Below are 125726 nucleotides of genomic sequence, written 5' to 3'. Positions count from 1 at the left end.
GTGTGTATACATGTGCGTGTGTATACATGTGCGTGTGTATACATGTGCGTGTGTATACATGTGCGTGTGTATACATGTGCGTGTGTATACATGTGCGTGTGTATACATGTGCGTGTGTATACATGTGCGTGTGTATACATGTGCGTGTGTATACATGTGCGTGTGTATACATGTGCGTGTGTATACATGTGCGTGTGTATACATGTGCGTGTGTATACATGTGCGTGTGTATACATGTGCGTGTGTATACATGTGCGTGTGTATACATGTGCGTGTGTATACATGTGCGTGTGTATACATGTGCGTGTGTATACATGTGCGTGTGTATACATGTGCGTGTGTATACATGTGCGTGTGTATACATGTGCGTGTGTATACATGTGCGTGTGTATACATGTGCGTGTGTATACATGTGCGTGTGTATACAGTGTGCGTGTGTATACGTGTGCGTGTGTATACGTGTGCGTGTGTATACGTGTGCGTGTGTATACGTGTGCGTGTGTATACGTGTGCGTGTGTATACGTGTGCGTGTGTATACGTGTGCGTGTGTATACGTGTGCGTGTGTATACGTGTGCGTGTGTATACGTGTGCGTGTGTATACGTGTGCGTGTGTATACGTGTGCGTGTGTATACGTGTGCGTGTGTATACGTGTGCGTGTGTATACGTGTGCGTGTGTATACGTGTGCGTGTGTATACGTGTGCGTGTGTATACGTGTGCGTGTGTATACGTGTGCGTGTGTATACGTGTGCGTGTGTATACGTGTGCGTGTGTATACGTGTGCGTGTGTATACGTGTGCGTGTGTATACGTGTGCGTGTGTATACGTGTGCGTGTGTATACGTGTGCGTGTGTATACGTGTGCGTGTGTATACGTGTGCGTGTGTATACGTGTGCGTGTGTATACGTGTGCGTGTGTATACGTGTGCGTGTGTATACGTGTGCGTGTGTATACGTGTGCGTGTGTATACGTGTGCGTGTGTATACGTGTGCGTGTGTATACGTGTGCGTGTGTATACGTGTGCGTGTGTATACGTGTGCGTGTGTATACGTGTGCGTGTGTATACGTGTGCGTGTGTATACGTGTGCGTGTGTATACGTGTGCGTGTGTATACGTGTGCGTGTGTATACGTGTGCGTGTGTATACGTGTGCGTGTGTATACGTGTGCGTGTGTATACGTGTGCGTGTGTATACGTGTGCGTGTGTATACGTGTGCGTGTGTATACGTGTGCGTGTGTATACGTGTGCGTGTGTATACGTGTGCGTGTGTATACGTGTGCGTGTGTATACGTGTGCGTGTGTATACGTGTGCGTGTGTATACGTGTGCGTGTGTATACGTGTGCGTGTGTATACGTGTGCGTGTGTATACGTGTGCGTGTGTATACGTGTGCGTGTGTATACGTGTGCGTGTGTATACGTGTGCGTGTGTATACGTGTGCGTGTGTATACGTGTGCGTGTGTATACGTGTGCGTGTGTATACGTGTGCGTGTGTATACGTGTGCGTGTGTATACGTGTGCGTGTGTATACGTGTGCGTGTGTATACGTGTGCGTGTGTATACGTGTGCGTGTGTATACGTGTGCGTGTGTATACGTGTGCGTGTGTATACGTGTGCGTGTGTATACGTGTGCGTGTGTATACGTGTGCGTGTGTATACGTGTGCGTGTGTATACGTGTGCGTGTGTATACGTGTGCGTGTGTATACGTGTGCGTGTGTATACGTGTGCGTGTGTATACGTGTGCGTGTGTATACGTGTGCGTGTGTATACGTGTGCGTGTGTATACGTGTGCGTGTGTATACGTGTGCGTGTGTATACGTGTGCGTGTGTATACGTGTGCGTGTGTATACGTGTGCGTGTGTATACGTGTGCGTGTGTATACGTGTGCGTGTGTATACGTGTGCGTGTGTATACGTGTGCGTGTGTATACGTGTGCGTGTGTATACGTGTGCGTGTGTATACGTGTGCGTGTGTATACGTGTGCGTGTGTATACGTGTGCGTGTGTATACGTGTGCGTGTGTATACGTGTGCGTGTGTATACGTGTGCGTGTGTATACGTGTGCGTGTGTATACGTGTGCGTGTGTATACGTGTGCGTGTGTATACGTGTGCGTGTGTATACGTGTGCGTGTGTATACGTGTGCGTGTGTATACGTGTGCGTGTGTATACGTGTGCGTGTGTATACGTGTGCGTGTGTATACGTGTGCGTGTGTATACGTGTGCGTGTGTATACGTGTGCGTGTGTATACGTGTGCGTGTGTATACGTGTGCGTGTGTATACGTGTGCGTGTGTATACGTGTGCGTGTGTATACGTGTGCGTGTGTATACGTGTGCGTGTGTATACGTGTGCGTGTGTATACGTGTGCGTGTGTATACGTGTGCGTGTGTATACGTGTGCGTGTGTATACGTGTGCGTGTGTATACGTGTGCGTGTGTATACGTGTGCGTGTGTATACGTGTGCGTGTGTATACGTGTGCGTGTGTATACGTGTGCGTGTGTATACGTGTGCGTGTGTATACGTGTGCGTGTGTATACGTGTGCGTGTGTATACGTGTGCGTGTGTATACGTGTGCGTGTGTATACGTGTGCGTGTGTATACGTGTGCGTGTGTATACGTGTGCGTGTGTATACGTGTGCGTGTGTATACGTGTGCGTGTGTATACGTGTGCGTGTGTATACGTGTGCGTGTGTATACGTGTGCGTGTGTATACGTGTGCGTGTGTATACGTGTGCGTGTGTATACGTGTGCGTGTGTATACGTGTGCGTGTGTATACGTGTGCGTGTGTATACGTGTGCGTGTGTATACGTGTGCGTGTGTATACGTGTGCGTGTGTATACGTGTGCGTGTGTATACGTGTGCGTGTGTATACGTGTGCGTGTGTATACGTGTGCGTGTGTATACGTGTGCGTGTGTATACATGTGCGTACCAGTGTGAGCGACATCATCGGTACTCGGATGATTCGCCTAAAGACATTTCGCCGACGGACGTTTGACAGACGGGCAGGTCGCCGAATGGACGTTCCGCCGAACGTTCATTCGGCCGAACGGAGGTTTCGCCGAAACGGGATTCGCGCGCTCGCCCCGCCCCCGGATCGTGTGTGTACAAGTTTTTCAACCTCGGCCCGCGGGCCATATACGGCCCGTTAGGATTTTTAATCCGGCCCGCCGCCGGTGTTGTCCAAATTATAGTAAAAATCAATGTTAGTCTACCATCAATGGCAGCCCAGGAATAAGCACTCTTGGGCGGGCAGATGTAGCAGAACCGAGCCGTAAAATGACAGCAATCGGGTCAAATCCATCCTAAAACAGCATTTAATGATTAAATACAAATACTGGAGCTCTTTGGACATTAGAACCGAGCCCAGGGAAGTGAATTCCTCGGTAAAATGTCGTGATGATATCGCGATGGAGGCAAAAAAACGTCTATATACGTCCATTCGCCAAACGGCTCAAAATGCTCTCAAATTCGGTCAAATCCAGCCGAAAACAGCGTTTAATGATTAAATACAAATACTGGAGCTCTTTGGACATTAGAGCCGAGCCCAGGGAAGTGAATTCCTCGGTAAAATGTCGCGATGATGTCGCGATGGAGGCAAAAAAACGTCCATATACGTCTATTCGCCAAACGGCTCAAAATGCTCTCAAATTCGGTCAAATCCAGCTGAAAACAGCGTTTAATGATTAAATACAAATACTAGTATTTGTATTTAATCATTAAACGCTGTTTGAACGAATGTTCATTCGGAGACCTGTCCGTCTGTCAAACGTCCGTCGGCAAAACGTCTTTAGTCGAATCATCCGGTCACGACATCATCATTGCTCGCTATGGGCACACCAGTATCACACCTGCCACAAGCAGGTGCATGTCAATGTTCCCTCTAATTTTTCATGTAAAACATGCTGTAAAACACGAAAAACATAAGTGGACAGAACTACTGCCACTGGCTGCCGCTTAAACGGCGCCATCATGAAGAAAGGGTTAAAAAAAAAAAAAAAAAAACGTTTTTTTTACTGCGCGCCATAGGATTGCTGCTGCGCAGAGAAGACGAGAGTAGTGCGCAATTGCGCATGCGCGCAGCTTAGAGGGAACAGTGCACATCAGTGGGTTTTACAGTGACCATCCCCGTGTCCACTGCTTCTGTTGAACTGTTGAACGGCACATTTTCAGCCCGAAACAGAATCAAAACTTATGGCAGAAATACAACAGGACAGACTCGACTGCAATAGCTTTGATGGCGATAGAAAAGAACTTCTTGATGGACCTGAAACGCACGTTTAATCTGTACGACAGAGTAATTTGAAATCTTCTTGACGAAAGAAAGAAGGATGGATTTTGTGTATAAATAAAAATAATTTTTGTTGAGTAAAACATGTCTATTTTCCTATGTAATATTTAGTTTTTTAGGTTATTATTGATTCTTTTTTATATGTGTCACAGCTGTAGCTACATTAAAGGTTTTATAGCCATAAAATACTTATTGAGGGTTGGATTGATTCACACACCGCACTACTGAAGGCCTAGGTGTGAAATGCACGGCCCGCCACTGCTGCGATGCAACATTTGCTTAGAGCTGGGAGATAAAACGATAACGAGAATTATCGTGAAATAATTGTCAACAATAATATTAAAAACTTCATTTTAAACTGCAATTAACCACCCGAACACCACAGAGAACGGGGGCGCTGCTGAAAGATGAACGCTAGTTCCAGACCAACGCTCATGAGAAGAGGATGATGTGGAAACATGCTTTTAGCATGTTAGCAATAGAGGCTAGCACGGAGCATGAATGACAATAACGCGGCCAGAAAAGTGCACTTCGTGGAGAAGCACCTTCAATTTCGTCATACGCAGCTGGGTATGATGACAATTAGGCTTTTGTCTAGTCAATGATGATGACAAGCCTAAGTCTGATTTTATTTATTTTAAAATAAGCGATTATGAGATGCAGGACAACACCAAGCTGACAGACTAAATGGCGCCGTTCACGCGGCAGCCAGTGGCAGTAGCTCTGTGCACTCTTATTTGTTTTTCATGTTTTACAGCCCTTCTATCTTTTTTAAATTAGATTATAATATTTCTTAATACATTCCTTTTTATTTTACTTTGTACTTTATACTTTTTAATTTAATGTTTTTACAACTTTCCTTGTTCTATTAGCCTGGCTTCTTTCTGGTACTTCTTTTTTGGAACCATTCAGCCATGCCTGCGCTGTCATACACATGGGACTAGCTGTTACAATACGCAGCAGAAGGAGCAACACCTCAATGCCGCTGAAAATTCGGAGCTGGACAAAAGTGCCGGGAGAAGAAGCAACGCTTCTGACCAACCATTCCATCGTGGGATAAGATGGAAGAGCTGTCGGCGCTTACCAGGCCAGAAACGGAGTCGAGGGGCTCTACTCTGCTACTGTTGTCTTCAGCTCCAGACTACTGAGGAACTGTGCGGATAAGCTTGGAAGAGTGACTCTGCATATTCTCTACCTCGGTCACAGTCTGCAGAAGTTCCCCATCTTGTGGAAGACCTCCTGTGTGTGGTTCCAGTTTTTGTCCAACTTTACAACGTCTTTTTGAGTTTGTATCCGTTTTTGCTACCGCAACCAAGATGGCACCGTTCAAGTGGCAGCTGGTGGTGGTAGCTCCGTCCACTTTTGCTCGTTTTGTGCTTTTGCTGCTTTTCTGTCTCAATGATTTAATTCGGTAATTCTTAATGATCCCATTTACTTTGATTTGCTTTGTACTTTGTGCTTTTGCTTTGTTGTTCTGCGGCTTTTGCGACTGTACTGTCTAACCTATAACTATGCCTTTTCCTGTATCTGCATTCTCACCCTCTTGCTACTGTCACAATGAAATTTACCGAATACGGGATGAATAAAATTTTCCAATCCAATCCAAAAGATCCATGTCAATAATCCCTGGCGTTTTCTTTCCTTCTTCTTTTTTAAATGCCTCGTAAATAGCTGTGCGCAAAGAGCACCCTTATCGAAAATGTCCTTAACCCACTGTCTCATTTGAGGAGAGCCTGTAATATTTTTCTTACTTGATATTATTATTTATTTATTAACTTACTTATTACCTATCTATTTATGTCTAAGATGCCTTTCCTATTTCTGCATCCTCACCCTCTTGCTACTGTGACAATGAAATTTCCCGAATAAGGGATGAATAAAGTTATCCAATCCAATCCAATCCAATTTAGGTAAATGTTCTGTAAACATTGCAAAAATCAAAAACCTGTTATCTTTTGTTGAAATGGATTAGTTCATGCAACTTTTTTTATTTTTTATTGTTGTAAATGACCATATGTGAAGTACATTTACACAGTTTCTTTTTGTGAGGCTGAAAATATTCTGCGTGCCAATAGTGATGATGTTTTCAGTTGATTATTTTTTTAAATATTGCACAGCAACTTTTGGTTTGAAGTCAAATTTATAAAAATAAAGATGCCTGTCAAAATTTCTGCAGGTTTTATTCTTTACTTCTCATAGTGTAAGGAGGGACTTGTCTTATCTTTATTGCACAACAGTACAATAAAATACTTTAAAAAATCATATTTCATATTGTCTTTTCTTATAAAGTGAGGTACCAGTTACTTTCATATTTGAAAAAGGAGGGTTTTCCCCACTAATATGTCACATGTAGGTCATTCTAGAGGTATTGACATGTTGAACCAATATGTTGAAATTTTACTTTGAAAGGGACCTTTAACGTTTTCCAAATATTGGACACAGAACATCGAGAGTTGTATGATGAGTGGTTTGTTAAATCCAGTTTTGATTACGTCACCATTGAGAAGGTTGGCTCGACCCTGAGCCAGTTAAACCAGGCAAAAAATAAACGTGCTTTGCAAGAAACATTCAAGTATACAGCAGTGACGGAAGGTCGCGGGCTATAGAAAAGCAAGCCCCCTTATTACCAATATGATACGAAACAGAGGGAAAGCAACCCATGTGCGCAAGAACGGGACCGGGACGTGCGATTCCATGGCTATCCATCCGTTAAGGAGTCTAGGTTAGTGCTTTGTTTGTAAACGCATGCAGAAGATATTAAATGCTTATCTGCCAATCAGACCTTTACATGTCCATACGAACTCGGAGACAGCTGTTCTTAGAAAAAAATATGTCAATTTTAAATTACCGAACGCTATTATAATCTAAATCATGTGTGATTTACTTTATAAACGATGGGGTTGTGCTGTTTCCCTAACAACATTTCGCGAAAGATTTTTTTTTTAATGAGCTATGAATCACATGAATCACAATAAAGCGGGACTACTACTAAGTTAATGTTTTCTCGTCTGTCCAAGAGTAACCATTTGATTATCAGAAATTTGATTTTAATTATTTATTCATGGGGTTACTGGAGCCTATCCCAGTTGACTTCGGGCGAAAGGCAGAACATACCCTAGAGTGGTCACCGGTCAGCCATAGGGCACACAGAGAGACAGAAGAACATTTGCACTCACAATCATACCGGCACCTGCGGAATCGAGCCCGTCCCTGCCCTCACTGAAGTCAGGCGAGTGAACCTCAGAGCTGCCTACCTCCCTCGACCCCATTTCAGGAGTACCGTGGTCCAATTTCCAGAGTTTATCCGGAGTGAATGCAATTCACGCAAAATCCATATGCACTTAAGTCACACAAGACGAATCATTCATCAGAACATGTAACTCGGATGATTCACAATGCACTCTTTCTTACCGAATTCTTCCGGTTTACAGTGTTGTATCAAGATGACGGAAGCCGTAGCAATGGTGTGAATTTCGAGGCATTTAAATTGAAAATTTGGTACTTTTCCGAAATGGTTGCTTTAAAAAAGTGACATTTTTTTGGATTTCCAGGGTTTAGCGAGGTTGTGCGGAGTCCCGGAGTTTGCGCTGCATTTCCGGGTAAACTCCTGAAATTCCGGAGTAGTTGGCAGCTCTGGAACCTCTACACCAGATTCTAATTACTGAAAATCAAATGTTCTAATTATTACAACATTTGCATTGAATGTTACTATTATGGTCTTATTCCTCTGTACTCATTCAGTTATTCAGTTCTCTTCGCCAAAGCATGTGTTTGATTATTTACTCTGAAATGCGAATTCCACTGTGGCAATAAATGTACACAATCTGTGCCTGAGGGTATGTCTATTTTGTTGTAACTTAGTCCTGCTGCTGGGGTCCTGGGTTCCAATCGAGGTTGGTTCACCTGTGTGGAGTTCGCATGTTCTCCCCGGGGCTCTGTGGGTTTCCTGGGGGTACTCCAGTTTCCTCCTACATTCCAAAGACATCCATACTAGGCTTGTTGGACACTCTAAATTGCCCTCAAAATGTTTTTATATTGCATATAAATGTATCGAATATATTTTTCACTGACATATATAGCACTTTTATAATCTTCTCAAGAGATGATTAGCTACAGTAGCCTACACATTAGTGGTCACAACTTCTGTGCACTGTGTCTCCAAGTTTAGCATATTGGGACTGCCGTGAACATATGTGAGTTATTACAAGCGTCGAAGTGGCTTCAACTAAAACCTCTAAAACTGCCCCTCCCATCACTACCCACCAATTAGTAAGTCTCTTTTGGTTATTTTCAGCTCCCTTTAACTCAGACCTGGGCAATTATTTTCTAACATGTGGTTCACTTAAACATTTTTTATTGTGATCAAAGGCAAGATCAACAATAACTTGATCTTCATTATTTTCAATGCCTATTGTATTTCATTGAATAAGACAAACAAATATATAGTTTTTTAATTATTCACTAATTTTCTCATTCATGTAATAACACACAGGGCGGCCCGGCGAATGAGTGGTTAGCGCCTTGGCCTCACAGTGGGAGTCGTGGGTTCAAATCCAGGTCAGTCCACCTGTGTGGAGTTTGCATGTTCTCCCCGGGCCTGCATCGGTTTTCTCCAGGTACTCCGGTTTCCTCCCCCATTCCAAAGACATGCATGGTAGGCTGATTGGACCCCCTAAATTTCCCCTAGGTATGGGTGTGAGTGTACATCAGTGGTTCCCAAACTGGGGGGCGTGCCCCCCTAGGGAGGCGTAAAGAGAATTCAAGGGGGGCGTGAAGTCATCTGCTAAAAAAAATGTTTAAATAGATTATAAGGAATAATAAAATCAAAGAACAAATATCTGCCATTAAATACATGCAAAATATGATTATAGCAGTCACTCCAACGGTCCAACCTGTTTTCTATTAACAGAGATCTGTTTTCCTGAACAATGCTAAGAAATAAATGCATTAAAATAAAAATAAGTTCACATGAGCAAAAGAGGAAGTGGGAGGGGGGGCGTGCGGGTCTACTGGAAGCAAGAAGGGGGGCGTCAGGTAAGATAGTTTGGGAACCACTGGTGTACATGGTTGTCCGTCTAAAATTGCCCCTAGGCCTAGGTATGAGTGTGAGCGTGAATGGTTGTTTGTCTCCTTTTGCGCTGCGATTGGCTGGCCATTGAAGAGAAATATTTCTTATAATCAACATGTATTCTTTCATTGCTTTAAAATAATGTGTATCTATATGTAGGTTGTTAGCTATCTTTTGGTTTGGAGACAGAATGTCTTCGGAATTTACGCTTTTACATAACTAATTCAGTTACCCAAGCAGGGAGGCCCAAAAGGAGACATGAATTGTTGCTCTATTCCTGGCTATTGTGATGAGCAAGGGGAGTTCATACCTTTTTGTTCTCAACTCATCTCCTTGGAACTGGGCATGACTTGAGTTACACCCACTTGTTCATTTGCATATAGTAGTCTTAAAAGTGGACGTGCCTTGAGAGCCTCTCTGAGACTCGGAAGCCACTGAAGGGTGGAAGGAGTGGGGGCCGAGACTGGTCTGTATTTGTCTGAATGTTCTTTCCATGTGTGTTTTAATTTGTATTATTGTTCTATGTTCTGTTTTCACTTTGTGTTCTTGTCTTGGAATCAAGTTTGTACCTTCTGTCCACTTAAGAGAATAAAAGAATTTGCAAATAGAAGTTAGCTCTTTGACAGCTGTTCATTGCAGCACACGCAAAAAATAGCTCTCTTCTACACCACCAATTCAGGGTGTCCTCTGCCTCTGGCCCGAAGTCAGCTGGGATAGGCTCCAGCACCCCCCATGACCCTAGTGAGGATAAAGCGATTCAGAAAATGAGATGAGAGATGAGACATAATATATATTTTTGTCTTATTCAATGAAATACAATAGGTACTGAAAATAATGAATATCAAGTTATTGTTGATCTGGCTTTTGATCACAATAAAAAATGTATGTGGACCACATGTTAGAAAATAATTGCCCAGGTCTGACTGAAAGGGAGCTGAAAATAACCGAACGACTTACTAATCGGTGGGAAAGATGGGAGGGCCAGTTTTAGTGGTTTTAGTTGAAGCCACTTAGAAACTTGTAATTGCTCACATATGTTCACGGCGGTCCCAATATGCTAAACTTGGAGACAGTGCACAGAAGTTGTAACCACTAATGTGTAGTCTACTGTAGCTAATCATCTCTTGAGAAGATTATAAAAGTGCTATATATGTCAATGAAAAATATATTCGATACATTTATATGCAATATAAAAACATTTTGAGGGCAATTTAGAATGTCCAACAAGCCTAGCATGGATGTTTTTGGAATGTAGGAGGAAACCGGAGTACCCGCAGGAAACCCACAGAGCCCCGGGGAGAACATGCAAACTCCACACAGGTGAACCGACCTCGATTTGAACCCAGGACCCCAGCAGCAGGACTAAGTTACAACAAAATAGACACCCTCAGGCACAGATTGTGTACATTTATTGCCACAATGGAATTCGCATTTCAGAGTAAATAATCAAACACTATTTGCACGGCAACGCGCTCGTAACATAACATAAACAAATTTAAATGAACTTGGATTACGATACAGACACTCTCAAAAATACATTTAATCTAACCTTACATTAAACTTAATTCTAATTTTGTTTTACATTTTTATACTATATGCTATTTGCCCCGCTCAGCTGCAGTTAAAAGGAACCTATCGAGGGTTGTTTGCTTTAGTCTTCCCTTCAAAATATTCCCAAAATAATGCACGCAAATGTCCTCACAATAGGATAATCCAGGACCACTTGCCAACGAGAAGTAGTACAGTGGTACCTCAAGATACGAGCTTAATCCGTTCCGGGACTGAGCTCGTATGACAAGATTCTCGTAACTCGAGGGAAAGTTTCCCATTGAAATGAATGGGAAACAAATTAATTTGTTCCAACTCTCTGAAAAAAACACCAAAAACAGGATATTGGATTGAAAAAAATGTTTTATTTCTTATAATTCGCCATATATTGACAAAGTAATAAATAACGAGTGGTTTAATAGAAATAAAGTGTTTAATCTAACTAAAATTGGTCGGATTTCGCCGAGGGGAGAGGGGCACAAAAGGGGCGGGGGGCTTCAGGTTTTTTTTTCTTCCACACAACGCACTCGTAAACAGAACAAACACTCCACCCTCACGTTCGCTATCGATGGGCTGTTTGCTGTCGTACTATTCCCTTCAAAATATTCCGAAAATGATGCACACAAATGTCCTCACAACCGGAGAACGCACGACCACTTGCCAACGAGCAGCAGTCTTATCAGCGATCGCACCGCTGCTCATGGGAGCTTCGGGGGCACTGGCTAGCGGCTCCTTTTAGCTTGTAGCATCTGTGTTCGCATCCCCTCGAACGGCGCCTATGATAGAGTTGCTACCGGGGATGCTGTTGCGAGCCAGTGCCCCGATGTTCTTATGAGCAGCCAAAGAGAAGTAATATACTACTCCTCGTATTAGATAAAAATAACAGGAAATGCAGCAGCTGAGCTGTGCATGAGTATACTTCATTACCCAGAAAGCCCTCTTTTCCCCGCGCATGCGCGTTGTGCGTTTCCTGGTCTGAATAACTCCTCCGGTGCTCGTAAATATTGTTATACACGAAAGATATGCAAAAAAAAATGCCATGGCCACCTGGCTTGGTCGCATCACGAAATTTTGACCGCATCACGGGCGAATTATTCGATCGAAATTTCCCCCGTAAGACGAGCATTTTGTATGATGAGCGGTCGTATGACGAGGTACCACTGTATACTCCTCTCGTATTATCGAGTAAGATATATATATATATATATATATATATATATATATATATATATATATATATATATATATCAGTGGTGGGTCGTCAGGGCCTTCAAGGCCTTCTCTGCTGGCCTAAGAAATATCTGAATCATATTATATTTCGTCCATCAATACAGACGCTCCCCTACTTACGAACGCAATTGGTTCCGAGCGATTGTTCATAAGTTGAATTTGTTTGTAAGTTGATTCAGTGCTATATTTTGTATTATAATTTATGTTTAAGGCCGATATAAGTATACTGAAGGTTTATATAAGTGCATTTGTATGTTTAAGGCTTGTATAAGTAACACGCATTGGTTTGTTCTGAAAAAAAACATTTAATAAAATGGAGAGAATATGTACAGTACTGTAGAGAGAGAGAGAGATTTATGTATTAGAAACTGGCCAAAAGAAGCGACCTAATGACGATTGCACAGTTTTCTTCTTTTTTTCATCATAAATGATGCGGTAGCACTGTATGGCATCATTCAATTGATTTGCAAACTTTGTGCAACGTTCAATATTTGGGTCCTGCTGCTTGATCTTTCTGTTTATAAATGGTACTGACGGTCGAACGATTCAATGCCCGTGAAACGCTCACCACTCTCACGCGCATCAAGCTTCGTTATTATTGCCACTCGTTTCAAATGAAATGGCTTGCCTCTTCCTTGCAACTCCCTCAATAGAAGCCTTTAGCTTTTTACCAACCATATTCAATATTGGATGCATGAGATATTTAATGATACAAATGAAAAAGGTTCTTTGCACACTGGAGATACATTCACGCACTTCCGCATTGCAACGAAGAAGAAGGTAGATGCTGGGTGAGCTGAGCTCTCACAGCGCCAGGCGTCGGTATTAGCGGCGGAAAGAAGTACTACTCCGAAAAAGGCGCGAAATACAAAATTGGACTTGCGAACATTTTTGGACTTAAACGCAATTTGCAGACATGTTCGTATGTACCGTTGTTCGTAAGTTGAATGTTCGTAAGTAGGGGAGCGTCTGTACTTATTAAATAATTCCAAATTGTCGCTTAGCTTCCTTTCATTGCTTTTCCCCCTCGTTGCACTGCTTCCAGATGTGTGTTTTCATATTGAAGCATTTAACCAATCCCATTTAAGCCATTATTTGTTGCCAGGGTCAGAAATCTTCCTCAAGGCCTTCACAATCAGTTCTGCAGGCTCTGCTGCATTGAACAAGCGTCGATAAGACTGTTGCTTTAACCAATCAGATTTTGAGTTGGCAACACCACAATGCCTTGTCGGAGGCGTAGGGATACGTCATTGCCTTCTCGCAGGTGTAGGGATACGTCATCGCTTCCACCAACTATGATTGGCTAGTGATTAGCCAGAGCTACCAAACTATCTGGAGCGAGCTGCACAAGCAAATAGTATATTGTTGTGTTGATTTAAAGCCATTTTCAAGACGGACTATGCCAGAAATACGACAGGACAGGCTCGACTTTCAGCATTAGCTTCGATGGCGATAGAAAAGAAGGAAGAAAGAAAAGAGGATGGATATATATGTACAGTTAAAAATGATTTTTGGTGAGTAAAATATGGCTATATCCCTAATACTATATCTAAAAAGCTCCAGTGTTTGTATTTAATCACTAAATGCTGCTAGGAAGTGGATTTTACCCCATTTTAGTGCAATTTTTGCCGTTTCGCGTATGGACGTACTATATGGACGTATCGACGTTCATCGCTGTCTTTTTTCCCAGGGAAATGATACTCTGGGCCCGGTTCTGATGTCTTAAAAGCTCCAGTATTTGTATTTAATCAATAAATGCTGTTTTCGGCTGGATTTTACCCCATTTTCGGGCAATGTTTGCCAGTACGCCATTGACGTTCATCGCTGTCTTTTCCCGGGAAAATCGCCCCCCTGGCCCGGTTTTAATGTCTGAAAAGCTCCAGTATTTGTATTTAATCATGAAATGCTGCTAGGAAGTGGATTTTACCCAATTTTTGTGCATTGATTTATTGATTATTTTTATGTGTCGCAGCTCTAGCTGCAGTAGAGGTTTTATAGCCATAAAATAGTTTTTGAGGGTTGGATTGATTCGTTGAAGGCGCTACGAGAAAATGCACGGACCGCCACTGATATATATATATATATATATATATATATACATACATACATACATACATATATATATACATACATACATATATACATATATATATACATACATACATATATATATATATATATATACATACATACATATATGTATATATATATATAGTGGTACCTCTACATACGAGCAGCTCAACCTACGAGATGCTCGAGATACGAGGAACATTTCGAGCAAATAATTCGCTCTAGATAAGAGAAAAATTTCGAGATGCAAGAAAGCCAGGTGGCCATGACACGAGAGGCTGTTTATCATCGTAGCGCACTGTCTTTTTTGCCGCATCTCTTTCGTGTATAACAGATATCTACGAGCACTGATCGATTTCTTCAAACGAGTTTCTCCTACACATGGACCAGAAAACGCACAACGCACAACGCGCATGCGCGGGCAAAAAGAGGACTTTCTGGGTAATGAAGTATACTCGTGCACACAACACTGATAGCCAATGGCACCCTTTCTCAGAATAAAACTTCATTACCCACAATCAATACGTGGGTAGGCAGCTGTTGCATTTCCTGCTTTTCCTTCCTTAGGCTGTTAGCTCCCGCGATCGCTCATTCAAGACTACTTCTCGTTGGTAAGTGGTTGTGCGTTATCCTATTGTGAGGACATTTGTGTGCATCATTTTCGGAATATTTTGAAGGGAATACAACATCAAACAGCCCATCGATAGCGAACGTGAGGGTGGAGGCGTGCCAAACAGCTAACCCGCAGAACGAAGGTAAAAAAAATTAAGACACAATTAGAATTCAGTTTTGTGTAAAGTTACATTAAACGTATGTTTGATTGTGTCTGTATATACTAATCCAAGTTCATTTAAAATTGTTTGTTCGGTTACGAGTGCTTTGCCTTGGATAAGGACATTTCTTGCCGACACGCTTCTTATATAGAGAGAAGGCGGACGTGGGTGGGGTCAGATGCTAAAGGCACGCCCCTACAAGGTACCCGTATATAGTGTGGGCATGTGTTTATTGCAAAACAATTTCTGTTTGGTTTCTAAGGCCCCCCGAAGCAACGGTGGAAAAACCAAGTCACGAAAATGTACTCTTAGCTTGTCGTCATTCCCGGAGGCTTAACTAAAGTGCCGGGCTAGTTATGCTAGCTACTATTTGTGAATGGATTGTGGCCGCCTGGACAAACGTGTCTGCTTGCACGGTTGTTCGAGCTTTTGCCAAAGCCGGCATCATTTCTGTGGAGCCACATGGCAATGCGGGTGACTCTGACAACGAACAGAGGGAACCTGGCGTTTTCGATGACTCATTTGGACAATTGTTCAATTCCGACACAGAAAATGAGAACTTTGATGAATTTGTGGGTGATGATGACGTGAGTACATTGTAAAATGGCTAAATAAAGTACAACCGAACTCAGTTTTGCTTCTGTTGCCTTTTTAAAAACGTGTTTTTAGCGTGTGTCCGTATGTTTAAGCTGGTGTGTGTTTTGCCATGCCTGGTTGCGCCTTTAAAAGTGGTGCGTCCTGTGTGTGTCAAATACAGAAATATCACTCGTTACTGACACTGCGCCTATAAATGCAGTGAGCCATATAGTCGTGAAAATACGTTACTCCGGTTTCCTCCCACATTCCAAAAACATGCATGTGAAATGGATATGGATATGGCCCAGTGGGGCAAGTGGTTAAAGCATCAGCCTCACAGCTCTGGGGTCCTGGGTTCAAATCCAGGTCATGTCCATCTGTGTGGAGTTTGCATGTTCTGCCCGGGCCTGTGTGGGTTTCCTCCAGGTACTCCGGTTTCCTCCCACATTCCAAATACATGCATGGTAGACTGATTGGACACTCTAAATTTCCCCTAGGTATGGTTGTGAGAGTGCATAGTTGTCCGTCTCTTTGTGCCCTGCGATCGACTGGTCACCGATTCAGGGTGTTCCCCGCCTATGTCCCGAAGTCAGCTGGGATAGGCTCCAGCACCCCCTGCATCCCCAATGAGGATAAAGCGGTTCAGAAATTGAGAGATATGTATATATGTTTTTCTTCAGTACTGAGTCCTAGGAGCAAGCGGAAGACGGGAATGGCTTCCGCTTGCAAGTTTTAGCGTAGATTTTCACATTTTTATGAACTAAAAAAAATGAAATATATATTCATATACAGATAAAGATGTAGGTGTAGGTGTAGGTGCAGGTGCAGGTGCAGGTGTAGGTGTAGGTGTAGGTGTAGGTGTAGGTGTAGGTGTAGGTGTAGGTATAGATATATTAATAATAGCAGAAAAAAATCACGAAGAAGTGAATTTGCAATAAAGGAAGTTGCAATAATTGAGGGAAGACTGTAACTGTTTTAGTACGTGGTGCTTACCTCTTGGTCAGGACACCCTTGTGAAAGAGATCTTGATCTCACTGGTTTTATAGCTTGTTAAATAAGGTTAAATAAAGAAATAAAATAAAAAGCCCCCCACCCTCTGGGGTGCTGCCAAAATTTACTCCACAGTAACGACAACCATTTGCCATTTAAAATTACACCACAGTAACAAACCCTACTTTTGCTATGCTTAATGCTGCCCTGAAATTGGTTGGCCCCAATTCAGGGTGTACCACACCTGGTGCCCCTACTTGGCTTGGATAGACAGTTCAGAAAATGAATGAATGAGTGAATACTTCAACAGCAACACTAATGCATTTTGGGTAGACATGAAGTCCTCTAAAAGGTATAAACTTTACAAACTGATATCCCTATGTTTTTGTTTTCTTGTGTTCCAAGCAATGATTGCTTTTGGAAGGATACTTTATCCATTTGGCCCTGTTATACTGAACAGAGGGAAACAAGTTGAATAGGTGGCAGCTGGTGTGGGATGGTTTGGAGTTATGGATTTAAATTAACAAACTGAGAAGTGGAGATTGATACCCAAAATTATAGTACATTATAAATTGTCCGTTTCCTTTCCTTATGAAATGTTCCTGTTTTTTTTCTCATAGGACTGCAGGATGATGATGATGTGAAGTGGATGTTAAAGGGTTCCAATATGGTGAAGGTATGACAATTACCGTATTTACTCTCATATAAGCCACTTTTGTCGGACAAAAAAGGATGACTGAATCGAGGGTACGGCTTATATGCACTCAAAAACACGACATGCACGAAACTGCAAGTTGACGCCGCTATGGCACGATGACGTCAGGACAAAATGCCGCCGTGACGTCATGACGCAATGGCGGCGTGGAGTCATGACGCAATCGAATGCGGCTGAAACGGTCATTTATTTCAAAATAGATAAACAGCTAAAACACTAAACAAAATTAATTTTGACGTCCAGGAATGAATTTCAAGAAAAAAATGTACGTATCTTGAATAAAACGTGAAAAAACTCCCGTTCCTGTCACTGCTAGCCCCGGGGCACAGCCATCTTACCTAGGGCGCCTCCGTCTAAACCTAGTTAAACGTGCTCTTCCTGGCCAGACGCAATTGGCCTTGATTTTGAATTAAAACAAAATTCCACTTTGAATTTTGTTTTGTTTTATTTTTTGTTCAAAAGAATTGAGATATTTTGACATTACAAGCAATATGGCTGCCACAACATCTTAACAGGGTGTCCACGGAGTCTAAAAAAGTCTAAAAAGTCTAAAAACATACATTTTCAATTTTAGGACTAAAAAAGTCTAAAATACTGAGATATTTTCCACTGTAAGTCTATAATCTCTTTGGGTCATTTAAGACCTAGTGCAAAAGTGCAAAATATCGATGTAGAATACATTTTAAAAATATTTTTCTTGCGTCTATTTATAACGCAGTTCCATTTTTTTGGTGTCTTATTGTCCTTATAGTTCTGTTAGCGGAAATCACTGTTAGCGGAAAGCACAATAAAACTACAGACGTGAAGCGGAAGTGTGTAGGTCGTCACAGGATATTGGCGCGAGGCGCAAATAGTTGTCGAGTAATGCAAGAAAAATGGCAGTTGGACAAAATATAAGCAATGGGTAAATGCAGATTTAATGATTGCCGGCTCGAACGACAGGATTTGCGGAGTGGCTCAAACGTGTTCCTGACAATGACACTGAGGCATACTGCACGTTGTGCAAAAGACAATTGAAGCTCGGGACCCTGGGAGTAAAGGCACTCGAATCCCTCGTTAAATCCAATAAACACCAGGCCTCTGAAATCAGCACGTGAGTCTCGCAGAATTGCCCAGTTCTATTCGTTGGCAGACACGTCCACAAATGATACTTCAAATGACATGCGGGACCTAATGGGCTCGACACAAACGATGAAGGCAGAAGTTTTGGATTGGATTGGATAACTTTATTCATCCCGTATTCAGGAAATTTCGTTGTCACAGTAGCAAGAGGGTGAGGATGCAGGAATAGGAAAGGCATTTTAGATATAAATAGATAGCTAATAAGTAAGTTAATAAATAAATACATGAATAAATATATAAATAAATAAGCGTCTCTCTGAAGTATATATATACATATATATATATATATATATATACACACACACACACACATATATATATATATATATACACACACACATACGATCCATGATGGACAGCACCTCCCATGATGGACAGCACCTCCCACGCCCTGCATGAGTGTGGAGTCCCTCCGAAGCTCCTTCAGCAATAGACTGCTGATCCTTTGTGGGTACTGAACACCGTGGCGAAACACCAGTCATACAGAGCAAAAGACAACATCGGGGAACTGTTCAAACTAATGTTTCCCGACTCGACGATCGCGAAAACATTCCAGTGCGGAAGAGACAAGACCGCCTATATCATCCGATTTGGAGTGGCCGAGTTCGTCAAGAACGATCTAATCACAAAGGTGTCTGGGCAGAGACACAAGGGGAGAAAAGGGGACATGCAGAGGAGCACATACGAGACCTCAAAGTCAAAAGGGACAGTCTGCATGAAGTCAAGACGCGTTGGCGGAGGAAGCGGAGGGCAAGACAGGGATCAAAATGGCCCAGCTCCCCTCTAAATCAAATGCTCTGAGGAGGGCTGCTAAAGACAAACTCTCCCAGCTTAAGAATCTGGAGATCGAAATTGCTGCCAAAAGTGCAGCGCTATGAAGCATGTAGTGCTGCACACTACATGTGCACGCACACATATTCTATCACTCCTGGGCTCTCTCTTTTTCTGCCCATCTCAATATCTAAAATATGTATAAATGTGGTTCTTTTCAATGTTCAGCATTTTAAGTAGAGGCATTATTTTGAAAAAAAAAAACTGAAATTGCGTGTTGTAGTCTCTGTGTTTGTTTCAATGACAATAAATGTCAGTTGAATGCAATCTGGGTCTGTTTTTTCTTATTTTTAATACTTTGTGAAGGTCTTAAATTGAACCCACAATGGTCTAAAAAAGTCTAAAATAGTCTAAAATTGCACTTGTTCCAACCTGCAGACACCCTGTCTTGAACTTCTGGTAAGAAAATTGTAATTTCTATGATTAGAAAGCATCAGATTCTCACCAAGATAGACTTATTTCTTTTTTCAAATTGAATAATTTGATATTTTGCATTTCCAAAGACAGGCATATTAAATTATGATATTGACCCTAATATTATGCTTTTGATTCATACAGTATCTCAGAAATACCACTTGTGATGATTTTTCTCTAGATTTTGTCTTCAAAGGAACACATTTGTACTCCCTATTAAAACCATAAATACAGAGGTGAAAATTGGCAATCAGGGATGCGGTTTGTACGTGAGAAATTGTAAAATTCAAAAATGTTAAGGCAACTTTAAGGGTGCAGCATATACGCGCGGGCGCCTTATATGCGGTCTGTTCCAAGTGAACTTTTGTCCCAAAGTGTGACAAGGATGTGCTGAAAAGCATGCAATTGTAATTAATCATTTATAAGTTGTAGTAAAATAATAAAATCTTTTGCAAAAAAAACACTCAAAACAGTTTACAGTAATCCCTTGAATATCGCGGATAATGTAGACCGGAGATTATCGATAATCGAAAAACTGCAAAGTAGGATCAGTCCTATTATTTCTATCATACTGCATGTTTTTGCACCTACAAAGAAGTACACAAGTACAATTATCAAGAAGTGTATTTATTAAATCCCAGTGGCGGGCCGTCAGGGCCTTCAAGGCCTTCTCTGCTGGCCTAAGAAATATCTGAATCATATATTATATTTTGTCCATCAATACTTATTAAATAATTCCAAATTGTCTGTTAGCTTCCTTTCATTGCTTTTCCCCATGGTTGCCTTGCTTCCAGATGTGTGTTTTCATATTGAAGTATTTAACCAATCACATTTCAGCCATTATTTGTTGCTTTAGGAGGCATTTTCAATGGCGATTCAAGATCCAAACAAAGCTGGAATAGGCTCGGCGTAGTCTTCCTCCACAGGTGATGTGTGCGATGCAAAATTCACTCGCAACAAAACAGGAAATGGCAAGACGTCATTCATCTCACCCCTTTATAGTATTTGGCTTCTCATTCTTTTATGGTGAAATATCATTTTTTCTTCAGCGCTGAGTGCCATCCAATTCAGCGCCAAAAAAGAAGCAGAGCTCTGACTTCTGCCATTTCTTTATTCCGTCTTCCGCTTGAGTTATAATGTGGATTTTGACATTTTTATAAACTTTTTTATATACTTAAGAGAAAAAAAATGACGTACTGAAGCTGCGAAGTGGTGAAGGATCCCAGTACAGTAATACCTCTACATACGAGCAGCTCTACCTACGAGATGCTCGAGATACGAGGAAAATTTCGATCAAATAATTCGCCCTAGATACAAGAAAAAAATTGAAATAAGAGAAAGCCAAGTGGCCATGGCACTGTCTTTTTTGCCGCATCTCTTTTGTGTATAAAATATATCTACGAGCACTGGGCGGATCTTTGCATATCCCCCGTTTTTTTCCACCGTTAGTCAATGCATAATACTACATACAAAGTGAACAACAATGGATCGGCAGAGTTGTGCAAAGAAAACGCGAACGTTGACAATCAACATTAAGCACAAAATAATTGAAAAATATGAGAGTGGTGTACGTGTGACCGAGCTTGCTCGGCAATACGAAAGAAATACGTCAACCATATCCACCATCCTGAAGCAATTAAGGAGAAGAGGCCTTCCAAAGGACTAACTATAATTCCCCGCCGGCGCAGTGACATTCATGACGAGATGGAGAGCCTTCTTTTATTGTGGATAAAAGTGGATTGTGGATAAATTTACATGGATTTGATAACAACGAAAGGATCTGAAAAGGGGAGCCTTCAACACCTTCAGAACCCTTTAAAGCGAGTCATGGCTGGTTCGAAAAATGTAAAAAAAGATCTGGAATACACTCTGTAATCAGACACGGGGAAGCAGCAAGTTCCAATTGGAAAGCCGCGGTGGAATATATCAAGACATTTGCCTCGATTATCACCCAGGAAAGTTACATCTCTCAACAGGTGTTCAATCATCATGGCAGAGGAGAAGGCACTACCGGGGGTATAAACCTATCCTGGCTACAAAGGATATCAAAGACATGCTAGCGAAGTGGCAAGAGTTTTCTGATTTTGTAGAAAAGAGGCACCCTGACAAGCTGGCAAGTGGTCACGGGTTATCGTATTGTGAGGACATTTGTGCACGTCATTTTTGAAATATTTTGAAGGGAAGGCAAAAACAAACAACTCTTAATGCGTTCGTTTTGAAAACTCCGGCTGAACGTCCGGGTGGAGTGAACCCGTAGAACAAAGGTAAAAAAGATTAAAACAAAGTTAGAATTCAGTTTTGTGTAAAGTTACATTAAACGTAGGTTTGAGAGTGTCTGTATATATTAATCCAAGTTAATTTAAATTTGTTTGTTCGGTTACGTGGATAAAGTCCCCCCGATAACCCCCCGCCTGCTTCTATGTGTATGTCCCTCTGTGTATCCTCTGCGTCTAATTTTATAGTTCTATTAAACACATTTTAGTACTATTAAACCACTCGTTATTTGTTACTTTGTCAATATATGGCGAATTAGAACAAATAAAAATGTTTTTCCAATTCAATATCCTGTTTTTGGTGTTTTTTCAGAGGGTTGGAACTAAATAATTAGTTTTTAGTTCATTTCAATGGGAAACTTTCGCTCGAGTTACGAGAAGCTCGACATACGAGATCAGTCCCGGTATGAATTAAGATCGTATAAAGAGGTACCACTGTATTAGATTTTTTTTCCAAATATTTTTTTATGTCTAACCCTTTCTTTCAGTATGCATAATTTGGGAAACAAGTTGGATTTTCTTTGTTTACAAGTTTATATTAATTTTTCAAGTAAACTTCATTTTACAACTTTGCTTCTTATGGCACATTTTTTATCTCCGTAGTTTTTTTTGTATTTTACTAAAGCACTAAAATATATGTCAACTGTTTTAAAACTTAAAACACGATGATAAAAAATAAAAAAAAACTTTTAAAATTTTACTTTGGAATACAAAAATAAAAAGTTGGGTTCCTAACCGTCTCCCTTCTTTGAAAAGGAGTGAAACTTTCCCACCATAAAATGTGGTTAGCTCACCAACTTCAGTGGTCTTTAGCATAACAAATGGTACAACACACCCTACTTGCCCCTACTATACTGTACCAAGCACTTAGATATTAATGAAAAAAGTTCAAATAATAATGTAAAAACTGCACGAACAAAAATGTTACCAAGTTCTTTCTAAAAAGAAAAGGTAAATAGATGTCAGCTGTACCAGTTAGACAGACCCCTTGTCAGGTTCACCATCCACAAAAAACATGCATGAATAAAGAGGAGAGAGACCTTTCTGGATTTTAACTTCCAAGGAGGACGGGCGGTGAGGAGTGCTCCCCAACAGAATTCCTCCCTTTTTTTCTATTGTACATTTTTATTACATTCAGAGGCACTGATTATATGGACGACCCAACTCTAAAATGAGTAGGGGATGACACAATTGGGAGGTCTGAGTGTCTCTATCTATGTGCACGCATATGAGTTGAATCTTAACCTAGTACAGTATCTCCCCCTCATTTTCTGAACCGCTTTATCCTCATTAGAGTCGCGGGGGGTGCTGGAGCCAATCCCAGCTGTCTCCGGGCCAGAGGCGGGGGACACCCTGAAACGGTGGCCAGCCGATTGCAGGGCACAAGGAGACGGACAACCATGCACTCTCACACCCATACCGAGGGGCAATTTAGAGTGTCCAATCAGCCTACCATGCATGTTTTTGGAATGTGGGAGGAAGCCAGAGTACCCGGAGGAAACCCAGGCAGGCCCGGGGAGAACATGCAAACTCCACACAGATGGACATGACCTGGATTTGAACCCAGGACCCCAGAGCTGTGAGGCCGACACGCTAATTACTCGCTCCACCGGACCGCCTCAGTTAACCTAGTACATATGTACCAAAACACGTTAATGTACCATATTTTCACACCTATAAAACACACCGTGTGATAGGGCACAGTCCCATTTGCGGGTATGTTTTCAGTTTTTTGTCAATACATTGGACTCTTCATCCGATAAGGTGCTAGCATGACATTAGGCTAGCATATGTTATGCTATCCGCTAGCGTAGCTATCTTATGCTACCCACTAGTGTATGTTATGCTAGCCGCTAGCGTACCTATCTTATGCTAGCCACTTGCGTATGTTATGTTAGGCTAGTCACTAGCGTGTTTTTTTAAAGGCAGCACGAGCAAAACTAGTTTGATAATGCTTTATTGCGGTAATTGGTACACTGATATAAAGAGTTCGGCGTTTAACATGCTAGGCTCCACTGTCAGTCAGAGTTGTGTATTCCAGGAACTTGATTCCAGCTTTGGTGAAAGCTTGAACAGTGCTGGCCGACACTTGAGCCCATTCATCCACAATCCATTGTAACTCGCGACATGCATCACTCCAGAGCCTTTGATTCTCCTCGCTGTTATATCGGCATCGACAATTCATTCCAAAACGTCACGTAACTCGTGCGACGCTGCCTGCCCAAGCTACAATGTTGGCCATCTGTTAGCAAAGCTGTTAAATTGTTTTCAATCCATGGCTTCAGCCCATTTTCCAAGCGTTCACACTCGCATTGTGTTGTCATTCACATCAGGCATTTCCTCGGTATAGCTCTAATATGCTGTTTCTTTGAGTATTGAGAGTGTTTTTGAGGGTCAAAAGCACTGCAAGCACACGGAAGTCAACTGCCTTGCCACTCCTCTGGTATTTTTTGAATGGCTTTACCGAAATGCTTGGAATGCACGGGGAGGCTATTTTTAGGGTAAACGTCCGCTGGGTTGATGGCAATAAGTAGCGTGCCTGCAAGAAATAAAACCAGTCACTCAAGCGGTCAGGGCCATACAAAAATTTAATTTAGTGCACAGGCAAGACGCACCGACCGATTGGGTGCATCAACCATTTTAGGGAAACTTTTTGATTTAAGTGCGCCCCATAGGTGTGAAAATACGGTAAGTCAAATCAGGTTCATAATATCATATTCCTAGTTTTTTACTCAAATGTATTAAAAGTCAAAATAGATTCATAATCATTACTAAGAGTCAAATCAGATGAGGACTGAAGTGTCAGGAAGCCTCTTGGAGCGTCTGGTGAGGGGTGGATGACGAAGGTGAAGTGCTTACTGCAGGTCGTTGTGTCAGCCTTGATTTAGGCGCGAGGGTACTCGGTCGTTTGGTCACTAGTCTTTTGGTCGCCGGTCTTTTGGTCGCCTGGAAGGTTATTGATAATTACCATTTAAATCGTTGCTCAAATTCCCTAAATACAAACTGCGAATTATTATTTAGTCATACTTAATGCCCTATTAATTATTAGGGTAAAGAAAAGCTCCAAATTTCCCGTACTTTTATTGTGTTTTGTTGGAGAACTTGTTAAGACGCTGACTGACGTCCCTTTAAGGGGACCACTCATGTACATACAAACTCTTATACACTCACGTCCGCTCAGTGAAACTGCTCAGGGCCATTGTTGGCTTTTATTGATGCGTAGACCGTGTTGTTTTACCTTGTTTTGTGGCCGGTCTTTTGGTCGCCCGTTGTTTGGGTCTGGGCGACCAAAAGACCGTGACCAAAAGTCCGGCGACCAAAAGACGGCGACCAAAAGACGGCGACCAAAAGACCGGCGACCAAACGACCGGTCACGAGGCGCGAGTACTCCAAGGCACGTCTTTGTTTAGGCTAAACAAGGCTTTCAGGAGCAAAGCTAATACTTCATTGCATGCACATATGATTATAATAATGTGTGCACAACTAAATGCGAGCAAAGTGTTCTTTAATTGTAAGGTAACCTGCCAATTATGCACATCTAGACTCAACAGGTGAGTAATTTAGTTTTTGTCTTCCAACACTAGTGCACGATGAGCAGTGCATTAAAAAGGCATTATGAATGGATTGTACAAGAGGTGCTTGTACACAACAGAAATAAGAACTAATCAATGAATCATTCCTTTGTAAAGATCCGATCGCCTCATTGGCAAAAGCGACGTACCCTGAAGCTACTTGAAGATGGTGTCACAGTTTGGTGCCAGTCCCGCAAAACTTTCCATCGAGCCAAGGCACAACAATCCTGTAAGTTTTGTAATTTTACAATATCTTAACTTAAAAATACTAGCTTTTCATGTGATTTCACCTAAAACAACTTTAATACATAACTGATGTCTAATGAAAGTGTTGGAGGAAGAGAATTATTTCTTCCTCCATGGCTTCGATTAATTTCGGGTAGTGTGAATGTTGGTTATCCGAATGCAGGCTGGAGACGATGAACAGTCACTTTGAAGCTTTTATAATTTATATATGTATGTATGTATATATATATATATATATATATATATATATATATATATATATATATATATATATATACGTGTATATATATATATATATATATATATATATATATATATATCTATGAGTGGCGTGCGGTGCATTTTCTGGTAGCGCCTTCAACGTATCAATCCAACCCTCAAAAACTATTTTATGGCTATAAAACTTCTACTGCAGCTACAGCTGCAACACATAAAAAATAATCAATAAATTAATGCACAAAAATGGGGTAAAATCCAGCTGAAAACAGCATTTATTGATTAAATACAAATACTGGAGCTTTTTAGACATCCGAACCCGGCCCAGAGTATCATTTACCCGGGGAAAAGACAGCGATGAACGTCGATACGTCCATACGTGAAATGACAAAAAATGCACTAAAATTAGTTAAAATCCACTTCCTAGCATCATTTATTGATTGATTACAAATAATGGAGCTTTTGAGACATTACAACCAGGCCAGGGGGGTGATTTTTCCCGGGAAAAGACAGCGATGGACGTCAATGGTGAAACGCCAAAAATTAAACTGGGGTAAAATCCACTTCCTAGCAGCATTTTGTGATTAAATACAAACACTGGAGCTTAAATACAAACACTGGAGCTTTTCAGATATCAGAACTTGGCCCACAATTGAAATATTATTTAGGAATATAGCCATATTTTACTCACCAAAAATCATTTTTACACAATATCCATCCTCCTTTCCTTCTTCCTTCTTTCCTATCGCCATCGAAGCTAATGATGAAAGTCGAGCCTGTCCTGTCATATTTCTGGCATAGTCCGTTTTGAAAATGGCTTTAAATCAAAACAACAATATACTATTTGCTTGTGGAGCTAAGTTAGCACACTGAAAGTGCCGCACACACCATTTTCCCGGCTGTAACAGGCTTGCTAGCTTCGGAGTTGACCGCCCTTTCTTAATGATGTCCATTTTTTTCTGTAAAAGTCCGTCTGGAAAATAGCTTTGTGAGAGAAATCTGCAACAGAAGCCATTTGTTTTTGCCACTGTCGGCCATGTGGGTGGAGTTTGCGATTTCTGGCTGCTTTGGCCCGCCTACTAGCCAATCATAGTTTGTGAAAGCAATGACATGTCCCAGCCAGCAAAATGCTAACGCCTATGAAAAATCATTGTGGGGTTGCCAACTCCAAATCTGATTGGGTAAAAGCAACAGTCTAGTTTAATGCAGCAGAGCCCTCAAGAACTGATTGTGAAGGCTTTGAGGCAACAATCTGGCAACAAATAATGGCTGAAATGTGATTGGTTAAATGCTTCAATATGAAAACACATCTGGAAGCAGTGCATCCAGGGGGAAAATCAATGAAAGGAAGCTAACAGACCATTTGGAATAATAAGTATTGACCATTTGGAATAATAAGTATTGATGGACAAAATATAATATGATTCAGATATTTCTTAGGCCAGCAGAGAAGGCCTTGAAGGCCCCGACGGCCCGCCACTGATATATATATATATATATATATATATATATATATATATATATACATACATACATACAGTGGTACCTCGAGATACGAGCTTAATGCATTCCGGGACTGAGCTCTTATGTCGATATTCTCGTAACTCAAGGAAAAGTAGTATATACGCCATTCGCACTGACTAACGAGAAAAAAAAAAACACTGAAAAAAATGCAACGCTCCGCCCAGTGCTCGCAGAGACATTACACAGGGACTTGTGACCAGAGAGACATTACACGAGGGAGTTGCGGGGAGAGAGAAAGATAATGTTCTTATGAGCAGCCTCTCGCGTCCGCTGTCTGCGCGTATATCAAAATTTGTCTCGTATCTCAATATAAATATTTGCTCAAAATTTTACTCGTATCTCAAATTGCTCGTATGTCGGGGCACTCGTATGTCGAGGTACCACTGCATATATATATATATACCTCTCTCTCTCTCTCTCTCTCTCTCTCTCTCTCTCTCTCTCTCTCTCTCTCCCTCTCTCCCTCTCTCCCTCTCTCCCTCTCTCCCTCTCTCCCTCTCTCCCTCTCTCCCTCTCTCCCCCTCTCCCTCTCTCCCTCTCTCCCCCTCTCCCCCCTCCCCCGCTCCCCCTCTCTCCCTCTCCCTCTCCCCCCTCCCCCTTTTTGCGGGATTTCTTCGATTTTTTCTCATATCTCGAAGCACTCATTTGCATATAAACTGCTTTTGTAACTACCCTCTTCTCACCCGCACATCAGGGGCCCCTATTTTAGGGCGTAAAGGGGTGTGGTTGGGGAAGATTATAAAATACACAAAAAGTCAGCTAGGATAGGCTTCTGCACCCCACGACTCTAACAAGATAACCCGTCTTGAGAATGAATGAATCAAAAAGAAACACAGATAAATAATTACTACACCAATCCACATGATCGCAGATATAAAAATAAAAGCTTTCATATTGTGTTTTCTTCTTTTTTCTTTGTCTCCTGCAACAAAAAAGTCTCCATCACAGAGGTGGAGTGCATATATGTTGGCTGTCATTCAGAGACATTGCAGCAGACAATCAGTGCAGATCCTGAAGGAAGGTGTTTGACAGTAATCTTCAAAGGTTCACGAAAGAATCTGGATCTTCTCTGCCAGAGCCATGAGGATGCTGTTCATTGGACCCGTGGCATCCGGAGATTGCAAGGAAGAATTTATAATATGACCCAAAAGGAGAAACTCAATCAATATCCTTATATAAGTGTGGGCTTCTGTTCAGGTTTATGTACTTCATATTTTATTATGGATTGAACGATACACTTAAACTCAGGATATCGATGCACCTCAATATGCCAGGGTCATAATGTATTAAATCACAATTCTATATAAAAAAATAATTAAAAAAACTTTGTAATTAAAACGATATATATTATTGTTGCATTAGCTTCGGAGTGCACACAAGGAAACGGTACACAATACAGAAACAGTATCCGTGCTGTGTTGTTTAAGTCTCATCCTTACTAAAGTCAAGTATAATACCTTTTTTTGTAGTTATAAGCAACAGAACTTAATCTATACATTGTTTGTACGTCTTTGGTAGTGAATTTTAGAACAAGTGGACTGCTTACTGTCACTGTAAATAATAAAAATAAAATCGAGATGAAAATAGAGTTGAAAACAAATTTGAATTATATACAGTAATCCCTCGAATATCGCGGTTAATGTGTACCAGACATGGCCGCGATAATAGAAAAACCGCAAAGTAGGGTTACCCCTATTAAAATAAATAAATAAATAAATAAAAAATGTATTCAGTGCTAAATCCAAGTGGCAAGAGTTGCTTCTGGTTGCGAGTTTCAGCATGGATTTTCACATTTTATGAACTTTAAAAAAATAACAATTCAGAAAAAAATACACCTGAAAAAAATCTGTGAAACCGCGAAACTTGAACTGCAAAATGGCGAGGGATTACTGGGTATAAAAGGAATGCCAAAATTAAAAAAAAATAAGGAAATATAAGGAGAAATTAATGAAGAAATAAATATATAAATAGATACAATGATAAATGAATGAAATTAATTAATAAATGAAAATTTAAACGGTGGGGTGTGGTTAGCACGTCAGCCTAACAGTTCTGGGGTCGAGGGTTTGGTCCTAGTTGGATGTTCTTTTCTTAGTTCTGAACAATCTGGTGAATCTGGTGAAAAAAGTGTTAACAAAAATATAGGCAAGACATTATTGAAGCTTCCATGACCAGTTCTCTTTATTGGCTCGAGAAAAGGCAAGATTCCCGTTCTGACTCCATTTCTTAAAGCCTTCATTGCCTCCACTCAAAGTGGGCGTTAAACTAAACATTTGTTGAGTATGTCTAGACAGGTCAGGAATGATCAAATTAGTAAAAGCTTCAACACTGCCAGAACACAGCTAGCTAAATTGTTTATACAGCAAACACCCAGAGTTACCTGCTGTTTTTCACACATTGTTGTGAAGACTCTCCCCAGACACAATGATCAAATTAGTGGCTATCACTTTGGTACACAAACCTTTAAGTTAATTTTTTTAGCAAATAATTCACAACAGTCCTCACTGTGTGGAGTTTGCATATTGTGCCCAGGCTTGTGTGGGTTTTCTTGTGGTACTCCGGTTTCATCCCACATCCCAAAAACATGCTTGGTATGCTGATTGAACACTCTAAATTTCTCATAGGTATCAGTGTGAGCGTAAATGGTTGTCCATCTACTTGTGCCCTGCGATTGGCCACCTATTCAGGGTGTCCTCTGCCTGGTGCCCATAGTTCGCTGGGATTGGCTCCAGCACCCCCCGTGACATTTGTGAGGATAAGCGGTTCAGAAAATGGGCCGCCTGTTTGTAAACTACAAACTGAAAAACAAAGGCATTTTTTCTTTGCCTTTTCAGTTTAGCAGTTGAACAGTAGATAAACTTTAGTTTTTTCATAGCAAAAGGGAAAGTCAAAGGCAATCACCTTTTTAGTTTCCTTTTTCCGAAAGGATTGCTTAGTTAATCAAATGGCGTTTGGAGCAGCTTTCCAACTACGAATAGTAATCAAAAGCTGATGCTTTCTAATGCAGTGTTTCCCAACCACACTGGTGTGCCGTGAGCGATTCTCAGGTTTGCCACAGGAAATTGCAAGAAGTCATACATACATCGTAATATAATCCAAGAGAGAAATCTCAATATTAAGAGATTAAAATTGAAATATGAAATAATAGATTGTATTATAACAAGATTCAAATTCTAATATTATGAGATTAAAGTCATTTTGTTGCTTATTTTTATGTAAAGTAAACCGGAAACTCTTTGGTTTTCCGAGTTTCAACTTTAGTCGACGTTAAGTCTGTGAGCCCAAAGCTGGTGGTTGAAGTATTATTGGGAGGAAAAAAAGTCGTAATATTATAAGATTTAAGTCATTTTCCTCTTTTTACGGTACGTGAACCGGAAGTTTTTGGATTTAAGGCGCATCAACATTTGGCGACGTAAAGTCTCTGTGAGCACATTACGTTTTGCGTAAGAAGAAAAAAGGAGAAAAAAGTCAAAAATTAAAATAAGGTTAAAAATGTTGCATTCATTATTTTAACATCAGTCGAACTTTAAGATGTTCGGGGTCTGCGGACATCAAATTTAATGACGTTAGATTGGTGTGAAAAAAATAAATATTAGGATCCAATTTTTTCAAAAGCGATACATATCGTGACATTTTGTATTGGAATCTATCATCTGATATACATCTGTTACTTATTTTATATTAAAAGCACTATATATGTCAAGAGTTGGTAGCATACCCCCCAAAAGACGAATTTTGAGCAAATATTTGTCTTGAGATACGAGACAAATTTTGAGCAAACATTTATCTTGAGATATGAGACAAATTTTGATATACAAGCAGACAGCGGACGCGAGAGGCTGCTCATCAGAACATCATGGGCACTGTCTCTCTCCCCGCAACTCCCTTGTGTAATGTCTCTCTGGTTGCATCTCCCTCGTGTAATGTCTCTACGAGCACTGGGCGGAGCGTTGAATTTTTTCAGTGTTTTTTTTCCCCGTCGCTAATACGATAGGAGTACTACTTCCTGGGCAATTTGGCAAGTTGTCGTGCGTTATCCTATTGTGAGGACATTTGTGTGCATCATTTTGGGAATATTTTGAAGGGAATACAAAAGCAAACCTTGATAGGTTGCATCTGAAAGTCAGGGTGGAGGCGGGGCAAATATAGCCAACCTGGGAGAAGAAAGGTATGAAAATTTAAAACAAAATTAGAATTAAGTTTAGTGTAAGGTTAGATTGAATTTATTTTTGAGTGTGTTTGCATCATAATCCAAGTTTATTTAAATGTGTTTATGTTATGTTACGAGCGCATTGCTGTGCAAAAAGTCTCCACTCCTTGGTGCACTAACCTCGGTTCTAGTACCATGGAGTACTGCATACTTCTAGCAAATGGAAGGCCGCGAGGTGTTGGGAGATGGGAAAGCAAGTCTAGCATGACAATAAAAATAAATGACGAAATACCGGAAACAGAAAGTGTATTTTCAATTCGAGGGATGTTTGATTTCCTTTGATGTTTTATAACTTGGATTAGATTTTGTATCTTGCAAAAAAGGTTTCTCTTCAAAGCTTTTCATAACCTTGATATTTTCTATATTGACACATTCATAAATAGAGGTACCAATATATAACATCTCACATCATCATGTTTCTGCAGGGTTGATACCTGATATTTCTTATTTCAAAATTGACCACAAAAAAATCACAGGAAATAGTTTACTATGGCCCAACACTAGTAAATGTACATCCCATATGTGTAAGTCTTGTCTATTTGGTTTCAACACATACCTTTTGAATACTATATTATCCTTTATTCATTCATTTTCTGTCCCGCTTAACCTCTCAAGGGTCGTGGGAGTTGCTGGAGCCTATCCCACCTGACTTTGGGCACCAGGCGGGGATCACCTAGAATTGGTGGCCAGCCAATTGCGGGGAATACTCACACGCATAGCTAGAGCCAATTTAAAGTGTTCAACCAGCCTACGCTGCATGGTTTTGGGATATGGGAGGAAACCTGAGTACCCGGAGAAAACCTTCACAAGCAAACATGCAAACTCCACACAGGAAGGTCTGGACCTGGAATGGAACCCTCGATCGCTGAACTGTGAGGCCAAAGCACGAACCTCCGGGTCGCTCCTACTATTTTCCCCTATGTGGAAAATAATATTACCAGAATGTGACAAGTTCCTTAATAATACATTTGTTACCTGGATCCAGGCTTACCTGAGTTGGGCTGATCAGAATAATGATGATAAGATGAGCTATGAAGAAGTGCAGTTATTGCTACAAATGATCAATATTGATTTGAATGATCAATATGCCCGTGAACTTTTCCAAGTGTGTAACTGACACGTTAAATGTTATTTCTATTTTTTTAATAAACACAATTATTAACATTTCGATATTGTATCTTACTCTCTCTTGGACAGAAATGTGATAACTCATCTGATGGCCGATTAGAACATAAGGAAATTGAACTCTTCTGCAGAGAATTGCTGCGTAGACCCGAGCTGGATGCCGTCTTTATGCTCTATTCTTCCAACGGATGTGTTCTGTCAGCTGCAGATCTGCGGGATTTCCTGAATGATCAAGCAGAGGATTCTTCATTCATACATGCCCAAAGCCTAATTATCACGTATGAACTTAATGAATGGGGTATGCTTTTAAACGTTTACTTTGAGTCATACATGATGCATTTATGAACTCCGTGGTAAATTCCACTGATTATCTAAATTACCAATTAACAATGATTACACATCTTTATGAACAATTAAAAAACTCAGTTTGAACCTTATCACATTGATTCAACTATTAGTTGCCGTAATTTCCGTGCAAAGGAGTGCAGTTGATTATAAACTGTACTGCTGAATCATCTTCCATACCGCACATCCTCAAAAGGGTTACGGGGGTGCTGTAGCCTAACCCAGCTGTCTTCGAGCGAAAGGCAGACTACACCCTAAACTGGTCGCCAGTCAGTCGTAGGGCACACGGAGAGACAAACGACCATCCGCTCTCCCAATCATACCGCCAACAGCGGGAATCGAGCCTGCACCTACCCGTATCGAAGTCAGGCGAGTGAACCTGTACACCACCAGGCGGCTATCACAATCTTGATTCATTCATTTTCCAAACCTCACAAGGTTCATGGAGCCTATCCCAGCCATGTAGGGGCACCAAGCGGGGGACACCCTGAATCGCTGGACAGCCAATCGCAGGGCACAAATACATGGACACCCATTCATGCTCAAACTTATACCAAGGGTTGAGCTGGGCGATATGACAAAAATTATCACGATGAAAAAAAAAAATTCGATATGGATAATTAACACGATAACTATCACATCTTTTTTGTTTCAAATTTGAAACTTTTGGCCGTGTTATTGTCCTTTTGCGTTCATGCTCTATTGCTAACATGCTAAAAACACGTTTCCTCATCATCCTCTTCTAAATGTTGGTCTGGAACTAGTCTTCATCTCGCATCAGCACACGCATTCTCTGTGGTGGTCGGGTGGTGTAATTACAGTTTAAAATTGAATTTTCGTCAAAAGTTTTTAATATTATCGTTAACAAAAATTATTTCGCCCAGCTCAACCTAAGGGCAACATAAAGTGCTCAACCAACCTACGCTGCATGTTTTTGAGACATTGGAGGAAACCGGAGTACCCGGTGAAAACCCATGCAAGCCAGGGAGAACATGCAAACTCCACACAGTGAGGACCGACCTGGACTCAAACCATCATTATACAAGTATAATGAGATTTAAAGCTTTCACAAATAACAAACAAACACAAGTAAATAATCAACAAATAATAAATACATAATCAATAAATAAGTTATAAATAATAAATAGTCCAAGTGAGATCAGCAGAGCGGAGCGGCTTTGTTCCGTCTGAAGTCCAGGATGAGTTCCATGGTTTAGAGATGTTCAAGTTGTTGAGAGTGCCCCACTCCCTCAGTGTTTGGACTGAACAACAAACAAACAAACAGATAGATAATCAATATAAAGTAATCATGAATAAATAATCAATTAATTTAAAACTAAAGATATTAACATTATAAAGTTGTTCTCATCAGTTTTATTAACAGGAATTAAATAATTCCCCCAAATTATTACAAAATCTTTTTTTTTCACACCTTTTTTACGCCTTCAAAGTTGATGTCCGCAGATCCCGAACAGCTTTCAGTTCGACTGATGTTAAAATAGTTAATGCAACATTTTTAAACGTATTTTCATTTTTTGGACTTTCTCCCAATATTACGAAAAATGTAATGTGTTCAGGGCAGCCCGGTGGAGCGAGTGGTTAGCGCATCGGCCTCACAGCTCTGGGGTTCTGGGTTCAAATGCAGGTCATGTCTATTTATGTAGGGTTTGCATGTTCTCTCCGGGCCTGCGTGGGTTTCCTCCGGGTACTCCGGTTTCCTTCCACATTCCAAAAACATGCAAGGTAGGCTGATTGGACACTCTAAATTGCCCCTAGGTATGGGTGTGAGAGTGCATGGTTGTCCGTCTCCTTATGCCCTGCAATCGGCTGGCCACCGATTCAGGGTGTCCCCCGCCTCTAGAGAAGCAATACCCGCACGGGGAGCATTTTATTTTGTATTTTTTTACTAGATTATGTTTATGGACACCTGTACTATGATCTTCACTTGGCGGCTTCAACTTTCGCAGCTTCACTGCGTCACAGATTTTTTTCTCGAAAAAAGTTCATAAAAATGTGAAAATCCACGCTGAAACGCGCAAGCGGAAGCCACACCCTTGTCTTCCGCTTGCCATTAGGAAAATGGTGGAAGACAGAGGACTTAGCACTGAAAAAAAATGGCGGGAAGCGGGCGGTGGCCATCATTTTCATCCAAAAATAGAGCTTCTGAGCGGCCGGGAGACGCTGTGAGGGTCGATTTTTTTATCAGTAATGTGACCTTTCCCCATTGCGCTTATTTGAAAATAAAACTTGCTCAGCGAATTGGACGGCAGAGAGCATCAGCAATTCTTTTGAGAAATGAGAGCCCTGGGCGAGTTACGGTGGATGCCATCGGCCTTGTCCGAAAATAGAGCACTTTTGCCGGCTGGCGAGGATGGTGGCACGTCGAGGCAGAGCAACGTGGAAGTTGAGATTGGGCTGACCTCGTTGCACTTATCTGAAAATATAGCTCCCTTGATGGCTAATTGACGATTGGACGATGCGGAGGAGCGAAGTAGAAGTTTAATTTCCCTACCAATCGGCCGATAATTTGACGGCCCAATCCCACGGCGTCAGTCTTGGCTTCGGCGGTCCACGCCCGCAGCATCGGCCGGAGCTTCGGCGGCCCGTGCCCGCAGTTTCAGGCGGGGCTTTGGCGGCCCCTACTTGGGGTGTCGGCGTTGGATGGAGCTTCGGCGGCCCGTGCCCACAGCGTTGGCTGGGGCTTCGGCGGCCCCAACCCGCGGCGTTGGCCGGGGCTTCGGCGGCCCGTGTCCGCAGCGTCGGCCGGTGATCCGGCGGCGAGCGAGGTCTTCCCCGGAACAGGCAGCGCCAAGTTTTTTTGGAAGAGGATACCGGACATTTTTATTCAAAAACGAACTGAAAATGGCAGGTTTCACATGGATTGCATGTGTGGGGATGCTGCTGGCTGCCTTCATGGAAAAGGCAGTTCAACCGTCCTTAAAGGTTTTAAAAACAAGAACTAAGCACATGTTTTTACAGATTTGTTTATAACAGACAATGGTGTGTTTTTAAGTCGTTTAGTTACTGTTGGAATAATGATTAATACCCTTAAATCATTATTAGTAATATTTAATTAAAATTGGAAGACATCTTTCAACATAACTGCTTACAACTTGCAAGGAAAATCACTCCCAACGCGTCTTCGTTCGCAAGAGGATTCTCCCGAGCGGCATACTCTTCGGTCCATTTAGCGGCACATAACCAAAACATTCAAAGGTAATCTGATTTAAACAATTGCATAAGCAAAAACAACTGTCTCAACAGTTTTGAACAATTGTATAAGCTTAGCCGAATAACATCATAAAGGTTATAAAAACAACTGTCACAACAATCTGTTTTTATCGGAACACCTGCGTGAGAATTTGCACAATAAGCATAAAAAGTGACCCGAGCGGATCGTAAATCAAAACAACGGCATTAGAATTTGCACCAGTAAGCATAATAATTTCTTTATAGGGTAAACTGCCGGCGTCCCAGACAAAACAATTTATGAGTCCTTCGTAGATCATTGCGAACTTGCATCTGGGTGCCTGGGTTGCGAGGTCTATCTCCCAGTAACAGTCCTTGAGGTGTTATGTCAACAAGCTGGAGCCAGCAGGGTGACCTCGAGTTTGTCCCAGTCTCAAATTAAAGACACTCTTATACAAAAGTAATTAAAATGCTATAATATCATCATGAATTAATTCATAGCCTTATTACTTATAAAAAATGCTTACAACACATATAGAAACATTCCATGATAAATCCAACAGTTACCTGACATGTTAAGTCTGGCGAGTACAGTAATTCCTCGAATATTGCGGACAATGGACCCATGGTTACACAAGGACTTGCACTAAAACTCCCATTCACGTTTTTTGGATTTATATCAAGCGGAGAGGTATGATTTTTACTGTGAGTACAGTATTTAAAGTAGTTACATTTTTAAATATAATAATAATAATAATAATAATAATAATAATAATAATCGGACATAGGCCCCTGTTGTAGTTATCACAACACAAAAAGCCTACTTGTCATCACACGCAGAAACTGCGTGTGACGAAATTGATGGTGCTTCTCCATAAGCTACGTTTACTCAGCAAAAGACCTAAATCTAGTACAGACTTGTAATTGGCATTCTGCTATTGTGGATACAGGTCGCTTACCTCTCGCTTACCTCTCACTGTCTTCCACTTACCTTACTTCAGTCAGCTAGTAGGAGGCAGATCACCACCCAAAACCTCTTTTTATATTACCGCAGAAGGGAATGTGTGTTATGTTACCGCGAGTTTAGATGTCTGATGGATGTGGGGAAAAACTGTCCTTAAGCCTACTTGTCCGTGCTTTGTGGGACCTATAGCGTCTTCCAGAGGGCAGCAGCTGGAACAGATTGTGACCAGGGTGGTAAGGGTCCCCTATGATGTTCTTGGCTCTGCTGAGGTAACGAGGGCTGGCAATGTCTTCCAGTGAGGGCAGAGAGCAGCCGACAATCCTCTGGGCAGTGTTAATCACTTTCTGCACGGCCTTTTTGTCTGCCGCCGTGCTTCCAGCGTACCACACTGTGATGCCGTACGCAAGGATGCTCTCTACAGTGGTTTTATAGAAGGTTATCAGAAGCTTGGTGGCCAAGTTGTTCTTCCTAAGTACCCTGAGGAAATGGAGTCGTTTCTGAGCCTTCTTCACCACTGCCGTGATGTTTGTAGACCATGAGAGCTTATCCGTGACGTGGACCCCCAGGAATTTAAAGGACTGGACCCTGTCTACACATACTCTATTAATGAGGAGTGGGGCCAGATCTGTGCCGTGTCTGCGAAAGTCCAGGATTATTTCTTTAGTTTTCGTGGTGTTCAGTGTGAGATTGTTCACCGAGCACCACGAAGACAAATTGTTGACCTCATCTCTGTAAGCCGACTCATCCCCTCCTGAGATGAGTCCGACCACAGTGGTGTCGTCAGCGAATTTGATGATGGCGTTAGACTGGTGGGTGGGTGTACAGTCGTATGTGTACAGGGAGTACAGAAGAGGACTCAGTACACAGCCTTGAGGGGAGCCAGTGCTTAGTGTAATGGAGGAAAAGATGTGGGGACCAAGTCTAACAGTCTGTGGTCGGTTGGTCAACAAGTTCTTTATCCAGCAGCAGATTGAAGAGGATAGTCCAAGGTGGGAGAGTTTGTCAGTCAGAATGTCCGGTTTTATGGTGTTGAAGGCTGAGCTATAGTCAATGAAGAGCATCCTCACGTAGTTCCCATGGTGTTCCAGGTGGCTCAGTGCTGTATGAAGAGCAATGGCATAGCATCGTCAGTGGACCTGTTTGCTCTATAAGAGGGATTGTATTCCTGATATAGCGGGCTACCAACTTTTCAAAGCACTTCATGATCACAGGCGTGAGGGCAACAGGCCTATAATCATTCATGCTGCCAATGGTTGGCTTTTTGGGGACAGGGATGATGGTGGCAGATTTCAGACAAGATGGAATGATGGATTGTTGCAGGGAACAATTGAAAATGTATGTGAAGACTCCAGCCAGCTGGTCAGCACAGGCTTTGAGCACCTTCCCAGGTACTCCGTCTGGGCCAGCAGCCTTCCTGGTGTTTACAGACCGCATTACCAGTCTCACTTCCTGTTCCCGGAATGTCAGTGTATTGCTGCAGGGTGGTGGTGGGGGTGTTGAGACTGGGTCTGATTTGTCAGTCTCAAAGCGGGCAAAGAAACGGTTCAAATCCTCCGCTAGTGAGGCATCTGCATTAACCGACATATTATTGTTATTGTAGTTGGTAATATGTCGTATTCCTTGCCACATCTTCTTTGGGTTATTTTCTGTAAAGTGCTCCTCAATTTTTTTGGTATATGCTGCCTTGGCCTTTTTAATGCCTCTTTTCAGCTCAGCTCTGGCAGAGGCGGAGTTACGGCATTTGATGAGTGCCTGTGTCTCATTGGTCATCCAGGGTTTTTGGTTAGGAAAAACCCGTATTCGTTTATCTATAGTGACGTTGTCAATGCAGTTTTTTATGTAAGAGAGTACAGAGTCCGTGTAGTCCTGGAGGTTGTCGTGTACAAAAAGTTCCCAGTTGGTGCGGGAAAAACAGTCCTGCAGCCGAGAGAGTGCGTCGTCGGGCCAAGTTTTTATTATCTTTATTTGTGGCGTTGTTTGCCTACGGAGTGGAGTGTAAGCGGGGGTGAGAGATAGGCAGAGGTGATCTGATCCAGCTAGATGAGGGAGGGAAGTGGCTTTATAAGCATGTTTGATGTTAGAATAGACATGGTCAAGAGTTTTGTCTCCTCTAGTATTACAATTTACGTATTGAATAAACTTAGGTAAAACAGTCTTTAAACATGCCTTATTGAAATCACCAGCGACAATAAAAACTCCATCGGGGTGGTCAAGCTGTTGTTTGTTTACAGCCGTTAGCAGGAGGTTAAGTGCCGTGTTAACGTTAGAATTCGGAGGTATATAGATAGCCGTTGCTATGACGACATTTAGCTCTCTTGGTAGATAATAGGGCCTACACCGTATTGCTAATAACTCTAAATCCGGGGAACAGTGAGTGTCAATAATCTTACTGTCACAACACCATTCATTATGTATATACATGCACAGTCCTCCTCCCTTGCTTTTGCCTGTTAATACTTTTGAACGGTCGTTTCGAAAAAGCGTTCGGCTAGCTAGCGATACCGCAGCGTCGGGGATATGCGGGTGTAGCCACGTTTCTGTGATGATAATAATATTACAGTTTCTAACAAAGCTGTTGGTAGCAATACGAAGTTCCAACTCATCTATTTTGTGGGTGATGGATCGGGCGTTGGTCAAAAGGATACTAGGAAGCGGTGCTCGGTGTGGTTGTTGTTTCAGCTTAGCAGCAAGGCCCGCCCGGCATCCACGCTTCTGTTTTCTGTCCCTTCGCCGCCTTCGACGCGCTTTTGGTGGGCTGGCTAGCCACGGAGATCCCGGAGAGTTTGTTGAGAAATCAGATGTATCGCATATCCTTCGGATAGTGAGTAAATCCTGGCGACTGTAAGATAACGAACGACACCGAACTGGAGAGCTTAGAGCCGCTGCGTCAGTGCGCGCCGCCATCTTGCAAATCCGATACATTATACATTATATTTAGATATTAATACATAAGAGCAGGGGTCTCAAACCGATTCCGCAATGGGCCGCAGTGTGTCCTGGTCTTTGTTTCAACCGATCCAGTGTCGACAGTTTAACCAATGACGGGGCTTCTAAAATAAGTAGCAAGTGGCTGCAATCAACTGATTACACTTGCAATAGGTATCCGCTTGTTCACTTTGAATGCGGCCCTTTGAGGACCGGTTTGAGAACGCTGCCTTAGAGATTTTTGACATGCTTGTAGCTGTAATACTTAATAAATATGCACTTTTGGATAATTGCACTTGTGTACTTGTATTTCTGTATAGGCTCAAAAACATGTATTGTGGTTGTTATAATGCAACCTGTACGGCCCGGTGCTTGTAGATATATTTACGCAAGGGAGATGCGGTGAGAAAGACAGTACGATGCTGTTCTCATAAGCAGCCTATAGCATACTTGCCCATCTGGTATGCTTGTACCTCAAATTTGTCTCGTATCTCAAGGCAAAATTTGAGACAGTGCCCATGATGTTCTTATGAGCAGCCTCTCGCGTCCGCTGTATGCTCGTATATCAAAATTTGTCTCGTATCTCAAGATAAATATTTGCCTGAAATTTTACTCGTATCTCAAATTGCTCGTATGTTGGAGTGTGAGTGTGAATGGCTGTCCGTCTCCTCGTGCCCTGCGTTTGATTGGCCACCAGGGTGCCCCCCACCTTGTCCCTAAAATCAGCTGGAATAGGCTCCAGCACCTCACGTGGCCCTTGTGAGATAAGTGGTTCAGAAAATGAATGTTCAAATTATATTTGTAAAATGAAATATGTAAAGAATCTTCCAATTAGGAGAATAACACAATGCAATAGGCTAGTGCTAAAGTTGAAAAAAGTATTGATTTTCAAAAAAGGTGCTGGTTCGTTTTAAATGTCACTTCTGGATGTCCTTCACATTAAGGTTTAGTTTGGACAATTTTTGTGTCTTTGAAATGTATAGGTCATTCAGTCATTTAGTTTCAGACCTGCTTCTAATCATGATAAGATAAGATATAATGATGATCCATAAAATGTCTCAGTAGCTCACATATTATCATGTTTTCCATAAAATGTATCAGTAGCTAAAATTTCTCAATTTTTTAAATTACTTTTTCTTATACTAGACAAAAGAAATAAAAAGTCTGCTATTGGCCGACTTATTAGCTGCTAATTAACTGCTAATTTGAATTCAACAATTGAACACAAAACACTGAATATTATATCACAAGCCTAGGGAGAACATAGACACTCCACATAGGAGGACCAAGCTGGGTTTGAACCCAGGACCCCAGAACTGAGGGCGATACGCTAACCACCCATCTGCCGGGCTACCTAATTTTAATTCAAATTAGTGAATAATTATTCAACAGTATCAGTGAGTCTCAGGTTCGGTCATGTGGTGGGGACTGGAAGGATGCCCACTCACTGCAGGTTCCATCTCGTCCTTTAGCCTAGACAGAGGAACAATCACAGCGGCAGATTCAACTGTAGGTCAGAATGACACATAACAATGCGCAGTTTTCAAATTGAATGCTGACGTGACTTTTGTCTTCACTCTTGGACAGTGGCCCCAAATTTCGCCACCCGGGACTGCTCGCCACACATTGTTTGCAATTTGTATGGGCCGAGGGCCCCACTTGGTGATTTTGAGTGCGAATGATTGTCTGTCTCTCTTTGTGCTGTATGGCTGACTGTCAACCAGTCTGCAGCATAGTATGCCTTTCGCCCAACATCAGGTGGGAAAGGTTTCATCAACCTCTTCAACCTTTGTGAAGATAAGCAGTTTGGATGATGAATGAATGAATCAAGTGACTTTCACTCATAGATTATGATTAATTCCTTTTTCAAAAACCGCTGACAACTCTTATTAACCTAAACTATGCTATCTTGTAATGTATATAATAATAAAAAAGGCATTGACTTGCAGACCACACATTTGCTTAATTGTTACTGAAGATACTGCAAAATACTTTCCAAAGGACTTTTATTTGTCCCAAGATTGCAAGTTTGAGAGCCCCGGTTTTCACCTAACACTTTCGACAAAAAACTTGACTAATTCCATGGCATCATGTTTTTGTCTTTTAAAATTACAGCTCAGAGCAATCATTTGATGACACCCAATGGATTCACGATGTACATGCTTTCCAAGGAAAATTCTGTGTTTAACCTGGAACATTCTTGGGTTTATCAAGACATGAAACAACCACTAGCGCACTATTTCATCTCCTCTTCCCACAATACATATTTGATGAAGGATCAGTTGACTGGTGAGAGTGGCATCGAGTCATATATTAGGTAAGGAAGAAAAAAAAGAATCCAATACAAACACCTGAAAATGATTCTACTGCACTGTAAGGAATGTAATTATTTTTTTAATATATATTTAAATATATATATATATATATATATATATATATATATATATATATATATATATATATATATATATATATATATATATATATATATATATATATATATATATATACATACAGTTGTGGTCAAAAGTGTACATACACTTGTGAAGAACATAATGTCATGGCTCTCTTGACTTTCCAGTTATTTCTACAACACTGATTTTTCTCTGATAGAGTGATTGGAACAGACTTCTTTGTCACAAAAACATTCATGAAGTTTGGTTCTTTTATGACTTAATTATGGGTGAACAGAAAAAAGTGATCAAATCTGCTGGGTCAAAATATACATACAGCAGCGCTAATATTTGGTAACATGTCTCTTGGCCGTTTTCGCTTCAATTAGGCACTTTTGGTAGCCATCCACAAGCTTCTGGCAAGCTTCTGGTTGAATCTTTGACCACTCCTCTTGACAGAATTGGTGCAGTTCAGTTAAATTTGATGGCTTTCTGACATGGACTTGTTTCTTCAGCATTGTCCACAAGTTCTCAATGGGGTTTAAGTCAGGACTTTGGGAAGGTCATTCGGAAACCTTAATTCTAGCCTGATTTAGCCATGCCATTACAACTTTTGAAGTGTGTTTGGGGTCATTGTCCTGTTGGAACACCCAACTGCGCCCAAGACCCGATCTTCGGGCTGATGACTTTAGGTTATCTTGAAGAATTTGAAGGTACTTGGATGATTCGCCTAAAGACGTTTCGCCGACGGACGTTTGACAGATGGACAGGTCGCCAAATGGACGCTCTGCCGAATGAACGTTCCGCCGAACAGAGGTTTCGCCGAAACGGGATTCGCGCGCTCGCCCAGCCCCCGGATCGTGTGTGTAAAAGTTTTTCAACTTCGGCCCGCGGGCCATATACGGCCCGTTAGGATTTTTAATCCGGCCCGCTGCCGGTGTTGTCCAAATTATAGTAAAAATCAATGATTCATTTCCCTTTGCCGCTCATCACTCTCAATTTATTAGTCTACCGTAAATGGCAGCCCGGGAATAAGCACTCTTGAGCGGGCATGTCAGCCCGGGAATAAGCACTCTTGGGCGGGCAGATGTAGCAGAACCGAGCCGTGAAATGACAGCAATCAGGTCAAATCCATCCTAAAACAGCATTTAATGATCAAATACAAATACTGGAGCTCTTTGGGCATTAGAACCAAGCCCAGGGAAGTGAATTCCTCGGTAAAGTGTCGCGATGATGTCGCGATAAGGCAAAAAAAAACGCCAAACAGCTCAAAATGTGTTTAATGATTAAATACAAATACTAGTATTTGTATTTAATCACTAAATTCGGTCAAATCCAGCCGAAAACAGCGTTTAATGATTAAATACAAATACTAGTATTTGTATATATACAATACTAGTATTGTATTTTATACTAGTATTTTATTTAAAAGAAGACAAAGGAAATTCACATATTCTTCGTCGTCTTCCTTCTTTTTTTTGCTTGGTATTCCCATAGGTATCGTGTATACAGACTAGATTTCCGATGCGCGTTGTGAGGCAACGGAGCTAGACATCGTCGCTTGTCGGCCATTTTAAGAACAGGGCCATTCGGCAAACGGCTCAAAATGTTCTCAAATTCGGTCAAATCCAGCCGAAAACAGCGTTTAGTGATTAAATACAAATACTAGTACGAGTCTTACGGTGTTTGTAAGGTTTTTTGGGGGTTTGTAAGGGGAATCATAATCATTTATAAGGGCAGTTATCGGCAGAGGTTGACAGAATGTTTTTTGTAACAAAGAAGTATCTGTTCCAATCACTATCAGGGAAAAATCTGAGTTGTAGAAATAACTGGAAACTCAAGAGAGCCATGACATTATGTTCTTCACAAGTGTATCTAAACCTTTGACCACAACTGTATAGATTTTTATAATACTTGATTGTTTTTGCACTGAGTGGTTTGCCATTTAACTTCTTTATCCGTTACAATGGCAATAAAAATTCTATTCTCAACGGATTCTTACACATTTTTTGAAGCATCTTGTTTTCTAAATTCAAACTTACAAAGACGTTCATCCTCTGAATACCCTTAATGCAGATTGTTCAATCAGTTCACTATGCATGTTATTGGGATTTTGGAGGAAACCAGAATATGCAGGAAAACCTACTAAATCACAGGGAGAACACACAACCTCAACACAGGAAGGCCCGATCTTGAACCTTTAATCTCAGGACTTAATCCAGTAGGGGAATCTAATATATAGCTTTGTATTTTAAGGAAGAGGCCATATTTTATCATATAATACTTTTATTTTACTTGAAACAGCTTCAATTACCATTTTTGTACCTCTCCAGTTTCTTTGGTGCGGTATGAATATCCATGATTGTAAGTAAGCCATTAAATGTTCAGCTAGTCAATAAAACTTGCATTGCTTTATTGTTTTACATTTCATCACCTTTCGTCAAATGGAAGATTACACTATGTAACCTGTTTCATATTAGAGCCCTGAATCATGGTTGTCGCTGCGTGGAGTTGGATTGTTGGGATGGCGATAATGGACAGCCAGTCATCTACCATGGCTACACATTCACCTCCAAAGTGTCTTTTGTCGAAGTCATAAAGACTATTAATGAGTATGCATTCAAGGTAAGAGCAAATATGCATAATCCACAAGCATGTTTTGGGAATGTAGGTGGAGGGATTATGGTGAGTTAGAGCATTTGCTTGTTTGTTTATGTTTTGTCCCTTGATTGGTCTATGCATGAAATACAAAAACATTCACATTACCTTAATTTATAAAACAACGCATTATTTCAAAGTAGAACACCACCATGTTGACTGAAAAAAGATGGTGCAAGAGCATCCCAGAGCTCCTACTATAATTATTAATTATTACTAAAATTAAAAAGAAATGTTGACATCAAAAAGCTAAAAGACAAAATATAGAAGGGAAAAAAGGCACTTCCATAATTCCATCAAAAAAGTCTAGTCTTTCATACTATATGATTGATTCTGAACACCAATGATGCTAGGAGCTTGTTGTCTGAGACTTTGTGCCCCTGGTATGGTCCCCCATGGCAAACTGGTCCGAGGTAAGGCACCAGACCGAGGTAAGGCACCAGACAAAGAATGACTCAGAAGACCTCTTATGATGAAAATCATAATTGAACAGCGTTTTCCCCTTTACCCGAACGCGGGTCACCGGTGCCCCAATGTGGAGTCAGGCCCGGGGCAGGATGGCGAGCACCTGGTGACCAGGCATGCACCCATGGGGCCCAACCATGCACAGCCAGAACAAGCTACATTGGGCTCCCTTTCCCATTGGCTCACCTGTCCGGTGCGATGACAGTTGGGCGGCGGCCAAAGGAAAGATCCTTGGTGGTTTGATCCCCGGCTGCAGAATCTGGCTCTTGGGATGTGGAATGTCACCTCTGGTTGGGAAAGAGGCTGAGCTATTGCGCAAGGTTGAGAGGTTCCAGTTCGATGTATTCGGGCTCACCTCTATACACAGGTCGGGCTCTGGTACCACTCCTCTCGAGCGGGGTTGGACTCTTCTTCTCTGGAGTCGCAGAAGGATGCTTAACTCCCACCTCTGACAGAGCTTCTCTCATGTTTGGGGTGAGGTGGGGGACATTGACTCCGAGTGGACCATGTTTCGCACCTAAATTGCAATTGCACAATCAAGACAGTGTATAGTGGGTATGGGGGCGCTGCTGACCTTGACTTAGGATGTTGTGAATGGAATGCCTGGAGGTTGTGACGCAGATTCTCCCATTTCTGGGGCTAAAGTCACTGATATGGTTAAAAAGCTCCTTGGTGGCAAGGCCGTGGGGGTGGATGAGATCCGTCTGGAGTTTCTGAAGGCTCTTGACATTGTAAGGTTGTCATGGTTGACACGTCTCTGCAACATCGCGTGGACATCAGGCACAGTGCCTCTGGATTGGCAGACCGAGGTCGGGATCACCCTTTTTAAAAAGGGGTACCGGAGGATGTGTTCCAATGATAGTGAATCACACTCCTCAGCCTCACCGGAAAGTAGAAATTTTGGAGTCAGGAGGAGCAGTGTTGTTTTCGTCCTGGCCATGGAAAAGTGGATCAGCTCTATACTGTCATCAGGATTCTTGGGAGGAGGCAATGGGGCATGGGAGTTTGCTTGACTTGAAGAAGACATCTAAAAGTCATTCTCCATGGTGTTTCGGGCACGTCTCACTGGGAGGAGGCCACGGACATGGGTTGGTGGTGTTAGGGCCCCCATCATCGAAGTCGGAGCCGTCAGGGCACCCGTTGTCCAAGTCGCGGACGTCAGGGCCCCCACCATCCAAGCCACTGCCTTCAGGGACCCTCTCATCCAAGTCACTGCCGTTATTGCCCCCGTCATCCAAGTCACTGCCGTCAGAACCCCCGTTGTCCAAGTCGTCGCCAGGCCCCCGTCGCCCAAGTTGTCACCGTCGGGACCCCCGTTGTCCAAGTCACTGCCATCAGGGCCTCTGTCGTCCAGGTCGCCATCGTCACGGTCGCCGACTAGCAAAGGGACGAGCGCATGTGAACGGCACCAGGATGGACAGATGAAAATGGGACAATGGGACGAGCGCATGATAACAGGGCACTGTAACGGACAGATGAGAATGGGCAGACGCATGGGAACAGGGCGCTGGGACAGGCGCATGGGAACGGGGCGCTGGGACAGGTGCATGGGAACGGGGCGCTGGGACAGGCGCATGGGAACGGGGCGCTGGGACAGGCACATGGGAACGGGGCGCTGGGACAGGGGCATGGGAACAAGGTGATAGGAGGGGCGCATATGATCGGGGCACTGGCGAAGCAGGCGGAGACGGAGTGTACGGGTACACGAACAAAACTTTGATAATTTGGGAAGGATTTTAAAAACAACAAATAATAAAACCAAACCTGACAGGGAAGATGCAGGGAAACGAGGAGCACTGGACATGGGCACACGTGAACACAAGTGTACACAAGGCGATCCGACAAGGACTGACAAATTCACCAGGTTTAAATAGATAAACATGAGACAATCAAAAACACCTGGATCACACAAGGTAGTAAACAGGAGATACATAAGGGGTGGAGAAATGACACGTGAACTCAATTGGCGATCACAAGGACAGAACACACAGGGAAAAATCCCAACAAACCCAGACAAACTAATACCTCCGGAGGGGACTTGGTGGATTGTTGTCAAATAGCAGAAGCAAAGCTGTAGATGGGGCCGGTTGACTAAGCTAAACAGCCACTCAAACCACCGGTGACAATATGTACCTTTCATCTACACCGCCGAGCCTTCCCATCTGCTTGCCGGGACTACACGTCCATTAGCCGGGGACATACGTCCCCTAGCCGGGGCTACACGTCCGCTAGCCGGGGGTACATATCCCCTAGCCCACAACATAAGCCGAAATGACTCCTTGGGGGTCGTTTAAATTTCAGGAGCATCTTGCCAAAGTGTGACCAAATTAATCATCTATTAATAACTCAAAACCTGATTTTTTTTTATTCTTATTATCCGAGACCTGGCTAAATGTAAATTCATGATGGTTGGACTGCATGTACCTGGCTACAATATCTTTAAAAGTGACCATGTGGGAAATCGTGTTGGGGGAGTGATGTTCTATGATAGGGAACACTTAAAGTGGAAACATATCAGATGGGTTTGCGGACACAACCTTGAATGTAACAGTCTTAAAATATCACTGCCTCCACAAATGCCAATAACTCGAATTGGCATGTATAGACCATCCGCTTCTTGTGCATTCTATGCGGAGAGAGTCGAGAGTAAGGGTTAGAGAGTCTCTTCCCTAAACCCTGGAAGTGCTCAGTTATCACAAAGGTCCTCAAATCAGGGAACCCCGCATTAACAAACAACTACAGACCTATAAGCCATCTCAAAAGTCTTGGAAAAGATAGTAGTGGAGCAAATTGTGGATCACATTAACAGCAGTCCATACACCCTTAACAGGCGGCGATTCGGCTTTAGAAAACATCATTCTACCGAAACGGCCGTTTGCTTCTTTCTAGAAAACATAAAATCCAAACTAGATAAAGGCGCGGTCATTGGTGCGATCTTCATTGATCTCAAAAAGCCATTTGACACCATCAACCACCAGATACTCCTGTTTAAACTATCTCATTTTAATTTCTCACCAAGTACACTAAATTGGATTGAATCATACTAATCTGTAAGATGTGTCTGTAGAGCAGTGTGTCAGGATACAAAACACAAAATCTACTTTGCGGAATAACAGTCTTGGGGTACCGCAGGGGTCAGTGCTAGGCCCACTGCTCTTCATTCTCTACATAAATGATCTGCCAAGCTGCTGTCCTTCAAATGTCCCCTGCCAAATGTATGCCGATGATGCCGTCTTATATGTCCTCTTTAAAGACAAAAAAACATGCTGCACAGGAACTCACGGATGCAATGACGAGCATCAATAATTGGCTTGAAAAATCTCAACTACATTTAAACATATCTAAGACTGTCTGTATGTACTTCTCAAAAAGAGTGACAAATAACATTGACCCCAACATTTTTGCCCAAGGAAAAACAATCAATGTATTTCAAGAATTTAAATACCTAGGAATCACTCTTAACTCTCAACTAGCCTTCAAACGACATTAAAAACACGCTAAAGAAAATTTGTCCAATTTTAGGTTCATTAGAAACAATCAGCAAAAATTATATTTTGACACAATGATCATATCACACATGACTTACTGGCTAACAAGTTGGTCATCAGCCTGCAAAACAACACTAAAACCAATTGAAACCATTTATAAGTAGGCTTTGAAAGTATTGCACAAAAAGCCAAAAATGCACCACCACTGTCAGATATTAAAGAAACACAAAGGCCTGAAATGGAACAATATGGTTAAATATGTACATGCCACCTCAGTCTACAAAATCTTCCAACACAAAGCCCCTCCTGGGTCTGTGTAGTTCCCTTCAAAAAGAGTGCTTCCAGCCAAAGCTCCGCACATACCTGAATCTCAATACCACTTAACATACGTGAACCCCGTCTATGAACCTCTTTGCCAATCATCTTAAAGTCTGGCTGTTAGATGAACAAAACTGCGATCACGACGCTGTCTAAAATTGTGCTACGTGTGTGTGTATATGTGATCAGTGTGTGTCATTGTTCACTAGAGATAGAAATTAGCCGGCGTCTACAATCTTATATATTTACATATACAGACACTCCTCAACTTACGAACGCAATTGGTTCCGAGCGATTGTTCATAAGTTGAATTTGTTTGTAAGTTGATTCAGTGCTATATTTTGTATTATAATTTATGTTTAAGGCCTATATAAGTATATTGAAGGTTTATATAAGTGCATTTGTATGTTTAAGGCTTGTATAAGTAACACGCATTGGTTTGTACTGAAAAAAAAAACATTTAATAAAATGGAGAGAATATGTACAGTACTGTAGAGAGAGAGATAGATTTATGTATTAGAAACTGGCCAAAAGAAGCGACCTAATGACGATTGCAGTTTTCTTCTTTTTTTCATCATAAATGATGCAGTAGCACTGTATGGCATCATTCAATTGATTTGCAAACTTTGTGCAACGTTCAATATTTGGGTCCTGCTGCTCGATCTTTCTGTTTATAAATGGTACTGAATGTGCAACGCTCACCACTTTCTGACGCGCATCAAGCTTCGTTATTATTGCCACTCGTTTCAAATGAAATGGCTTGCCTCTTCCTTGCAACTCCCTCAATAGAAGCCTTTAGCTTTTTACCAACCATATTCAATATTGGATGCATGAGATATTTAATGATACAAATGAAAAAGGTTCTTTGCACACTGGAGATACATTCACGCACTTCCGCATTGCAACGAAGAAGGTAGATGCTGGGTGAGCTGAGCTCTCACAGCGCCAGGCGTCGGTATTAGCGGCGGAAAGAAGTACTACTCCGAAAAAGACGCGAAATACAAAATTGGACTTGCGAACATTTTTGGACTTAAACGCAATTTGCAGACATGTTCGTATGTACCGTTGTTCGTAAGTTGAATGTTCGTAAGTAGGGGAGCGTCTGTATATGTTCATTATCATGAATATAAATACAGTAATACCTTGACATACGAGTGTCCCGACATATGAGCAATTTGAGATACAAGTAAAATTTTGAGAAAATATTTACCTTGAGAAATGAGACAAATTTTAATATACGACCATACAGCTTACGCGAGAGGCTGCTTATCAGAACATCATCTTGCCGCAACTCCCTCGTGTAAATGTCTCTACGAGCACTAGACTGCATTTTTTTCAGTGTTTTTTTTCTTCCCCGTTAGTCAGTGCAGAATGCTGTACTCGTGGCGGAGCTTGCTCACCAATACGAAAAGAGTATACTAATTCCCGTTGGCAAGTGGTTGTGCGTTATCCTATTGTGAGGACATTTGTGTGCATCATTTTCGGAATATTTTGAAGGGAAGACAAAAGCAAACAACCCTCGATAGGTTCCTCTTAAAAACTGCAGCTGAAAGTCAGGGTGGAGGCGGGGCAAATAAAGCCAACCCAGGAGAAGAAAGGTATAAAAAATTAAAAAAAAATTTGAATTAAGTTTCGTGTAATGTTAGATTAAACTTATTTTTGAGTGTCTGTATCGTAATCAAAGTTCATTTACTAAATGTGTTTCTGTTGATACGAGCACGTTGCCGTGCAAAGTCTCTCTCTCTGTCCCTCTGTCTCCCCTTCACGAAATCCGTCTAATTTTAGTACAATTTAACATCATGACCACTAGTTATTTGTTACACTGTTAATAGATGGCGAATTAGAACGAATAAAAATGTTTTTCCATTCCAATATCCTGTTTTATGGTGTTTTTTTCAGAGGGTTGGAACGAATTAATTAGTTTTTAGTTTTTTTCTAATGGAAACGTTGATATGAAATACAAGTAAATCGACATACGAGCTCAGTCCCGGAACGCATTAAGCTCGTATCTCAAGGTACTAGTGTATGCTCATTAATATGTGCTGTCCCTTATCAAACAGACACCCTGTATCGGAAGACAGCAGCTCGCTGGGTACAAGCAGACGGACAACCATTCACACTCACACCCATACCTAGGGGCAATTTAGAGTGATCAGTCTACCCTCATGTCTTTGGAATGTTGAAGGAAACCAGAGTACCTGGAGAAAACCCACGCAGGCCCAGGGAGAACATGCAAATGCCACACAGGTGGACCGACCTGGATTTGAACCCAGGAACCCAGAGCTGTGTGGCTGATGTGCTAACCACTCAAGCTGGGCCGCCCCAGATAAAATATCACCCACCAAAATCACTGAACACCAATGAGCCCATTCTTAATCTGCACATAGTTTCGCAGTCACAAGTTGAGAAAGCTGTGTCTGGTCTCAAAAGCGCCAAAGCAAAATATGAGTTTAATATGGATGCAACATTTGTAAAATATCATAAAAAATCTCTCATAGCACCAGTAACTACTATTATAAACAAATCCTTAAATGAGAGTCTTTTTCCATCAGTGGTGGGTTGTCAGGGCCTTCAAGGCCTTCTCTGCTGGTCCTAAGAAATATCTGAATCACAGACTGATGTTAATTATATTTTGTCCATGAATACTTATTAAATAATTCCAAATTGTCTGATAGCTTCCTTTCATTGCTTTCCCCCTTGGTTGCACTGCTTCCAGATGTGTGTTTTCATATTGAAGCATTTAACCAATCACATTTCAGCCATTATTTGTTGCCTGGGTCAGAAAGCTGCCTCAAGGCCGTCACAATCAGTTCTGCAGGCTCTGCTCCATTAAACAAGTGTCGATCAGACTGTTGCTTTAACCAATCAGAATTCGATTTGGTGACACCAAGGCCTTCCAGCAGGCGTAGAGATACGTCATTGCCTTCTCGGAGGCGTAGGGATGCGTCATCGCTTTCACCGACTATGATTGGCTAGTGATAGAGTAGGCGGGCCAAAGCCAGAGTGATCCAGCCAGAGATCGCAAACTCCACCCACAATGGCTGACGGAGGAAAACAAATGGATTTGGTTGCAGATTTGCTGACAAAGCCATTTTCCAGACCGAATGTCGGATCTAATCCATATACATTAAATAACTTCGAATTAGAGGAAGCACACAAAGTCAACCGTGATGAGTTTTAACTAGCTTCAGCTGAAGGAGGGAGTCAGAGTAGCCAGCGCCAGTAGATGTACTAACCTCTAGCCTGACCAGTTTGAATCCCGGCCTGCCTCCAACAGATCCGCTAGTTTTATTGACAAAGATCATGTGACATAGATACAGACGCTCCCCTACTTACGAACGCAATTGGTTCCGAGCGATTGTTCATAAGTTGAATTTGTTTGTAAGTTGATTCAGTGCTATATTTTGTATTATAATTTATGTTTAAGGCCGATATAAGTATATTGAAGGTTTATATAAGTGCATTTGTATGTTTAAGGCTTGTATAAGTAACACGCATTGGTTTGTACTGAAAAAAAAACATTTAATAAAATGGAGAGAATATGTACAGTACTGTAGAGAGAGAGAGAGAGATTTATGTATTAGAAACTGGCCAAAAGAAGCGACCTAATGACGATTGCACAGTTTTCTTCTTTTTTTCATCATAAATGATGCAGTAGCACTGTATGGCATCATTCAATTGATTTGCAAACTTTGTGCAACGTTCAATATTTGGGTCCTGCTGCTCAATCTTTCTGTTTATAAATGGTACTGAATGTGCAACGCTCACCACTCACGCGCATCAAGCTTCGTTATTATTGCCACTCGTTTCAAATGAAATGGCTTGCCTCTTCCTTGCAACTCCCTCAATAGAAGCCTTTAGCTTTTTACCAACCATATTCAATATTGGATGCATGAGATATTTAATGATACAAATGAAAAAGGTTCTTTGCACACTGGAGATACATTCACGCACTTCCGCATTGCAACGAAGAAGAAGGTAGATGCTGGGTGAGCTGAGCTCTCACAGCGCCAGGCGTCGGTATTAGCGGCGGAAAGAACTACTACTCCGAAAAAGGCGCGAAATACAAAATTGGACTTGCGAACATTTTTGGACTTAAACGCAATTTGCAGACATGTTCGTATGTACCGTTGTTCGTAAGTTGAATGTTCGTAAGTAGGGGAGCGTCTGTACAAACTTTAGGCGGGAAAATGTGAACAAAGAAATGGGCGTGTCATGGTAGATGACGCGCCCCTAACTAATAGGTGTCATGATGGAAATTTCCACTAGGCTATGCAAAATTCTACTCTAGTGACTACAGACTACACTAAATAAACCAATTGACTAATAAAAAGCATAAGAATACATTTCATACTCCACACCGAATTTTCCCCCCCAAAATTGACATCATTAAGAAAGGGTGGTCAACTCCGAAGCTAGCAAGCCTGTTACAACTGGGAAAAGGGTTTGTCCGCCACTTTCAGTTCCCTAACAACGAGCGCTACCCCTGTGTTAGGTTCATCCAATTGTAAGTTTATCCTTAGGTTTTTCCAATTCAGCTTTCAATAAAAAAGGCATCTGTAGTCACATCCCATTTAATTCTTGCAAGAGAGAATACATCCGGCAGCTCGCCCCACCCAAGATTATTCTAAAGAGCGGCATTATGTCCTGCCTATTTAAGGCTTCAAATCAAAACAATTACAAGGTTATCGATTCCATTTGCGTAAGCAAGAAACAAAACAATTCCATAATCAAGCAAACCAAGCGTCAACCTGGCGTCACAAATTAAAACAATATGCGAGTAATCGATCCAATTGTGTAAGCAAGAAACAAAACAATTCCATATCAAGCGTCACAAAGGAAAAACAATATACAAGTTGATTGATAGCCATCCGTTGAGCCAACAACAATTTAAGCGTCCTTCACCGATCTTCCCTGTTGAACTCGCATCTGGGGAAGGGGTCGACGCGTATCTTCCAGTAATCAGTCCTCGGAGCAAGAACTCAGTGGATTGTTTTATGTCCTTTCGAAACTGTATCTCTCGCTGGAACCAGCTGTCCTGGAGAGCGACCTTGGCGTAAGCGTTTGTCTTCGTTGGAAGCGATCAACACATATTTTAATATAGTTACACATTTAGGATGAGCATTACTATTCCTAATAAGCAAATATATTGATTAATATAGTAAGCATAATATTATAAGGCTTTATATTCATTGCAAACACATTTATAATAATGAATTACCCCAACACCCTGGCTCACGTACTCCGAAGAACACTGCAAATTGTATTGCTGGGAGTGCTTGTTATTTGCCACCGATCGACATGGTGTTTGGAGCACCACTGGATTTCCAAATTATATTTGTTTAACTAAAGCAGTAACGAGACACCAAAGCACTGCCGGACACTTACAAGCAACGGTGCTCTCCAAAACTTTTGGGGATACCCGAGTGGTGTTACAGTTCAGCGAGCAAGTGCGCAGGGAAACGGAGCGCCACAACGAAAAGGTAAAGAAAAATAGAGAAATCTTAAAAGGTTTGATAGACTGTGTAAACTTTCATTTTGGGGACACGATGAAAGCGCTGCATCCCCAAACAAAGGAAATTATGTGGAACTTCTTTCTCTCATTGCTGAGAGAAACCCGGATTTACATTACTACCTGTCCACTAATAAAGTGTTTAGTGGCACGTCGGGCAAAATACAAAAATATCTGATCACTGCTATTGCTGAAGTGGTGGAGGAAGAGATCAGAAGGGAAATAAAAGTACTGTTTGTTCTAGTAATGGTGAATGAGTCTGTGCGGTGTGCTGATGGATTTAAAGCACATCTGGATTATTTAGAATTTTGTTTTTGCTTCACACATTTAATGGCATTTTTGGGTATTTGGATGTGCTTTTTTCAATACTACAGAACAACAAACTGTATGTACGGTTTTGTCTTGCAAGAGGAAAGGAGTTTTGTGACAGCGTTGAGCGCGAGAGGAGACGATATGAGGAAATCTACGAGGCCACTGAACGCAGTGTGGGTGCTCCAAGCGCACGAAGAGGTCAAGCGCAAGATTCTCGCGCGCATTACCACCAACTCGGACCAACTGTGACAACGAAATTTCCCGAATACGGGATGAATAAAGTTATCCAATCCAATCCAACTCCATGACAGGATTCTGGGCAATATTATTTGCCAGACGCGGACCAGATTTCAAGACCACAAAAGACTGATGTTTCTCTCCCTCCTCGAGCCGCAGAAGTTTCGGGAATACCAGAAAACTTTCCCACATGCAGCCTTCTCCATCTTAACGCAGAGCCACGGTACACTTTTTGATCTGCCTCGGCTAAGAACGGAACTGATTGTAATGAATGCCACGGATGATTTTACAGGAAAATCTCCCACTGATCTCCTTGACTTTCTTCATCAGAAAAATCTGAGTGAGAGCATGGGGCGGCTGTACACATTAGTGGGTTTGACACTGACCATCCCCGTGTCCACTGCTTCTGTCGAACGGACATTTTCAGCCCGAAACAGAATCAAAACTTATAGTGACAGAAAAAAACTTCTTGATGGACCTGAAACGCACGTGTGATCTGTACGACAGATTAATTGAAATTTTCTTGAGGAAAGAAAGGAGGATGGATTTTGTGTATAAATAAAAATATTTTTTGGTGAGTAAAATGTCTACTTTCATAAATAATATTTCAATTTTTTAGGTTATTATTGATTCTTTTTTATATGTGTCGCAGCTGTAGCTGCATTAAAGGTTCTATAGCCATAAAATACTTATTGAGGGTTGGATTGAATCACACACCACTATTGAAGACCTAGGTGTGAAATGCACGGCCCGCCACTGCTTCCCATAAGACCGGTCCTCAAATCAGGAAAACCCACAATAACTATGAACTACAGACCTATAAGCTTCATTCCTGCAGTCTTAAAAGTCTTGGAAAAGATAGTACCATTGCAAATTGTGGATACACCCTGAATGGGCTGCAATTTAGCTTTAGAAATCATCATTTTACTGAGACAGGGATTTGGTTCTTTCAGGAAAACATAAAATCAAAACTATTTAAAGGTGGGGTCATTAGTGCTGTTTTCATTGATTTAAAAAAATATTTGACTCCCTCAACCATCAGATACTGCTGACCAAACTGTCTAGTTTTAATTTCTCACGTAGTGCGCTAAATTGGATTGAATCCTACATATCTGTAAAATCACAGTGTGTCAGGATAATAAGTACAAAATCTACTTCACGGGGTACCGCAGGGGACCATGCTAGGTCCACTGCTTTTCAGTATTTTCATAAATGAGCTGCCAAGCTGTTGTCCTTCCTTTGTCACCTGTCAAATGTATGCCGATGATGCCGTTCTATATGGGCATGCGAAAGATAAAAACATGCTGCACAGGAACTGACAGATGCTGATAACTGGCTTGGAAAATCCCAACTGTATTTAAACATCTAAAACGTTCTACGTGTACTTCTCAAAAGGTTAACAACTGACATCGATTCCAATGTTTTTTGTCCAAGATAAAACAATCAATGTAGTCCAAGAATTTAAAAACCTAGGAATCACTCTAGACTCACAAATTCTCTTTAAATGGCAGATAAAAAAACATTGAACATAAACATAATTAATTTTAATTTGTCCAACTTTAGTTTCATTGGAAACAATCTAACTCCAGAGTCAGCAAAGCTGTATTTTGTCACAGTGATAATATCACACGTGACTTACTGCCTAACAAGTTCTTCATCAGACTGCAAGACAACATTAAAACCAATTGAAACCGTTTATAAGCAAGCTCGGAAAGTATTAGACAGAAAACCAAAAACTTACTATCACTGCAATGTTCCCTCAATTTTTTCATATGTCTGGGGATACAGAAAACTTCCCTGAACACACAGGACACCAGTGTGAGCAACTTCATAAATGCTCACTATGGGCACACGCCAGTATCACACTTACCATACATAAGGGGTGCATGTCTACATACCTGTCAACCTTGGCAAATTGCTCCCCTTGTTAATGATTGCAATTCCCCGTAATAAGCGATAATAAACAGTACAAAGGTAACACGGTACATATTTACTCACACGGTGCCCATATAAGTCTATAATTTCCCCAAAGTGGACGGGGTGCCATTAGCCTTTTGTATGCACTAAATTCAAGATTCTGTAGATGTCACTGTCTGACGCTGACAGCTTGACTGTCTGGGTACCTTGCTTCCTGACACTCTATATTTATAGAGTGAAAAGGTGGAATCGACAGACACATGTGCATATCATGCTCAAAGCATGACCATTTTAGCAGTTGATGATGCTGTTTTCTTCTGCTACCAGTGACAGAGACGATCCAGATTTCAGCCGAATTGGGTAAAACGAGATCGTTTTTTTTACAAAACCATATACTTAAAAAAAAATTATCATACAAAAGTTGTTATACGACGTACAAAATTTGAAATTATCAAAAAAACTTATAAAATACAGCAAAACGTGTACCATATTTTCACACCTATGGGGCGTACTTAAAAGTCGAAATTGTTCTCTAAAATGGTCGATGAGCCCAATCGGTCGGTGCGCCTTGTTTATGCACTAAATTCAAATTTTTGTATGAGCCGGACCGCTTGACTGGTTTCATTTCATGCCAACACGCTACTTATTGCGATCAACCCAGTGGACGTTCACACTAAATCTAGCATCCCCACGTATTCCAAGCATTACTGTAAATCCATTCAAACATCCCAGACAAGTGGCGAGGTTGTTGACCTCCGTGTGCTCGTAGCAGTTTTAACCCCCCAAAACACTCAATACTCAAAGAAACAACACATTAGAGCTATACAGAGGAAATGCCTGATGTGAAATGACAACAGAATCCGGGTGTGAACGCTTAGAAATTGGACTGAAGCCATGTATCGAACACGATATAACAGTGAGGAGAATAAGCTTGGTGCTGGGTGGCAAGGCAGTTGACTCCCTCTGCCTTTAAAAAAAACATGCTAGCGACTAGCATAACATATGCTTGCCTAGTGTCATGCTAGCGCCCTATCTGCCGAGGCGCCTTTTGTATTGACAAAAAACTGAAAATACACTCGCAACTGAGATTGCGCCCTTTCAGATGGTGCGTTTTATAGGTGTGAAAATACGGTATTTGTCTACTACCCATAAATGATCTTGTCATAATACAATGTAATGATTAATATCTCATATCATCTCATTTTCTGAACCGCTTTATCCTCATTAGTGTCGTGGGGGTTGCTGGAGCCTATCCCAGCTGACTCGGGCACAGAGGCATGGGACACCCTGAATCGGCGGCCAGCCAATCGCAGGGCACAAGGAGACGGGCAACCTTGCACACACACCCATACCTAAGGGCAATTTAGAGTGTCCAATCAGTCTACCACGCATGTCTTTGGAATGTGGGAGGAAACCGGAGTACATGGAGAAAACCCACGCAGGTGGATGTGACCTGGATTTGAACCCAGGATCCCAGAGCTGTGAGGTCGACACGCTAACCACTGGGAATGCCTGTCAGAGTCCAGTGTCAGAAGGAGTTTCAATTCCCACATCTGAAAGCTTCTGTCATGTCCGGGATGAGGTGGGGGACATTGAGTCTGAGTGGCCCATTTTCAGCACCTCTTTTGGTGAGGCGGCAGACCGGAGTTGCGGCCGCAAGGTGGTTGGTGCCTTTTATGGGGCCAAACCTAGAACCCGCAGGTGGACACCGGCGGTAAGGGATGCCATCAGACTGAATTAGTCCTATTGGGCCTTTGTGGCTCACGGGACTCCGAAGGCAGCTGACGGGTACAGAGTGTCACTGAGGTAGTTAAAAAGCTCCTTGGTGACAAGGCCTTGGGGGTGGATAAGATCCGCCCAGAGTTTCTAAAGGATCTGGATGTTTTGGGACTGTCTTGTTTGACACGCCTCTGCATCATCGCATGGACATCGGGGACAGTGCCTCTGGATTCGCAGACCGGGGTGGTGGTTCCCCCTTTTAAAAATGGGGACCGGAGAGTGTGTTCCAATAATACGTGAATCATACTCTTCAGCTTCCCCGGGAAGGTCTATTTCGGGGTACTGGAGAGGAAGGTCCGCTGGGAGGTCAATTCTTGGATTTAGAAGAGGCATTGCGGTTTTCATCCTGGTCGTGGAATAGTGGATCAGCTCTGCACCCTCACCGGGGTCTTCAGGGGGTATGGGAGTTCGTCCAACCAGTCTACGTGTTTTTTGTCTTTTGTTCGACCGTATTCCCAAGGGTGTCTTGTCAGGGGTACCCGTGTGTATGTGGTTCCGGAACCCCTGATACGCGGAGTCCGACCCCTCGATTTCCGGGGTAAGAGTCTGGTGCGCGTAGCTGGCAGAAAGTCGGAGCCGTTTCCAGTGGGGGTTGGACTCTGCCAGGGCTGCCCGATCTCACAGATTCTGTTCATAACTTTTATGGACAAAATATCTAGGTGCAGCCGTGTCATTGAAGGGGTCCAGTTTCGTGGCCTCTGTCTTACATTCCTGCTTTTTGCAGATTATGTGGTTCTGTTGGCTTCATCAAGCCGTGATCTACAACTCTTGTTGGACCGATTTGCTATTGAGGGTGAAGCGGTGGGGATGAGAATTAGAACCTCGAAATTTGAGATCATGGTCCTCAGTTGGAAAAAGGTGGCATGCCGTCTCCGGGTCAAGGATGAGGTCTTTTCCCAGGTGGAGTTTAAGTGGTGTCTTGTTCACGGGTGAGGGAAGAATGGAGAGGGCGATCAACAGGCAGATGGATTGGTGCGGTGATGCAGACTCTGCATCGTTCTGTTGTGGTGAAGAAGGAGCTGAGCTAAAAGGCGAGGTTCTCTACCGGTCGATCTAACCCTCATCTATGGTCACGAGCTGTGGGTCATGACCGAAAGAACAAGATCCCGGATACAAGTGGCTGAAAAGAGTTCCCTCCGCAGGGTGTCCGGACTCTTCCTTAGAGAGAAGTTGAAAAGCCTGGTCATCCGGGAAGGGCTCAGAGTATTGCTGCTGCTCCTCCGAATCAAGAGAAGCCAGATGAGTTGGCTCAACGGCTACAAAGACACTCAGCGAACAGCGGCCTATTGTGTCTTGGTGCTGAGTGCACAAATGGACACCCTTATGCCTGAACATGGTGTTTATTATTGACAATCCATGACAAACATAGAAGTACATCGAGTCGCGGGGATAATGAATATGCCCTTACTTGCTTGTTGCCTCTCACCATGAATGCGGACTCAGGTGTGACACTGGCAGAGGAGTTAAACAACTCTTTTGCCTGCTTTGAGTCCCAAAACCAGCACTCATTCAGACCACCCCAACCTCCAATTCATCCCACACCAACTTCTGAAAGGTAGTGGATGTGAGACGTGTGCTCGGTGCTGTTCAACCCCCCAAGAGGTGTGGTACCAGAGCCCATGCTATGCGTAGAGGTGAGCCCAATTTATTCGAGCCGGAGCTTCTCGACTTCACGCTATAGCTCAGGCTCCTGCCCGACCAGAGAGGTGACTTTCCGCGTCCCAAGAGCCAGTTACTATAGCTGGGTATTTGACCAATGAAATATTCATTTTCAACGCCTTTTATCTGTGTCAGAATCGCAAGTTGCTGGAGCCTGCTTCAGCTGACTGGATAAAAGGTGGACTGCACCTGTTGCCAGTCAGTTGTAGGGCACACACAAAGACACCAATTAGGAACTCTATTTTAAAATATATATGTAAACACTTGAAATTGCTTAAATTGTAGGCTCTAACTTATAATCTTGAACGTTTTGACTTTTAGAATGGAAATAAATGATCCGTGATTACAAAAGGTTTTGGACCGCTACTGTAAGGATCTGGAGCATGGGGATTTTACCATTAGTCTACATTTGAACAAAAAGTTACAAAGATAAACAGGTGATGGAGGCGCAGAAAACAAATTTAAAACTGTGCATATATAAACTGGAAATGTCATGCTTTATATGATTACTGTCCTCTTTCCTGATCTCTGATTTCCCAATCCCTATTTAGGCATCACCTTACCCTTTAATCCTTTCCCTGGAGAACCACTGCTCACTGGAGCAGCAAGCAGGGATGGCCCACCACATGCTGTCTATCCTTGGGGACAAATTACTCACCCAGCCAATTCGTGGCATCAATTACAACACCCTCCCTTCACCAGAGGTATGCTAAATTACTGAAAAAGAGCACAACATTAAGAATTACAAAAGTAAAAACTTTGTTGAGCCTTTAAATTAACTGACAACTTTTGAGCTGCAGCTTCCCTTTCTTTTGTTGACAGATTGCTAGCATAGTTAGCATGCTTTGTGGCAAAGTGCCGGCTAATATTATACTCTTTAAAAACTGCCAGTTTATTTTTAGGAAAACAGCAGATGATCGTTTTTCAGTGAAAAATATTTAGTTGTCCACTACGTATTGAACACTCGAAATTCTTTGTCCACTTTCCTTTTCTTTGGTCGGTCATCTTTACAGAAGGGCTGATGGGTCGAGAAGGGTCAGAGGGTAAAGTGCAAACTTGGAGTAATAGGCTTACATTTCACCTCAACAAAGCCAATGCATCTACTGTGCCGTCTAGTGGAAAAACATCAGAATTGCAGGGAAAATAAAATATTAAAAAGGTTTATTAATTTAATATTATCAAGATCGACGGGCCGGATTAAAACGTTTAACGGGCCGCATGTGGCCTCTGGGCCGTAGTTTGCCCATGGCTGCACTAGAGTCAACCGTGGTGTTGTCCTCAGGTTGTTGGCTGTTTAACTCATGTGACAACACAATGCACTTTATTATTATTATTATTGCCTTTTTTGCAATGTACAAAAAACTTTCAGCTACATGTACGTTGTTGCTCAGTTGTATAGCAATTGATTCGGATATATAAAAAAAGTGTAGAGCAGAGTTGGGCAATTATTCCACAAAGAGCCGCAGTGGATCCTGGTGTTTATTCTAGCCGATACACCACAGTCAGTTTAACCAATGATGTTTCTGCTGAAACAAAGAGCAGTTCCCTAACCCCACTGCAATCAACTGATTAGATTAGGGTTAGGTTAGGTTCGTGGTTGGGGTTAGGGTTGAGTTGGTTTGGTTTGGTTTGGTTTGGTTTGGTTTGGGTTGGTTTGGGTTGGGTTGGATTGGGTTGGGTTGGATTGGGTTGGATAGGGTTTGTTTGGGTAAGGTTGGGTAAGGTTCGGTTGCGTAAGTTTGGGTTTTTTAAGGTTGGGTTGGGTAAGGTTGGTGATAGGTTCACCAATTAGACTTAAGATGGCGGCGCGCACGGACGCAGCGGCTTCAAGCTCTCCAGTTCGGTGTCGTTCGTTATCTTACAGTCGCCAGGATTTACTCACTATCCGAAGGATATGCGATACATCCGATTTCTTAACACACTCTCCGGGATCTCCGTGGCTAGCCAGCCCACCAAAAGCACGTCGAAGGCGGCGAAGGGACAGGAAACAGAAGCGTGGATGCCGGGCGGGCCTTGCTGCTAAGCTGAAACAACAACCACACCGCGCTCCGCTTCCTAGTATCCTTTTGACCAACGCCCGGTCCATCACCCACAAAATGGATGAGTTGGAACTTCGTATTGCTACCAACAGCTTTGTTAGAAACTGTAATATTATTATCATCTCAGAAACGTGGCTACACCCGCATATCCCCGACGCAGCGGTATCGCTAGCTAGCCGAACGCTTTTTCGCAACGACCGTTCGAAAGTATTAACAGGCAAAAGCAAGGGCGGAGGACTGTGCATGTATATACATAATGAATGGTGTTGTGACAGTAAAATTATTGACACTCACTGTTCCCCGGATTTAGAGTTATTAGCAATACGATGCAGGCCCTATTATCTACCAAGAGAGCTTAACGTCGTCATAGCAACGGCTATCTATATACCTCCGAATGCTAACGTTAACACGGCACTTAACCTCCTGCTAACGGCTGTTAACAAACAACAGCTTGACCACCCCGATGGAGTTTTTATTGTCGCTGGTGATTTCAACAAGGCGTGTTTAAAGACGGTTTTACCTAAGTTTATTCAATACGTAAACTGTAATACTAGAGGAGACAAAACTCTTGACCATGTCTATTCTAACATCAAACATGCTTATAAAGCCACTTCCCTCCCTCACCTAGCTGGATCAGATCACCTCTGCCTATCTCTCACCCCCGCTTACACTCCACTCAGGAGGCAAACAACGCCACAAATAAAGACAATAAAAACTTGGCCCGACAACGCACTCTCTCAGCTGCAGGACTGCTTTTCCCGCACCAACTGGGAACTTTTTGTACACGACAACCTCCAGGACTACACGGACTCTGTACTTTCTTACATAAAAAACTGCATCGACAACGTCACTATAGATAAACGAATACGGGTTTTTCCTAACCAAAAACCCTGGATGACCAATGAGACACAGGCACTCATCAAATGCCGTAATTCCGCCTTTAGATCAGGGGACAAGATAAAATATAGCGCTGCCAGAGCTGAGCTGAAAAGAGGCATTAAAAAGGCCAAGGCAGCATATACCAAAAAAATTGAGGAGCGCTTCACAGAAAATAACCCAAAGAAGATGTGGCAAGGAATACGACATATTACCAACTACAATAACAATAATATGTCTGTTAATGCAGATGCCTCACTAGCGGAGAATTTGAACCGTTTCTTTGCCCGCTTTGAGACTGACAAATCAGACCCAGTCTCAACACCCCCACCACCACCCTGCAGCAATACACTGACGTTCCGGGAACAGGAAGTGAGACTGGTAATGCGGTCTGTGAACACCAGGAAGGTTGCGGGCCCAGACGGAGTACCTGGGAAGGTGCTCAAAGCCTGTGCTGACCAGCTGGCTGGAGTCTTCACAAATATTTTCAATTGTTCCCTGCAACTATCCATCATTCCATCTTGTCTGAAATCTGCCACCATCATCCCTGTCCCCAAAAAGCCAACCATTGGCAGCATGAATGATTATAGGCCTGTTGCCCTCACGCCTGTGATCATGAAGTGCTTTGAAAAGTTGGTAGCCCGCCATATCAGGAATACAATCTCTCCCTCAATTGACCCTCACCAGTTTGCTTATAGAGCAAACAGGTCCACTGATGATGCTATTGCCATTGCTCTTCATACAGCACTGAGCCATCTGGAACACCCTGGGAACTACGTGAGGATGCTCTTCATTGACTACAGCTCAGCCTTCAATACCATAAAACCGGACATTCTGACTGACAAACTCTCCCACCTTGGACTATCCTCTTCAATCTGCTGCTGGATAAAGGACTTCTTGACCAACCGACCACAGACTGTTAGACTTGGTCCCCACCTCTCTTCCTCCATTACACTAAGCACTGGCTCCCCTCAAGGCTGTGTACTGAGTCCTCTTCTGTACTCCCTGTACACCTACGACTGTACACCCACCCACCAGTCTAACGCCATCATCAAATTCGCTGACGACACCACTGTGGTCGGACTCATCTCAGGAGGGGATGAGTCGGCTTACAGAGATGAGGTCAACAATTTGTCTTTGTGGTGCTCGGTGAACAATCTCACACTGAACACCACGAAAACTAAAGAAATAATCTTGGACTTTCGCAAACACGGCACAGATCTGGCCCCACTCCTCATAAATGGAGTATGTGTAGACAGGGTCCAGTCCTTTAAATTCCTGGGGGTCCACGTCACGGACAAGCTCTCATGGTCTACAAACACCACGGCAGTGGTGAAGAAGGCTCAGACACGACTCCATTTCCTCAGGGTACTTAGGAAGAACAACTTGGGCTCCAATCTTCTGAGAACCTTCTATAGAACCACTGTAGAGAGCATTCTGGCGTACGGCATCACAGTGTGGTACGCTGGAAGCACGGCGGCAGACAAAAAGGCCATGCAGAAAGTGATTAACACTGCCCAGAGGATTGTCGGCTGCTCTCTGCCCTCACTTGAAGACATTGCCAGCCCGCGTTACCTCAGCAGAGCCAAGAACATCATAGGGGACCCTTACCACCCTGGTCACTATCTGTTCCAGCTGCTGCCCTCTGGCAGACGCTATAGGTCCCACAAGGCTCGGACAAATAGGCTTAAGGACAGTTTTTTCCCCACTTCCATCAGACATCTAAACTCGCGCTAACATACCACACATTCCCTTCTGCGGCATATGAATAAATGTTTGGTTGGTGATCTGCCTCCTACTAGCTGACTTGAAGGAAGGTAAGTGGCAGACAGGAAGGTAAGTGTCAGACAGTGTGCGGTAATCGAGAGGTAAGCGACCTGTATCCACAACAGCGGAATGACAAATTACAAGTCCGTAACTTACACTTATTTAGGTCTTTTGCCGATTAAACGTAGCTTATGGAGAAGCACCATCAATTTCGTCACACGCAGTTTCTGTGTGTGATGACAAGTAGGCTTTTTTGTGTTGTGGTAATGACGACATGGCCTATGTCCGATTATTATTATTAATAGGCATTCCCAGATGCACGCACAAAAAAGAGACAAGACAATCTTCTGGGTTTTCTTGCAAGGAGAATCGAACCTTTCAGGTCTCTGCCCAGGTTCGTTCTGGCGTCACACGCATCTTTTCCTTGTTTATTAGCTTCAAGGACCCTAGTTACAATGGACGTCTCAGCTCTCAAGGGAGGGGTGGGAAACATGAGTGAGACGTCAAATAGTCAAGGACCCTAGTTACAATGGACGTCTCAGCTCTCAAGGGAGGGGTGGGAAACATGAGTGAGACGTCAAATAGTCAAGGACCCTAGTTACAATAGACGTCTTAGCTCTCAAAACAAATGAAGGTCATGTAGAGCTGAAGGATCTTCTCCACATTCCAGCAGTCCAAGAGGATTCGGCCTCCCTGTTGTTTAGTCTAACTAAGGAGCAAAGTATTTACTTCATTGCAAGCAGATGTTGATTATAATAAATTTTCTAATGTTAATAAGCTAAGTTGTTAGGTTCATCCAATTGTATGTTTATCCTTAGGTTTTTCCAATTCAGCTTTCAATAAAAAAGGCATCTGTAGTCACATCACATTTAATTCTTGCAAGAAGAGAATACATCCGGCAGCTCGCCCCACAAGATTATTCTAACGAGTGGCATTATGTCCTTCCCATTTAAGGCCTCAAATCAAAACAATTACAAGGTTATCGACTCGATCCAATTGCGTAAGCAAGAAACAAAACAATTCTATAATCAAGCAAACCTAGCGTCAAACTAGCGTCACAAATTAAAACAATATGCTTGATAACCATCCGCTGACCCAACAACAATTTAAGCGTCCTTCACAGATATTCATTGCGAACTTGCATCTGGGGAAAGGGTTGAGGCGTATCTTCCAGTAATCAGTCCTCGGAGCAAGGACTCAGTGTATTGTTTTATGTCTTTGCGAACTCGTATCTCTCGCTGGACCCAGCTGTCCTGGAGAGCGACCTTGGCGTAAGCGTTTGTCTTCGTTGAAAGGGATCAACACATATATATATATTGTTTAATATAGTTACACATTTAGGATGAGCATTACTATTCCTAATAAGCAAATATATTGATTAATATAGTAAGCATGTATATTATAAGGCTTTATATTCATTGCAAACACATTTATAATAATGATTACTCCAACATTCCCCCCTATATTATAAATTTGCACATGATCCCCTTAATAAAACTTCCTTTCAGCTTTATTCCATTAATTCCAAATGAACATATAGTAACATCCCAGAATGAACCCAACATTCCCCCCTTTTTTATTATATGTTCGTTATTTATTTTATGGCAAATCCAAGAAGAGAGGGATATCTCCGTTGGCTGTTTTAATTTTACCCGCTTAGGCCCTACTCGTTCGGCAGGTCTGAAAGCAGAAAACAAAATCATTTTCGCCATCATTTTTCATCCTCGGAATTACCATGCTCTTGAAATTCACTGCTGTCGTCAGCACGTTTCATTAGTAGGGGATATAATTCATGCAATTTAGAATTTGTAGGGGCAATCGCAGTGGTCATAAGTCGGCTTATCAAAGATCTTAAACAGGGAATAATACAACACCCACATAATGTCAAAATCGTAGCAAAAAGGGCCACGGAAAATGCAACAAATTGGGCCAAATCAAAAGGACATGCCACCGGCTTTCCAAGGCGGAATTCTCCGACTCCAGAATGCTTCTTCATATTGCGGTTGAGGATCTGCAGGCCACTAATGGCCTGGGTGAGGGACCCACCGGGTGACGTGTTGTTCGGTATGAAGGTGCAACATTGATCTCCAAACATTGCACACACGCCCCCTTGCTCCGCAAGCAGCATATCAACTGCTATGCGATCCTGGAACGCCATAAGACTGGTGGCTGCCAATTGTTCCTTTATCGCCACAAATCCCTGTTCAGTATAGTTTCCAAGTTTTTTGACATTGTAATGCAGGTAATTTATCCAATCAACATTTTTGTTTGGAGTAATTAAAAGAAAAATATACTCCCAACCTGCTGCGATCTGATTAGCCAACTTATACTCATCTGGTACGCCCCGTGGATGCCAATCGCATCAATGTATGTCGGGTCACCCTCTCCATGCCGATCGACGCCATCGCAAGGGGCCCGCCATCATACCGGATTTCTGTGCAGCCAATTGTATCTCCTCTACTGTAGATGGAAAAACAGACACTGGTAACAGCAGTGAGACCAAGGCACAAAGTCCTGCTGTCATTTTGGCAGGAGTCGTATAATTTGTTTTGACCCCACCACCACCATAGGTCAGAATGTGGTACCAGGGTGTAGTCGGTTTTAGGACGTGGGCACACCACGTCTCATTTATCGCCTCCAGCTTCAGACCATGCCCTGTAAGGTTTTAAGCAGGTAAAATGATTTAAAAGCTTACATTTTCATTTGTCATTATCTCCATTACACAATCAGGAGTAATTTGCGCGGGTACTGCTCGTAAGAGAGGGCGGGGCACAATACATGTTATCCAGGTTTGATTTATAGTATTAGCTGCATTTTCCATCAACAGTAACCAATTTTTTTTTTCTTACCGCCTCCCGTTTGGGAACTCCCTGTTGCAGAAATGAATTCTCTGGTCATCTCCGATTTTAATTTTACTAGGGCGAATCCGGGTGTTTCCATCTCTGACGATCTTCCCACCGTCTCATAGACATGGTCTCCACCTGCCCATGGACTTAGGAAAAACGTCAGACAAGGATCCACAAGTTAATTTGTCAGTCTGAATAATGATTTGTAATGCCCCCATCGTATGGTTTAATTTTATCGAAGGCCTGATGGTTTTTTAGCACGGGTGTGTCATCCAAGCTTGCCAATCTAGACCAGTTTCTGCAACAAGGTTTCCCCAATCTGTTTAAATCCATATGTATACTTTGAAATGGATATGTAGTTTTTGTAGCTTGACATGAGGGGGAATCGCCCGTGTTTTGGCCATATATCTGCATATAGATTGAATATATATAACCTCCCCCTTTTTTGAGGCATGAAATTTACCATGACTCAAAATGGCAGCCCTCCCAGATAAGTCTTTTGTTTTTGTTTAGTCCCCCAGGTTCCCAAAATTTCCCATTGCAGAAATCAAAAAATTTCATTTGGCGAAATTCTTTTCTTTTTTGTTTCTGTCCTACTCTGCCACCGCCGTCCTTGAAAGGCTTATCAGCGATTTCAGAAATATTCCACCTTGATATTAGAATATTGATATATCTTGGTGGCCAGCCAATTAAAACACAAAAGACAGACACTCATCCACGCTCGCACTCATAATCAAGGAATTTGCTTTGAGTGCTCCCCCAATCATCCACAATTTTGGTTTGTTGGAGTAAAACTGGAGTACCCAGAGAAAACCTACGGATTCCTGAGGACACCAGGAATACTCCACACTCCGGAAGATCTGGATCCACTCTGCATTAGTAGATCCTCGAACCGCAAGATTGATGCCTGAAGAAACTAGATAATTAATGTATTAGATTCACATGCCACATATCTAAAAATAGAAATTTGTTCAATTGCCACCGCCCCTTACCCCAGTCAGTCAGCATGTAGACTGCCATGCGAGTGGCTGTGATTAACTATCTATTCGCCAATAATGCAATAACGGAAAAGTTGTGACACATTGAAACACACACACACACCCTTTTGGTATTTTAACTGTTTGTAAAAACTTTATCTCCATGTTATGGATTAAGTTACACCCCCTTTCAATGTTATCGAATTTTGCCCATTCTAGTCAACCCATCTACTTAAAGCATTTCTCCAAGGTTGATATTTTATAATTTGGAGATGTTATTTTTAAAACATAGACATTATTTCATCACTTGTTTCCCCACCATGAAAGGCCCCACCTGAATTTAGATTTTTTTTTTTTTTGTAGATATTCCCCTTTATCTAAGCTTGTTATTGCCAATCGTTATCACCGTAACATTCAGGTGTATTAACCCCATAATTGCAATGCAGTAAGTTTTGGCTAAATTCTTAATTTGTATGCCCCTAAAGTAATAGACAGTAATAACGTCCCAATAGTCATCAATATGACCTATACCAAAGCATTTCCCCCCTGTCAAACAGGGAACGCCTTTTGTGCACTTAAAGACGCTCCATGTTTCTTCTAGGGAACTATGCCTATCCTTAACCAATTATCTTATCTATCCCAGCCAGGTTCAATTTACCTAACAATTTGGACAAATGCCATGAAATTTCTCATTTCCGCATTGTTAATTTCATGTCTGATTTCTTTAACAACCAAATAACTCTTAGTACCTAAAACATAATTTGTAAATCACCCCATACTATGTTTACTTAAGATAAGAGCCATTTCTTATAGCTCCCTGTTACCACAAGAAAAATCTACAATAATTAAATTAGAGAAATCCACTTTTTACTAGGCATTTCCTAATTACAATTTTCAATGCTTAATAAAGGACCCACAAATTGTAACCAATATGCCATAATATTGTAAAAAAAAAAAAAAAAAATCCATTCATTTTTCTTTAACCAGCCAATCACCTATATTGAAGTATTTTGAACAAACCAACCATTCAAAAACTGTAATAATATCGTTTTATCCTCCAAAACTAGCTCTCTTCAATCAAGAGCCCTTTGAACTTCACAAAACAAAAAATAAAATAATAATAATAGTATTATTCCCAATTCCAAGCTTTTACCAAATCAATCTTTGCCAAACAGATTTTCTATCACCTCGAAAGACATTTCTGATTAAATCCCAAAAATAAATGCGAAGATCATCGCGGGACCCTGCATCCCTTGTAGACCATGTTTTGTTCTTATTCTGAAATGTTTAAACGGAAGCGCGCCCTTAGCCGCTGACTGTGACCTTCACGCTCGCTGCAGAAGCAGCATCCTTATCTTTTGTTTACAAATTCCAAAACGCTCTTTTTTCTTTTTGTCCTCCTGTGCACACAATTATAACGCTTTTTAGAGAAGACTAAATTAATTCCTCTCCCGATATCCAACTATATCACCATAGTTTGCCAAGACCCCATAATCACAATATGCTGCAAGCACAACTATATCATAGCAAAACCCATTTCTGCCCTCAAGTTTGCTTCAGCACCCCCAAGGCCAATTATTGTAATATTCTCCACGGAAGGGGTCCCCCAAAAATTTTAGTCGCTTGTGCGGTCCGCGCGCATACTATACTGTATTATAATGTCAACATTGTCAAATCAGCCGCACCAAAACAGAGCGCTTCCCCCGCAATCAACGCATTATTTGGCAAGTTTAGAATATGACAAAAACGCAGTTTTGGCAAGCCCGCTAAACATTTAATTTGCCGTTTTGTATTTCTGTTAACCAAAATATTCCCGCTAGCAGACGGGAACGAAACCAGGATAAGCCACAATAAGCCATTTCATTCCAGTACATTGACAGTACATTTAGTTACTATTAACAAAGCATGCCTAGCACTTGGAAATAACCATTTTAATTGCCGTTTTACAACTTTCAGCATCATACAAAAAATTCCAATTGAATTCATTCACAAAGAATGTGATCTCTGGTTTAAAATTTAGCTCAACATCCTCATTCAAATCATTTTGAGCAGGCCTGTCTTGTTTTTAGAATAAAACAGCCCATCGCCTCGCTCCTATCAACCAGCCGAGGACCGCTATCATTTACAAAACAGCACGTTTTGCCTTTCCCCGCCTCGTCATCAAAAACAATAATTAGTATCTGTGGAACAAGCCGTGTCGCTTGTGTCTCCCTTCACATATTATATATAGATTACTTCTATGCTTAGTGCGTATTTTATCCCGCAGGTTTTAATATTTCATGCATATTTAAGCTGGCCAGCAAACCCATATTTGTTTATCCATAAATTTAGGTGTTTAACCCTTGTAGCGCTTTGATTTTCAACAAATTTCAAAATCCCCATTCTTTGATATTTGAGCTGCCCATATTGAAGGGAGCTCGCGTGCACTCAGTTATCAGTTAGCAAATTTCTTTTCCGCGGAAGGACACACGTAACACACGCAACACGTAACACACGCAACACAAATGTATACCCTAGCTTGATATACTGTCAGAGTTATATTTGTACCTTTCCGGACCACGGCACAGGACACCCCGAACTGCCCCTAGTTTTATAGACTCCAGCTCTGTCTCTTTTTACCTGGCAGCGACTAGTATACCCAGGGTTTTTAACGCAGTCCCCTGGACGCGTGTCGCAGTCCCCTGGACGCGAGTCTCATTTAAAAAAATGGACCTCACGTGCAATGCCCCTTCGCGCATTTGGAACCCGTCAACAAACGCAGACATTCACGTGGACTTACCAGATATGACCCCAGATGTCTCTTTCAGAGGGTTAGTCGTCGAAACCGTCGAGAACCCAGGCGCTCCTTCGAGTTATCCAGCCCGGAAAAGGGTATTTAAGCGCCGTGCACGGTCTTTCCAAATATCGAACGGGAGCGACCTGGATTCTGCTTCGGTATCTTGACCACAGGCTCGAAGGACCAAATGTTAGGTTCATCCAATTGTATGTTTATCCTTAGGTTTTTCCAATTCAGCTTTCAATAAAAAAGGCATCTGTAGTCACATCACATTTAATTCTTGCAAGAAGAGAATACATCCGGCAGCTCGCCCCACAAGATTATTCTAACGAGTGGCATTATGTCCTGCCCATTTAAGGCCTCAAATCAAAACAATTACAAGGTTATCGACTCGATCCAATTGCGTAAGCAAGAAACAAAACAATTCTATAATCAAGCAAACCTAGCGTCAAACTAGCGTCACAAATTAAAACAATATGCTTGATAACAATCCGCTGACCCAACAACAATTTAAGCGTCCTTCACAGATCTTCATTGCGAACTTGCATCTGGGGAAAGGGTTGAGGCGTATCTTCCAGTAATCAGTCCTCGGAGCAAGGACTCAGTGTATTGTTTTATGTCTTTGCGAACTCGTATCTCTCGCTGGACCCAGCTGTCCTGGAGAGCGACCTTGGCGTAAGCGTTTGTCTTCGTTGAAAGGGATCAACACATATATATATATATATATATTGTTTAATATAGTTACACATTTAGGATGAGCATTACTATTCCTAATAAGCAAATATATTGATTAATATAGTAAGCATGTATATTATAAGGCTTTATATTCATTGCAAACACATTTATAATAATGATTACTCCAACATAAGTAAAGCAAAGTGTTCTTCATTGCAAGCAAATATATAATAATGTAAGACTAATAATCCTAACTGTTGGGTTGGGTTGGATAAGATTGGGTTGGGTAAGGTTTGGTTGGGTTGGATAAGGTTGGGTTGGGTTGGATAAGGTTGGGTTGGGTAAGGTTTGGTTGGGTTGGGTAAGGTTTGGTTGGGTTGGGTAAGGTTTGGTTGGGTTGGGTTTGGTAAGGTTGGCTTGGGTCGGATAAGGTTGGGTTGGGTAAGGTTGGGTTGGGTTGGGTAAGGTTGGGTTGGGTTGGGTAAGGTTGGGTTGGGTAAGTTTGGGTTGGGTAAGGTTGGGTTGGTAAGGTTGGGTTGGGTAAGGTTGGGTTGGGTAGAGTATTGTAGGGTAGGGTTGGGTAGGGTATTGTAGGGTAGGGCTGGGTAGGGTTGGGTAGAGTTGGGTAGGGTTGGTTAGAGTAGGGTTGGGTAAGGTTGGGAAGGGTTGGGTAGGCTAGGGTTGGGTAGGCTAGGGTTGGGTAGGGTTGGATAGGGTTGGGTTGGGTTGGGTAGGGTAAGGTTGGGTTGGGTAGGGTTGGGTAAGGTTGGTTAAGGTTGGGTAAGGTTGGGTAAAGTTGGGTTGGGTAAGGTTGGGTTGGGTAAGGTTGGGTTGGGTAGGGTAGGGTTGGTTAGGGTTGGGTAGGGTTGGGTAGGGTTGGGTAGGGTTGGGTAGGGTTGGGTAGGGTTGGGTAGGGTTGGGTAGGGTTGGGTAGGGTTGGGTAGGGTTGGGTAGGGTTGGGTAGGGTTGGGTAGGGTTGGGTAGGGTTGGGTAGGGTTGGGTAGGGTTGGGTAGGGTTGGGTAGGGTTGGGTAGGGTTGGGTAGGGTTGGGTAGGGTTGGGTAGGGTTGGGTAGGGTTGGGTAGGGTTGGGTAGGGTTAGGTTGGGTTAGGGTTAGGTTGGGTAGGGTTGGATAGGGTAGGGTTGGGTTGGGTAGAGTATTGTAGGGTAGGGTATTGTAGGTTATGGTTGGGTAGAGTAGGGTAGTGTTGGGTAGCCTAGGCTAGGGTTGGGTAGGGTAGGGTTGGGTTGGGTAGGGTTGGGTAGGGTTGGGTAGAGTTGGGTTGGGTTAAGTTGGGTTGGGTTGAGTTGGGTTAGTTTGGTTTGGGTTGGATTGGGTTAGGTTAGGTTGTGGAAGCATTAAGAAATATTAAAATGCAATTAAAAAAAGATAGAAGGCAGCAAAAACACAAAACGAGCAAGAGCGGACAGAGCTACCGCTACCGGCTGCCCTTTGAGCAGCGCCATCTTAGATGCAGTAGCAAGAACGGATACAAACACAAGAAAAAGACATAGTAGAGTATGATAAAACTGGAACCACACACAGGAAGTCTTCCACAAAGTGGGGAACTTCTGCACACTGAGACGGAGGTTTAAAATATGCAGAGTCACTCTTCCAAGCATATCCGCATAGTCCCTCAGTAGTCTGGAGCTGAAGAATGAACAGGAAGAGAGTATAACCCCTCAATTCCGTTTCCGGCCTAGTAAGCGTCGACAGCTCTTCCATCTTATCGATGAGGGATCTCGCTTTCCCCATAATAATAGATGGAATGATTGGTCTGAAGCGTCGCTTCTTCTCCCGGCACTTTTGTCCAACTCCGGATTTCCAACGTCATCTAGGTGTTGCTCTTTCTGCTGTGAATTATAAGACACTTGATTGGTGAAAAGGTGTGGTATTTTTTGTCGGATGGACTGTTTTAATGAAAACATATTAATTGATTATGATTTGCATGTTTAGTCATCACATTTTATGACAGAACAAATTATTTTGGCGTTCAGATTTATCAAATATACTATAAGTAGCAGTAAAAGAAGCTGTGGCAACTTCCTTGTCTATAAAACATCTCTCCATCCATGTCCACTTTAAATGTTACTGATATTTTGTTTTGTAAACTGACATCACTGAAATACGCGATGAAGACAGTTTGTTCCGAAATTTTGTCAAAATAAATCAAATGATAATATTAATAAGATTATAACTGATAGTTGGCGGCCCAGTGGGCGGTTGGTTAGTGTGTCGGCCGTTTTCTTGTGCCCTGTAATTTCTTGGCCACCGATTCAGTGTGACCCCCACCTATTCCCAATAGCTAGCCGGGATAGCCCCCGTGACCTTTGCAAGAGTGAGCATTTCAGAAAATGAATGAATAATAGTTTGTGTGTGTCGATCGATCATAAATTGACATAAACCACCGCTTTTTGGATCAGAATCTGCTTGATCGAGTTAAAGTATTCTGAATGGGGTGTTTAAATGAAGCATTTTTATTCTGATCAGGCCTAATCTGAATAGATGTGAATATGTAAATGTAGTCATTGCTTCATGACAATTGTACAGGGAATGATTTTTTTCTACCACAATTGCTATGTTTTAATTTGTCTTTTAAAAAAATATTAAAGTGTATGACTTTATTTGATCATGAACCAAACCTAAACCGACTACAGAACTTTCTGGGTGTATGCAGAGCTGCCAACTTCTCCGGGATTTTCGGAGTTCACACTGGACAAGTAACGCAAACTCTGAGACTCCTGACAGCCTCCAAATCCCCAAAATCCCCAAAACTCTCACTTATTTTTTTTTTGAAGCAACCATTTCGGAAAAGTACCAAATTTCCAATTTAAATGCCTCGAAATTCACACCATCACTACGGCTTCCACATCTTACTTCCGCATTTGATTCAACTGCACTTTAAAAATAAAAAAAGAGCCCAACCAAGTGATAGCTAGGTGAGCTGGATCAGATCACCTCTGTCTAGCCCTCACCCCAGCATACACTCCATTCCGGAGGCTAACAAGGCCACAAATAAAGACAATAAAAAATTTGGCCCGAGGATGCCCTTTCTCAGCTGCAGGACTGTTTTTTCCGGATGAATTCGATAACACGAGTGCATTGTGAATCATCTGAGTTACATGTTCTGACAAATGACTCGTCTTGTGCGACTTCAGTTTTTTCATAAGGAAAGTAAGTATTATTAAGGCTGACTAACCAACCAGTCAGGGTGTCCCCCATCTCTGGCCCGAAGTCAGCTGGGATGGGCCCCAGCAACCCCCGCGACCCTGGTGAGGATAAAGCGGTTCAGAAAATGAGATGAGATGGGTGTATATAGTAATCTAAGTTCATTTAAGTTAAATTTACAGTTTATTTTATGTTACGAGCGTGTTGCCGTATGGCAAGTCTCTCTCCTGTCCTTTCACTCTCTCTCGCTCGCGCCGTCTCTCTGTACTGAGTAATGTCACATTTTAGTATTGAAGATCATAAACACTAGATAGGTATTTGTTACATTGTGAGTAGGTGGTGAATTAGAACCAATAAAATGTTTTTCCATTTAATATCCTGTTTTTTGTGTTTTTTCAGAGGGTGGGAATGGATTAATTTGTATTTAGTTATTTTCTAAGGAACAATTTGATTTGAGATACGCATAAATTGACACACGAGCTCGGTCCCAGAATGCATTATGCTCGGATCTCAAGGTATTACTGTAGTTGTTTTGCTCGATTACACTGTCTTTACAACGCTATACCACTAGAGAGAAGTGTCATTCTACAGGGGGTTTGTGGGAAGGTGGATGTGCTTTATAGTTCACTTGACAAGTGTCTGTGTACAAGGCAGTGGAATTAAGTTGCCTTATGGACAAGAGTCAACAACTTTGAAAAAAAGACTGTAAAAGTGTGAGTGGAGACTGTGGTCTCATTGAACAGGAAATTTAAGTGACAAATATCTGTAGAAGCACAGGCAAGAATCCTCTGTGATCATTTCTTTTCTTAAGAGTACTAATTTAAAGGCACACTATCAAGTGGTAGCGCTTTACTGATTTTGATAGCAGACAGGGTTCTTTACTTTGTAAAACAAAACAAAAAAGCACAAAATACAGTTTTAATCCCATTTTGCTGTTGGTCAGGAAACTACAGTGGTAAGTGAGTGATGTCACTGGCATTTAGCGTCTTCGCACACTGTCATCTTCCGTTTAGGTAGCCACAGTATACATTTTAAAATTATTTACTTCCTGTTAACTAAACTTTGATGATAATTACTTTATTAAAAAACAGTTAAAAGTAATAAGATTATTTTTCATTTACATTCATTAATTGCCGGTGTGGAGATTGCACCAATGCCTCTGCTTTACAAAACCTAACAGTGAAACAAACCACATTTTTATTTTGCTGGTGCTCTTATTTTAATTCTAATGTTATGTCCCCCAGTTTACAATAATATCAGCTTGCCTGCTAGTGCTGGAAATTAATTTATAGACAATTTTGTATAAAAATACATAATTTGTTTAAATGTATATAACAAAACAGTTGTAATTTTGTTCACAGGATCTCAAGGGTAAAATTCTGGTGAAAGTAAAAAAAGACAACACAGCAGAGGGATGTGCATCAAATATATCAGACCTCAGCTCTTCAGACAAGGTCAGCAAAGCTAAAAGTAGTATTCATGAAAGGAAGAAAGATTGCATTTTTTATGGTGATGGTATTTCAAGTAACCTTTTCTTCTATGTAACTCCAGAAAGCTGGGTCAAAAATAAGTCCAGAGCTGTCAGAATTGGTCGTGTACACCTGCAGTGTCCACTTTAAAAGCTTTCAACATGCTGAGAAAGCCCCCCCAAGCCACATGTCATCATTTTCTGAAAGTGAAGCTCTCCGACATGTTAAAGACTCAGGTACTGTATGTACTTGCATGTATTGAGAGCTACTCACTTTGAAAATTTAGAGCCTTTCCTGTGAGCCTATCCCAGCTGACTTCGGTCCAGAGGTGGCGGACACCCTGAATCGGTGGCCAGCCGTTCGCAGGGAACGAGGAGACGGACAACCATTCATGATCACACTCATTCCTTTGGGCAATTTAGAGTGTCCAATAGGCCTAACTTGCATGTATTTGGAACTGAATTGAATTGAATGCTTTTATTGTCGGGCGGCCCGGCGGCTGAGTAGTTAGCACGTCGGCCTCACAGCTCTGGGGTCCTGGGTTCAAATCCAGGTTGGTCCACCTGTGTGGAGTTTGCATGTTCTCCGGGGGCCTGCGTGGGTTTCCTCCCACATTCCCCAAAAAAAACATGGTAGGCTTATTGGACACTCTAAATTGCCCCTACGTATGGGTGTGAGTGTGCATGGTTGTCTGTCTCCTTGTGGCCTGCGATCGGTTGGCCAACGATTCAGGGTGTCCCCGGCCTCTAGCAAGGAGTCAGCTGGGTTAGGCTCCAGCACCCCCAACGACCCTAATGAGGATAAAGCGGTTCAGACAATGAATGAATGCTTTTATTGTCGGTACTCGGATTATTCGCCTAAAGACGTTTCGCCGACGGAAGTTTGACAGACGGACAGGTCGCCGAATGGACGTTCCGCCGAACGTTCATTCGGCCGAACGAAGGTTTCGCCGAAAACGGGATTCGCGCGTTCGCCCCGCCCCCGGATCGTGTGTGTACAAGTTTTTCAACCTCGGCCCGCGAGCCATATACGGCCCGTTAGGATTTTTAATCCGGCCCGCCGCCGTCGTCCAAATTATAGTAAAAATCAATGATTCATTTCCCTTTGCCGCTCATCACTCTCAATTTATTAGTCTACCATCAATGGCAGCCCGGGAATAAGCACTCTTGGGCGGGCATGGCAGCCCTGGAATAAGCACTCTTGGGCGGGCATGTCAGCCCGGGAATAAGCACTCTTGGGCGGGCAGATGTAGCAGAACCGAGCCGTGAAATGACAGCAATTGGGTCAAATCCATCCTAAAACAGCATTTAATGATTAAATACAAATACTGGAGCTCTTTGGACATTAGAACCGAGCCCAGGGAAGTGAATTCCTCGGTAAAAAGTCGCGATGATGTCGCGATGGAGGCAAAAAAACGTCAATATACGTCCATTCGCCAAACGGCTCAAAATGCTCTCAAATTCGGTCAAATCCAGCTGAAAACAGCGTTTAATGATTAAATACAAATACTGGAGCTCTATAGACATTAGAACCGAGCCCAGAGAAGTGAATTCCTCGATAAAATGTCGCGATGATGTCGCGATAAGGCAAAAAAACGTCCATATACGTCCATTCGCCAAACGGCTCAAAATGCTCTCAAATTCGGTCAAATCCAGCCGAAAACAGCGTTTAATGATTAAATACAAATACTGCAGCTCTTTGGACATTAGAACCGAGCCCAGGGAAGTGAATTCGTCGGTAAAATGTCGCGATGATGTCGTGATAAGGCAAAAAACGTCTATATACGTCCATTCGCCAAACAGCGTTTAATGATTAAATACAAATACTACTATTTGTATATACATTACTAGAATACTAAAATTATATTCTAGTTGCTAAAGAAAGCATGGTAGAATCTAAAAGAATGCATTTCATAGTTCACATTTCCCCCTGTAGTATCTAAAATAATTTTAATTAAACACATTAATTTGTATCCCTCGCCCCCAGGTTCTAGAATACAAATATCATCAACAGTTACTCTTCACAGGGTATGGAAAACAACAAAGTCACTTGTCAAGGCAGAGGCGAAAACTCGATGTATTCAGGTGTACTCGAGAAAAATTCCTCTACATCCCTCTTAATGAGCGAACACAATTTTTAAATCAAGACAAGTACATTTACACAGAGGACTCGACATCCTGGGATTCGTCACACTTCGAAGGAGTGCGATAATCTCCAGTATGGTTTGCCATGCGGTGGTACTGTATGTCACTGTAAGCTACTAGCGTGTGCTGGATTGTGTTTTGAATCATAGCGTTCACACAAAAATGCAAAATAGTAGCATAATCTCAAGAATGGGGGTTGCAAATTCAATGAGATTGGAGAATCATGGTCCGGTTGTAAACCACGACCACAGTGATGCACCTACGGCTGAGTGATCCTGGCCCATGGTGTTGACTACACGAGTAAGGTTACCTTTGTCGCTGGTTTCATCTGGGATGAAGGTGCAGCAGTGTTCTCCCATTATGGCACACACACACACCTCCATCCTTGGCTGTTATCAGATCCAGGACCATCCGGTTCTGCAACTCCATTTCCCTAAGGGCTTTTAAGCCATCTGATATACCCTGTAGGGCCTTGACAGTTGGGTTAATGAAGCCCCATGCGATAGTTCAGTGTCTCTATACGGAGCATAACTTTACCCACTCCTAGCTGGGGAAGTGCTGACAGTATGATTTTCTGGGGTGTAGGCCACAATTGATGGTCATCAGGAACATAACTGCCCCAGATTGAATCGCGTGGTTTGAATTGCAGTGATATCTCTTACTGTTATGTTCACTCCCCTTAAAAGGAATGCATCTTAGACCATCTGGACCATTGCACAACGACCTATCCAAGCTATGGGGAACTTCAAAAACACTGTATGTCCACACATCCAATACCCATCATCTTGAGCCCAGCACATCAGGAAGAGTGTAATCGTCCCTCTTTGTGGCACCCAGGGGTGCACCATGAAATTATACCACACATCTTCTTCATAGTAGTTCTCCGGATTGTTCTTCTCATACCACTTCACTCTTCTCTGTGACAGGAGTCTGTCACCATCTCATTTTCCAGTTCGAGTCTTTGTGGGCGGGGCATTCAGACACGCCCAGGCTGCCACTGACAGTACAGTCACTGTGATGAGGGTGGCAGCAGCTTTTATTGTGGCTTCTGTGCAGGGGTGCAAAGTCTATAGGAGGTCAAGGTTAAATGAGGGGTGTTCGTGGCAGGTGAGGAGATGTCAGATGAGTTTTTCACAGACAAAGGTTTTGGCACCATTCCACTTCCAGTCTACTCAGAGTCACCTGTCTCTTAAACTACCTTGACCTGGGATTGGTGAATCCACTTCAACTTTTCAGCGATCTTTACTGCTGTGGGGGTTGGTGAGTTGGACCAGGACTTCCTTTTTATGACTCGCATCAGGATCCAGTCACCTGGCTTCACCACCTCCTGTAAGGAAGACAAAGGGATTCATGGCAGCTACATGTTCTTTGGACAAGTTTTTCTCCACCCTTAGTCTCTTGCCATGGTTCACCTTCCCATAGGGGAAGCTGGAATGGTATTCCATGAACTATCTCAATTGGTGTTAATCCCGAGCTAGTTGGTACTATCCTCAAATATGTTTTGACCAGTGATAGGCATCCTAGCCATGGCTTCTTTATCTCTTCCATGGTTTTCTTAAGCCTTAGTTTTATCGTACCATCCGTTCTCTCTACTGGTCCCACGCTCTGCGGATGGTACGAGCAGTAGTTTTTTAGACTTATTCCTAGGTGTTTTATTTCAAATAGGTAGGTACCTTTTGGACGTTGGCCTCGTTTTGGCCTGAGGTTACCTTGCACATTATGTCTGCAACAAATTAAACAGTTCCTACAAAAATAAAGTAGTATTTAGACCTCTGGGACATGGAACACACGCTGTACCATGTCCATCATCCCCCTGTTGAGACATGGCTCCTTCCATGGCTCAATTTTGGAATAAATTCTTTGGTAAGCACGGTAGGCCTTTAGCTGTGTACAGGCCGTCTGCAGACTGTTCTGCGCCTTCATGTATCCATGCATCTTTTTCTTTCTGTGGTGCAATGTTTTGCATATCAATTAATACTGTTTTTGGGATCAACTCGTTTTTTTGTTGTTGTGTATACTGTGTAGTACGTATTTGCGCTGCTTCTTTAGCTGCTGCATCAGCTCTGTCATTTCCTCTACTGATTCTGTCATTGCCTTTAGCACGTGCTTTACATTTGCATACAGCTATTTGGTTGAGCTTAATACCCCAATGAACAAAAATCACAACAATCTTACTTATTCCATCACTATAGTTTGTGAAAATCTAAATGCCTTATCAGTCAAAATTAAATATGCTAGCTGGTATTCTATTATGATCACTGCTTTCTTGTTAGATCAGGAACTATATTTGTTTTTCCTTTCCTTCCTGCAATTACACAAATTAATTAAACATACTAAAACTATAAAAAATACAAAAGGCAAACCAGGCTGCTCTCTCCTCAGGAAAACAGTTTTCCCGTTCTCTGCAATAGTTACATTCACATCAATTAATATCCAGAAACAAATGTACACATTTATAATTCTGAATAGAATTGAACCCACTAAAATGTAACCACCCCTTGTTTGTCAGGGTTAATATTTTTAGCATAACTGTGCTCTTTAGAGCAATTAAAGCCCATTACTTATAAAATGTATACTAATCAAGTCCCAATTCATTCAATAATGTGTATCACTTTGCATATTAAACTCAGTTGTTTGAAATTCAAAATACCCCAATCTAGTAGCCTTTTTTATCAAATGTAACATTCCATTGTCTTTGAAGTTTGTCTATCATCTCTTATAAAACTTTCTTAATCAATATTTTTTCAATAGTCAGGCATAAAATTAAAATCTAGTTACAATTCTGTCCATTGTAGTTTCTCTTTTCTTTCTGATCGTTTACTTTAACCCTTTGTAAGAAGGTTTAGTCGCAATTTGAGATAATAAAACCAATATAAAAAGTTCCCTATGGTTTATGGCATTGCTCCCTGAGCAATAATCTTTGGCATTGCTCCCTGAGCAATAATCTTTCCAATCAATATTGGAGTGCTTGCCATTTTGTCTTATCACGTCAAAAAGTTTATCTTACCTGTCTCCTCAAACCTTTCAACTGAGAGACCTTCTTACAGGGCACAAGGTGGATCCACATTGCCCTTTCGGCTATTTTCATGTCTGCTGGTTGGTCAGCAACACCTGTTGTGGACGTTCCCACTTTCGGTCGTGCTAGTGCTTCTTCTCTATACTTTAGGTTGAGCACCCGAGCTCCTGGGACCACCGTTGGTCCAGTCCGTTTCCTGTTGAGAAGCACAGTCTCTTTCTGCTAACCCAAATTCAATGCGTTTCTTTAAAGATTTTCTTTGATCTAGTTAGCCAGATTAGCCTCATCATCCAGTTCTAATCGTGTAGCTAATAATGGCGTTTTGTATGGTCTACTAAATGGGATTTCCATATCTTGTTGTCCGGTTGACCTCGTTATGTAGGCGCAGTGATTTCATAACGAAAAATTGAACCTTTTGTCAATCCTGTCTATTATTCTGTTAACACAATTTGGATGCCATGTTCACTATAAATCAATGGTTCTTTGGAATTCCATATCATGCACTGTCTTTGTTTTCTTTTCTCAATGCTCCCAAATTCCCCATTTCGCATATCAGATTTGTTCCTCCACTTCAAGTTTAACATTTGGAGTACTGCTGCTACATTTTCATCAAAAATTTCATTGGACTAAATAATTTTCCAACTCCGTCGCCGCCATCCCTGAAAAAAGGCTTATTGGCAATTTCAGAAATTGATTTCAAATTTCTAAATCATTTTCCACCTTGATATCTGATTGATTGATTATATATTGGTGGTTGGCCAATCAGAAACACAAAAAGACAAACAACCATTCACGCTCACATTCATAGACATCAGTGGTCTGCAAATTTTTATAACCACTGGAGGGCGCCATCCCCTAGCTGGGCTTCTTGGCAGCTAATCACTTTTTGCTGTCCTATCAGCAATTATCATTCTCAAAGGAAATAGGTCAACGTTGTTTGGTTGACACCAATTGTTCGATGCTTATGCAATCCGCAGTATTGTAATACTTATTAATATGACCCACGGCAAAGCATATTTCACCTGCTCAGGGCAAAACAAGGAATGTTTCCCGTGCACTAAATACATCCCATGCCTCTTCCGTCCTAGGGAAATCATGCCTATCCTAAATTAATTATTTTGTCTAAACCTGCCAGATACAATTTACCTAATACTTTGGAGTAATGCCATTTTTGCATTGTTATCTTCATGTTTGATATCATTAATATTCTAAATTATTCTTAATACTTAAGTCTAATTCGTAAATCACTCTCATATAGCTCTGCTCTAGCTCCAGCGTGTGGTGGTTTAGGAGTATTGTGCAGTCTGTTGAGAGGGCGACCTGTTGAGTGGCGACCTCTCTCTCTCCCCTCCCCTCCCTGTTTGTGCCGGGAGAGGCTGGGTTAGTGGGGGTTGGTCGGCCATCTTGGCTCTTTGTTTTGACTTCAGTTGGCCGGCCGCCATCTTTTTCTCTTTGTACTGCCTTACATGCTTTGTGCTCTGTTTTTGTTTCTTACTTTCCCTTTTCATTTTTCCACGAGTGCAGTGGTCAGAAAATGTCTTTGACGGTTCAAACTCCAACTTTAAACACTTTTTACTTAATGTTCTATTGTTATGAACGTTTTATCTAAGGCCATATTTATGCTTGGTCTTATTCAAGAACGTCTTACGCTATATCTTACGTTATATTTTACGCTTTCTCTTTTCTAGGGACGTCCCGTCTCAATTTATTATCTCCTCAATACTTATTTTATTATCTTATTTATCCGCCTAAGTAGCATTCTTAGTCGTTTATCCTCTTATTTTGCGCGGCAATCATCGAGATTTATGAGCGCGTCACAACATCCTTTTGGTTTATATATTTCCTCCTATGAAGATTACTTGCATGCTTTCACAGTTATTATTCTATTTTTCTTATATTGAGCTCTGTTTTACTCACTCTCGGCACGGTATTTCTATACTTTTACTCTATTTTAACACAATCTTCGAATTCCCTGGACGGGGGGTGCGACCTTCGTCAAACGGACGGATTCGCTTCGCTCGCTCTCAAAATTATAATCATGAGAGAGAGAGTTTGTAATTGCATTGACAATGCAAGCGCATTAATATCTAAATATCTGCGTATTATTGGCGTGTGTACATGTTATTCGTCGCCGGATTCGCTCGCTCGCCCCGCCCCCGGATTCGCTCGTATTGGAGTGGAGTGGGTGTACATGTTTTTCAAACTACGGCCCGTTAGGCTTTGTGTTGTGGTAATGACGACATGGCCTATGTCCGATTATTATTATTTTTAATCCGGCCCGCCGACGTTGTCCAAATTATAGTAAAAATCAATGACCTCATTCATTTCCCTTTGTCCTGCAATACCGCTCATCACTCTCAATTTAAAGACTGCTTTCTTTCGTTGAATAATAATATGTTCTTAATGTTGAAAGTAAATTTGAAAATACATTTTCACCTTCAATTGTGTCTTGTTTCTTATATTTCAATCCCCAGGTTTGATAAATTACATTGCATGTCCAAATCCTGTCAAATTTTAGTATCCATTCTGGCCCGCAAGTCAAAAAGTTTGCCCACCCCTGGTATAGACAAACCTGCCTCTTTTATACTATTATTGTCCCATATTAAACACATTATCAATAAGCTGCCATTGACGGCGGTAGACGTCCGATTCATGTTGATTGAGGTGCAGATGCTATTTCTGTTATTAGAGCTCCATCAAGTGGATATATAACGCAGCAGTCAACATGAATCGGATGTCTACTGTCCATTGACGGCGGCTGCGACGCCAGTGAGGCGGACGGCGACGGCCGCCCTGGCCTTTGCCTTCCGTCTTACTTCCGTCACAGCAGACCTGGCCTCCACCTTCGGGCTCACTGGCGCTGCGGGCATCCTGGCTTTCATCGTCTGTCTCAATGGCCTCACGGCCGTCCAAGACCCCATGCTCTGCCTCTCTAGCGCCACCGCTTTTCTAGCCTCTGCACTCTACGTCACTGATGTCACGGCCGTCCTGGCCTCTGCTATCTGCCTCACTGGAGTCGCAAGCCTCCCGGCCTCCATGGACCTACTGGACTTCGCCGTCTGCCTCCCCGGCATCGCCGCCGTCCTGGCCTTCGCCATCCGCCTCACTGGTGTTACGGCCATCCTGGCCTCCGGCGTCTGCCTCAATGGCATCATGGCCATCGCGGCCTTCGCCATATGACTCACTAGTGTTGTAGGCATCCTGGCCTCCATCGTCTGTCTGACCGGCCTTGTGGCCGTGCAAGGCCCCACGCTCCGCCTCACTGGCATCACAACTTCCCTAGCCTCTGTGCCCCACCTCACCGGCCCCGCGGCCATCCTGGCCTCTGCTATCTGCCTCACTGGCATCACGGCTGCCCTAGCCTCTGTGCTCCACCTCACTGGCGTCGTGGCCCTCCTGGCGTCTGCTATCTGCCTCACTGGAGTCGCGACCCTCCTTGCCTCCGCTTTCCGCATCACTGGCACCAGGGCCGTCCTGGACTTTGCCATCCGCCTGACTGGTCTTGCGGCCATCCTCGCCTCCACCTCACTGGCATCGTGGGCTGTCTGCCTCACTGGCGTCGTGGCCCCCCTGGCCTTTGCCGTTCGCCTTACTGGCCTCACAGCCGTCCTGGCCTCCGCCGTCCACCTCGCTGGCGTCGCTGGCATCCTGACCTCCACCATCTGTGTCACTAGCTGTCCCAGGCTCCGTACTTTGCCTAACTGGCATCGTTGCCGTACTGTCTTCTGCACTCCGCCTCACTGGTAACGCGCCCCCCGGCGTCAGTCTCACTGGCGTTGCGGCCGTCCTGGCCTTCGCCGTCCGCCTCACTGCCGTCCCGGGCGTCCTGGCCTCCGCTATCTGCCTCATTGGCTTCGTCAGAGCTGCCAACTTTCCCCGGACAAGCAACGAAAACTCCTAAACTCTGGACAACCTCCCTAAACTCCGCAAATAAAAAAAATGTCACTTAATTTTTGGGGGAAGCAACCATTTGGGAAAAGTACCACATTTCCAATTTAAATGCCTCGAAATCCACACATCGCTACAGCTTTCGCATCTTACTTCCGCATTTGATTCAACTGCACTGTAAACCGGATGAATTCGGTTAGAAGAGTGCATTGCGAATCATCCGAGTTACAAGTTCTAACAAATGATACGTCTTGTGCGTCTTCAGTGTGGCATTTGATCTGGAATGGATTGCATGGGTATCTTAAATCGCTTTCACATTTTCGTTTTCTTTTTTTTCATAAGGGAAGTATGTATTTTTAAGGCTGACTAAACCACCAGTCTTTTGTTTTGTAATAATCCTATCATTTCCGGGGTTGTACTAAAAGAAGAGGGCATACACAGAAGAGTCTTATCAAAATTGAATGTGGATGCATTAGATGCACTTGATGGCGGCGCGCACAGGTGCAGCGGCTCATTGCTCTCCAGTTTGGTGTCGTTCGTTATTTACTAACATCTGCGAGGCAAACTTTTTCTACAGTCGCCAGGATTTAATTACTCTCGGAAGGAGATGCGATATATCCATCACAACAGACTACCAACGGACCTACGATATCCCCGAGGACATCTCGAGACCTCCGGGATCTCCGTGGATAGTCAGCCCACTCAGAGTACGTCGGAGGCGGCAAAGGGAAAGAAAGCAAAAGCGCGGATGCCGAGCGGGCCTAGCTGCTAAGCTAAGGCAGCAACCACACCGGGCACCGCTTCCGAGTATCTTTTTGACCAACGCCAGATCCATCACACACAAAATGGATGAGTTTGAACTTCCGATTGCTACCAACAGCTTTGTCAGGAACTGCAACATTATTCTCATCACGGAAACGTGGCCACACCCGCAAATCCCTGACGCCGCGGTATAGCTAGCTAACCGGACGCTATTTCGAAACGATCGTTCAAAAGAATTAACCGGAAAAAGCAAAGGAGGGGGACTTTGCGTGTTCATACACAATGAATGTTGTTGCGACAGGATCATTAACACTCACTTCTCCCTGGATTTAGAGCTATTGGCAGTACGGTGCAGGCCCTTCTATCTACCTAGGGAGCTAACGGTTATCATTGTAATGGCTATCTATATTCCACCGGATGCTAACGTTAGCACGCACGGCACTTAACCTCCTGCTAACGGCTGTAAACAAACAGCAGCTTGACCAACCCGATGGAGTCTTTATTGTCGCTGGTGACTTCAACAAAGCGTGTTTAAAGACTTCTGCCTAAGTTTATTCAGTATGTGAAGTGTCACACCAGAGGAGACAAAACTCTAGACCAGGGGTCTCAAACTCGCGGCCCGTGGGCCAACTGCGGCCCCCAGGATGATAATTTGCGGCCCCCGTCTTAATATGAAAGATTAATGTTCGTGCGGCCCGCAAGATTTATATGAATGACACTTGTTGTGTTCGGAGCTGAATGAACCAATCACGGTGAGGTATACGGCTCTGGAGGGCGGGACATCGGCTGGGCTGTCCAGTGCCTCGCTCACTCACTCATTCATTCCTCCAATCAGCTGGGCGGAGGAGAAGCGGTGATGCCGATCACTCCGCTCGGCGCGCACACTCCTCCGCTGCTCTCAGCATAGAACATAGAGCGAAAGTGCGCATGCGCCACAAACCCGCGCGACTGAACGTGAAAGATCAACCCAAGACTCATTCCAAGTGGAAAAACAAATTACAGAGCCCCAGAGATGTCTCTTTCAAAGCCTGGCGTGAAGAGAAAGGTCGGTGATGAGCACAGACAGTTTCAAGAAAAGTGGGGAGTGCAATATTTCTTTGTTGAACACAGGGGCACCCGACGTGTCTCATTTGCACTGAAAAAGTTGCGGTGCACAAGGAATACAATTTGAAACGTCATTATACTACGACTCGTAGTCTACGAGACATGCTGAGGAGTACGAAAAATACCAGGGAAATGAGAGAGCCAACCAGGTTGCCAGTCTTAAAACATGTCTTCTGAGGCAACGGGATTTCTTCAAGAAGGCTACCAAAGACAGTAATGCAGCAGTCGAAGCTAGCTACGCCGTTTGTGAGTTGATCGCTAAAGCAGGAAAGCCATTCACAGAAGGTGAATTTTTCAACCACATCAGCCTTTCTGCCAACACCGTGGCAGAGCGCATTTCTCACCTGTCAAGTGACATTTATGATCAACTGTGTGAGAAAGCACAATGTTTCAGTGTATATTCAGTGGCTCTTGATGAGACCACAGACATCACAGACACTGCCCAGCTCGCAACATATTTCCGTGGTGTTGATGACAATTTTGAAGTAATGGAGGAGTTGCTCACAGTAATTCCAATGCATGGCCAGACCACCGCTAAGGAAATATTTCACCAGCTGTGTGATGCCATTAAGAATGCTGGTTTGCCATGGAAGAGCTTTGTTGGAATAACAACTGACAGGGAGGAAGAATGGACTGGTAGCACTTGTTCAAAAAAACTGGAAGAGCAGGGTGTGGAGGAGGCCATAGCTCTGCACTGCATTATCTATCAGCAGGACCTTTGCAGCAGATGCCTGAAGTTTGACAATGTGATGTCTGTCGTTGTGAAATGCATCAACCAAATCAGATCCAGGGGCTTAAAGCACAGAAGGTTCCGTGCTTTTTTAGAGGAAATGGAGTCAGAATATGGGGATGTGCTCTACTTCACTGAGGTACGTTGGCTCAGCAGGGGAAACGTGTTGAAGAGATCTTTTGAGTTGAGAACAGAAGTAAAAGACTTCATGAGATAGACGGGGTTGCTGTTCCTGTGCCAAGTGATCCCAAATGGCTCATGGACTTGGCTTTTCTTGTTGATATCACACATGAGCTTAATGTACTGAACAAGAAGCTACAAGGCCAGGGGCAACTTGTCAGTGCTGCCTATGACAACGTGAGAGCATTCTGCACTAAACTTGTGTTATGGAAAGCCCAGCTCTCTCAGACAAACCTTTGCCATTTCCCAGCATGCAAGGCTCTCGTGGATGCAGGCACACCATTCAGTGGTGAGAAGTATGTTGAGGCCATTTCGAAGCTACAGGAGGAATTTGATCACAGATTTGCAGACTTCAAGACACACAAAGCCACATTTCAAATTTTTGCGGACCCCTTCTCCTTTGATGTGCAAGATGCCCCTCCTTAGCTTCAAATGGAGCTCATTGACCTGCAGTGCGACTCTGCACTCAAAGCCGACTTCAGGGAGGTGAGTGGAGAAGCAGACAAGCTTGGGCAATATTTGAGAGAGTTGACCCCCAGCTTCCCTGAACTTTCCCAAATGTTCAAGCGGACCATGTGCCTTTTTGGGAGCACATACTTGTGTGAGAAGCTCTTCTCCACCTTGAACTTCAATAAGTCCAAGTACAGGTCCAGACTTACTGATGAGCATCTTCAAGCTCTACCGAGGGTCTCCACTGCTTCCTCCCTCAAGCTAAATGTGACTCAGCTATGTGAGGAGAAGCGCTGCCAGGTCTCTAGCAGCAAGGAGTAGGCAAGAGAAGCCGTGTTCAGAATATTTCATGTTCAATGTTCCATTCAAGTTCAGAAAGTTAAAGGTTAAAGAGCTGTTAATACAGACATTTGAAACGGAATTAAAATAATTCATTTTCTCTACTTAGCCAGCTAATGTATATCTACTGTATGCTCATTATTATTATTATTTTATATTTGTATTACTGATTGATTGATTTTTTATTCATCTTTAAGTTAATTTATTTAATTCATTATTTCTTGTTAAAAAATAAAGATATTTGATAACGTTGGAATGTTTTATCAGCGCTTTTCTTGTGGAAATCCTGATGCGGCCCAGTCTCACCCAGACTCGGCCTTTAGCGGCCCCCAGGTAAATTGAGTTTGAGACCCCTGCTCTAGACCATGTTTTTCTAATAACAAACATGCTTATAGAGTCACTTCCCTCCCTCACCTGGCTATCAGACCATCTCTGCCTGTCCCTCACCCCAGCATACACTCCACTCCGGAGGCTAACAATGCCACAAATAAAGATAATAAAAACTTGGCCCGAGTATGCCCTTTCTCAGCTGCAGGACTGTTTATCCCGCACCAACTGGGAACTTTTCGAACACCACAAACTCCAGGACACTGTACTTTCCTGCATCAAAAACTGCACGGACAACGTCACTGTTAATAAACGGATACGGGTTTTTCCTAACCAAAAACCCTGGATGACCAAGGAGACACAGGCACTTGTCAAATGCCGTAACACCGCCTTCAGGTCAGGGGACAAGGTACAATACAGCGCTGCCAGAGCAGAGCTGAAGAGAGGCATTAAAAAGGCCAAGGCAGCATATACAAGGAAAATTGAGGAGCACTTCACAGGAAATAACCCAAAGAAGATGTGGCAGGGAATACGACATATTACCAATTACAATGACAATAATGTCTGTTAACGCATATGCCTCACTAGCTGAGGAACTGAACCCTTTCTTTGCCCGCTTTGAGACTGACAAATCAGACCCACTCTCAACACCCCCACCACCACCCTGCAGCAGTACACTTAAGTTTCAGTGAGACTGGTAATGCGGTCTGTGAACACCAGGAAGGCTGCTGGCCCCGACGGACTACCTGGCAAGGTGCTCAAAGCGTGTGCTGACCAGCTGGCTGGAGTTTTCACAGAAATGTTCAATTGTTCCCTGCAACAATCCATCATTCCATCTTGCCTGAAATCTGCCACCATTATCCCTGACCCTAAAAAACCAACCATTGACAGCCTGAATGACTATAGGCCTGTTGCACTCACGCCTGTGATCATGAAATGCTTTGAAAAGTTGGTCGCCCGCCATATCAGGAATACAATGCCTCCCTCAGTTGACCCTCACCAGTTTGCTTATAGAGCAAACAGGTCCACTGAGGATACTATCCCCATAGCTCACACACACAGCTCTGAGCCACCTGGAGCACCATGGGAATTACGTGAGGATGCTTTTCATTGACTATAGCTCAGCCTTCAACACTATAATACTGGACATTCTGACTGACAAACTCTCCCACCTTGGACTATCCTCTTCCATCTGCTGCTGGATAAAAAAACTTCTTAATCAACCGTCCACAAACTGTTAGACTTGGTCCCCACCTATCTTCCTCCATTACACTGAGCACTGGCTCCCCTCAAGGCTGTGTACTGAGTCCTCTTCTGTACTCCCTGTACACATACGACTGTACACCAACCCACCAGTCTAACTCCATTATCAAATTTGCCGATGACACCACTGTGGTGGGACTCATCTCAAGAGGGGATGAGTCGGCCTACAGAGATGAGGTCAACAAACTGTCTTCGTGGTGCTCGGTGAACAATCTCACACTGAACACCACGAAAACTAAAGAAATAATCCTGGACTTTCGCAAATGCAGCATAGATTTGGGCCCACTCCTCATAAATGGAGTATGTGTAGACAGGGTCCAGTGATTAAATGTAATTTAAAAAAGTTAGAAAGGCTGTAAAACACAAAAAACAAATAACAGTGGACAGAGCTACTGCCACTGGCTGCCGCGTGACGGCGCCATCTTCGTAGCTTTGTGCGACTTCAGCTTGACACATGGTGGATTTACTGACTATAAAAGGTACGTAGAAGGACCCATACACAAAGATAAACCGCCATCTGCCTCACCGGCGTCGCGACCATCCTGGCCTCTGACGTCTGCCTCACTGTCGTCGCTGCCGTCTTAGCTTCAGCGCTCCGTGGCCTCCGCCTCACTGGCGTCACATTCGTCTCTGGTCTTTGCTGTCCGCCTCAACGCCATCACGACTGGCGGACAGCGGAGGTGACCTAAACTGCGGGCATGGCAGCGGACGTCTGCGCCATTCGCCTCACGGGTGTCCTGGCCTCCGCCGTCTCCCTCACTAGCATCGCGGTCGTTGTGGCCTCAGCTATCCTCACTGGAATCGTCTCCATCCTAGTCCTCTGCTATACACCTCAGTGGCTTCGTGGCCTATGTTGTCTTCCTCACTGGCATCGCGGCCGTCCTGCCCTCCGCCGTCTGCATCACTGGCACCACCATTTCCCCCTAAAAAAAGAAGAAAATGACTTTGTGGGCGTCATCGGGTGGGAGTCCAAGTCGGTAGGACAGCCGGCGGAAGTTTCTCACTGCCTTCACCGCCTGGTGCCACGGGCAGGAGCGTAGCCAGGGAAAAAACGAGACTGTTGCAACGGGGCCGGAACTCATAGGGAAAGAGAAAGAGATAGATTGAGAGAGAGAGAGAGCGAACAAGTGAACAAGAATCAACAAAAGTCAATGAGAGACAGATTGTTTTCCCTTTTTGTTGCCGTTAACACATCAGCGTTATGTCCAGAAGAGGTGCATTGAAATCTCCATTGTTCCATGTTTTTCAGTGTATATTACTTGATTTTTTAGGTTTGTATATTTTTGCTTTCCAGGGATGTGTTTCGTACGTCACAATAGCCACCACCTAACCAGGGTATACCCTTCAGCACAGAGGCTACAGTCTTCCAACTACAACCCTCAGGGAATGTGGAATGCAGGATGCCATTTTGGTAAGGCCACCTAAAATTAATCGTATTAACCCTTTCAGGACAGCGGTCAATACCGTGTGCAGTCGATTAGTCGCCGGTCTTTTGGTCGCCAGTCTTTTGGTCGCGGTCTTTGGGTCGCCCGGCAGTAAAACTTAAAAATTCTAGCAGTAAAACTTACAAATTCTGTACAAAAATTACAAATACAAACTTACAAATTATAATTATGAAATATATATATGCAACATATTGCACTTACTAAAAGCTTTACTGGGTATTTATTAAGGAAATCTGCTGTGTTCGTCCAATGCAGCTTCTCTACTGTTCTGTATTGCCTGCAAGAGAAAACATTTTAGCCCAATTAGCATGCAACATTTTTTTATATATATGTATATATATATATATATATATATATATATATATATATATATATATATATATATATATATAAATGCAACATATTGCACTTACTAAAAGCTTTACTGGGTATTTATTAAGGAAATCTGCTGTGTTCGTCCAATGCAGCTTCTCTACTGTTCTGTATTGCCTGCAAGAGAAAACATTTTAGCCCAATTAGCATGCAACATTTTTTATATACTCAGTATAAACTGCGAGCACAGGCGCACGTGCGGCCGTTTCGATAGTCGTCATCGCTCGTATAGATATCAACAAATTTGTTCACCCAATTGGCATGCAACTGATAGATTTTAACATTGGGGGGTACACGGTCGATTGGTCTCCGATTTTTTTGGCTCCGGTGTTTTGGTTGCAGTATTAACTCGCGCGCGCGGCCGTTTCGATAGTGGTCGTCGCTCGTATAGATATGAACAAATATGTGCCAATTGGCATGCAATTGATAGATTTTAACATTGGGCGACAAAATGTCCAGGTCATTTTCCTTAAAGAGTGCTACTTACGGTCAATTCGCGGTCGTTTTCGTCCGTCTCTGATTGCGCGGCACGCCGAATGGAGATAGGTCGCGTCGCAACCTGGCCGTCCGGAGAAGAATGGAGATCCCTCGTGGTAACCCGGATGTAGATCTTGCGTGGCACCCGGATGTCGGAACATTTAATCCAAATCCCCACTATTATTTGTTTAATAAAATAATGTGTGTTAAATGGACGCCTATGACAGTCAATGGCAGCAGCTGGTGTGTTAAATGAGTGCTCTTATTTCTCCCAGAAAGAATGAGGGTTGCTAGAATTTTTAAGTTTTACTGCTTCAATAAAAACACCATCTGTGAATTTGCTTTATCTTCTTTTTAATAAATTAATTTTACTTATTGCCTTTTATTTTAATGTCAAAGTTCCGGGCTAAAAGTATACTAATACTTTTATTTGTTTGATAAAAATGACCATCTAATCTAAAGTATTTCAACATTGCAAGTTCTCCCAGAGAGAATGAAGGTTCATTGGACTGCTTCAATAAAAACACCATCTGTGAATTTGCTTTGTTTCTTTTTAATAAATTGACAGTAGATGGCAGCAGCTGATCATTTGGGCGACCAAACCGCTGACCAAAAAGACCGGCGACCAAAAAGACCGGCGACCAAACTTCCGGGCGACCTAAAGACCGTGACCAAAAGACCAGCGACCAATCGACCGTGTACTGTCAATACACTGCACACTACTCAAAAGTTGACACCTAAGACTGTTAACCCTTAATAGGGCAAGTGGCTATTTTGATCATCAAACAAACTTTTGGCAATGATTATAATTATTTTAATTCTTAATCATTATTTTATTATTATACATTAATTTATGAATTAATACATTGTTATTCATTCATTCTTTTTCCCTGCTGCTTATCATGTGCCGGAGCCTATCCCAGTCAACTACGGGCATCAGGAAACAGACAACCATTCACGCTCACATTCAAACCTACGGGGAATTTAGAGTGTTCAACCAGATTACCCTGTATGTTAATGGGATCTGGGAGGAAACCGGAGACAAGAATTGGTCATGCAACCACAAATGCAAAATCTTTCATTTATAAACTTAAAATTTAATGTTACTCTGTTTTTCTGCTATAATTATATATTTGACTAAAATTGCTGATCCATGTGTTTCTGTTTTCTTTTCTTTTTTTTTGTTAAGGTCACAAACTACACGTAATGTTTTAGGAAACCTCATCCGGCCATTTATTCAAATTTTAGAACTCAATGTGGCCCCAATCCAAAACAGCTGCTCATTGGCAGGAGTCGGACTGTTCAGATGACTGAGGAAAGAAAGCCTGAGGAAATTATGGAGACTGCTACTTCCTAAATTAATACCACTATTTATATAGCATTTCATAGACTCAAATCGAAACCCAACTTCCAGATATTGCTTCAATATCTTCTTTAGGACAGCAAAATCAAGCACCGTTCTGCTGTATTTTTCTCTTAGTGGCTCTAAATTTCCAAACCCCTGGAGAAGAGATGGATCTAAATAGAGGCAGGTTCCTGCAGAATGGTAAATGTGGCTACATTCTGAAGCCCTCTTTCATGTGCCAACCTTACACCACCTTTAATCCGGAAAATGTTGGTGGAGGTCCTGGGCAAGCATCTGTTCTGCTAACTATTAGGGTAAGACAACAGACATGATAACTGGGAATACCAATAACATGATTCTCATTCATTTTGTTCCTAATAATTATATATTGGATACAGTTAACCACCGACTATTTGCGGGTCTGGGCATTGTTACAAATATGCCAAATTCACGAATAACTAAAAATCTTCCTAAAAACTGCTCACAACGACTTATTTTGATGTTTTTATGCTAACATTGGAAAAAACGGTTGCTGATCATATGACCCTGACCAGAAAGCACGCCACGCCTTTTGAGTCTTTGCGAACCCATATTATTTATCGCCACTGATTCTTACCTCTTTGGATTTAAGTTCCCCTTCGGCGGGGCTCGTTTTGAGAAAAATCGATCTAAAGACAATTGAGAAAAATCGATCTAAAGACAATTGAGAAAAATCGATCTAAAGACAATTGCCTTTGACAACTTTTAAGTTTCTAAACTGCACAAGACAAACGTCGTCAAAGTGGGTGATCGCACGACTCGTAAACACTTTTACAGGATTTTTTTTCCACAAAGTCAGAAAGTCCATAACATTTCTAACCCGCTTTTTTCTCATTTGTGCTGTTGAAATGGTGGCTTCTTCCTCCTCAGCCACCTTCTCGTTGAATTCCTCGTGTATTGCCGACCATTGCATTAACTCCTGCTCCGTTGAGAGTTCGTTTTGGTGCCCCTCGACCAACTCGTCAAGGTCCTCCTTACCACCAGGCCCATTGCCAACCCTGCAATACAATTTCACCCAACGCAGACTACGATTCAGGTCGAGGCACTTGGTTGGCCACAGCTTCTTCGGTTCCAATCACAATCATTCCCCTCCAGGTCTCAATCTCATTGCCCACGTGCCCCCAGCAGAATGAGTGAGTCGCCAGAAGAAGCACTCTCCAGCACGCCCTCCAAGGACTCCAAAAAGGGTGGGTACTCTGAACTGCTGTTTGGTGCATATGCACAAACAACAGTTAGGTCCCGTCCCCCCACCTGAAGACAGGGGGATGCTACCCTCTCGTCCACTGGGGTAAACTCCAATGTACAGGCACCAAGCTGGGGGGCAACAAGTATGCCCAGAACCTCTCGGTGCCTCTCACCGTGGGCAACTCCAGAGTGGAAGAGTGTCCAACCCCCCTCGAGAGGAGTGGTACCAGAACCCAAACTGTGCGTAGAAGTTAGACCGACTATGTCGAGCTGGAATTTCTCAACCTCCCACACTAGCTCTGGTTGTTTCCCAACCAGAAAGACATTCCATGTCCCAAGAGCCAGTTTCTACAGCCGGTGGTCCGACCGCCAAAGATTCCTCCTTTGGCCACCGCCCAACTGTCGACGCACCCGACCTGTTTGGCCCGTCTCACAGGTAGTGAGCCCATGTGAGGGGGAACCACGTCGTCCATTCGGGCTGTGTTCGGCCGGGCCCCATGTGTGGAAGCCCGGCCAACAGGGCCCCGGTGACCCAAGTCCGGGCGAGGGAAGACGTCGTCCAATAATGTTGCTCCTCATAAGAGGTCTTCTGAGGCATACTTTGTCTGGTCACCTCAGACCAGTTTGCCATCGGTTACCCTATCAGGGGAACAAGGCCCCAGACAACATAGCTCCAAGGATCACTGGGACACACAAACCCCACCACCATGATAAGGTAATAACATGTATCATGGAAGTCATAATGGGGTGATCCTAGTTCGCAGTGTTTCGTTAATCGCAGCCATGTCTAGTCTACATTAACCGCAATATTCAAGTGATTACTGATTTTTTTTTATCATACATGTCAACATCAATTACTGTAGCACTCTACTCCCATTTTACGTTTGCTAAGATTTTTCATTTGCACAGAAGGTCAAACGCTGACATTTTTCTATTGTATTCTTTCATTTATTCATTGTCATCCCAGGTTATTTCAGCACAGCAGCTACCTAAACAAGAGAGAAACAAGCCTACCGCCCTTTTGGATCCCCAGGTTTGGGTTGAGATACATGGTGTTCCAATTGATAATGACAGGAAGAAAACTAATCACATCCAAAATAACGGTATGTTATTAGTTAGTGACAACAAAATGGATATGATGACAATCGATTTTAAGCACGAAATAATCGAAAAACATGAGAGTGATGTATGTGTGACTGAGTTGGCTCGCCAATATGAGAGGAGTACTTCGACGATATGTAAGCAGAAGGATGGTATAAAAGATATCAAGCCTTCCAAAGCACTAAACATAATTTCCAGGCTGAGCAGTGACATTCATAACGAGATGGAGAGCCTTCTTTTAAGATGGATAAAAAATAAACAGTTAGCGGGAGATCGCATGACCGAGTCATAATATATGAAAATATGAAAGCAAAGCAAGTATCTGAAAAAGACACCAGCAAAACCCTTCAAAGCGAGTCGTGGCTGGTTCAACAGTTTTGAAAAACTAACTGGACAAAACAAACACTCGGTCCTGAGGCAAGGAGAAACAGGAAGTTCTGCCTCGATAGTTGCGGTGGAATACATTAACCTCTTTGCCTCGGTTATTGCACAAGCAGGTTAAAATTTAGTGTAACGTAAGATTAAAAGTTATTTTTAAGTGTGTATAGTAATCTATTTTCATTTAAGTTAAATTTAAATTGTATGTTATATTTCAGGCGCGTTCCTCAAGTCTCTCTCCTGTGCTTTCTCTCTCTCTCTCTCTCTCTCTCTCTCTCTCTCTCTCTCTCTCTCTTTCTCTCTCTCTCTCTCGTCCGCGCCGTCTGTCTGTACTGAGTAGTATTGAAGATCATAACCACTGGATCGGTATTTGTTACTTTGTGAGTAGGTGGTGAATATAAACCACTAAAAATATGTTTTCCCATTGTAATACAGTCAAATTGATTTCACTCACCCACAATGGGATCACAAAAAGGAAAAAGAGGAACGGAATGTACTGTATGACAGAAAGTGAGCAATATTTAATCTATAAAGCTAGTTTTTCACTTGACCTACACTTAACACTTAGTTACACTTAGTTCCATACAAAGACTGGCAGGCAGCGTCGGACGAGTTACGTGACAATTTGGAATGGATTGTCGATGCCTGTGCCAAAGTGCAGGCAAGCAATGTAGTTTGAGCTTTCGTCAAAGCTGGAATCACTATTACGAAACCCCATGGCGACAATTCTGACCCTGACAGTGAGATAGAACCCAGGATTGTTGGTGAACTCCCCCACCTGGCCGAACTCTTTACGTCGGATACAAAAGATGAGGACTTTGACAGATTTGCAAATGTGTGAATGTTCTGACTTGTATTATTGCGAATACACATTACATCAAAAAAACAAAATCAAACTCAGTTTTGCTCCTGTTTCTCTAAAATGGTCGATGCGCCCAATCGGTCGGTGCGCCTTCTCTGTGCACTAAATTCAATTTTTGTATGGCCCTGACTGCTTGAGTGACTGCTTTTATTTCTTGCCGGCACGCTACTTATTGCGATCAACCCAGCGGACGTTCACCCTAAAAATAGCCTACCCGCGCATTCCAAGCATTACGGTAAATCCATTCAAACATCCCAGGGGAGTGGCAGGGCATTTGACTTCCGTGTGCTTGCAGTGCTTTTAACCCTCAAAAACACTCTCAATACTCAAAGAAACATCATATTAGAGCTACACAGGAAATGCCTGACGTGAATGACAACAGAATGCTGGTGTGAACGCTTGGAAAATGGACTGAAGCCATGGACGAACACAATTTAACAACTTTGCTAACGGATTGCTAGCAGATTGCTAACTGATTGCTAACGGATGGCCAACATTGTAGTTTGGGCAGGCAGCGTCGCATGAGTTACGTGACGATTTGGAATGCATTGTCGATGGCGATAAAACAGCGAGGAGAATCAAAGGCTTGGGAGTGATGCATGTCGTGGATTGTGGATGACTGGGCTCAATTGTTGGCTAGCACTGTTGTTCGAGCTGTCACCAAAGCTGGAATCAAGTTCCCGGAATACACAACTCTGATTGACAGTGGAGCCTAGCATGTTGAACGTCGAAGTCTTTATATCAGAATGTACCTTTTACCTCATTAAAAGCATTATCAAACTTAGTTTTGCTTGTGCGGTCTTTAAAAAAATCACGCTAGCAGCTAGCGTAACATACGCTAGTGGTTAGCATAACATAACCTAGCAGCTAGCATAACATATGCTAGAGGTTAGCATAACATACGCTAGCCTAGGGTCATGCTAGTGCCCATTCTGAAGAAGCGCTTAAACTATTGACAAAAATCTGAAAATATACCCGACAATGAGACTGCACCCTGTCAAACGGTGCATTTTATTGGTGTGAAAATACGGTATTTGTCATGCTAGCACGACCATTGCAGCGGGTCCATTGAGGCAAAGCACCTTTTAAATGCTCAAAAAAACAAAAATTGAACCCACAACTGATACACAACCCTTTCAGTCGGTGCGCCCTATAGATATGAAAATACGGTATATGGGACAACCTACAAGGGACCTCTCCTCTGGTGCTGCCCTGTCTTGTGCCCTTGTAACTGTAATCAGTTCAATTCAGAAACATAAAATGTAACAATATAGTGAACCCTCAAATCATAATTATTAGTTTGTCTGTATGTATTTGTAACAATCATAATGGAACTTATTCACGGCTGCACAATAGAAAGTAAAACCACATTTATCAGCTTCACTAAAATTGTATCAGTAAGTGTATGATGTAAATCAGGGGTGGCCAAGTCCGGTCAAATAATCTGGATTGGTATCAAGCTTCTGGACAGCTTGCTGATTAGATCATATTAGAACTTTATTTCATCCCGTATTCGGGAAATTTCCATGGTTGCAGTAGCAAGACAGACACATTAGACATTGGAGACCTTGGTAAAAAACTGGAGCCACACACAGGAAGTCCACAAGATGGGGACCTTCTCCAGACTGAGACTGAGGTTACCGCACAGTCCCTCAGTAGTCTGGATGTTTTAAAGATAATCTTCTTGCCTAGATCATCCTAAACTTTCCTATCACCTGATCATCAGCAGCGGAGAGGCTGGTGGGGGGCTTCAAAGCACACAAGCAGCCCAGAAAGCACCGGCAGCTCCTCCATCTGACCGGGGAGAGAACAATGATGGAATGCTCGGACGTTTGGTCGCCGGACTTTTGGTCGCCAGACGTTTGGTCGCCCGGAAGGTTATTGATAATTACCATTTAAAATTGTTGCTCAAATTCCATAAATACAAACTGCGAATTATTATTTAGTCATACTTAATGCTCTATTAATTATTAAGCTAAAGAAAAGCTCCAAATCTCCCGTACTTTTATTGTGTTTTGTTGGAGAACTTGTTAAGACCCTGACTGACGTCCCTTCCTAAGGGGACAACTCATGTACATACAAACTCTTATACACTCACACGTCCGCTCAGTGAAACCGCTCAGGGCCATTGTTGGCTTTAATTGATGCGTAGACCGTGTTGTTTTACCTTGTTTTGTTGCCGGACTTTTGGTCGCCGGATGTTTGGGTCCGGGCGACCAAACCTCCGCGACCAAACCTCCGCGACCAAACCTCCGCGACCAAACGTCCGGCGACCAAATGTCCGGTCATGCTTCTTCCGGCACTATCGTCTACTGCTCACAGCTGATCCTGCGTGCATGACAGCGGAGGCACAGCTAAACGGTTCCGAAGACGTCTAGGACTAGCACAAAGAAACTAAGCCACATGACGGATGGTGTTGAGTTGCAAAGGTCGCAGAAGAACAAAGCAAAAAGCAGAAAGTACAAAGCAAAGTATATGAGAAAGCATTAAGAAATATTAAAATGCAATTAAAAAAGATAGAAAAGCAGCAAAGACACAAAAACGAGCAAGAGCAGATGGGGCTACCGGTACCGGCTGCCACTTGAGTGGCGCCTTCTTTGATTCCGTAGCAAGAACGGATACAAACACAAGAAAAAGACATAGTAGAGTATGATAAAACTGGAACCACACACAGGAAGTCTTCCACAAGGTGGCAAACTTCTGAAGACTGAGACCGAGGTTGAAAATATGCAGAGTCACTTTTCCAAGCTTATCCGCACAGTCCCTCAGTAGTCTGGAGCTGACGAATCAACAGTAACAGAGTACAACACCCTCAACTCTGTTTCTGGCCTGGTAAGCGCTGACAGCTCTTCCATATTATCCGGGAGGGATCTCACTTTCCCCATAATAATAGATGGAATGATTGGTCTGAAGCGTCGCATCTTCTCTCGGCACTTTTGTCCATCTCTGGATTTCCAGCGGCATCAAGGTTTTGCTCTTTCTGCTGCGTATTGTTCACAGATAATCCCATGTGTATGACAGCGCAGGCATGGCTGAATGATTCCAAAAAGTAACAGAAAGAAGCCAAGCTAACAGATCAAAGAACGTTGTAAAAACATTAAAGTGAAAATTATAAAGTACAAAGTTGAGTTGATCATTTGATTCAGGTCTGGTAGAGGAGGGAGATATGGAAAACAGACTGGATAGTGGCTCTCGAGGACCGGACTTGGCCACCCCTGATGAGAATAGAAGAAATCAAAAGGCAAGTGAAATCGGTCAGGATTTTCATCCAAGAAAGCCCCAATAAAAACACCAGCATTCCTGTCAGACCCATATTTGCTCTGGCAGCTTTTGGTCAGTTCCTGTCTACAGTTTATCACTTTTCCAACTTAGAACCAGATAAGATGATGGTTCTCAATTTACCTGGCCACCAAGTTCGCTAGGCACCCCCATCTGTCAAGGTAGTTTCCAAGCGTCTGTAAATTAGCATAGAAATCGTCTAATCCACATGCGTGTGAATGCCGACCAGTTCTGCATTTATCCAAACCATCTTCTCTGTTTGTACCTTATATACGTACCTGGAACTTGATACCAAATACTATAGATGAACTCCCATCTGAAACTCTTTACCAATCATCTTAAAGCCTGGCTGCTGGATGAACAACATTGTTAACACAACACTGCCGAGACCTGCACTATCTGTGTATGGCTCATCGTTTCTATGCCGCTTTCTAGTCTTTTGTCCTGTTTTCTTTTCTTTATCTTCTTCCTCCTGTTTGTTTATTGTTTTTATCTTGTGTTTTTAACATCAATCTGTCCAAGGGACTAAAGATGGAAATTAGCATTTGGCCATAATCTTACATATAGGGGTACAAGTATAGGGTATAGGGTACTCAGGAGGAACAACTTGGACACAAAGCTTCTGGTAACCTTCTATAGAACCACTGTGGAGAGCATCCTGGCATACTGCATCACAGTGTGGTACGCTGGAAGTACGGCAGCAGACTAAAAAGGCCATGCAGAAAGTGATTAACACTGCCCAGAAGCTCGTCAGCTGCTCTCTGCCCTCACTGGAAGACATTGCCAGCCCTCGTTACCTCAGCAGAGCCAGGAACATCATCGGGGACCCATACCACCCTGGTCACAATCTGTTCCAGCTGCTGCCCTCTGGCAGACGCTACAGGTCGGACAAATAGGCTTAAGGACAGTTTTTTCCCCACATCCATCAGAACTCTAAACTTGCGGTAACACAACACACAATCCCTTCTGTGTAATAACTTTGGGGTGAGTTAATATGAAAAGATGTTTGGGTGGTGATCTGCCTCCTACTGGCTGACTGAAGGTAAGTAAAAGACAGTGAGAGGTAAGTGATCCGCTCGGGGGGTGATGCGATGTATCCATAACGGCAGAATGCCAAATTACGAGTCCGAAACTATCACTTATTTAGGTCTTTTGCCGAGAAAACGCACCTTATGGAGAAGCACTACCAATTTCGTCATATGCAGTTTCTGGGTGTGATGACAATTAGGCTTTTGTTGTTGATGATGATGACAGGGCCTATGTCTGATTATCTGTATATGTTCATTAATGTGTTGTCCCTTCATTAAATAAATCAAACACAAACTCCCATCACTGCAGAACATGTCACAGCTTTTTTCATCTTTCTGCTTCCTCCTCCAAAGCATAGAGAAGGCTTATTGAAGAGGTAGCCTTCTTTAAGTCCCGCTAGTGGTTGTCATTGTCTGTGGATGGATCAGTAAATTGACAGTTCTTGATAACTGATCAATGTTGAAAGCAGCTGGTCCGGTTAAGAAGGTTGTTTAGTGCTTCCTTCTGTTTTTTTCCAACTAACATCCTCTTTTGTATGAAGTCTCCTCATCTTAGAACTCTCTTTCCTCGTGGGGAATCTTAAATTGTGTAAATACATCTTCAATCCTTCTCTCTTTGTGGCAGGTTTCAACCCACAGTGGGATTGCACCTTTAATTTTACCATCAATGCTCCAAGCCTGGCTCTTGTTCGCTTTGTGGTTGAGGACCATGCTTATGCTTCAAGAAATGGCTTCGTTGGACAGTACACCCTGCCTTTTACAAGTCTCCGCACAGGTACAGTATCTGTGAGAAAGGAGGGTTGAATCCAGAGTGTTCAAATTGAGATGCCATTCAAAGAGATAGGTACCAGAGTCAAATTGTGAAGATGCTAGACTGCTCTCATTAGGAAGGTGACAGTAAGAAATAAATCCAGGTTTTCACAGACATGACATGTCACTGTTTGTGTGCCCTGTACATCTGTTTCTGGAATGTGTGCGGATATCATGAAAGATTCATACCATTGTTTGGCAGTGACATTGTTTTGTTTGGTCACAGTGCACAATGAGGTTACCTGGCCCAAGCACGGGGATTTATGTTGCTTCTTTAGGGGAGAGACACATCTTAAAATAAATGACCATGTGAAAGACAGTTGCGTCTATTGAAATTGCAGATTCTGTTAGACTTGTGACAATGGCGAAACCAATACTGTAATACCTTGACATACGAGTGTCCCCTAACCCTAACCCCATACGATGTGAGATACAAGGAAAATTCCAAGCGAATATTTGACCTGAGATATGAATTTAACATTTTTTAAGTTTAATAAGTTTTTTTAAATTAAATAATTTTTGGTGAGTAAAATGTGTCTATTTTCCTAAATAATATTTCAATTTTTGAGGTTATAGTGTGTATGTATATGTGTATGTGTATGTGTATGTGTATGTGTATGTGTATGTGTATGTGTATGTGTATGTGTATGTGTATGTGTATGTGTATGTGTATGTGTATGTGTATGTGTATGTGTATGTGTATGTGTATGTGTATGTGTATGTGTATGTGTATGTGTATGTGTATGTGTATGTGTATGTGTATGTGTATGTGTATGTGTATGTGTATGTGTATGTGTATGTGTATGTGTATGTGTATGTGTATGTGTATGTGTATGTGTATGTGTATGTGTATGTGTATGTGTATGTGTATGTGTATGTGTATGTGTATGTGTATGTGTATGTGTATGTGTATGTGTATGTGTATGTGTATGTGTATATATATATATATATATATATATATATATATATATATATATATATATATATATATATATATATATATATATATATACCGTATTTTCACGCCTATAAGGCGCGCATAAAAGTCAAACATTTTCTCCAAAATAGACAGGGCGCCTTATAATGCAGAGCGCCCTTTGTGAACGCCAAGCGGCGCCGAGCGGGGGTGCCGAGCGGGGGCGCCGAGCGGGGGCGCCGAGCGGGGGCGCCGAGCGGGGGCGCCGAGCGGGGGCGCCGAGCGGGGGCGCCGAGCGGGGGCGCCGAGCGGGGGCGCCGAGCGGGGGCGCCGAGCGGGGGCGCCGAGCGGGGGCGCCGAGCGGGGGCGCCGAGCGGGGGCGCCGAGCGGGGGCGCCGAGCGGGGGCGCCGAGCGGGGGCGCCGAGCGGGAGCGCTCGCGGGGGCGCCGAGCGGGGGCGCCGAGCGGGGGCGCCGAGCGGGGGCGCCGAGTGGGAGCGCTCGCGGGGGCGCCGAGCGGGAGCGCTCGCGGCGGCCAGCAGCGGCCGGTGGCGGCGATCGTGGCCGAGCGCCGAGAGAGCTCCGGAGCCTGACTGAGCACTACCTGCGAATACCCTATTTATATATAGAGAGAAGGCGGACGTTGGTGGGGCAAGGGGCAAGGCTTGGGAGGGGGTGTGTGGGAGAAGATGCTAAAGCCACGCCCCTACAAGGTTCCTATATATACAGCTGGTATGGGCACAGTGATGCATGTGCTCAATTGCAAACTAAATAATAATAATAATAATAATAATCGGACATAGGCCATGTCGTCATTACCACAACACAAAAAAGCCTACTTGTCATCACACGCAGAAACTGCGTGTGACGAAATTGATGAAAGAATGAATACTTCCACAAAGAGGCACTCTTACGAAGCTCAGTTCAAGCTTCTAACCATCGATCATGCAGTGGATCATGGTAACAGAGCAGCGGCGAGGAAATTCAACATCAACGAATCCATGATTCGTAAATGGAGAAAGCAGGAGAAGGAGCTTCGCCAGGTCAACAAGAGGAAGCTGAGTTTCCGTGGGAGCAAAGCTAGGTGGCCGGACCTGGAAGAGCATCTTGAGCGCTGGATTCTTGATCTCAGAGCAGCTGGGAGAAACGTCTCCACAGTCACCACTCGACTGAAGGCAAAAGCGCTGGCGGAAGAATTGAAAATTGAACATTTCGAAGGAGGACCATCGTGGTGCTTTCGTTTTATGAAACGGCACCATCTGGCGATCAGAGTGAGGACAACCGTGGCGCAGCAACTCCCGGCGGACTACATTGACAAGCTAGCCGTTTTCCGCACCTACTGGTCCAAGCTGATTGCCGACAAACTTATACAGCTAAACCACATTACCAACATGGACGAGGTGCCGCTGACTTTCGACATCCCGATGAACCACACTGTCGAGAGAAAGGGGACCAGCACGGTGGCAATACGAACAACGGGGCACAAGAAGTCGGCTTTTACTGTCGTTCTCGCTTGCCATGCTAATGGGCAGAAGCTACCACCAATGGTGATCTTCAAGCGAAAGACTCTGCCTAAAGAAAAGTTTCCAGCCGGCGTCATCGTGAAGGTAAATCCAAAGGGCTGGATGGATGAGGAGAAAATGCGAGACTGGTTACGTGACGAATATGTCAAGCGACCAGATGGATTTTTTCACGGCTCGCCGTCTGTTTTGATTTGCGACTCCATGCGTGCTCATCTCACAGCAACGATTAAAAACCAGATCATGAAAATGAACTCAGAGCTTGCCGTCATTCCCGGAGGCTTGACCAAAGAATTACAGCCGCTGGACATTGGCATCAACCGGGCTTTCAAATCAAAGTTACGAGCGGCGTGGGAGCAGTGGATGATCGCTGGCGAAAACAGCTTCACGAAAAGTGGCAGGCAGTGCCGGGCTTCTTACGCTACGATTTGTCAATGGATCATTGCCGCCTGGGCGAACGTGTCTGCTTGCACGGTTGTTCGAGCTTTTGCCAAAGCTGGCATAATTTCTAAGGAGCCACATGGAAATTACGGTGACTCTGAGAACGAAGAGAGGGGGGGACCCGGCTATTTGGAAGGCTCGTTTGGGCAATTGTTTAATTCTGACACAGAAGATGAGGAGTTTGAGGGATTTGAAGGTGATGATGACTTGAGTAAATTGTAAAATGTCCAAATAAAGCACTACCGAACTCAGTTTTGCTTCCGTTGCCTTTTTAAAGCGTGTTTTTAGCGTGTGGGTGTAGCGCCCAAGAACTATATTTCCCAGCAGTCACTGCGCACCGGAACCCGGAAATAAGCTGCTTCCGGTAGCCAGCGCTATTGCGTTTCGATGTTCATCCATATATAATATATATGCGTCTAATGAAATGGTGCGTGCTTTGTGTGTCTAAAATACAGAAATAGCACTCGTTACTAACACTGCGGCGTAAAATACGATGCGCCAAATAGGCGTGAAAATACGGTGTATATATATATGTATATATGTATATATATATATATATATATATATATATATATATATTTCATCAACACGCTTAATTATTTATATATTTATTCATGTATTTATTTATTAACCCATTTATTACCTATCTATTTATGTCTAAAATGCCTTTCCTATTTCTGCATCCTCACCCCCTTGCTACTGTGACAACGCAATTTCCCGAATACGGGATGAATAAAGTTATCCAATCCAATATAATACAATACAGACAATATTTATGAAAGTGTGACTTTACATAAACACTGACAGACTCAAAGACAGGTGTATAATAATAGCGGAGGAGGGGCACACATTTTAGTTACTGCCCCTGTCAATCTAGCATTGTATTTGCCTTTCCATTCTGAGGTTTTCAGGCTTCATTTGTAATTTGTAAACATTAGGCTGGTTCACATTGCGACATATTTTCCTCATCTCATTTTCTGAACCGCTTCATCCTCATTAGGGTCGCGGGGGGTGCTGGAGCCCATCCCAGCTGACTCCGGGCCTGAGTATGGCTTGCCGATCGCAGGGCACAAGGAGACGGACAACCATTCATGCTCACACTCACTTCTAGGGGCAATTTAGAGTGTCCAATCAGCCTACCATACCATGATTTTGGAATGTGGGAGGAAACCCACACAGGCCCGGGAGAACATGCAAACTCCACACAGGTGGACCAACCTGGACTTGAACCCAGTACCCCAGAGCTGTGAGGCCGACGCGCTAACCACTCTCCCCACCAGACTGACATCTTTTCCTTTATTTTTTCGTTCTTGGCCAGCTCAGAATAAAAAATATGCCATTAGGATATGCTGTCCAATTCATTGTGATGGCTGTGATCAGCCCAAAAAAGGGAGTTTCCAGAAGTGATACATGATTAAAGGCCTAACGAAAGTACCCAAGCCACTTTGTGTAGATAAATGTGAACAATTTAACTGAACACAAACAGTGAGGAAATAAAAGTTAAAGGAGCTGCATCTCTTCACATGCAATATTTTGCTTTTCACAGGTTATCGCCATGTCTCACTGCTGAAGCAGGATGGCTCCAGCCTTTCACCCTCCTCAGTCTTCATCCATGTCAAGATCGCTGACTGTTAGAATACCAAGGAAAAGTCCTCTTAATCATCATCTAAAACAGGGGTGGCCAACTCCAGTCCTCGAGAGCCACAATCCGGTCTGTTTTCCATATCTCCCTCCACCAACACACCTGAATCAAATAATCAACTCATCAGCAAGCTGTCCAGAAGCTTGATACCAATCCCGATGATTTGATTCAGGTGTGTTGGTGGAGGGAGATATGGAAAACAGAGCGGATAACGGCTCTCGAGGACCGGACTTGGCCACCCCTGATCTAAAACATCTTAAGCCAACAAGATCCAGACCTATGTAGACTGCATTAAAGCCTCCTAATAACCGCTGCATCGCTTCAACCTTATACTCCTAAGCCTAGCTGTTATAGTGAGAGGGATTTGTGGCTATATATTCTACTCTACACAGTATTCCACTTTATATTTTATAGGAATGTTAAGTCTATCCATTTTTGCTACCGAAACTCGTAGCTCGTTTTGTGTTTTTGCTGCTTTTCTGTCTAAATGATTTGGTGATTCTTAATGATCCCATTGACTTTGATTTGCTAGTACTTTGTGCTTTTTGCTTTGTTGTTCTGCGGCCTTTGACTGTACTGTCTAACTTATAACTACTATGCCTTTCCTTGCTACTGTCACAATGAAATTTCCCGAATACGGGATGAATAAAGTTAAACAATCCAATTTTATAGGAATGTTAATACAATTTGATCAATAATTGTATCTCATCTATTCTCATTTTCTGAACCGCGTTATCCTCATTAGGGTTGCAGGGGGTGCTGGAGCCCGTTCCAGCTGTCTCCGGGCTAGAGGCAGGGGACACACTGAATCGGTGGCCAGCCGATCGCAGGGCACAAGGAGACGGACAACCATGGACACACACCCATACCTAGGGGCAATTTAGAGTGTCCAGTCAGCCTACCATGCATGTACAGTGGTACCTCGACATACGAGCACCCCGACATACGAGCATTTCGAGATACGAATAAAATTTCGAGCAAATAATTATCTCTAGACACGAAAAGAATTTCGAGATACGAGAAAGCCAGGTAGCCAAGACATGAGAGGTTGTTTATGATTTTAGCGCACTGTCTTTTTTGCCGTATCTCTTTCGTGTATAACAGATATCTACGAGCGCTGGGCGGAGCGTTGCATTTTTTTCAGTGTTTTTTTCCGTCACTCAGCGCGAAATACGGAGCGGTCGCTAATACGAGTATATATCACTTCTCGTTGGCTGCTCATAAGAACATCAGGGGCTCTCTCCCTGCAACTCCCTCGTGTAATGTCTCTGGTCGCAACTCCCTCTTTATAATGTCTCTGGTCGCAACTCCCTTTTTGTAATGTCTGGTCGCAACTCCCTCTTTGTAATGTCTCTGCGAGCACTGGGCGGAGCGTTGCATTTTTTCAGTGTTTTTGTTTTCCCCTTAGCCTTTTAGCTCCCGTTGGCGGAGCTATCGCTAATACAAGACTACTTCTCGTTGGCAAGTGGTCGTGCGTTATCCTATTGTGAGGACATTTGTGTGCATCATTTTCAGAATATTTTGAAGGGAATACAAAAGCAAACAGCCCATCGATAGTGAAAGCAAGGGTGGGTGCGGGGCAAACAGAGCTAACCCGGCCGAGAGAAAAGTATAAAAATGTAAAACAAAATTAGAATTAAGTTTAGTCTAAGGTTAGATTAAACTTATTTTTGAGTGTGTCTGCATCGTAATCCAAGTTCATTTAAATTTGTTTATGTTATGAAACGAGCGTGTTGCCGTGCAAAAAGCGCCCCCCCCCTCTCTGTCCATCTCTCTCTCTTCCCCCTTCGAAATCCGTATAATTTTAGTACTATTAAACACATTTTAGTAATATTAAACCACTAGTCATGTGTTACTTTGTTAATAAATGGTGAATTAGAAGAAATAAAAAGAAATTTCCAATCCAATATCCTGTTTTTGGTGTTTTTTCAGAGGGTTGGAATGAATTAACGCCCGCCCCCCTTCTCTGCCCGTCTCTCTCTCTCTCCCCCCTTCGAAATCCGTATAATCTTAGTACTATTAAACACATTTTAGTAATATTAAACCACTAGTTATGTGTTACTTTGTTAAGAGATGGCGAATTAGAAGAAATAAAAAGAAATTTCCAATCCAATATCCTGTTTTTGGTGTTTTTTCAGACGCTTGGAACGAATTAATTTGTTTTTAGTTCATTTCAATGGGAAACGTTCGTTCGAGTTACGAGAATATCGGCATACGAGCTCAGTCCCGGAACGAATTAAGCTCGTATCTCGAGGTACCAATGCATTTGGAATGTGGGAAGAAACCGGAGTACCCGGAGGAAACCGACACAGTCACACATGCAACATGCAAACTCCACACAGATTGACATGACCTGGATTTGAACCCAGGACCCTAGAGCTGTGAGGCCGACACGCTAACCACTCGGGCCGCCCTAATTGTATAACATATCTCATATATACTTGTTTATACTTTGTAATTGATCACATAATATCCAAATTTAACTAAATTTCACTTTTCTTAGTGGTATATATATTTAAAGTATATTCTCACTAGCCTATAACCCTATTGACATTATTCACAGTAATCATATGTTCTTTTCCTTTATCATTCAAGTCTTGTATTTGTTACACACCCCACACTTATCTTGAAAGACATAGTCTACTCACTACTACACTCTAGTGGTCAAAATAGGTAAACGAAACACACACTTTTATTCGAAACTAACACCCACTTTGGACTACGGGAGGAGGACCTTAAAAATGGAGTCAGAACACGAAAGTCTTTGTCTTTTCTCTTGCAAATAAACAATGTATTGAGAACTGACCTGTTATCCCATTTCTGTTTTCCGTGTCTTTATCAAATAAAACCTCCAGGACAAAAAAGAACACATGGCAGCATGTTGATAAGAGCGAGGCGGCTGGAAAAGCAGAACATGCTATTTTGTTCTACAGAAATGAGGGTGATGAGACGGGTCCAGTGCGTAAAAAAATAGCGGGGCCTCCTGGACTGAAGGAGACAGAAATCAAGTTTTAAAAAATGCTGCCTGCTGGGTTTGTGGAGAATTGGGGCATATATCGCGTGATTGCCCAAACAAGAAGGCCTCTAAAAACAAGGCCCAAACGGCATGCCTGTTCAAAATGAATTGAACGAAGACTTTCAATATGAAAATGTTGAGCTAAATTTAGCGTAAATAGTGGCATTTGTTATGGTTAAACATGAGATTACATTGTTCGAGAATGGAATTCGATTAGATTTTTTGTGTGATACTGTAGCTTCTAAAACTGCAATTAAAATGGATATTCCAGGTGCTAGGCGTACAAAGCGGAGGGTCATTGTGACAACGGTGGGTGGTCAGGTTACCGCTGTTTCGGAAACAGTTCCGGTTCGGATAAGAGATCCAGATGGAGATCCGCTAGCGCAGTGGTTCCCAAACTATCTTACCTGATGCCCCCCTTCTTGCTTCCAGTAGACCCGCACGCCCCCCCCCCCCCACACTTCCTCTTTTGCTCATGTGAACTTATTTTATTTTATTGCATTTATTTCGTAGCATTGTTCAGGAAAACAGATCTCTGTTAATAGAAAACGGGTTGGACGGTGGGAGTGACTGCTATAATCATATTTTGCATGTATTTAATGGCAGATATTTGTTCTTTGATTTTATTATTCTTATAATCTATTTAAACTTTTTTTTAGCAGATGACTTCACGCCCCCTTGAATTCTCTTTACGCCTCCCTAGGGGGGCGCGCCCCCCAGTTTGGGAACCACTGCGCTAGCGGGAATATGGTAGTTAAAAGACAAAAAGAGATGGCCAATTAAATGTTTTGCAAGGTTGCCAACCTGCTTTCTTTTAATATAGTCTAGACTTGCCAAATAATGCGCCGACTGCAGTGGGAAACGTCCTGTTAGCTGCGGCTGCTGATTTGATTGACACATGGGAGAGTATTGAAAGCATGAACTCCCTGCATGTGAAAATGTGGTGCAAAATGACTGAAGGGCTTGATGAGGCCTATGAGAAAAAATTAGCACGGGCCACTCCGGCCAAGGTTACGGTAGACTACCTGTATGCAGACTGTGTTTCTACAGTTGTAGGGGGGGTTGAGTTGCCTGAGAGGTTGAAACCCCTTTTTCTTGAATGGTCAACTCCACACATTGTATTATACAAGGCATACGATCAGAGGAGGGAAGTGCTACATTACTTTGTACATGCGGCCCGTGGGGCGACCGATTGGACGGAGTTAGAAACAAAGCTTGATTATATGCAGTCATTCAGCGTGCACCTTGTGTGCCCGACCCGCACACGCTACTAAATAATTTGGACCCCTTACGTGAAGAAATTACATCAATTTTCCCTTGGGGTTGCTGAAGCAAACTTGTGTGTGCAAAAAAGGGTTTTTGCTATGGGATAAAGTTGTGCTTGCAGTATATTTTGAGATTATGGGGTCTCGGCAAAAAAATGTGATATGGTTGGCAATGTTCCCTCTAATTTTTCGTTGGTCTGAGCAGAAAGTCAACCTCCCTGAGCGCACTGAGTACCAGTGTGAGCGACATCATCGGTACTCGGATGATTCGCCTAAAGACATTTCGCCGACGGACGTTTGACAGACGGGCAGGTCGCCGAATGGACGTTCCGCCGAATGTTCATTCGGCCGAACGGAGGTTTCGCCGAAACGGGATTCGCGCGCTCGCCCCGCCCCCGGATCGTGTGTGTACAAGTTTTTCAACCTCGGCCCGCGGGCCATATACGGCCCGTTAGGATTTTTAATCCGGCCCGCCGCCGGTGTTGTCCAAATTATAGTAAAAATCAATGTTAGTCTACCATCAATGGCAGCCCGGGAATAAGCACTCTTGGGCGGGCAGATGTAGCAGAACCGAGCCGTAAAATGACAGCAATCGGGTCAAATCCATCCTAAAACAGCATTTAATGATTAAATACAAATACTGGAGCTCTTTGGACATTAGAACCGAGCTCAGGGAAGTGAATTCCTCGGTAAAATGTCGTGATGATATCGCGATGGAGGCAAAAAAACGTCTATATACGTCCATTCGCCAAACGGCTCAAAATGCTCTCAAATTCGGTCAAATCCAGCCGAAAACAGCGTTTAATGATTAAATACAAATACTGGAGCTCTTTGGACATTAGAGCCGAGCCCAGGGAAGTGAATTCCTCGGTAAAATGTCGCGATGATGTCGCGATGGAGGCAAAAAAATATCCATATACGTCTATTCGCCAAACGGCTCAAAATGCTCTCAAATTCGGTCAAATCCAGCTGAAAACAGCGTTTAATGATTAAATACAAATACTAGTATTTGTATTTAATCATTAAACGCTGTTTGAACGAATGTTCATTCGGAGACCTGTCCGTCTGTCAAACGTCCGTCGGCGAAACGTCTTTAGTCGTATCATCCGGTCACGACATCATCATTGCTCGCTATGGGCACACCAGTATCACACCTGCCACAAGCAGGTGCATGTCAATGTTACCTCTAATTTTTCATGTAAAACATGCTGTAAAACACGAACAACATAAGTGGACAGAACTACTGCCACTGGCTGCCGCTTAAACGGCGCCATCATGAAGAAAGGGGTAAAAAAAAAAAAAAAACGTTTTTTTTTTTACTGCGCGCCATAGGATTGCTGCTGCGCAGAGAAGACGAGAGTAGTGCGCAATTGCGCACGCGCGCAGCTTAGAGGGAACAGTGTTCATAAGTAGAGGCATGACTGTACCTGCAATCTTGCTTGTGCCGCTTTAAGAGCTTTAATCTTTTCCAAGAGTTGTACTTTTCTTTTCTTCTCTTCAAGTGTTTTTTTGTAGTGCAAAGTCCTCTTCATCTTGCTGAGCCCTTAATGTTGCTTCATCAGCTTCTCTTTGCATTCTAAACTTAATTTTTTCAGAGACTCGTTGCGTTCTGAATCTGATTTCTTCTGCCTCTTTCGAGGCGCCTTTGTTTAAAGAATGCCTCTTGCTCTGCAACCCTTTTCTTAACTTTAACTTCAAGTTTATCAATTTCTTGTTTTTCCTTTACTTGTTCTTGTAAAACTATGAGAGCAGCTTGACTTGCTGCTGCCTCTGGTGCAGCTTCTTGATGCTTAATAGAGGTTCTATTTGGATACTCAGACACGATTATTTAGTGTTAAAAGAGCTTGACTTACTATTAGCCTGAAAGAGGGAGCCTGCTTCTGGTCAGTTTTTTTCTTCTTCCAAATTTCCCTTCAATCCGTTGTTCACAATAAACCCTGAGATCTCATTACACAAATCTAATCTTCTACGTGTCTCTTGGTATGGAGGGGTGAGCTGTCATTACTCATCATACACATTTTTGACATCTGCACTTAGACCTGTAACATCACCAATAACATCTTTAAGCAGGTCTTCACTTAAAGCAGGGGTCTCAAACTCAATTTACCTGGGGGCCGCTAGAGGCAGAGTCTGGGTGAGACTGGGCCGCATCAGGATTTCCACAAGAAAAGCGCTGATAAAACATTTGTTATCAAATATCTTTATTTTTTGACAAAAAATAATGAATTAACTTAAAGATGAATAAAAAATAAATCAATCAGTAATACAAAAATAAAATAATAATAATGAGCATATAGTAGATATACACTGGCTGGCTAAGTAGAGAAAATGAATTATTTTTATTCCGTTTCAAATGTCTGTATTAACAGCTCTTTAACCTTTAATTTTCTGAACTTGAATGGAACTTTGAACATGAAATATTCTGAACACGGCTTCTCTTGCCTACTTCTTGCTGCTAGAGACCTGGCAGCGCTTCTTCTCACATAGCTGAGTTACATTTGGCTTGAGGGGGGAAGCAGTGGAGACCCTCAGTAGAGCTTGAAGATCCTCATCAGTAAGTCTGGACCTCTACTTGGACTTATTGAAGTTCAAAGTGGAGAAGACACACAAGTATGGGGATCAACTCTCTCAAAAATTGCACAAGCTTGTCTGCTTCTCCACTCACCTCCCTGAACTTGGCTTTGAGTGCAGAGTTGCACTGCAGGTCAATGAGCTCCATTTGAAGCTCAGGAGTGGCATCTTGCACATCAAAGGAGAAGGGGTCCGCAAAAATTTGAAATGTGGCTTTGTGTGTCATGAAGTCTGCAAATCTGTGATCAAATTCCTCCTGTAGCTTCGAAATGGCCTCAACATACTTCTCACCACTGAATGGTGTGCCTGCATCCACGAGAGCCTTGCATGCTGGGAAATGGCAAAGGTTTGTCTGAGAGAGCTGGGCTTTCCATAACACAAGTTTAGTGCAGAATGCTCTCACATTGTCATAGGCAGCACTGACAAGTTGCCCCATGGCCTTGTAGCTTCTTGTTCAGTATATTAAGCTCATGTGTGATATCAACAAGAAAAGCCAAGTCCATGAGCCATTTGGGATCACTTAGCACAGGGTCAGCAACCCCGTCTATCTCCATGAAGTCTTTTACTTCTGCTCTCAACTCAAAAAATCTCTTCAACACGTTTCCCCTTGAAGGAATAATAGTTAAGAGTAAAGAGAGTTCATTAGATCTCCCTACATGGCCTGTGGAATGCGAAGGTCACAAGACAGGATGTGGGGGTTGAAGTGTGGGGGGTTGCAAGATTGGACTGTTTGCAGGTACCAGATGCCCTGGAGCGGAAAAGTACAACTGGGAGGAACCGCTAGGAGAATCTTCAAGAAAGAAAGACCAATGAGCAAGCTAGGGTTAACTGCATTTTACACATAACCAATCGTATAGTGTCAGGATGCCTTTGTGTTGTGTCATTTGCATATTGTGGACTATAACTAAGTTCTTGGGCAACTCGGAGAAGAAGAACGACGACGACTGGTGGCAACATTTGTCTGCTTGGAGAGACTGAGAGGGCCTGAACCACAGACTTATGTCTTAGATTTGTATGTTAGAAATAAATCCACCCGTGTGTGAAAATGTCGGCTTCCTGGTACCTTTCTATTGCAGAACGAGCGCGCAAATTGTTGGATGAGTGGCAGTCGGGTAAGGTCATAAATTGGAGTCAGATTATTAACTTAACTTTAATATAATTATAGATTTTAAATTCAAAACAATCATGTTGACCCTCGACGTGGTGCAAGATTGGTTTAGTAAGAGCCACTAGAGTCTGGGACTCGGGTCTGGGACCCACGTTCACACCAGGTGACGACCTGAGAAAGGAGCCACACGCGTCCGACCGTCTTTCCTCTTGGGTGCACAGTGAAACAAGGTAAGCAGATTCCTTTTCAAATTCTGCGCATTGGAAATTCTAAATTATATAGGGGAAGGAGGACCGGATCATCTTAAAATGTAAGGGTGGACAGTAGGGTATAAAATCTGGGATTTACCTACGTAGAGTAGTCCATGGTGGCTTCAAAGTGTAAGTGTGGACATTAGTAGGGTATAAAATCTGGGATTTACCTACTAAGAGTAGTTCCATTAGTAGGATATAAAATCTGGGATTTACCTACGTAGAGTAGTCCATTTGTGGCTTTAAAAAAGGATGGACAGTAGGGTATAAAATCTGAGATTTTACCTACTACAATAATGTGGAACTACTCGTGGCTCGATACGGTGTAAAATCTGGGATTTACGTATCAGTGTGGAAGCGGTGTGTGTGAAAACTAAAATTAAAACTAAAATTGTTCTGCATAAAAAGTGTTTGGGACACGCACGGGTGGATTTCCAGAATGGATTTCAAGATGGCGATGATAGGAGGTCTGATAGTGGTCTCGGGTTCCTCTCAGGTTGTCCAAGTAGACGAATGGAATGCAGAATGGAGATCGGAGAGTTGGTGTGTGTGCGTGCGTGCGTGCGTTTTGAGAGGATGTGTGTGTATGTGCACGGAGAGTTGGTGTGTGTGTGCGTGCGTGCGTACGTTTTGAGAGGGTGTGTGTGTGTGTGCGGATGCGTAATGTGGGGGTTGCCTTTGTCTGCCGCGATGGGTCGAGAGGCATGGTTTCTGTCCCAATTTGAAGGATGTAGAAGATCTGGTGAAGGTTTGTGAAGGTGTGAGGAAGGTTTGAACATAGAAAGGGAATTATGAATAGAAAAGATTTTGGTAAAGCATGAAGAAAAGAGTTTTGTAAGTGAATAGAAAGGATTTTTGTAAGTGAGCTGAAGGAGAATGGAATTAATTGATGAGTTTATAGAAAAGATTTTGGTAAGCTGAATGAGAATGTAATGGAATGAATTGATGAGAATGTGAAGATATAGAAACACAGGTTTTCAAAGAAGCTATATTAAATGTGAGTTGGAGAAATAATTTTGTACGTTGAAAGGAAATTTACATTGTACGTGTCAAAAGCGTTTGTCCGTAGCATTGAGAAAAAAGAAAAAGAAAAAAAATGAAAAAAGAACTGACGTCACAGCTAGGGCAGAATTTAAAAAAAATAAAAGAAAAAGTGAAATGAGAGGATGAGTAGTTGGAGGCATGGCCTGGTGCAGGGATGGGAGGTACCTTTCCCCTTTGCTCTCAGGGAGGAGGCGTGATATATGATCCTTCTTAGAGATGTGGCACTAACCCCCCCCCCCTCTGGTGAGGGTAGAAAGTTCATGGCGGAGGAGGCTTTTGGCCTGGATCGGTGGACAAAGCTGCGCGCTTGACGAATGATTGGAGCAGCTATTGTCAGGGGTCTTCCAGAACCTATGTATGAAATTCTAAACAGGAGAAGATCCGTCCAGATATTCCAAGCTATGGTGCGGCACGAGCTGGTCGGTTAAGTGGTGGACACTGTGGTCATGGGCGTGGTTTTCTCTGGTGGCCGGGGAAGAAGGTACTCATGACAAGGCCAACAAGGCAAGGCAACTGTTTTATATGTGGCGGTATGAGACACGGGCACATGATTGGCCCAGCCAACAGCAGCAACCGCAACAACCGTTCCCACGGCAACCCAAGCACAGCAGTATGGCCCATTACAGCAACAGCGGCCTACGCGCGGAGGAGGACGAGACACTGGCGGACCATGGCGGCCCACAGCAGCCGGCCCAGTCACCTGGACAATATTACCAGGGCGGAGAATTTGATGGGAAGAGACTTGTTGATGTCTAATGGAGATACCATCATGTGTGAATGGCCGCACAGTGACTTTATTCCGTGTTCAAAACCAACATGAACATGTGGACAATGGGGGACAATCTATAGGTCACGTCTTGAGCCTGAAACTTCGGCCACTGGGGGGACTTGTCCGTATATCACCGGTGGAAATCATTCATTGACTCGCTCAGGCTGTACCATTAACCTATGGATGATTTTCATTGTACGTTGTTTTACTGTTTTCAGAAGGTTCTTGGAACACCCTGGCAGTTGAAAGAATGCTTTGGCTCTGTCTCCTGGTCATGAGGCTCGCCGGCTCGGTCCAGTGGTCACGACCAGCACCCCGTCACAAAAAGAAGGGGTCGCCCATTAACTGTTTTTTTATCACCTAGAGCCAGGGGAGAAAGAGAGCCCCCACCAGCCCAGCCCAAGGCCCCCTCCCTCTGCGTAAACAGGGAGAGATAGAGAGATGAAGAGAGCGAGATAGTTGACAGTATGGAGATATATTAGTGACAAATTATGGGTCCTCTATTAGACACTGAAATTTATAATTAGGAAATGGTTAAGTGGAAGGTTAGTTTCTCAAAATTTTAATTGGGGTAAGAGTGGGCTACAAAAATGGTTCTTATATTAAATAAACACAAGCTTGGAGCAGAATAGCAATTCAACAAGTGCAATTTAGCTATTTTAGCAAAAAGAGAGGGATTTGCGATTTAGACTTAAGGATTAGGAATCATCCAAATTATTAATGATATCAAACATGAAGACAATGCAGAAATGGCATTGATCCAAATTATTAGGTAAATTGTAGCTGGCAAGTTTAGATAAAATAATTAATTTAGGATAGGCATAATTTCGCTGAGATGCAATAAACATCATGACTTGTCATCAGTGCACGGATGATAATTCATTGTTTTGCTCATCAACAGATGAAATATGCTTTAGCGTGAGTCGTAAGAATGAATGACTATGAGAATATGTCTGAAAATGAATGTGAGCATGAATGGTTATTTGTTTGTCTTTTTGTGTTTTTGATTGGCCGACCACCGAGATATGATCAATCGGTTAGGTATCAAGGTGGAAAATGATTTAGCAAATTGGAATCGATTTCGGAATTTGCCAATAAGCCGTTTCACGGATGGCAACGACAAATTATGGAAAAATATTTCGTCCAAGGAAGTTTTTAATGAAAAAGCAGCAGTACTCCAAATGTGAAATTTGAAGTGGAGAAACAAATCTGCTATGCGAAATTTGGGAGCACTGGGAAAAACACAGACAGTGCTTGATATGAAATTCCAAAGTACTATTGATTTATAATGATAATGGCATCCAAATTGTGTTAATAGAAACATTGACTGAATTGACAAAAGTTTCCATATTTAGTTCCGGAAAAATATGGAAATCCAATTTGGTGGAATGTACCAGATGCCATTATTCACTACACGATTGGAACAGGAGGATGAGGCTAATCATATGTCTGCATAAAAGAAAGAACTTTAAAGAAACGCATTAATTTTGGGTTGGCGAAGGGAGATGGTGTTTCTTAACAGGAATCATGGAGAGCACGCGTGAGCAACCCAGGATAAGAGTGTCCGTGCAAGATCCACCTGGTGCACTGTAAGAAGGTTCTCTCAGTTGAAACGTTTGAGGAGACAGGTAAGATAAACTTTTGACGTAATCAGACATAATGGCAAGTACTCCAATATTGATTGGAAAGATTATCGCTCGAGGAGCAATGCCGTAAGTCATAAGGAACTTGTATATTGTTTTTTTGTCTCCATAAAAAAGGTGAAAGCGTTTCAATTGAGACCAAATCTTCTTACAGATTTTTAAAGTAAACAATTAGAGAGAAAGAGAATGGATAGAAATATAACTGGATTTTAATTTTATGCCTGAATATTGGAAAAGATTGATTAAGAAAGTTTTATAGGAGATGATTGGCAAACTCCAAAGACAATAGAATGTTACATTTGATAAAAAGACTACTACACGGGGATATTTGGAATTTCAGACAACTGAGTTTACTATGCAACGCGATACACATTATTGCATGAATTGGGACTTGATTAATATGCATTTTAAAAGTAATGAGTTTTAATTGGAAACTAAAGGACAAAAGTGGTACCATCACTCACAGTTGCGCCCGGCCCCAGACTTTGTGCCCGCCAATGGTGAGCTTAAAGGTTGACCGCCCGGACGGGCGGGTCAAGAGAAGGAATGTGACGATGGCAAGAATTGGATCAAAATTGGACTCGAAAGTGTCTGAACAAAGACGACGACAATGCAAATGTTTAACGTTATTGACTATTTGGCTTGCTGGCGTGTGCTTTGTGTGGACTGTGTTGATGGTGCAGGATGACGGAAGGAATGGAGTGAAAGGAGAACGAGTGTTGGTGTATCATTCCTGGAATGGAACGGTATGGTATGAAGCAGAGCGAGATGGTGGTAAGACGCTGACACAGACACAACAATTACTGCTAAATCTGAAGTGTAAACAATCGACACAGGTGAACGCTTGGGTGACAATTTTGAACTGGACTCAACAATGGCTTGATTTGTTTATGGAAAAGAGAAAGCCCATTTTTGACACCCATGTTGCACAATAAAATTTCACCTGCCTAAATTTAAATGGGACTGGCCCTGGGATTGGAAATATCCAGGAGTCATGGTGTAATGAAAATGTGTCTTTGCCAGCAGGAATCCCTCTCGCTCGTGCTGATGTTTGGCTGTGGTGTGGGGCGAAAGTGTTGTACGATAGGCTTCCCTCTAATGCCTCAGGTAAGTGCGCCATAGTAACGCTGATCATGACAATTAAGTGTGACAGCATTGGACATGGATTCCCAACAATGCGTCTCCTGACGGTCGTCTTGCTGGGGCATTGGAGGATCTGCGCACGCGGAGTAACAAAATGAAGGATCTGAGGCCACAAGGAGAGAATTATTTTTTACTGATTTTTACCAGAATTAATTTTGTACTGATTTTTTACTAGAATGAACTCTTATACTGATTTTTAGTTTTCTACTGATTTTTAATTATTTACTGATTTTTAGCTTATGGTCATTGATTTTAGCTCATGTCTAACAATAATACAAGGTATTTGAGTGATGACCTCAGTAGTCTGAGGTCATGAGAGGGAATGAAGGAATAATAGTTAAGAGTAAAGAGAGTTCATTAGATCTCCCTACATGGCCTGTGGAATGCGAAGGTCACAAGACAGGATGTGGGGGTTGAAGTGTGGGGGGTTGCAAGATTGGACTGTTTGCAGGTACCAGATGCCCTGGAGCGGAAAAGTACAACTGGGAGGAACCGCTAGGAGAATCTTCAAGAAAGAAAGACCAATGAGCAAGCTAGGGTTAACTGCATTTTACACATAACCAATCGTATAGTGCCAGGATGCCTTTGTGTTGTGTCATTTGCATATTGTGGACTATAACTAAGTTCTTGGGCAACTCGGAGAAGAAGAACGACGACGACTGGTGGCAACATTCGTCTGCTTGGAGAGACTGAGAGGGCCTGAACCACAGACTTATGTCTTAGATTTGTATGTTAGAAATAAATCCACCCGTGTGTGAAAATGTCGGCTTCCTGGTACCTTTCTATTGCAGAACGAGTGCGCAAATTGTTGGATGAGTGGCAGTCGGGTAAGGTCATAAATTGGAGTCAGATTATTAACTTAACTTTAATATAATTATAGATTTTAAATTCCAACACCCTGCTGAGCCAACGTACCTCAGTGAAGTAGAGCACATCCCCATATTCTGACTCCATTTCCTCTAAAAAAGCACGGAACCTTCTGTGCTTTAAGCCCCTGGATCTGATTTGGTTGATGCATTTCACAACGACAGACATCACATTGTCAAACTTCAGGCATCTGCTGCAAAGGGCCTGCTGATGGATAATGCAGTGCAGAGCTATGGCCTCCTCCACACCCTCCTCTTCCAGTTTTTTTTTGAACAAGTGCTACCAGTCCATTCTTCCTCCCGGTCATTGATGGGGCTCCATCGGTTGTTATTCCAACAAAGCTCTTCCATGGCAAACCGGCATTCTCAATGGCATCACACAGCTGTTGAAATATTTCCTTAGCGGTCGTCTGGCCATGCATTGGAATTACTGTGAGCAACTCCTCCATTACTTCAAAATTGTCATCAACACAACGGACATATATTGCGAGCTGGGCAGTGTCTGTGATGTCTGTGGTCTCATCAAGAGCCACTGAATATACACTGAAACATTGTGCTTTCTCACACATTTGATCATAAATGTCACTTGACAGGTGAGAAATGCGCTCTGCCACGGTGTTGGCAGAAAGGCTGATGTGGTTGAACTGACTTTCCTTTTCTGGACAGACAATATGTGCAGCCTGTAATATGCACTTTTTGATAAATTCACCTTCTGTGAATGGCTTACCTGCTTTAGCAATCAACTCACAAATTGCGTAGCTAGCTTTGACTGCTGCATTACTGTCTTTGGTAGCCTTCTTGAAGAAATCCTGTTGCCTCAGAAGACGTGTTGTAAGACTGGCACCCTGGTTGGCTCTCTCATCTCCCTGGTATTTTTCGTACTCCTCAGCATGTGTCGTAGTATAATGACGTTTCAAATTGTATTCCTTGTGCACCACAACTTTTTCAGTGCAAATGAGACACGTCGGGGTGTGTGCGCACTTTCGCTCTCCGATCGTATTGGATTACGGCAGTTCTCCGAATTTCTCAAGTGTCATGTTAACGCACTTACTTTTAAGTTTCAGTTTCACTCGCGGAGATGGCTACAGACACTGACACAGGCTGGATCACGGATCATAGCGCCTCATTCAGTTCTATGCTGAGAGCAGCGGAGGAGTGTGCGCGCCGAGCGGAGTGATCGGCTTCACGTCTTCTCCTCCGCCCAGCTGATTGGAGGAATGAATGAGTGAGTGAGCGAGGCACTGGACAGCCCGGCCGATGTCCCGCCCTCCAGAGCCGTGTACCTCACCGTGATTGGTTCATTCAGCTCCGAACACAACAAGTGTCATTCATATCAATCTTGCGGGCCGCACGAACATTAATCTTTCATATTAAGACGGGGGCCGCAAATTATCGTCCCGAGGGCCGCAGTTGGCCCGCGGGCCGCGAGTTTGAGACCCCTGACTTAAAGTCTCTGACAGAGAAAAGTACTTTGGAAGATTTAGCATGTGATCTCCACTTTTCAAAACTATAGTAAAACCTTTGCTGCAGTCCTTTAATTCTTTCATCCTGCATTTCTCTACCTTTCACAGTTAGATTTCTTGCTCTCCGAGTTCTCCTTGGCTGCTCACTAAAATCTGTGACTTGTACTTCAGGAGCTGACTGTTGTTTGCACGTATGCACAAAACGGCAGTTCACAGTACCGACCCTTTTTGAAGTTGATAGGTATATTAATAGATATACTTTAATAAAAACAGAGAGACATCGTTGACATATTCCAGCGTTAAAACTTGCAAGTAAGAATCAGTCCTGGCTCGTCCTCGCCACCGGAGCATTCTGAACAAACGGCATCCTCCTCTGTCTATTTAGTCGCGCATAATCAAAACACTTAAGGTAATCTGATTCAAACAATTGCATAAGCTAACCGAATAACACAATTAAGGTAAAAAAACAACCGCCACAACAATTGCATATCAGGTCGGGAACCAAAAACACCTGCGTAAGAGTTTGCACAAGTAAGCATAATAATTGTCATACAAGGTGGCCCGAGTGACAGTATTTTTAAACAATATGCGAGTATTTTTGGAAGTTGATTCAATTATCGCCATCTGCCGGAATCCAAGTCAAAGCAATTTAAGAGTCCTTCACAGATCTTCATTGCGAACTCAGATCAACAGTCCTCGGCCCGGAACATGGTGACCTGTCCGGTCAATAGTCCTGAAAACAATTAAATGTCCTCGAAGCCAGCTGCGGGGGAAGTGTTCTTGTTATATCGAGCTTTCCTCTTCGTAAGAATGATATAATAATATGCACATATTTCACAATATGCGCATATATAATAATATCCCAGAATAACCCCAACAGAAGTCCTTCTTATTTGATTCGATGCAATATAGAGTGTTCAAGGAAGGATGTGGGAGGAAACCAGATTACCTGGAGAAAACCCATGCAACCCCGGAGAGAACATACAGTAAGAACCGACCTGGGATCGAACCCTCAACCAAAGAATTGCGAGGCCGACGCGCTAAGCACTTGGCCAATATATAGATTTTCCCAATATTATCTTAATATACATCATCTAGTTCTTAACTTAAATTATGCTTTAACAAAAGTCATCAATCAATAAATTAGTCAAATGTTAATTCATTCATCTTCCGTACCACGTCTCCTTGTAAGGGTTGCGGGGAGTAGGCAGAGTAGTACATCCTAGACTGGTCGTCACCACTGTTCCCTCTAAGCTGCGCGCGTGCGCAATTGCGCACTACTCTCGTCTTCTCTGCGCAGCAGCAATCCTATGGCGCGCAGTAAAAAAAAAAACGTTTTTTTTTTTTTTTTACCCCTTTCTTCATGATGGCGCCGTTTAAGCGGCAGCCAGTGGCAGTAGTTCTGTCCACTTATAATTTTCGTGTTTTACAGCATGTTTTACATGAAAAATTAGAGGTAACATTGACATGCACCTGCTTGTGGCAGGTGTGATACTGGTGTGCCCATAGCAAGCAATGATGATGTTGTGACCGGATGATTCGCCTAAAGACGTTTCGCCGACGGACGTTTGACAGACGGACAGGTCTCCGAATGAACATTCGTTCAAACAGCGTTTAATGATTAAATACAAATACTAGTATTTGTATTTAATCATTAAACGCTGTTTTCAGCTGGATTTGACCGAATTTGAGAGCATTTTGAGCCGTTTGGCGAATAGACGTATATGGACATTTTTTTGCCTCCATCGCGACATCATCGCGACATTTTACCGAGGAATTCACTTCCCTGGGCTCGGTTCTAATGTCCAAAGAGCTCCAGTATTTGTATTTAATCATTAAACGCTGTTTTCGGCTGGATTTGACCGAATTTGAGAGCATTTTGAGCCGTTTGGCGAATGGACGTATATAGATGTTTTTTTGCCTCCATTGCGATATCATCACGACATTTTACCGAGGAATTCACTTCCCTGGGCTCGGTTCTAATGTCCAAAGAGCTC

The 125726-nt window shown here is 42.8% G+C and overlaps 1 protein-coding gene and 1 long non-coding RNA gene across 8 annotated transcripts; one reads left to right on the top strand and one right to left on the bottom strand.

The window, feature by feature from the left end:
• Positions 1-6750: 6750 nt before the first annotated feature.
• On the top strand, positions 6751-108772 carry LOC144092541 (1-phosphatidylinositol 4,5-bisphosphate phosphodiesterase delta-3-A-like). Of its 3 annotated transcripts, XM_077625421.1 has the most exons (17): positions 6925-7014; positions 8785-8849; positions 17168-17223; positions 25592-25703; positions 28397-28625; positions 32646-32775; positions 32868-33093; positions 42334-42535; positions 45092-45236; positions 61508-61660; positions 77442-77534; positions 77632-77785; positions 93047-93163; positions 95527-95705; positions 97583-97718; positions 103889-104038; positions 108495-108772. In XM_077625421.1, exons 3-17 carry the CDS (start codon positions 17197-17199, stop codon positions 108581-108583), a joined length of 2142 nt encoding a protein of 713 aa, XP_077481547.1. In that variant the 5' UTR covers positions 6925-7014; positions 8785-8849; positions 17168-17196; the 3' UTR covers positions 108584-108772. The 3 variants fall into 3 exon arrangements, with proteins under 3 accessions (XP_077481546.1, XP_077481548.1, XP_077481547.1); XM_077625420.1 differs by lacking the exon at positions 8785-8849 and having other exon boundaries at positions 6751-7014; XM_077625422.1 differs by lacking the exons at positions 8785-8849; positions 97583-97718 and having other exon boundaries at positions 6751-7014; positions 108495-108664.
• LOC144092542 (uncharacterized) lies at positions 73968-94157 on the bottom strand. 5 transcript variants are annotated; one of them, XR_013306066.1, is made up of 7 exons: positions 94057-94157; positions 93611-93686; positions 93399-93474; positions 92757-92829; positions 92279-92675; positions 80004-82905; positions 73968-74765 (listed from the first exon to the last, which is right to left on the bottom strand). It is a non-coding gene; the product is annotated as an uncharacterized LOC144092542 (long non-coding RNA). The 5 variants fall into 5 exon arrangements; XR_013306067.1 differs by having other exon boundaries at positions 73968-74762; XR_013306069.1 differs by lacking the exon at positions 73968-74765 and having other exon boundaries at positions 79336-81020; positions 82701-82905.
• Positions 108773-125726: the final 16954 nt, after the last annotated feature.

This window comes from Stigmatopora argus, chromosome 18, assembly GCF_051989625.1.
Source record: "Stigmatopora argus isolate UIUO_Sarg chromosome 18, RoL_Sarg_1.0, whole genome shotgun sequence".
Lineage (NCBI taxonomy): Eukaryota > Metazoa > Chordata > Actinopteri > Syngnathiformes > Syngnathidae > Stigmatopora > Stigmatopora argus.
Note: the sequence above shows the minus strand (reverse complement) of the source record. Positions and strands in the feature narration are given on the sequence as shown.

Excerpts from the sequence above, each read along its gene's own strand:
- LOC144092541 (XM_077625420.1), top strand. The coding sequence starts at position 6,924 with ATGATACGAAACAGAGGGAAAGCAACCCATGTGCGCAAGAACGGGACC. Across the intron at positions 25,704-28,396 it reads AGCCAAGGCACAACAATCCT|TCTCCATCACAGAGGTGGAG; the intron begins GTAAGTTTTGTA and ends GCAACAAAAAAG. Across the intron at positions 95,706-97,582 it reads CTGTTCTGCTAACTATTAGG|GTTATTTCAGCACAGCAGCT; the intron begins GTAAGACAACAG and ends TTGTCATCCCAG.